The 144,179-nt window shown below is 39.7% G+C and overlaps 5 protein-coding genes and 1 pseudogene across 7 annotated transcripts in view; 3 read left to right on the top strand and 3 right to left on the bottom strand.

The window, feature by feature from the left end:
- The window catches only part of foxk2b (forkhead box K2b), a 23,484-nt gene extending 21,957 nt beyond the window's left edge, over positions 1-1,527 (top strand). For both annotated transcript variants that reach the window (XM_084743770.1, XM_084743769.1), the window contains exon 9: positions 1-1,527. This exon is cut by the window's left edge. In XM_084743770.1, the coding sequence (XP_084599896.1) occupies positions 1-152 (152 nt within the window). In that variant the 3' untranslated portion in view covers positions 153-1,527.
- Positions 1,528-61,475: 59,948 nt separating this feature from the next.
- hlfa (HLF transcription factor, PAR bZIP family member a) lies at positions 61,476-76,808 on the top strand. The gene is made up of 4 exons (XM_084743633.1): positions 61,476-62,148; positions 63,386-63,742; positions 74,416-74,630; positions 76,431-76,808. The coding sequence occupies exons 1-4, from the start codon at positions 61,764-61,766 to the stop codon at positions 76,644-76,646; spliced, it is 1,173 nt and encodes a 390-aa protein (XP_084599759.1). The 5' UTR covers positions 61,476-61,763; the 3' UTR covers positions 76,647-76,808.
- A 6,833-nt stretch (positions 76,809-83,641) lies between these two features.
- mmd (monocyte to macrophage differentiation-associated) lies at positions 83,642-106,772 on the bottom strand. 2 transcript variants are annotated; one of them, XM_084744267.1, is made up of 7 exons: positions 106,599-106,772; positions 92,074-92,155; positions 91,803-91,963; positions 89,855-89,929; positions 89,656-89,757; positions 87,368-87,437; positions 83,642-86,161 (listed from the first exon to the last, which is right to left on the bottom strand). In XM_084744267.1, the coding sequence occupies exons 1-7, from the start codon at positions 106,634-106,636 to the stop codon at positions 85,958-85,960; spliced, it is 732 nt and encodes a 243-aa protein (XP_084600393.1). In that variant the 5' UTR covers positions 106,637-106,772; the 3' UTR covers positions 83,642-85,957. The 2 variants fall into 2 exon arrangements, with proteins under 2 accessions (XP_084600393.1, XP_084600394.1); XM_084744268.1 differs by lacking the exon at positions 106,599-106,772 and adding an exon at positions 93,944-94,355.
- LOC146309116 (small integral membrane protein 36 pseudogene) lies at positions 106,733-107,414 on the bottom strand (annotated as a pseudogene).
- Positions 107,415-126,156: 18,742 nt separating this feature from the next.
- Positions 126,157-129,471, bottom strand: tmem100a (transmembrane protein 100a). The gene is made up of 2 exons (XM_084744069.1): positions 129,183-129,471; positions 126,157-127,459 (listed from the first exon to the last, which is right to left on the bottom strand). The coding sequence occupies exon 2, from the start codon at positions 127,368-127,370 to the stop codon at positions 126,966-126,968; it is 405 nt and encodes a 134-aa protein (XP_084600195.1). The 5' UTR covers positions 127,371-127,459; positions 129,183-129,471; the 3' UTR covers positions 126,157-126,965.
- A 2,897-nt stretch (positions 129,472-132,368) lies between these two features.
- On the top strand, positions 132,369-138,847 carry pctp (phosphatidylcholine transfer protein). Its single transcript, XM_084745030.1, has 6 exons — positions 132,369-132,556; positions 133,821-133,938; positions 135,558-135,637; positions 135,790-135,961; positions 136,187-136,254; positions 137,879-138,847. Exons 1-6 carry the CDS (start codon positions 132,428-132,430, stop codon positions 137,951-137,953), a joined length of 642 nt encoding a protein of 213 aa, XP_084601156.1. The 5' UTR covers positions 132,369-132,427; the 3' UTR covers positions 137,954-138,847.
- The last annotated feature ends 5,332 nt before the right edge of the window (positions 138,848-144,179 follow it).

Below are 144,179 nucleotides of genomic sequence, written 5' to 3'. Positions count from 1 at the left end.
AGAACGGAGACCAGCTGGCCGGAGAACAGCCGGACGCCAAGCGCATCAAATCGGAAGACGAGGCGGCCCCGGCCTCCTCGACCCCGGCTGCCGCCGCCGGGGCGGACTCTGACTCGTCGGCAGCTAATGACCCGGGCAGCCACCTCAACTAGTCTGTACCACCACACACCACACGACCCCCCTCCCTTCCTCCACCACCACCACCACATTCTCCTCCCTCCACGGTTTCTCTCTCTCGTCCCTGTCGTTCGTTTTGTTTCTCCTCCTTCTACCACTGACTCCTGAGGTGCCAAACGGAGAGGATTCTTTTCTTTTTCAGTTTCTGTTCTCGAGCATCAAAAGGAAAAAAAAAAAAGTCCACCCCTTTAAAGACTGGAATGTGGGTTGAGAACAAAATAAATGGGACAAAGACGAACTCGAAGGTGTCCCCTGTGAGCCACTGAAACAGGAGAGTGTTGGACTAAACCAAGACCACAGGAAGCCTTAACAACAATTAATCCTTAAGAGCTGACCTTTGACCTCAAGAGGTCCGGCGGGGAGACTCCGCTCGGGCTGGACGCCACCTTTCTGTCACATCTACCTCAGAGCAGATGGGAGACTCCGGCAGCCAGCAGAACGCATCCTCCCCCGGACCCGTCAGGACGAAGGGACCAACCTGAGCGACGAGTGTGACGAGCATTCAACGGTTCAATAAATAAAAAAACAACAAAAATAAACGGTCATTCAGAAAGGGATCAACTCGGAGCCAATATTCCTGAAACTCTGGCAGCTAGCCTCTCACAATACTGACCTTCCTTTATCGCAGCTGTACGTAGATATGCAGTATTTTGTTGTTCAAAATGTGGAGCATAGGATTTTTTTTATGTATTTTCACTTATCTAGATAAGTAATTTAATTAAAGGAAGCGTACAAAATGATGAGGTCGATGACATTTCGGTGACTAAGTTAGAAATCTCACTTTTTTATGTGGACTTCCTTTTCTGTTCGGTGAAACAGTGTAATAGTTTTCGTAACCTTTTGTTTCTTTTCCCCCCTCGTTCTGACACATATCCATATGAAATTTGCTTAGTTATACCTACATATTTTAATACTTGCACAGATAACCGATATAAGCATATGAAATCTCCATGTGTAGTTCCAGATGTTGACCTTTGCATGTATCCGACAACAGAGACGTTGTTAACTGTAAATCGAACAGAGGAAAAAAGACCTGCTTTGTCCAAACCAGACCTGCACTTGATTAAATGTTTGTGTTTTCATTTCCCTTCTTCTTCTTCTTTTTTCGTTTTCCTCCCACCTTCCTCCTCCTCCTCCTCTTCTTCGTCCCTCCTGGCTGTGTTGACGTTGTGGTGTTGGCAGACCCCCCCCCTTCCTTTTCGGCTTGATTATTTTACTCTGTTCCGGCGACCTGGCGAGTCTGTTTTCTGATTGTACACGTTCCAAACAATAGTAAAAGAAAAAAAATTGATGTTTGTTCTGCTTCAGTGGAGAAATGCTTTTTTTAAAATAAATTAATTTAAAGCCCTTTTTTCGTGTCTGTGTCTTTTGCTTCAGCTTCTGAATCCTGGTGGAGTTTTTGATGCTGGAAAACAAACAAACAACTGGTGGTAGTTCCACTCTCCTCCACTGGGAGGCAGTGTAGGATTGCTTTTAAGGCTGTTAGAAAAACAGCAGATTTATCCTTTAGCACAAGATGGCTGCATCCTAATAACACACAAGTGAAGCAGGAACATTTTTTGTAGTTTTTATTAGGTGACTTGTCAATCTAGATGCAATTGAAAAATATTTTTTCAGATCATTACATGATTTAATGGGTCCAGCGTACTCTTCATATCCGGGGTCTCAAACTGCCGTCCTGGACTGTTTGTTTTTCTGTTTTGAATTTTTTTATTTCATACCAATTTAAACTGTTTGTAGTATTGGAACGTTGAAGTGGCCTCCCAGTGACATGACAATACCTGCAGTGAGTTGAAACCCCTCATTTATCAAAGTTTATGTATAAACTCATATTTTCTATAATGCAGGAACACAATTTAGATCAGGGGTGGGCAATTATTTTTCATGGGGAGCCACACAGGAAATTGATCAGGCTGCTGTGGGCCAGACACAAATGATATAAGGTCCTAATAATGGCCAAATCTGTAATAATGCAAACATCAGAAGTGTTTTATATAAGACACTTCTACTGTTGGTCGCCCTTACTTAATTGCCATGTGATGAATTGTGGGCAATGTCCAAAACTTGATGTTTTGCAGTGTATTACGCGTACTAGATACAGGTTCCAAAGATAGTTGCAGCAAAAGTAGAAGAACAATATAAACAACATGGATGCGCAGCATTTAGTTAATAAAGTTACAGTTTAATGTAAAAGACAAAGATTCATCATCATTACTAAAGAACACAGCACTGACCCCTTTCAAAATAAAGGTCTGGTTCAATGGTTTAATGGTAAACAAAATGCTGTTGTCTGTCTTTGCTAGATTTCAGCAGGCTGCTTCCGGCCCCCAGGCTGCTTTGCACAGGTCTGATTTAGACAATAATGTACTTGAAATATTCTCAGGCATCGAGGGGCTTTTTTTTATTTTTAAATTTAAGTGGGGTAGCTGGTGAATTGTTGCCATGTGGCAACATGTTGCACAATGGTGTAAACTATCATTATTAAAACAATTTCTTTCTCTAAAAACACCCTTTTATTGAAAACATGACAAAACAAATCCAACTCATTTAGTGAAATGTATAATCCTGTAATTACAGTTAAATAATATAATTTTAATAATAATCTTATTATTACATGTAATAAGAGACAGGGACATCAATTCTTGATCCAAAACCAATTTACTTTCCATTTATTATCACTCTTTAAATATCATCAAAATGTTTTTCAAATGCAGTTCTTATCACTTCTAAACTGTATAATGATGAAAATTAAAAGTTAAATTACCTCAGATTCCATTTCCATTTCTGCTTGAAGGAGTTTTGCCTGAATATTGAGCAATTTGTCAATTTTGAGAGCCCTCAGATCAGATCATCTTCTCAGTGTCACATATCCATGGCAAAAGGCAGCACAAACAGGATTTCCTGGTCATGTGATGTCATCAGTTATTTGCCTCAAAGTAAAAGACCCCCTTTTCACAATTAGACAGTGAAACATGGATTTTATATTACAGCCTTCAGGTGAAGTTAAGATAAAGTTGCCGTATGGAGCACCATGCAGCAGAGGGTTAAGCAGAAAGCCATGTTTGGTTATTTACAAAACATTTTGACATGGAAATTATTTTAATTCTGAGTAAACTCTAGACTTGATGTAACTGATTTTCGTGCTGGTTGTGTCAGGGAACTGCAGTTTGGGACGCATATGCACAATGTGCGTGAGTTTGAGTAATTAACTGCAACAAACTCCGAAGCTACATGTTTGTCTTTGTTGGTCACCGCTCGGTTGAGTACACAGAGAAATACATGCTGTCTGGCTTCAATCTCCTCGACTGTCGCCATGATCTCATCTTCCAAAAAGTTTGCTTTTCTCTTTTGGTCTGTGGTTATTCTCAACCGAACCCTCATCTGTGCCACATTATGTAAAAGGCAACCTCTGATTGTGAGGTAAATGCCGTCAATTTTAAGTTAATTTGAGATTTATGGTTCACAGGTGATTAAAGGTAGAATCAGTAGGATTTGCCCGAGCTGCCTGTAAACGCACCAGGAAGAAAGTTTGAGTCAAATGGCGACATTTTGGGTCGGTAAAGGCCGAGGCAGAGTCTTGATACGACCACCAACACACTTGTAGTGGGTCAAAATGACAATTGACAGGGTCTATGTGTGTTTGAATCTATACAAAGTTTTCATTATGCATTTAAGTTACAAATTTTATTGTCTGAAACTGCGCAAACAAGTTGTTTAACGCTCAGTCTTAAGATCCTTTCTGAAGAACATTTTTATAAATGAGTCCCCAGGGGCCAGAATTCCAAAACCTTTAATCTAGATCAGAATTATCCAGATTATTGATTAATTGTTTAATTTAGAATGGAAACTGTTTTACTGTTTAATCTGTTACTTCAATATGAAAGAAATGAATAAAAGAATGGTTAAAAATATCCCATGAACCCCACGTCTCTAAATCCACCGTGAATCCAAGTTAAGTCCACCTCCCCAGTGGGATCAGGATTATCCTGATTTTTAGCATCAACACTAGTTTTGAAAACCCCCAAAACAACTTTGATCTGGCTTCTGGGTAGGATTGGATTACTAAATCCATATCCCACTTTTGTAGGATCAGGATCACATCTCCTGGTTTTGAAATACCCAAATTTGAGATTTAATCCTTTCTGGATAATTCTAATCTAGATTAAAAATTTGGCCCAGGTCATGATCAAGTATTCATGCAGTGATCACGCCCTTGATTCACAAATCATACTGAGCGTAAAACGGTTTGCTTAAACATGTTTCTGAGAAGAAAAATTGTAACTTAAGCCGCTGTAATCAATAAATCTCAAAGTAACTTAAAATCAGTAGCGTCTGCCTTGCAATCGGTGATTTCCTGGGGCACAAATGACCGTTTAGCCTGGAATAACCATGGAACCAAAAGAGAAAATCAAACTTTTTGGAAGGTGAGATCAGCGTGATGATAGAGGAGATTGAAGCCAGGTAACACATATTATTTGGTGGACTAAGTAAGTGGGGTGACAAACAAAGCCAAACACATGTCTTGGGAGTGTTTTGATCATTGCTAATCACATTCTTCATAAAACTCTTGCACAGTTCACCACAGCCTCGAGCCTCGGGCCCAAACTTCAATGCCGACACACGACCATCACTTAGGCCAAGTGTAGACTCAGACTCAGAGATAAGGTCATTTCTACATCAAAGTAAAGTTTCAAAAATAACTACTTATTTTCTGCTTAAGTCACTCCAGGCCCCTGGATGTCTATGAGGTCATGATTATGCTATTTGGTCCCACTGACATTCAACAATTGATCAAAGATAAGTTAAAAATAGCGATTTACATAATTTGACGCCACACCAAATACAAAAAGTCTGTCTTAAGGCAATTATTAGTTAACAATTCTGGATCTTTTTAATCAAATCACACATATTTAGACTGTTCTGTGTGGTGTAATAACCAGGTCCAAAGTAATATATTTGCACTTTGATCCACAGAACCTCCCCTTAAACTATTCAGAGCGTCCCTGGGGTTCTGAAAACCTCTGGTCTAAATATTTCCCTTTGCAAATTTAAAGTTGTGATTAATCCAACGCAACACAACAAGCTGCACTACACATGTTCAAAAGCACAAAATCTCAAGTTATAAAATCAAGCATTGTAAAGATGTGCGGATGTCAGTGGTTCCAAAGGTTTTTCTGGCTTGCCGACCTTCAGAAGCCATAAAAACGTCACATCCCTGATAATAATTGTGTGGTTCTGATTAATATTTGAGGAAGCAGATGATCAAAAAGGATTCAAGTTTTAGTGAAGGAATGGTCAGCATGATAGCATCAGCTAACCCTTGTTTTTTTATTTCCCTACATAAATCATATTTATTCCTTTCAGTTTTTATTCATCTAAAAATGTGGATTAAAATCAAACTTTGAAAGAGCAGGACGCTGCACAAACAAAGAAATATTATCACTCCTGTAAGACACCAAACTGTGCACATATTTTCACAAATAGATGAGGACTAAACGAGCAAATTGTGCGTCTAAAAATGAGCGCAGTCCAAATAGTCAGCTGGAGCCATAGACGCAAGTTGTTTCCTCCTAGTCCCTCTGCCCCAGGCTCGAGGCTGCAGGAACTCTGCAGGAACTCTGCAGGAGCACAAGACGAGTGCAACGTCATAATGTAACCATAACAAGCGACAACGAACCCTGTAAGCTGATCAGCTGTTTCTAACTCTGTCAGTTGTCTGTCAATGTGAAGTTACAAAACAAAAGCCTACTGCTCTGAAAATACACATTCTGGAGTTTGAGTTCAGTGACTGCCCGCCTTCAACCAAACTCCATTAACATTTTGCTCAGTTTAACCGTGATAAACATCTGCTCCTTCTAAAAGATTATTGATGATTTCTTACACATCTTAAACAGACACTTAGTCATTGGGCGAATATTCGGCATTAATTTCAACTCTAATTAACGGGAAGTGTGCAAACTAAAACAGTTATTCCAGTGTGCAGTAGAAATTTCAAAGGACCCCACAGCTGCAGCCATGTTGTCAGAGAAGCTGATGATAAATTATGGTTATTTTATGATTTTTTTTATGGTAAATATACTACCGATTTGTCATTTAAAGTCTGTGTGTGTGTGTGTGTGTGCGTGTATGTTGAACAATTGCAGTACAGACAGCCATGTTTGTGGCTTTTTAGAAACAGTGTCTCATAGAAGGCAATGTTTATTTTCAGATTGTTAAAACTCATCCATGTGTGGCTTAATAAATCGGCCACGCTCTAATGAGAACACTCACTGAACAAAACAAGTGTTTTACAAGAACACAAAGATCCATCTCACACAAACATTTCTGAGGTTAAACACCCAACAACAGATTAATCAATCGAACAGTAACTCCTCTTCAGCAGAAAACCTTGCAGGGATCTTGACCTTTCCTTCGATCGGCTCTCCAGCTGCCATGTGACGGCGGCGTGGAGGAGCTCCGCTCACAGATGGTTTCACAGTTTGTCAGAGTCGATGTTGTTCTCATGTGTTTTGGGATAAACAGACGCCCATCGGCAGTGAAACAATTATCCAGTTTGCGGCCCGCTGAGTTCCAACATTCCTCCTTTGTGTCGGAGGAGCTAAATAAAGCCGCTGTGTCGAAGGTGTTTCCTCACTTCAGCTGCAACAGAGACGCCTCGAAGGTTCAGTTAAAGCTGTGAGCAGATGTACAAAACACAGCAACGGACCTTTAAAGCAGGGGTTTTTAAAATCTGAGACCGCGGGCCTCCCCTCAGACAAAGAATGGAAAAAGGTGCTAATATTGCTGTCTTCCAACTACATCAAATAAATAGAAAATGTCTATCCAAGGGTATTTATTGGTTTCTGACTCTAGAGACATATTGATATTGAGCAATATGAAACTTCACTATTGTGATAGGTTTTTCACCTATATCGCCCAGGACCGTTCAATACCTACTGTATATACAGTACATATGTATATATCAATACCATGGCAAAAAGAAAGAGAGACCTATATGCACATAAAACAAGATATTTTTTCTTTTTAAATGAACAACCAGCACCATACAGAAAAAGTCAGGAATTCTGTCTGGTTTTCCTGAAAGAAAATAAAGATTTAAAGGAGCAATAAGCAGCAACTGCCTATGCAAAAATGAGTATAGCAGTCCAAATAGTGAGTTGGAGCCAGAGACTGTACATTAAAATGATCTGTGGTTGAAGCAAGTTGTTTCCCCCCGGCCTGTCCTCCCAAGACTCACGCAAAAGCTGCAGGCTGCAGGAACACCGCAGGAGTGCAAGACCAGCATAACATCGTAAATTAACAATGACAAGTGAGGAAGAGTCCTCCGCTGTAAGTTATTTAAAAATGTCAGTTGTCTGTCAATGTCAAGATAAACCTGTTATCCTGAAAATTCACTGTCTGGATGATGAGTTCAGTGACTGCCTGTGTCACTTCCTGCCAGACTCCAGTAACATTTTGCTCAACTTAACCATTATAAACACCTACTCCTCCCAGAATATTATTATTGATTTCTCACAACTCTCAGACACTTAGTCGTTTGGTGAACATCCGGCATTAATTTGAACTCTAATTAAAATGAAACAGGCAGAGGAAGCGGTGTCCTCAAAGGAGGACAAGCGAGTATTACAACTTAACATGTTTGCAAAATCTCTGATGACATATCATGATCATTTTATGATTTTTACAGTCAATATATTAGATTTCTCCTTTAACTGAATGAGCTCTTGAGTGAGCACAGATCTTTTTTTTATATCTTACACATGGTATTAAAGAATTAAAGTATAGATACTTCTGACATCCTTATAAAGAATGTTACCCAACACATCAGATTTATTTACTCTCTAAAATCAGTATCAGCATCATTCCCAAAACTCCAGAATCAGCTGGTTCCTCATTGTATGTGTTCTTCTTTTCATAACTGATGCAGTAACTCGGCTTAATGTGATATTTTTTCACCTCCATTCACTGAGCCTCCCATGAATCTTCTCGGAGCCCCCCGGGGAGGCCCGCCTCCCACTTACTGTAGAAAATCTGATTTACAGTACCAATGAAACTCTGCAGTAGGTTTTTAACGGACGTTTAATTCTTTAATTTTCTCATATAATTAATTTCTGTGTGTGAAACCAGAGTTTTATACCCAAAATAACACATGAATCCCATGGTACAAAGTTATCTTTTAAAGAGCCCGACTGATACTACACTTTTGGAGCGGATAACAATCTTAGGGAGTAAAAAAAAAAATGAGATATTGATTTTTCAGCCAGTATTCTTCATACAGAATATAATGTAGAAAATACAGAATACATACATGATTTCTATAAAGCAACAATAATATAATTTTGGCTCTATTTTTATATAACTTTACACGTTGCACAATCAAAATGAAAACTGACAAATTCCACAGCAGCTCTGATGGAGAAACTGCCCTTGTCTCTGGAGAATTTAAATTACCAGCAGATTTGTTAGTTGGTTTAATGATGCCACTGATGAGAGCACATATACATTAATAACAAGAGTCTCCTGGGAATAATGCAACATGTAAATAAACATAAAGTGCTTTGCTGACGTATTAACAGGGTGGAAGCTCATTAACAAGTGTGCGCCACGAGCTGTTTGTGTTCTCAGGTACACAGATGGAAGAACGGTGGGCTGATGTGTGTCGCTGTGCATCATGTATTTGCATCATAAGATCAGAAAGAAGAGAATGATGAATCTTTCTCTCATACCTCCTCAGAGCAGACACTGGAACTATTTTAATAAATAAAAGAACTGGCATACACGGTATTTTGTGTGACGCAGTTTCTTCTTTGACATGATCACTCGTGGGCAGCTTTAAATATCTTTATTTTAAGAGTTTTTTTTAGATGTTTGTAAGATATAATTAAGCTATTTGAAGGTTAATTGGTGACTCTAAAATAGGTGTGAATGGGAGGGTGAGTGGTGATTTGTGTGTGTCACCCCTGTGATGACCTGGTGCCTCGTCCAGAGTGTACCCCGCCTCTCGCCCGATGTCAGCTGGGATGGGCTCCAGCCTCCCCGCGACCCTGCAAGGACAAGCGGTCACGGATAATGAGTGAATGAATGAATCTGAAGACATCACCACAGCTAAGTAATCAATATTTCTTTGGTACACACCAAATATTAAGCTGCCATGACCTTTTTCCAAGCTTTAGTCTGCAGGGAGGCCCACTGTATCAGGCTGGGTCAGATCAATTAATATTAGTATCAGTAGACTGATTGGTAATGAATACAACTGTTAGTTTCAGCTCAGAGTGCATCTTTATTTTTCTCCTTTGCTTCAAAATCTAAAACTAACAATATCTACTGATAACATAGGAATAAAAATGTGCTATTATAATCAACCTTTTAATGAAATTTTGACCTCAGATCTCTGGTAGCACCATCAGATTTTTACATTAACATGATTTAATCAGGCATAAAAAGGGTTAACTATGCCATAAGGACCCCTGTCTCATTTACTGGTTACAAAAAGGCAGGAATAACGCTCAAGCACTAGTAATTTTTTTGGCAAAATCATTAAATAATATTGCTACCAGATGTGTCTCAACCATAACAAGTCAACTCTGCAGCTCAGTTAAATCAAAGCTTAATAAGTTAATATGAGTTATCTGGTTAGCATTAAGAGAAGAGAACTTTACTGTCAGAGAGGAGGTAAATTAAAAAATAAAAATGAATTCAATTAATTAATTCTGTCACAATCTTGTCAGATAAAAACTAGGTCCAAACATGTGGAGCACACAGACATATGAACACATTTTCAAGTCTTGAAATGATTTTTTTTAAATTATGGATTAATCTATTGACTATTTTCTCCATTAATTAATTAAATTAGTTATTTGGTCCTTAAGATGCCAGAAAATGGTGAAAAATGTTGATCAGTGTCATTTAAGAAACTGGAATGGGAGAATTTTTACTTTTTTTTTTATTAACACATTACTCAAAATGCAAGATTAATCACTGCAGCTCTTAGTGTTTTATGTTCATTGCTTGGTTTATTAGTTTGTCCAGATGAATCTGTGAGTCTTTGAATCACAGATCATATATTAAATCAACCTATGTGACAAACTGTCTACGACTCAAACTCGCTATTCAGTCCGCAGAACTCAATTTTGGACAAACAACTGTTGCCCCTTCAAGGTTTTTCCTGCAGCAGAAGGTCCCTCATTCAAAACAAAGACGAGTTACGTAACAACTGTAACAGTAATGAGTTTGCTGGTCTGCTGACGAGGCTCTGACCTCCAGACAGAGGAGCTCGTCTGTATGTAAACACTCACTGTGCAACATGGAATCTGTCTGTAAATATTCTGCACACTGTGCCAACAGACAGCAGGGGAAGGTGACTGACAGCGGGAAGAAGGAGCAGCAGCAGCATTTAAAACACTGGGAAGAGACGGGAGGTGGGGGTAGATTGGCATTATGAAGACATTTGTGTTGCCTCCACTGCTGGCTGTGTAGGTGGAGTCTCCATAGAAACCAGGAGCTTATTGCGACTGCCTGACTTGAGTGTTGATACTCTGGAAGCTGGTGTGCCTTAAAAAACACTCCTAAAAAAATCTGCTGTGCATGATTTGTTCTCATTCAGATTATTCTCAGAATTCTCTTTTCTTTTAAGAGAAGTGTTTTCTTTTTCTCTCAAACCACTAACAGACATCCAAAACCAGAGCCTGATGTCTTTTATTAGCTCATCTCTCAGGTCATGAGGTTGCTCCCTGTTTGTATTCCCAGAGGGGAACTATTCCAGGACTCTAATCCTCTGATAATATCTGCATGTTGAACTGCAGCTCCTTAAAGCTGCTCTCTGCACAAGGACCTTCTGAGAAATCACAGCGGACGGGGATCAGCGGATGACGTGCAAGGAAATAAAATGTGGACACGGTCCTTTTTGACATGACGACGAGAATGAAAAGCCACATTTGAAGATCTGCAGTGTGTCGAGCGCCGAAGCACAATCCTGGTTACACAAAACCTCCCTTTCCACGTGGACTTCCTCTTGTGATCCTGCTATTTTAAGACACTAAATCCAGTTATTTGGTAATTATTGCAATCCCTGTTTTGACATAACGGCGAAAACAACAAGCCTCTCAGTCTCTCTGCGTCACAGAAATGAGTTTATATCCGCTGAAACTGGAACATCAACTGTCTGCAAGCTCAAACTTTACTGTTTTTAGTGTTTCAGGTTGGCCTATTTACTTACTGATTCAAGATTAGCTTTATTGCCCCACTGGGTAAGAAATTTGTCTTGGGGCTTATCACCCACACTGCAGCCATGAAACACAATTGGAAAATATATTTTAAAAGATAAAACTCTTATTAAACCTTGTAACAGGCCAGCCTCCAAGCGATTCAACAAAATGTTGTATTTATTCATTTCACAACACAGTCGAAGTCAGCAGACACTTATTAACCGTCATATTTAGCTTTTTAGAAGGGCAACAGAGCTGGCATGTTATGGTCGAGACACATCTGATTTTTCTTGATCTGATTATTTAATGAATTTATCATAAATTAGAAACGTAACCCGCACTTGAGCAGAATTTCCACCTTTTTTAAACCAAGAAGTGAGACAGGGGAGCTAACAGTACGGCTAACCCTTTGTTTTAATGATTAAATGAGAGTCAATGGAAATCTGAGACACAACTTTAAAGGAACAGTTAATAGCATTTATCTAAGTTGCTCCTAAAAGCATCGGGACATCACATTGGGTTGATGACATGGTACAAACAATGAGAAAAACATAAGGAAAAACAGGCTTTGAGCTGCAGAGTCTCTGCAAACACAGACACCACCACACTTCTAATGGGTCATCAGTGATAATTGACAGGTATTATGTAAAATGAGCCGCAGATACAAGCAGCTGAAATGGGTTTTCCATCCATGAGGGACTTGGAGTAAAGCCGCTGCTCCTCTGCGCAGAAAGGAACCACCTGAGGTGGTTTGGGCACCTGTTCGCCTCCCCGCGGAGTCCAGCTGGGAGGAGGCCACAGGGCAGCTCGAGGACTAGATGGAGGGATCATATCTCCATCCTGGCCTGGGAACGCCTCAGGATCCCCCAGTCAGAATCTGGTTAATGTTGCCTTATTAATAAATTTTTTAGTTTCTTTTGGTAGGACATGATTTGCCTCCGTTCTCAAGAACGGGTGATAAACACAAAAGTTCTAATAACACCTGACAGACGTAAAAGAGCAAACATACCTGTAGAGGACTGTGCTTCCTATGAATCCTTAATTGCAACACGCCTGCTGCCACCTCCAAATTGCAGGAGGCACAATACCCATTAGGAATTCATGTCAAAATACCGTTTCAAAATCAAAAATCAAGCCCCCAGGAGGTGCGCCGAGCTTTGAAGCCAATTTGACATAGAAGCCAGTCTGTGTAATGACAACATCATGTGATGTTCTGTGGCCAAAAAATGATTTTTCCCATAGATTTATATTGTGACAGAAGTGGTTATGAAACGGCAGATATGGTTTTTACAATCCCTGCAAAATTACTTCTTTCAATATCCAAAGTTGATTCATCTGGTCTAATAAAATTTGGTAAGTCTAGAAGAGATGAACTATTGATTTATCTTATTTTTTGTTAGAATTAGCTGAGGCTAAACCTGAAGTCTCGACTGCCCTTGCTCAATGGGCTGCACAGTGTGGAAAGTATATGTGGGAGCTCCAACATGGAAGTGCATGTGCCACTTATCCAGTTCTTCTTGGTAAATCCATGTTTTACATGAGCCATTGTTTTTCACAAACCACCTTGTTGCACAAACTGACTTTTGCATTTGGTAGTTTTGTGGTCACGTAGATTGTGAACCACCTTTTTGCTTGAATTGCCATTTTATGAATTACTCTTTTTGCCTGAACCATGTTATTGCACAAACTGCTTTTTTTTGCATTAGTTTTGTAAAGCAGTGTTCCCTAACCCTGGTCCTCAGGAACCCTGCTCTGCATGTTTTATATGTTTCCCTGCTCCAACACACCTGATTCAAATAATCAGGTTGTTGTCAGGTGTTTGCAGAGGCTTGATGACGAGCTGATCATTTGAATCAGGTGTGTTGGAGCAGGGAAACATATAAAACATGCAGGGCAGCGAGCTCTGAGGCCCAGGGTTGGGAAACACTCTTGTAAAGGAATCACAGTCGTCCTCAAAGATTTTTAAGACTTTAAGACTACCTAAAATGGCAGAAACCATGTAGAGAAAAAGTGTGAGAGAGTTTTTTCAGTTTGGTCCGTTTCCCATCTGCTAACATGGAACAGGTGGGGTTTGTGTTCTTGAAGCTTTGGGCTTTCAGAAAACTGCCCGCTGAACCTCGGTGCAGCACATTTGATCCCTTGTTGACCGAACACGTGCTTGGCATCTTTGTTTTTCATCAGTCTTTCTCAGTATTTCTACACAAAGCCGGTGGCAGACATTGTGTCGTGTTAGTCTCATTTAGATGGTAGAGCTACAGAAGTTACTGTACAAACTGCATTAACAGTCAGAAGTGTTTGAATTCATGAATGCTGCTTCACCCACCCACACCCATCTTATCAGAAGTATAATGTCAGAGACACCCTCAACGGTGCCCTTCATAACTTCCACAGGACCTGAGATGGTTTTATTAAATTCATAAAGCAATTAGATGGGCTACAATTAGACTGATAAACATCCAGCAGATTAATTTCACCCTCACATACTGTGGCTGATGACAAATGATGTAATGTGCAGCTGGACACCCCCCCATCCCTTCCTTTCCTTCCCGCCTTTCATGTTGACCCTTTTTTTTTGTCTGTCTGCGTGTGTCTCATTGTCCCTTGTCATGTTTTTGTTTTTCTTTTAGTTTCTTTCTTCCTTACTTGTTTATTGCTTCTCTGTTGTTTCACTTCTTGATTCTATTTTTCACTAAAATTCAATGAAAAAAATCTTAAAAAAAAAAAAAGATGTGTGTTTGAATTCATGGCTGTTGGTGCCACAGTATTGTGTGTGTCTTCCTGTGCTCTCTGTGTTCAGGTACTGCACCTCCGCTCCGTGCAGCTGCTGCAGTGGGTGATTGGCAGCAGTTGTGCTCAATCAGTAATCAGGCCTGGGACTTAAAAGCTGTAAGAGAGCAGCAGGACACCAGTCTGCATGTGTGCAGGCAGGCTAGCCTGTAATGCTAGGATGTAGCTAATGTAGTGTTTGCATATGAAAAAAGAGGAAAAAACTGGTGTGATGACTTTAGTACCTTTTTGGCAGGAGGGTGTTCTGTGCATTTGTTCACTTAGTGTCTTTTTGGTATTTTAAGTCCTCTTCATTTGTCATTGTTAAGCATTTACTTTGAACTTAATTTATTACTAAAAGAACATTTGTTGGTACATTTGCCTCCATTTCCCTTTCTTCCTTTTTATTCTCTTGCCAAAATCTTGGGGTTGTATCAGTGGTGCTTTGTGCTTGTTAATCGATTAATTAAAGTGCTGTGTGCTCAGCCAGTAACACACAAGAGCAACAAAACGCAACTCATGCTCATGAAATATTAAAAATAATATAGCATATGCTATAACTTGTGGTCCTTTCAAACACCGATGAAATATATTAGTCGATTTTACAACTGCATTTTTTTCCTGCTTTGCCTTTGGATTGGGAGGCGTTGCAACCCCATCTTTACAGTTGGAGGGGTATAAAGCTCAGTGCCCTCCCTCATAGATGGTGCCTATGATTACAATCAGCTGATTATAATCTTTGACACTGAAAGACCCCAAAAAAAATCCTGCATGCTGTCACTTGTACTCACTTTATGGTGTTTTTTCTACGTAAAAAATGAAAAACTGACCGTTAAGCCATATGAAAAATGCTTCAGATTATTTAAAGATAGAACCAGATTTGTCCGAGCTGTTTGTAAAATTGTTGAGTCTCATTCCTTGGACGTCACTGATGTTTTTAGTTGTTAAGGCGTCCTGAGAACAGCAAGAAAATGATGAATACAGGCCGAGGACAGGGTCTTCGCAGATACAGACATGACCACACTGTTTCTGAGTCTCCATTGTTTTTTTTTGTTTTTTTTAGGAAAATGTATCTTATTATACCTTTAACCATCTGCTGAAGGACTGCATTACTCCTACTGACCACATGATGGCAGTGCAGAGCAAAGCATGCAAACCTGCACGTTCACACACTTGGCCGGCGCACACACACAAACACACTCTCACACACATTACACCAAAGTCACAAGTGTTGCACCGGATACCAGAGTGTTCACAACACTGCACAGCATAAGTGCTGCCTATGTTGAATCTAATGGGGTTTTGTTTTTTTGACTCTCTCAGCCTCTCAGCTGCCCTGATGTCCGATGGCAGCCGAGCAGCAGCCATTTCCACAAGCAGCAGAGAGGGGAATGAGGACAGAGGGATGAGAGCGTGATGGAGACAGAGTGGGAGAGGAGAAAAAAAAAAAAGCAGTGAAAGAGAGACGGGCAGAGAGATATGTGGGTGGTTGTTGAGCAGAGGAAAGATGCTCTACTCTGGGAGACTGTGGAGGTTTGTTGCCAGATATGAGCTGTGCTGCCTCTGACCCTCTGTGGAGACCAGGAGTAACAGATTACGTCTAACAGGATTATATAATTAGGATATTAAAAAAAAAAGGTAACTGTATTCGATTGCAGTTACAGAAGAAAGACATAATCAGATTACAGTTACATTTAGCAAAATGGGGATTATTAGCAGGATTACAATTTTAAAATGCATCCATACTGCTTGTCTGGCATATCATTTGCACCGTCACACCACACACACCCAGTGCTGACGGTGTGCACGTGCACGTGAACGTGGCTCCAAGCTAACAATCTACAGTGATGTTTCAGGCAAAAAAAAACATGGTGTCAGTAACTTTTTTTTTTCTAATTGACTCGGCATGTCGGGCATTTAGGAGACTTTGATTACACCAGATGAGCAGTATGGAGGAATATTATGTTTTTTTGGCCACCATTTACTTCCATTATTTGGGAGATTCTGCAACACTGGTTTCCAGTGAAACTCTAGCAGTGTTTTGAGAACTAAAAAACTATACCTGACCTGCGTGATGGTGACTAAATAGTGGCTAAATTTTCATTTTTGGGTGAACTATACCTGGATTAAATTACTGACTACATTTTAACAGGTAACTAGTTACTATATTGGAATACATTTTTAAAGAAACCCTCCCAACCATGGTGAAGACTGTAACCCCAGGTAACAGCTGCTCCACAACTGGCCCAGACCAGATCCCAGTGGTCCCAAATTCGCAGGATGCCCACAAATCTTCTAAAAACCTCTCTCACTGCAGCCGTAGCAGCAGCAATCGGAGGCTAAAGAGCACTCATGCATTTCACTGAGAGGCCTCAACATGCACACCGACTGTGCTGCTGGTGGTAACATGCTGATGGGATTCTAAAATCACGTGACGTGCCAAGCGTGAGGTTTCTCTGCTTCGAGTCAGCATTCTGTTTCTTGACCTCCTCTCTATCTCATGTTTTATCTCTCTGTCTCTGCTGGGTGGGTTTGGACATGTGGTTTGCTGCAGCTCGCTCACAGTGTTGGAGGGCCAGGATCAAGCGGTGCCTCTGGGTCATCAAGTGGTCTGAAAACATCACGAGATCCTCTTGGACCGACATCAGAGGGACTGCAGCCAGTTTGTCCGTCCTGTAATGCATTTCTAGAGCTTCACAAACACGTGTGGCAGAGTGTGAGGACGCAATTCACTCCACAGCTACACTCTGAGAAGCAAGGGTTCCACCTGAAAGGTTACCCAGAACCTTGTGCTTCTGAGGCTGAAATAACCTAGTTTGGAAGTTCTTCGAGTATTGTTGAAATCCTTGAAGAAGTCTTTTATCAGATGTTCTTTGTGCCATAATCCAAAAGAGTTCTCAGTAGAACTTAGTGGGTGGTTTCTTGATAAAACCTTTGGAAAATAAAAATGTTCTCTGTTGAAACCCCTGAGAATGTTCTACACAGAACCCTTGGAATTTAAAAAGGTTCACGTTAGAACCCCTCTGGGTGGGTTCTGGTTAAAACGCTTGGAGTATAAAAAGGTTCTCAGTAGAATCCCCTGAGTTTGCTCGAGATTAAACAGATGGAATATAAAAAGGTTCTTGGTAGAACCAACTTGGGTGGGTTCTAGATACAACACTTGGATTACAAAAAGGGTTCTCAGTAAAATCCCCTTGGTGTGTTCTAGATGAAACCCTTGGAGTATAAAAAGGCTCTCATTAGAACCCCCTAAATGTAAAACGCTTGGAGAATATAAAAATGTTCCCTGTAGAATTCCCTGGGAGAGTTCTAGATGAAACCGTTGGAATATAAAAAGGTTCTCAGAAGTTCTTCTTGGCACCATTAGAAGGAGGAAAGGTTCTGGATAGAACCCCCGTAGAGGGCTCTGAGTAGAACCATTAGGCCATAGAAGGGTTCTCTGTAGAACCTCTCTTAGGGGGTTGAGGATATAGTTATACCCCTTTATGTTGGGTTTTAGGGAGAACTCTCTGAGAGTTTATAAAATCAAAATGGTTCTCCTCTGGGGCCAAGCCAAAGAACCCTTTATGGTTCTTCCTTTCTAAGAGTGTAGCAGAACGCTGCTGTGACAAACAGTTTGTGACGGTTGGGAGGGAGAGAATATGAGGACAGCTCTCTGTCATGTTGCCTCATGATATCCTGAACCGCAATCTGAAACTGGACATTCGGTTTTGATGACACGTCTTCTTCTTTAAGCGTTCCCTCGAAATCTGAAACTTCGAACAATTCAGCAGTTGTTCTGCTGTTTTTAATGAGAAGAAACCCTTGTACCAGACTGTCAATGGAGACTAAAACTCTTCAAGCTCTACCCAGACGGACTAAAAAACATTTAGAGAGTGACAACAAGTCTGCTAAGATTGGTATTTTAAAGGGACAGTTCAACCCAAAATTGAAAATACTTCTTTTCCCTCTTGCCTGTACTGATATGTATCCATCTAGAGTTTTGGAGATATCAGTATAATAAGTATAATGGAATTAAATGGCCCTTGGTTTGTGGTGCTCAATGCACCAACAAATAAAAGCTTGAAAATCTTTGTCTTTTTTTCTTCCTGGTTAATCCACCATCATGCAGCTACCGTTCCTGGTGCACCTGCTTCCTAAAGGTGATTGCATGTTTGGCCTGAACTCATCTATGAATTAATCAAGGCACTTGGGCATAGCTGATAGGTGTATCCTGCTGTGCACTGCTGGCACAAGGGGTGGGACAGGGCAGGATACCCCTGTGCCCTTGGTACAAGACAGTAAAGGTGGATTTGGACACATCTTGAATAAATTAAATCCACCACGCCTTGCACTTTCATCTTGGGTGACGTCAGACAGGGCCCTCAGTCTGGTGCTTGCTTTCACTCACTTGCATGACACATCACACATGGACCTATTCCTTAAAGAATCTACACTTATGACAGTATGCTTCAACAAAGTCCAGTAAAATGCAATTATTGATATAGTCATTGTAAACCACCACATGCTGTTTTGTCACCACAGTAAGGAAAAAAAATCTGTACCGTCACATCCCTCGGTCTCCTTACGTGTTCCATCACTTAACACCGAAACACAGCTGTGAAACCTTTTGCGGGTGAAGTTAATTTAGAAAAATGACAGAAGCTGACCCACAACATCTTCTGGAAAACATGAGCACAATAAAATAGCTTCCATTTGAAGAATCTGTGTCAGGGACTTTTTAACTGTAACAGCAAGTGTTGTTGCATCATAGACGGCCTCCACCACAATACAGGAGTGTTATGTCGTGTTTGGTGTTTCTTCTTCTTCCTTTTCATGTAGTTTGATCTGATATCTCCTTTTCTCTGCATGTGCTGCCTCCTTGGTTGGTTGGTTGATTCTAGTGATTGCAGAGGCTTTGAATGATCATTCGAGAAAAAACTGACTGATCAGTTTTATGGTGGTACAAAGTTAAACGAGTTATGATTATTTTAATTTAAGACAGACCTCTGCATACCTGCATTAGCGTTTTGATCATGCCTGAAAAGTTGTGCCCGTCAAAATTTGTCCAAAACTAATCCAAACTTAACATATTTATCTTTACAAGCTTCCCTCTGTGCACCAACAGTAGGAGTTTTCAGTGACAGGGAAAACGCATGCAGAGAATTGGATGACTAAAATGAGGACAAAAATGAAAATAAATGTATAAATAAATAAATATAGTACAGCCCGAGCCCCACGTGAGCCTCTGAATTATGTGAGAAATAAGGCCTGATCCGACCCAAACCTGACGAGTTTGGTCAGGTCAAACTCTAACCCGCATTAGGAGTCGCGTGGTGGCCCTACTGATGCACCAAATTCACCCATGAGGTAATGGAGTGAACAAAATGCAGTCTGTGAATGTGTTTTATTCTACTGAGTGGTATCAGTAGGCTAAAGAGAAAGTCAGACACATCCTTTGTTTTAAGTTAATCTTTGCAAAGTCCAGTGTCCCCTGTAGTTTCTGCCCTTGGATGATCCTTCATGTCTTCTCTGAAGGTTGCGGAGGCTCTTTGTTTGTGGTTTCAGGCCTGTGGGTGTTTCTTTAATGGATTACAAAACACAAAGATGGCTTTAAATGACTTCGAATGTGTGAATTTCACAGTTTTCCTTTTTAATTTTGCTTCTAACCCGTAAAATCATTAAAGCAATTACCATTGAGGTAAATATATCCAAAAAGGAACAACTTCTGGTGAAGACAGATTGGGTGATTAAAGGAGTCAGGAATTTATTTCATAACAGAACAGAACACAAGATCTCATGTCTGCTTGGCCCGTTTACAAGAATCCATGAAGCCAGAACAGTGTATCTCTGTAACATCCAGTATTAACATTTGTGAGTGATGTTTCCACTGAGAATGAACAATCTGATCCCAAATGAAAACATTTTCACTCTCTCCACCTCTGAACATAACAAAGGAAACAGTTTGCAGAATAATGTCTGACCCGAACGCATGAATTCAGCTGGTTTATCAGGAATACAAACATCCAATCAGTAACTCAAACTGCAGTCGCACAAGACAGCAAGGCTTAAATTTTTAGTCATATGCATATGCCAAATCATTTAATCCATAACAGCAATAAAAAATGTATATATCAACTATTGTTTTAGTTAGAATTCCACTGTAGAAATCTGTAACTTCTACTTCTATTCAAACTCAATTACAGGTATCTACAGCAGGGCTTTGGGTGTTATTCACTTTCTGTCTGTATTGAAGAGAGTGCATTTTGCATCATTTATATGGGGTCAGAAACATTTAAAATACCCTGGTACCCCCATGTTACAAAAAACACAGCAAAAGTGTCCTCTTGGAAGTCTCTATGGAAGATAAAACATGATAAATGCTCTCTAGAGTGACCCAATGTCCAAGTCAACAAGCTGAAGTGCCCTTTCAGTAGAAAATGTGTCAGTGTATCACAACTTTTCCTCCTTCCTATGCAGCTGATGTTCTTTAATATTTTCCACCGCTGTAAAACACCAATATGTGGTGTTTACATGCAGCTTGGATAAATGAGACAACTGACCTTTGACCTTTTGATATCTTAAAATATCTAAAGTATTATTATGCACCAAAATTAGACTGTATTATCTTACAATGTGTGTCTCGTTTACCCAAACACACCAAAACAGCTTTTATTAGAGTAAAAGACTTTGAGTGCCTGATCATTAATGCAGTAAGAAAAAAGTTCCCAAAAGCAATTAAGATGTCAAACATTTTCAGAGAAATTGAAGGATGAAAAACTTGGAAGCTCTTCAAATACAGTGAAGCCAAAAGCTTGAATAATTCCCAGAGCCTTTTGCCTTCTTGTTTTTTTAATTACATTCTTTACTGAGGTGACTGAAAAGGCTCTTGAAGATAATTTACCAATGCCGTGTGAGAGGTGCAGCACTGCCGGCCCTCTCACCTCTTAATTGGTCAGTGTCACTCTCTCCCAGCACTCTGATCAGAGATGGCAAAGCCTCCTCTCAGTTCCCAAGGAAACGACGAGGCCGCTTTCACACTGCAGCAGGTTTTTTTTTTTTTTTTGTTGTGTTTCCCAGCTCCTGCCAGCGTAGCATCCGTGGGCCTCCACACACACAGACAGTGATTTTTCTCCCAGCAATTTAGTCTTTTTCACTGAACTGAATGCACTGCAGCTTCGTGAAAACCATCATCGCCCTATAAAAGGACTTCCTGTTGTTGCAAAGATCACATCTCCCAACACATTTTCATTTTGTAACACTGACTTCACGACATGATATAAAGGCTCTGCTGAATTTGTTGCATCATGTCTCCAAGACTACAATTCTCTGATGGCAGAGCCCTTCATGACACTTCAGACTGCTCGTATTTCAAGAGAAAACACACCTGTGCACCTGTGGACAGCTGTAAACTCAGTGCTGCAGCCAGTTTCTCTTGCTTAAACAATAAGTCTGGTGATTTCTAAAGACCAAAACTACCAATCTGCTACTAAAAAGTATTGTGTGTGTATCAATGCCTGATATATCATCTTCCCCTGTGTCATAGAGCTCCACTGTTTTTCCAAACCTACAATCCCAATTCCAAAAAAGTTGGGGCGTTGTATAAAACCTGACTAAATACAGAATGAAATGATACACAAAGTTTTTATTAATTATGATTGGCTGTGGAATGTTTCAAAGTGGTGTTTTTTGAGAATTCAACTAATTTCTTTTTGCCCCGTCCAATTTTTGGAAACATGTTGCATGCATATTTATAAAAAATGATAAAGTTGATCAGTTTGAACTTAAAATATCTTGTGTTTGTGCTGCGTTCAGTTGAATACAAGTCAAAAATGGTTTGCAAATCATTGCATTCAGTTTTTATTTACCTTTATGTTTACTTACGCACCTACTGAACTAGTTTTACCCAAACTATGATCTTTTACTAAACCTAACCAGGTAATTTTGGTGTCTTAACCTAACCAAACTGACTGTTTCAAGGTCCAGTATGCCTGCAGAAATTTTGGGATTGGTCAAATGACCTGTTGTTTAGGTTTGAGGGCATGTCATGAAATTTGGCACAAAAATGTTTTTAACAATTGTTTGTCTGAATAAAGGAGTTAGGGTTGAAAAATACCCATCCTACATATCTTCTTCACTGCATACAGTACGACTTCATAAGAAATCGCAGGCGTCACTAATAAAATTAACAATGCTGTATTCAAGTGTCCCAATAAAGCATGTCAGTGTGACAGTGAGTCAACATGCACAGCAGCAGGGCCCTGAAATTGAAGCAGCTAAATGGGATTCAGCCATTTTATTATTCACACTTTTTCCTACTGTGACATGTCAACATGTCTCCTGTGAAAAAAACAACAAAGAAACTAAAAAAGCTGCTTGACCTGCTTTGTGTACACATGAAGAGCGCTGAAGGCGACTTACACAACTGCCAGCGTGTAACTTCATTGAGCCCGAGGCCACTGAGGAGGAGCACTCGTACCGACAAGAGGACTCCTGATCAAGACACTTCAGTCTGTAGTGATTGAACAATGCTGATTAGAAGCAGTGATGACGTGTACATGCACAAAATAAACAGCTTTTGCCCCTTTTCTAAAAAAGACTAAGTTGTTTACATGGCTGATGAAAATTAATATTACATGGGTCACGAAAATAATATTCCTGTTTACATGCAGATGTGTATATTCCATTTAATGAACACCCCCCTCTTTCATTCGTTCAACCACCTTCTTAAAGAGGACGATGTTGCGATATTTGTGCATATAAATAACCTGTTTTTCATAATGTTTAAAGCCATACATGTAAAGCCTCATTGATGCTCTTGGTTAGATATGCATACAGAAACAGATCCCAGAGCCTTCTGTCTGTACTCTGCATCCGTACCTCTGCACATTTTCTGAAAGCTCATGGATACAGCTGCAACTTGAAAACAGCCTGGGACGCTGATGTTACGAACATAAACAAGCTAATAGCTGTTGCATTTTCCTTTTGCAGTGATGTAGTCATTTTAAAACTAGAGTTCACCTCCTAACATGCAAATGTTCCACCAAAACAAGTTCACTATCCTGAACTTACCTCCACCCAAGACGTTTGCGATTGGTTTAAAGAAACGCAAACAAGTTGCAGCGTTTTTTCCCCTCAAGCAGAATTTGTGTGCAAGAACCAGGAAGAATTTCTCCCCAAAATATGATCCAGTTTCACCGAAATCAGAGAAAATAATCATTCAATTGTGTTTGTTTGTGTTTCCGTGTAGTTAGCATTAGTTGCTGAAGCAGTCCACTGTAAAATGCAGAGGGCGTAATCCGCTGTCACAAATACCACTTACCCCAAAGTGATAAATTCTTGCCAGCGGGTCTCTAACCACAATATTTTGGGTAAACAGAACAAAGCTTGAGGTGACGATCACCTTGGAAGACACACAACGTACCAGCTAACTAACTATGCACTGCTAAAAGACTGACAGTTGGATGTCATGTTTTGTTTTACAGGAAGAAAACATATTTGGATTTTAATATAAAACTACACTTTAATTTTTGTCATTTCTTGTCATAATTTGCTACATTAGTGCACAAGGTGACAAGGGATGTGATCTAAAAGGGTTTAAAGTAGCATTTTTCATTTCATTTGGACTAGCAGGCTCTAACTGATCATGTTTATTGACCGCACTGCTCACGCTGTGCTCATGCACTCATCAGTAAGAATGTGTTGTGAACAGTGTATGAGTGTCTGTGGACAGCTGCATGAGGCTAACCAGCTTCTTTATTTGTAGTTTGAGGTCAGAGGTCAAGCCTTCGCAATAATCCCTCACTTGGTTCAAGATAGCAGGGTAGTATTTCAGCTAATCCGTGAGGGGGAGAACGCCGACCATTTGATAAATTACATCTGTTCAGTCTTTTTGTTTGTGTCAAGGTTGAAAACCCCTCAGAAACAAGGTGAATACCACCATGACACATTAAATACTTTATTCTTTATGGTTGGAACAAGCAGCATGAGCAGGTGGGCTCAAAATATGAGGAAAAACATAATTTTTACTTGTGTGGAATGACATTTTTCCTTATCAAAGGGAAACATTTACAACATCTATCTTCATGCTGTATGTTAGGTCACATATTTCACATAAATATTTTACTCAGTCATCTGCCAGCTTGAACTTTCACTCTGAATATTCAGTATTATCTAAGGCCATAAATAATGAAATTTCATGTTTGAAAAGATTTCAGCACATTAAACTTCTCGCTGGTGAGTCAGAGGCTGTTTCTTTTCACGGCCACTAGAGACAATAGACTCACACCATACTGCAGAGTTCATCACTCTCTTATCTTATCCCAGTTTTGGTTAGAACCAAAGAAATGAAAGATTTGAGAATTTTTAAAAGGAGAAACATGCTCAAACCAAACATGCTCAACTGGAGCACAGAACAAAAATTTTTGGGACTTAGGAAGGGTCAGTCAATTAAATTGGGTCTGATCGTAAAGCTGAGACTCTTGTGGAGTCAGTGAGCACAATTTAATACTTGATCATGACGGTTTGTTACCGGGGGGCGATCTAATCAGGTCTATGCCAAAACATGAACCTTAACAGCCACAGATTTCACTGGGACAAGCAGCTCTGGTACCAGCATACTATTCTATGCATCCTAAAGAAAACTGAGTCTTACTTTAAAAAAACACTTTATTAAAAACTTTGCATACATCTAGAAGACTTACAAAACTTTATTCAAAACTTTTCAGATCGATACTGGTTACATTTGGCAGTTATTGGGGCATTGCAGTAGGTGCTTCACCATTTGTTGCCTGGTGAAGATCTGCATTCTACGGTCTGTATTTAACATGTAAATATTAAATTCTGATTGACCCCTCTGATTGATTTCAAAGCCACTGAAGTTGATGTGTCTCATCCATTGTCACCATCACAAACATCTTATTTAATTAGCAAAGAAGACACTGAAGGTGTTGCTGGCTGCTGACAGCAGGTGGTGACAAACTAGCGTCACTGGGCGCCCAGTCATCCTCCCAGCACCATGAACCTCAGTCCACTCCATGCTCCCTTGGGTACGCTGATCTATTTTTACAATCCAGTGAGACCTTATGCACATATACATGCCGCTGCTGGATGCGGAGTGCTGACGATGTGGCCCACATTTTCCTCTCGGATATACTGTACACGTCCGTCCTCCGAGAGCTGCTCTGCGGTCTCGCTGTGAGGAAACGCTGGCTGTCACATCGCTCTGTCAGGCTGTCAGTGATGTAGAAAGACAGTATGTCGTGAAGCTTTGTGTGAAACAATCCACACACATTTAAAAACCAGAACATAAACAATGAGCTGTCGCTGTAGCCAAAAAGATGTAATATCACTAATGGCCACTAGAGGCAGGAAAAAATGCCTTCAAAAAGTATTAATATTACTTTTTAGTCAGTCAGCATTCTTTCCATATGATCATCTCACATTCACTTTTCTAATGTCTTGCATCATTATGTAACATTTGAAACATTGAAAATAGCAAGACTTATGCTATATATTTTGTTGAGTTGTGTACTTATATCATCCCATATATTTCCAATAAAGTACAAAGGCTGACGTTTTTTCAGGAATCCCACAGGACACGGGATTTATGTGGGATTCCTGCTGGATGGGAGACAATCTTACTATTTATCATGACTTGGATGGAACGGGAAAAAAGTCAACAGGAACAGGCAGGAGTGAGAATCATTGTGAAAATAGGTTAGTTTTTGCAGGCACTTGACCAACGTATAATGTGATTGAGGGGAACGGGATGGGATGGGTGTCATTTGGATAGGACAGGAGCAAAAATCCACTCCCATGTCACCCTCTAATCTGCAATGTTATTCAAGGTAATGGTGCATTTCATTTGGTCGAAAATGGCATCAAAAACAATATTTTTGATAAGCATGGGTATTGAGCTCTGTGCCCCGCCCCCTCACTTGGGTGAGGGAGGTAGAGATGTGACAGAATTTGGTCTTGCCTCTGTCTTGATGTGCACCGGTCTTGGTCATGACTTGGTCTCGGTTTAGATGGTCTTGACTCCAACACTGGATGGATCCTATACAACCAGTACCTACTGGACTGAATCAAAACTTAGATTATGGCACCTTATTTCGGTGATATGGCTGAGCTGTCAATTGACATATCATCAAACCGCTAGTTAACATCATAGCAAGACTCTCTCTATGTGGCTCTGCAGCAAGTGGCCTACCATTAGCTAGTAGCTACTGTAAACACTGTTAAAATGCAGTGCAAAACTGTCAAAAGTGTGGCTGTATTTCAGTCAAAATGATTCCAACAATGGCCAAGATGTGCAACAAATATTTTAAAGCAAGTGCATAAACAGGTAAAGCACGTGGCGACCGTTCGTGTGGGTGCTGTGGAAATGGGTCTGGCTATGCAAGACAACTGCTTGTGTGACCCCAATGCTAAGCACATCAGCTGGCAGTGCACCCCTGGCTCTGGAAAAGGGGAGCATAAATTAGTGAAACCTGTTTTCCAAGGACGGTCTCCATTTATGACGTCCCCGCTTTTAAATGCGCGTTACAACAGGCTGCAAAGTGAAATCATATTTTATGTACCAAGGAAGACCGAGCAGCAGGGCTTACCGGCATTGTGCTTGTTTTTGGCCAACAGAGGGGGCTGCTTGCTATAGCAGCTTTGAATCACTCTTCTGCTTCAACTATCTACAGGACTTGTTGCTATAGAAAATGCACATGGGAGAGGTTAAGCTTCAGGGCAAAATCTATTTTAACCCAAACCATAATGTCTTCCCAAACCTAACCACATAGTTTCTTGCAAAAAGCCTTGAAGGCTAACTTCTCCCAACAACATGGACCATTTTCTGTACTCAGTGTTTATCATAGCTTCTCCCATCATGGTGCTATAAACTATGATTAGCTTTTTACATGTTTTACAAAGTTACTTAATACCCAATTTTATGTTTACCACAGCAATTACACAGTCAAAATATATGAACCATGGTATTGTCCCCCTCTGTAAACACTAACACTGGGTATTTATATACTGACAACCAAACTGGAACGTCCCTGGTTTTCATTTCAATACCATGAGACCTGTCTGATCACAGGACTGATGATGATGACTGCAGCCTTTTTTGTAGAATACCGAGTTTGTAGAATACCGACATAAAGTTTATTTTTCTGTTATTAATAATGTAACTGGTGTTATATTAGTGTGGTTTAGGTTTTATTTATTATGTGAATTTGCTTGGCAAGTTTGTGTTGTGTGTGTTTTGTATTTATATCTACATTTATATCTGTTCACAAATAATATTCTGGCTGTTCTTTAATCATCATTGTCACTTTTTTTTGTGCTTTTTTGAAGTATCAGATGGGGCACCTTTTAGGCACTGGTACTGTTTAAAAGTATACTTTTAGCACCATTATCTGAACAAAAAATAAAGATACCCAACCCTACATATTGTTTTTTATGCTGCAGATTGTGGCATGTGCTTCATGTACAGTATGTGTCGTCTCACCTGCGTGCAACAACAGTTTCCCTCAAAAACAAAGATGCAAGCTGAGTTGAAACATGAGTCAGCGTAACATCCATGTTTGTCTACAGTCTGTCTGCTGGGCAACTTTTCTTGCATTTTGTTTTGGCTCAAAGTGTAACAACGCTGAACTTTAGCACTCAGGGAGAAAATGAGATGACCACAGAGGAGTTCATGTTTACCAGCCCAGACGGTCTGTGATGATCAACAGATACCAAAGAGATGAGTATTCATTTTCGTTTTAGGAGAAACATTTAAACTGAATTTGACTCCAATCTCAAACATGTTGCAATTCATTTAACGCATACAGGGCGAATCTGCAGCATTTATTATTTCTTTTACGGCCTCAAGGGGGCTGTTGTTACATTAAATTTCTGCCTGGTGCATCATTAAACAGGATGTCTAAACCCTACTACAGACCGGAGCAAAATAATACAGTTCACCAGTGACTCCTGCTTGAGGCAAAATTTATGTTTCCATCCTAATAGTCGGCCCCAGATGATTAAAAGTCATTAGATGTTGGAGAACTCATTAATTACTCCCATTATAAAACATAACCAGCCGTGATCAACCTGTAATTAACCCCATAATGAATGTGTGAGACATTTTATATGTGTCTGTAGCAATAAATTAAGGCAATATGATAATTGTGAGTTCTAGACAGTGGAGGGGAAAATCTTTTTTTTTTTAAATGTCTGAATTTATGTGTGCATTTTGGTGTTTTCCGTCCACACGATGACGGAGCAGCAGAAAATTCCCCAGCAACAAGTGTATCATTACATCGAAGCTGCAGCTCTCGGGCCAGATAAACACGATATAAACAAAAAGCGGAAAATAGCACGAATGGAGAGGAGTGCAGGGTACAGGGTCAGAAAGTTTACATTGCCCAGATTGATGGTACGACACATGTGTGAGGCCCTGTTTCTGTGAGCTGCATTCCTTGTGCAGGGAGGCCTCCAGGATAGGGGCTTGCTGCAGTATTCTTGTGCCTGCCTGTTTAATCACATTTGCAGGAGACTACAAGCCGCGGCCGGGGACTCCCAGGCCGGCTGGAACGGACTCAGCAGCTCACATGGCATACCATGCTTGCAGCTCTGCTCTCAACCGCACAGGCACGCCTCCTCCCTCCTAAATCGTAACACAAACCAATGCCTACGCTCGTCCATCAGCGCTGCCCCCGCCTCCTGGTCGGCCTCAGCTCCTCCCTCAGTCCGCTTTCGTGCTAGATTCCACTCCAGATCTTCTCTGTAGCATGTTCCCTACTTCGAAAGTAGGTCACTGTTTGCTTTGTATTATTCAGCAACTGGAATGATTGTGCGGTGAGGGTTCTTGACTGTGATCTGGGTGACATGCAGCCAGCCAGTGGTGTGCAGAGCAAAGGAGATGGAGAGAGGAACCCGCCTGGCAACAACACACCCTGACCGGTCGATTAAAGATAATATTTGGCTCGGGAAAACAAAGTGAAACACTCTCATCAGTTTTGGACTCTCGTGCTTAAAGAGCGGCCTCAGTGGCTGACCCCTCTGCTCATATCGGCCTGTAAATTTAACACCACAGAAGAAACAAACAGATCATGAACAAGCCATCATGAGGAGGCCAGTGAATATTCTGTCCAGGTCACAGTGACATGGGATCATGAAGCGTTTTAACATAAATAAAATTAGGCTCCGCACCTCGACGAGATGAACTCATATCGAGTTCATCTCGGGCTTGCAGTCCGCTGATAAAATCTGGCAGGAGTTTGGTCTGTGTGCGTGCAGGTACATACAGCAGATTTGCACCCACTTGGTTTGAAATATTTCCAGTGTTTTGTGCAAAATGAATCTGTATTCAGTCCACAGGGGTATTAGCCCGTGCAGGCTGGGATCCTACCTGGAATGCAGAGCTGTTACATAACCTGGAGGACTTTGGATGATCTGCGATTGATGCACTTTGTGGCGTGTTTTTTTGGCCCCGCTCCATCAGAAAATGCAGCAGCAACTCACACGCAAACAAACAAAAGCACAGTCCATAAAATTGCTGGTGAAGCCATGTGTAAAACTAATTGAATTCATAAATTTTCATCTGTTGAATCACACATACTGTGCAGTATGTTCTGAGGACGCGCCAACTGTCATTCTGTCTTTATGTCTGCCTTCTCTTGAGGTGGACAGAGTTGCTCCCTGTCCTCACTTAACTTCACTCACTGAGGTGGTTATAACTGTTCAGTTAGTAGATTTTGCTTTAAAAATAGAATGGCTGGAATGTTTGGGATGCGCTTTTCTATTTTTGCCAAAATTACTATTACATCCAGAGGTGAATGGGATAAAATATAAAACAATAAAATAAAAAATATGTGCAGTTATTTACACGCACCTGGGAAATAATTCCAAAGGTCATTTTTTTGAATTTGTGTTATGTTGAATGGAAACAGCAGCAACACGATTGTGAAGAAATTTAATATTCAAAGTTTGTCATCTGGAAGTCACTGTCCATCAACTTATGTTTGAGCACGAAGCATCACTGATGTAAAAACAGAGTCCTCCTCCCCTCGTCCTATTAGAGTCTTGTATGTTGCGTCCTGACAACTCGCAGGTCAGTGTCCAGCTGATCTGACTGCGTGTTCAACTGTTGATCATCTCAAGGCCCATTGCTCTTTAATCCAAACCCCACACTTCCTTTTCCCTCCTTTTCCAATAAAGCCAAAAAATAACAGATTAAAAGAGGAAAGTAGTAAAGGCATCCAAGGTGTCCATGTGAAGAAAATTCAGACTATAAACACAAACACAAATTCATCTATAAACACACTATACAGTTGCTGAAAACATGTGAAAAGACTGTGACCTATATCACACTGAATTGTGTCACACTGTTGAACTTGTCTCCACAGGTTCTGTCTAATATTTTTTTGGGAGTGCCTGAAATTGTGGCTCGATGGTGCAATGGAATCATATACCTTAGTAGACACAAACAAAATAACCATTGCAAACAAACTGCTACTTATCTGCTAGAGAGAGAATCCATTTGTTTCAAAACATATTGGTATTTGACACTTTGGGACGATTGGACATGGTTTTTGCACCTTCAGCAGACACGCCCCAGCATTTCAGAGCAGAAAATAATGCTTGTTTTCTCGCTTTTGAGATCTAATTTTATATACTTGGCGCTTTTTTTAATCATTCAAATTTGGCTGGGTGGTTAATAATGCATTTTTCTGCGTCACGGCAAACTCAGAGCACATTTATTGTTGCTTTACGGGGACTTGTAAGCAAACTTTTGAAATTAGTTTGGGTTGAATAAACTAGCCTCTGCAGCTATCTATTGCGCTATCCCATTCAAATTAGCTGAGGCTGAAGGGAGTCTTTACTGCACTTGCTCTCTGGGCCACACAAATTGTCGAAGCATATGTGGGAGCTCCAATAAGGACACTGTGTCCATTTGTCCCAGCACGTTGACTCATCTGTCTTGATGAAATTGAAATGATGTGCCTTGTTAACGTCACATAAAAGCCAACTGGACGGATCAGTGCAGCACACAGTCACACACCATTATTTATGACTGAATATCATTCATTTCCCATCTCTAGTGTTTTAATTTTCCACACAGTTCTGTTGAATAATAAATCTGCTTGAGCATTAATGACAGATCCATGACCAGAGGCTGTATTTCTGTATTAATCAGCCTTGATTTGGACTTTATGCCTGCTCCTGATTAGGGGTAAGATTTACGTCCAGTCTTAGCTAAAATATGATGGTTGGACTTATGGGGCCTTCACATGACAAGAAATTTGTCCCGAACTCGCCGCAAGGACGAGCGCAGAGAGGCAAAGCAATTGATATGTCCTGCCTGCCTCGTGTACAAACGGCTGAGCTACCTTTAGCTCTGGATGTAGCTAAGTTCATAAACTATACGGTTCACAAATCTTATAACCCAGCCTGACCGTTCACATTTCGCCAGGCATTACGTTTACTGGCGAGATCGTAGTCTGTGTTTTATGTTGTGTTACAGAGTTTGGGGAACCCTGAAACGCTTTTTTTCGGTCGTGTCTAGTGCTTGTGTCACTTCAACACTTCTGTGGTTTCTTCTGCCGGCGTCATGGCATTCAGCTGGTATCTCATTGGTTGCGCTTTGAAAGGTCAGTGGCCAATGGCAGATCCGATCGGTGCGCCATGCTGAGGGTAGCGGGGACACTTAGTCGGGAGCCACCGCTTATTCCATGAACTGCTGTATTGAATATTTCCCTTAGAAGCTGATGGAAACCAAAACCAGAGCTAAAAGAGAGTGAATATAGGCCTTCCATTCATCAGGTGACTTTGTACATGAACACAAATGAATGACGTTGCTTTGTAACTGCTGGACATGTAAACTATTTGCCCACAAGTTCACCTTTTCAACGTTAAATATTAGTATCAGGGTTGTCTTTAGCAATTTGCTTCTGCTGTTATTGCAGGTTTAAAGTCTAATAATTAAATAAGCATACCTATTCAGCACCGTCATATTATTTCAACACATTAACGGGGAGGGTGGTGCAGTTTTCTTTTCAAATTTTTAACATTGCTTTTCTAAAAGATGAACCATAAGGCTCAGCTGCCCTCCCCATCCCCAATCATTTTCGTGCGGTCCCTCCGTTTCTCTCATTCTTTTCCTCCTGATACAATTTATTCTCATTTACCACAGGCTGAATAAATAACCAGCATAATAACCACGGATGATGTAAGCTGTCATCGTGTTAATGCCATTGGCGAAAAGGCTGAACGCCTCCGAACACAAAGGATGCAGGTTTCAAATTGATACCCTGGCCAGGATAAAGACAGCGTATGAGCAGGAATAAATCATCTCTTCGTTTCCTGCTGCGCTTCTGATAACCTTTTCCTTTCCTCATTAACAGATGGAGATTACAGATGTTCCCCTTTTTTGAAATCTGTCATGGTTTCATCTGAGCGTGATAAAAACACATCAAACAGGCTGTCTGATTGGCCCGCCTCGCTGTTTGTAGCCCCCACATTCATCTTTGCAACTCATCTTTAGTCATTAAAGTTGATAAATACAAAAAGGAAAAAAGGTAGTCTGGAAAAACAGTCCCTTTCCTCATATCATATCAAAGTTACAGGAATGTCACCGTCGTTTTAAAGGTAAAATGCCTCACCCAACAGGTATGAAGGCGTGGATGAGAATGGCTTGTAATGCGGCGGGCGTTCCATTAAAACCAAAGGTGACATAACAATGTGCTTCCTTATGCAAACTTTTGTAATGTGTCAGGGAACACGGCAGGTGATGGAGTCTGTCATTAAATGTGTGAAGTTGCGATATGAGTTATGTGCAGGAAACGCGAGAAGAACAAAATCCCGTAATAAAAGAAACAAAGGATGACAATAACTCCTTCAGCTGTAATCCTGTGACTGACTTTCACTTCCTAATTCGTGTCAGTAACGTGAGACTGTGCGGCACAAAAATAGCAACACTGGTCGTTTATTTAAATTCTTAAAGACCTGACTTGGACATAAACATCAGTGACTCATTATTTCACATGGATTTCCCCCAAAGCACAAAGATTAAAAATTGTCATACAAAAAGACCATTTACGGGATAAACTAACCTTGAAACTATTAATTACCAGCAAGTCATCAATTTATTCTCCAGATCCACTTCGGTCCAATATTATTTCTTCCTTCCCAGATACAGATTCTGAAACCTGAACTGCTGAACTGAATTGCGTTTTTGGCCAATACCGAGTACCGATCTCTGTCTACCTCTGGTTACATTTTGTGAAGAGCAAATTCTGACTTGTTTAGGACTTGAAACTCAAAGTTAAGGACTTGGGACTCGTCAGTCAGCCTCCAAATAATGAAGCCAAAAACCTGCAAAAAACAGTTCTGGTCTCTAAAGCTAATTTCCCCGTTCATGACAGCTGTGCAGGGGGAGAATTTTTATGCAACTCACCTGTTTAAATAATATTAAGGCTTAAAGTTATGCATAGGTAAGAGTGCGCCCGCTTTGATTGACAGGTGGGTAAGGTCACTGATGGGTAGCCGCCACACTCTGCTCTCGGCCGCCACACTGAGAGCTTCACAATGGTTCTTCAGAAAATTGGGTTTCTCTTTAAAGGAACAAATCCAATTTCTCCCTCCAGGCAAGGAAATATTTGATAGCTGCAACTTTTTTTTTTTTTTTTTACTTCTGCTGGATTACAGTGACCTGCTTTTTATGAACGCACCTGACCAGCGCCTAAAGAAGTTAGACGCTGTGTACCATTGTGCTCTGTGTTTTATTACTGGCTGTGGAAATCGCATAGCCCACCGTACTCTGTATATCACTGCTAAATGGCCATCTTTGTATGTACGCAGGCTCTCCCACTGATTGTTTTTTTATATACATGTATGATCTTACACCTGCTCAACCTCTTTTTTATATTGAGTACTGATCTGATGAGTGACAGGATGATTAAAGGTGAAATATAGCATAACCCATGAATTCTTCTTGGCACGTTGCATCTGCACCGCAGTTTTAATCCGTCCTCCTCACGGCTGCATGCCCCACCAGCAGTGTTTCAGAAGTGGAGCGTTTTTCCCTCCTGATTATTGTGGCTCGCTTAGATTATGTTGATCCAATCATTGTTCATTGATCTTAGTTTTTGTACAATGAGTAAGCAGGCTACTTGATTAAATAGCTTATTTTCTGCAGGGGGTGTTTTATTTTGAAAAAGCCACCAAATTCTCCATGTTTCTCTCCGTTCCTGTATCTTACTTCCTACTTGCTTGATCTGCTCTGTCCAGTTTCACACAGCGGCCATCAAAATAGACTCAGCACGTATTTAAAGCCGACCGCCGCTTCTGTTATATGTGCATTTTATCGCTTATGATATTCAATTTTTCATGTTCGGGACTCACGCACACTGTCTATCTTGAAATGTAACACTTATTTGTGACATTTTGGCACTGGTAGTACAGTACTATCAGGTTTGCCTGATTAAGATTTAAAAACAAAATGTCACAAATTAACATTACATTGCAATGTAGACTGTGTGGTCCCTTTGGCAGCTTTTTGGTCTACTTGCACCTCTCTTACGCACCTGTCTTGTCTGAAAGGTGTGCACGAAGTGTCCTTTTGCTCTAAGTTTGAATTTTTAAAAAGAAAAATGTGTGAGCAACCTTTTGCAGTTGTGCAAAAATAATGGCTGTCTTCTCTCATTAACAAAGGAAGAAGCCAAACTCAACCCCAGTTTCTTTTTTTAAACTAAGTAAATTAAACAAAGTTGCATAACTACCAAACCAAATCATTTCAATTGTCTAAACTTAACCAGCGATCAAGGATAAGAAAATTCCCGCTAGTCTTTTTTCTGGACAGCCCGTCCTCACCATTAAGAACAGTATAGTATAGGTTGTCTGTGCAAGCAGTTTATTAGGACCAATATTTATGTTTATTGTTAGGTGGTGACCTTTGGTGGCCATAGTAATTATGACGGGAGCAAAGGAGGAAGTTAGGTCGTGTAATATAAAGAACAACAAAGTCCACAGAGGGAGGAGGTTGAGGGGGATGTATGGTCCAAACAATCAGACTTTCACCCAGACATCTTTTCTAAAATCTAACCAAACGGCGTCTGTTTCACATTAACCACACGCTGACGAAGGTCTGGTACACCTGTTGCTGGTACTCTGTTGTGTTGGGAGTTATTGGCAAACGGCCTATTCTGTTATGTAGGTGAAGGACGTGTTGTTACTGCGACAGACATATCGGTCATTGTGGAGGACACAGGCCTTCCCTCGTCCTTATTGTTACCCCCTGTAACAGCAACAGTCTGTTGAAACTAAACATCCGCCCTGAGATAAATCTAATTTTCTAATTTTGAACTGTAGTGGCAACAGAACTTCAGTTTTTGTTTTGTCAAGCAGCTGATATGTTTTCTCAGAAGTACAATTTTCTCCTCAGGTTTTCCTGGTAAGAGGTTTCTGTTTTTCTCCCTCGCAAACAGTTTCTGTTATACTGCTTCTGAATCCACTTTCCATTTGTAAAAGGATGAATGTGTTTTTAAAAGTTACATTCTCTCCTATTTGCAATTTTTCTGACTATAAAGTACAACTCTGGCATTGATGTTCTCTTTGCTCGTAATCAGTAATAGTAACAAAAAGGCTAAACCTTCCACTGACTTTGCCACAGTCAGAGGCTCCTACTGTCTGCTATTACTCACCTCCTGAACATCAAACTGTGCCAAAAACATCAGCGGGTTTTTGATCTTTAAAGAGTTTTAATGCCAGTTGGAAAAGGTTACATTATGCATGATTTGACTTTCTAAATTCAACCGTTTTCTAACAATCCTATTAGCAGCAGAGGAACACAGTGTTGTTATATTTTGTCTCTGCAGCCTGCATCTTCTTTTATGCTCATTTTGCAAAAATGTATGAAATTCCTTCCTGCATTTCAAACATTAAATCCTTTCCAGGAAGCAACAAGGAAAGTGTACCATCGTAGCACGGGTTCAGTGGGAACATGCAGCCCACACAGCTGCCTGCATGTTTCTTTGTTGCTTGGCTCAGTGGTGGGCTTATAGCTGGTACTGTTCTCTGCCTCGTTCTCCACAGGGAGCAACAGAAAATCATCCAACGTGTCCTGCAGAGCAGGAGATGGAGGGCACCGTCTGATTCAAGCTCTGCTCTGAGGTGAAAAAAGACCAAAATATTTTCCTTTTGCAGAAGGGCTCCTTCGAAGAAACATTACCTTTTTACTCCGCGTTCCGTGGGCTACAACTACAACTAAAGTTCGGTGGCAATGTGTGATTGAGTGTCAGAGCGCTTGGCTCTGTTCAGGCACTGGAGGACCAAATGTGACGTGGTTCTGGCCCGTATATTGCTGTATGATTGGGCTACTGTTTGGTTATGTGGGCCAATTTGAACTAACTCGATGTGCCAGATGGTTTGTTACATTAAATCATCTGGGAAGTCATCGTTGGAAACTGTCAGGCACTTCCAAAAAAAACTTGGCGAGGGATTGGATGAACTGTCTGTCCTATCACAGGCTAACTTCAACAAATCAAATCAACTGACCGTATGACGTAGCCAGCGGAGACGGTTGGGCCATCATACGCTTGCAGGAGCCAATTGGGAGAAGAGCAAAAACATCTTCTGTGTGTGGTTCTTCTTTTAATGAACAAAAAAAAAATCCCCAGTTCTGATACAAATGGTGCGATGGCTGTGTTAATCTCTTGAAGAGCTGCCATTGTTCTCACTGTGTCACACCTAAAGTCAAAGCACGACCATAGTTGCCAATGCTTCCTCATATGTTCGAACACAAGTGCGTAATTTGAAGCCTGGCAAGATGGATTCTCCCATCAGTTTGTGATCTTGCAAAGCCAGCTTCCTCGCATGTTTAAAAGCTAAGCTAAAACTCAGCTCCAGTCAGCAGCAGCTGGGTTAGCATTGGCCCAGTGTGTAAATGTTGGTTAACTTGGTCTAATTTTTGTTAGAGGAAAAAAATAAATAAAACAAAAATCCCAGTGAGTTAAAAACAAGAAAGAATTTGAAATGTAGCAAGAAACAGCTAATGCTAAAGTACCTACTGACAGCAATATGTAAATAGAGTCCACATCCATTGAAGTGTTTTCTAGCATGGCTACCATAGTAACAAGACAATGTGGAAAAATAAGGGACACCTTGCCAGCGATCCCCTGCGTGGGGACTCCAATCAAGCAGGGGGCCTCACCATCCTCCCACATGACATTTTGAGTGTCAAACATTTTATTTCCTGCTTCCTGGTGATTTTTTTAAGCACCAATGTTTGCTTCTTAATGCATCAATTTCAAAATCCTCTGCTAAACTGATCATGAAGGAAATAAAGAATCAAAGTAAAGCACAGTTGTATCAGTTATATTCAGGACTCGTGAACATCAGATCATAGATGTTGGGCAAAATGGTTTTGGTTTTGTCAAAATAACATTAGAACAAACAAAGCAAAAAAAAAGTGTATCTGAGTCTCCATAGCCAGGGCAACAAGGACAACTTGCCTGTCATTCTGATTTAATACATAACCACTATATCTCATAAAACTGTTTGGTTTTACTATTTCTCATGTCATGTGAAAACATACTGTTTATGTGTTTATTTTTCAATAGAGGACAATCCTGTATTATACAGGACAAGTAGCAACCCAACTTCTTGTCTAAATGCTAACAGCTGCTGCTGTGGTTATAACCCATGTGAGAGTGTAATATCTGCAGATGCAGATGATTTATATGAGCACCGCCAGCATTTCTTTTCGTCATGGAGCCGACTTTCTCCATTTCAAGTGTGTAATTTCCTTGGTCGGTGTTGGTATGTATGCTGCGAGGCATTCCTCTCACTCATCTGATCAACATTCAAATGAGCCATAAACTCGTGATGTTCGAGAAATGTTTGTTAACTTGTTTTTTGTCTTCCTGCTCACACAGGTTTTCTGTAGAGGGACTTGATTTCCTTACCTGCCTGACCGCTGGAGAAGAAGTGCGCTTCCTCATTAAAATACCTTGCTTCTATGGAAGGTGCAGGTCCTCTTCATGTTGCACTGCCATGTTGGCATGCACGGGTTTCACAGCCATGGTTACTGCATGTTTGAAATGGAAAAATGACACAAGTTGTTTGCAAGCTCACCACAAGATGCAAGATGCACACACTGGTCCTTTAAAGATAAGAGTAATCTGTACACGTGGCAGTTTAATAATTCTAGCTAACACACTAAAGTGTGTTATAAGTAGTTTAGCAGTGTGTATGTATCAATATGTGTTTTCTTTGAAATAATAATCACTATCCATTGTCTTTTCATTTGCTGATAAATAAATTTTTTCTTCTGGTTTAAATTTTACCAAGAAACACACGTCATTTGTTAATTTAAAAGATAATTTTAACAAAAACTGTTGAAGTAAAAGACCATGAAGATACGGAATTAGTCGGACTACACACCCAGAAGTTTCGTGAGTGACATCATGACCTTCTGCCTCCAAAAGCTAACGTTAGCCGCTGAAGTTACAATGCCTGTGTGTTTTTGTACCAGGATGCAGTCACACAAGCAGAGGCTCTTACTCGTTCTTTCTCTTCACGGCTGATGAAATTATCAGGAGTCGTTGATAAAAAGCTTCAGGTAAGATAACACTACAAGGGGCAGTGAGATTGGTGGTGATGACGTGTATTGTGCAAGTCAAAAGATGTAGTTCACTGAGCAGTTTCACACAAAACTGAACTACAACAAACTTGCAACAACTGCAATTTCCTTGTCTTGTAAAATTGTTATTTGACAAACATCATGTGTGTAATTCATGGCACAATTCAAATGGAAACAAAGAATTATTTGTCTCTCGCCATTGACTACCATTCAAACTTTTCCCATTGACCAGAAGGGGCGTGACTTTGCCTTTCTATTGGTGACTAAGCATTTTAAATAATAAAAAGAAAAAAGTAATATCTGTGATAGTAAATCTGCAGAAAATTACCAAATGCAGCATAGAGATGGAGTGTTAAACAGCGATCAGGTCAGTCATATGATCAATAATAGACGTTCTCTGTTGTGGCCTTATGTTTGCTGCAGACTGACACAGCAGAGACACACGAGTCAGTCACAGCGTGGCCAGTGCTGAACATACAGTCGCCATCTGCTGCGTGCCCTGAGCGCAGAGACTCAAAACAGGAGAGAGTCTTTACCCCGAACAACCCCTGAGTGCTGCTTTTATGCATGCTTACTGACATGCTTGCTAACCCGGCTTCTGCCTCGGGAGTCAGACGGATAAAGATGAAGAGATCAGTTTGTACCCACTGACTGCACAGCATCATCACAAATTCACAGAATTACATCAGAGTCCCTTTTCATTATTTTTTATTCAGAGTAGTAAAGACATGTAGATGGTGTCTCTCATTTTTTTAATCATGCACAAAACCGTTAAGACATTTAATGTGAGTTTGACCAGTTTCAATCATTAACTGAAGGATGAAATCAGAGGGACAGAAGCGAAGCTTTGCTTTAGCCCAGTGCTTCTAAAATGTTTTCTGACTTTTTCATTAGCCGAATAAAAATAATGTCTTAATTAATCATTAATAATGGTAGGGAAGCAACTAATACAACAAGATCCAAGTTTAATTTAGTGAAATAAAGGTCATGGCAGCAACAAAAAACTCTTCTTCATTTATTCTCCCTACCTCCGTACCTGTATCATACTCATTCAGTGATGTTTTCCAGCCCAATAAAATCTGAAAATCTGCCCAAACAGAAGAAAAACTGCCCAAATATCATCTATGATTAAGAATGCAAAATGAATCATTAGCAATAGTATTGAGGTTAAAGTGTTCAAAACACAGAATGCAGTTACATTGCACGATGCAACTATAAAACTATTTTCCTTTTCTGCCCTCTGCCTTAAAGATGAAAGAAAAAATAAGGCTGAGTAAAAGTACAGATGTGAAAATGTACTTAAAATTACAAGTACCCAAAACAAACTACTTAATTACTGTAATTTTAGTATTTGTAATTAGTTACTTCCATCCCTGTCCAAAAGAATTGGAGAGTAATCAAGTTAAATTACTTATAGTTGCTGAATACATTTTTAAACAGGTAATTCACTGTGTCGGAATACATTTTTAAAGTGAGTAGTAAAGAGTATTGTGATGTGTGCACACTGCACAAATGTAGTTTTAAAATGTAGTCCTAGTTTTTACCAAATGTTACTGTGATCTAATCTTTTTTCCTGTAACTATAATGGCATATGGTTACCTTTTTTGGACCCTGATTATGTAATCTTGTTACATGTAATCTGTTATTCCCCCAATCCTGCCTATTTGGCAGAAAACCTGATTCTGATTCAACCAGTGCAGCAAAAGAAACCTCTTGTTTTCAGACCTCTTTCAGCACTAAAAATCTCAATTGAACACCATATTTATGTAATAAAATCTAAAAACTGGCGAGTCTCTGTTACATTCCAGACTGATACTCCTCCAGTAGCTGCTGAAGAACATCCTCCCACACTGTGCTGTGTGATTGCACAGGTCAGGGATCTGTCGATGACAGAAATAGCGGTATTATTGAAGCAGAAGTGGAGGTGGACGAGCGCTGAGGGTTAAACTGACTGTTCAGACCTGCAGCTAATTTCTGCTAAAGAGCAGAGGATACAAAAGTGGTCAAAATAAACACGTAAGTAAGCCGCTGTCTAAAGAGGCGATTGGCTCAGAGGCGACTAGTACGTGAGTGCATATGTGAAACTAGGTCGCTTTAACCAGAATACGTAAGAGAGCGAGAGCGTGAACTCTCCTCTGATCATTTGAACTCACCACGGTCAGCGGAGACGATGTTGCCTAGAAACAGAGAAACTGCTTATTTCTCATTTCTAAGGTTTCATATTTTTGTTGTTGTTGCGGCACGTCATCACAACTCTGCAGTCTGTGGCTGAGGGCTGATTCTTCACAGCGTGGGAAACAAAAAAAAAGACACAATATGATGTTGATGTAAGTTTATAGAGGGGAACTACAGCATCCCATTCAACTCAATTACTTGTTCTGTCTGAGTCACATGTTTCTGCCATGGTTTCTTCTCAATGAGGTGACATAAGTGTGGGTTATGAGAACAACGACTAATCCTTCATTCTTGATGCAGATTTAGTCGAGTAGTGGCTGCAGGAAGGCCTGAATGTGAAGCCTGAATGAAAGACAAGTATTTGACGTTGCATACTGTAACATACATTATGTTTTGGCCTTTTTTAACCTCTGGTTGTGCGTGATCTAAAGTGCACTCCGACACATTTAGGTGGCTTGTTAAGATTTCCAGAACACCAGGGGATTTACTAAGTAATCCTCCCATCAGCTGGTCAAAGCTAGTGGTCTACTATTTTTGCTCTACACTGTACTATTCCTGTGTGTGTGTGTTTTTCTAATCATGGCTGCTCACTTCTGCATGAATACAGACTGCACTGTATGGATTATCACAGAGACACATTAACTACGTGCTCAACTGGTGGCTTGAGGGCCATAAAGGGACATCAAAGCTCAATATATGAACAAAAACAGGATGCTAATTATTATAAATGCATACTGGTCTTGCGACAATCATCGTATTTATCTAATTAACTGAACACTAGAAAATTAATTTAAAAAAAGCTCACATTTAAAGCAACTTTAAGCAAGATTTTGGCATATTTTCTGGTGATTCACAATTCACTTATACACCACCGTCCTTTATGGATGGACGCCATGATTACATCACAGGAAAAATGAAGGAAAACTGGAGGTAAACAGAGTAACAGAGCTAAAAAAGACATCCTGTTGTGTTGTTGGTGCCAGACTGAAAGAAAAATTAAGTTTTATCACATATTAGCTGCCACTGTCAGTACAAAAAACAAAAATGAAGACAACAACTCTGGATAAATGCAAAAAGACAAAAGCTGGAAGATGTGTGCAAGCTGCAAAGAAATAAGCAAAATCTCACAATGTCAAGAAAGGAATATTCTCACAAGCAGAAAAATACCACTGAACACCTTCTGAATTCAAGTTTCTCTCTGTTACCAAATTAAAACAAGCTTTAATTGCCTTGTTAAGTCTATAAAACACCCTTCACTGGAACTCAACAGACAAGAAACAAAATAAATCCAACCAAACCAGCTGTTTGATCCTCCCTCACACGTCCTCCTGAACCGGAGTAGCAGACATCACTCTATAACCATTATATTTTTATAAAATCAAATGACAAAAAAAATCAGCGATGTACTCAGCCAATCGCTGATATATATATCCTATCACCATTCTATTGCAGTTGTAGAAATATGGTCCATCGATTGATTGACCATCCACAGGTCAGCCAGTCTGCTCCCATTGGTTAATGTCAGCTTTTTTAAGCCACGCTCTGGTCTTGGAGAGATTTTTGCCCAGTGGCAGCAAAAATAAATGGTCTACCACAGCTTTAAATGATTGTTTATATTATTGGTTGCATTATTCTGTTGTGTTTGTGTGTGTATGACTTGGTCTGTTCTTGTTATTTTATTTCTATGTTAGCAGGGAACTCAAGTTTGAGTAGAATTACAGACAAAATCATCCAAAAAGAATAATATTATAAAAGCACAAGTATCCAAAAAACTGGCTTCATTATGGTAATTTGAGTAGTTGTAATTAGTTTCTTCCACCCCTAAAAAATCTGTACAACGGTTAAATGACAAACCACAGTTGTGAATTTAAAGTGACCAAATATCAACACAAACAATCTGCTTTTAGAAACTTGGGTCTCGAACTACTAAGCTTTGGTATCTGGTTCATAAAACCTCGTTGAGCCTTGTTATTTCCTGCTCTGTGGAAACTAAATGCTTGTTAGTCGTTAGCACTATGACATTAGTGCCTGTGTGAATCACTTGGCCTGGAGGCTGGCTGGCGAGCCTCCAAGGGGCTTCCGTGACAACACCAGACAGCCAGAGGACACCCCCCCACCCCCCCACAATCACACACACACACACACACACACCTCCCCTCGCCCCCCCCCCCAAACACACACACACTCATACAATCACACACACAACTCATTCTCCTGGCTCTCCCTCCTCTACTCCAAAGCCTCGGCTGGCTCTGCAGACGCTGACCCGGCGGTGCTCCGGCCGCCTGAAGGCAGGGGGACGGCACCACCAGGGCAGCAGCTGCTGTTGCCGTACCAACACCGGGACGCTGGAAATAACAGATGAGCCTGACGGGCCTGAAGGACACTGTGTGCTTTGTCCATCAGCTGGACAAACGGTGCATCAATTGATACGTTCACCTGAGAGAATTCAGATCTTAACCCATTTAACAAAATAAACAATATCCGATTATGAGAAACTCAGTCAAGACACTTGGCTGACTCCCATACGAAACTGATTCCTCCGGCATGGAAACTTATTTCACCTTTAGTTCAGTCCCTGTATGACTTAAACTGGAGTCCTGCCAATAGATTACTGACTGCATGCAAACACAGCCAGCATTCATTGTTTACATTTTTGCACTGTATCATTTAAGCACAGGCTTGAAGAGTAATGCATTACTTAATTAGGATACAAAAAAGGTAACTGCATTCCATTACAGTTACAAAAAAAATAAGACATAATCAGATTGCAGTAACATTTAGTAGAAATTGGGATTATTAGCAGCATTACAATTTTAAAACACATTTTAAAATACTACTATACACCTCACAAGTCTCAAAATCACTTTGGTCTCAGTGAAACCAGCTAATCTGACGAATAATTAACTTTGAAAAAATGCTTACACTAGGTGGAATTTTCACTATTTTCTTGTCTCAACATGTAATTTAAAGAAACATTTACAGGTAAGACCAACCACTGTTAGCTACACAGACCAACTGCCAACTTTAGCTACACAGACCAGCAGCTAAAGTAACCCTCCCAACCTTGTTTAAGTATTAAGCGAGTGGTCAATAGACACATTGGAGAGCCAACATGCTCTATTCTTCTGAGACATTTTGGATTTGGCATCCAAAGCTAGGCTAGGGAAACTTATAACTTGTCACTTCCAAAATTTTGTGGAAAAGCCGCTGATCTGTAGATGTAGCCTGCAAAATATATTTTAGTTGACAAAAAAAAAAAGTTTTTTCATTTGATTAATGGGAATGTAACGATCCCTTTAGGCCTACAGCGATATAGCTGAAAATTAAAATGTTTTTTTTTTTAATTCTTTATTAATTCCTATTTATTTTAGCCACTGGAGAGGGGCAAAACAGCTGCATGTGGCTCCGCAGCCACAAGTTGCAGACCCCTGTACTCGCTCAGATAATGATTGTGTTGTGCGTGATAATATGAGTCAGCCAATCCAATCAGAACCACAACAGGCAAATGAAGCCGCACAGGTGCTGATGAATTATCACCTTATGCAAAAATGATACGTTGGCAGGATTCTGTGCTGATGCAGGAAGTAGCATGCATATAAAACTGAGGGTGTGGTGGTTCATGTGGACTGGTGCACTGGCATCCTGGTTAAACAGTTTTATTATTTGAACATGGACTCAGTTGACTCCTAATCTCCTCCACAAGATTTCAGTTGCCTAAACTTCAAGAAACACTAATTCTGCTGCAAGGAACCGCATTAAACCATTCGGTGTCTTCAAGATCCTATTAAATGGCGACTTGAACTTCCTGGAAATCCGCGACTTCCTGGAAAAATCTTCAAAAAAATCTTCCACTGAGCACATTGCTGGAGAAACGTCTGGCTCTACATATCTTCATTCGGTTACCGGGGAAAAAATGCTCTGGCTTGTTTGTATTTCTCTAAACCAATCACAATCGTCTTGGGCGGTGCTAAGACCAGGGTGCAGCAACAGCCCACCAGCAAAAAAGTGTGGGAACGAACTTGTTTTGGTGGAACATTTGAACATTGCGAGGCAAGTCTAGGCATTAAAATGTCTAAATTACTGCAAAAGAAATGGTAGAAAAAATTAAACTGGCAAATTAGTGTCTGGGCTGCTAACAGTGTGAATACTAACAAACCAGCATTTTCAGCATGTAGGTTGCTATCTTGGAGGTTCGTGTTTCCCTCAGACTTTTTAAAACGCAGATAATCAAGAACAACAAGTCTCGAGTCAAGAACAACATGTAAATACCTGCAATTACCAAGTCAAGACCTACAAGTCCCAAGATGACTCTTAGAAACTTGTTTAAAACTTCAGACTAAATCGAAGTCAGTGTGATGATCCTTTACCTACAAGTCCCAAATTGTCAAGATGTCAAGAACAAGTCTTAAATCAAGACCAACAAGTCCTATGACAAGAACTAACAATTCCCAAGTCAAGACCAACAAGTGCCATGTCCAAACTCAAGTCAGTACCTGCATTTTCCAAGTCAAGACCAAAACGTTAAGCTCAAGAAGTCCTAAGTTAAAACCATCAAGTCAAGGCCTATAAGTCTCAAGGCAAGACCAACAGGTCAAGACTAACAAGTCCTAAGTCAGGTCCTAAGTCAAGACTTTGCATTGAGGGTCCTAAATGACTCATTAAGCACCCTTCCCAACCTTTTGTGCCATTATAATCTAATGATTAAATTTAAAGAAGAAATAATCACAGTCGAGTTGAAAGTCTGCCTAAAATCAACAGGTTCATAACTTGAGTCTTACTCAAGTCCAAGTCATGCTAGGCAGGTCCGTGGCCCTGTCGATAAATACTACTATTACAGTGATCTTATCCTTTCTCCTACAGATGATGATTATTGGAACATGGACATCAGTATACCTGCAACATTGAGGAAGCCAAAAAAAGGCAACTGAAGTTAATTGCGGTGGATAATCACTTCTCTGACTGCAGCAGTCATCCCCTCTCTGAGGGATGCCTTGGCTCAACACCAATAACTTCAATCAACTGAACATTGGAATGGGAGCAGACAGCAGTCGTTTAATGAGGCGCTCTGCTGGGTCCAGATTGTTTACGCTCTGTGTCATGGAAAAATGAGAGCTAAATTAAAATGGTCTGCTGTAGCGTGTGGACACTCACTACCTGTTTTCTGCTTTCTGCTTCACGCTGCCCTGCTGCAAGATGGAAATACACAGGCACGCAGGCCCACAGAATCAAAACAAGAAAAGGTTGTTTTGTTTATGAGACGGGAACAGAGGATCAGGAGAGACGTGTAGAGACAGAGGACAGAAAAATAGTCTGGGAAGGAAGATGAGTGAGGAGGCAGAGTGAAATAAGAGAGATAAAAACAGAGGAGATAGAGAGAGACAGAGGGCATGTGCTTGGAAACGTGTTTGTCCATGCTGACAGCATGTGACTCGATTCCATACAAGTCTGTGAGCAGAGCACAGCAGGGGAGTGTGTGAGTGTGTGTGTGATTTTTATGGATGTGTGTGTGTCTCTCAGTCTTTCTCTCCCCGCATGTGTGAGCAGGCTTGCCTCACCAGCTTGAATACTATCTTAGTTTTGCAGAATCACGCAGGCTGCAAAGGAAAGCTTGTCCTCCAGTCACATTGGACTCGGTGCAGTTTATACTCAGAATGTAATCAAACCTGCAGCCTCACGTCCATCATATCAGCAGGGAGGATCAGCCTGGTCTTTCTGTTTAATCCTCACAGGCACTGTTGTTTTGGCAGGCTGTTTCCCTACAGGGAGGATTGGCTTCCCTGTGCGATGTTGCCTCCTAGTAACACCTCCCCACATCACCACCACCACCATCACCACCCGTACAGGAGGAAATATTATGTGCCACGTGAAGGCTGGCAAGGTGACCAAGTGGTAAAGACAGGATGCATCAACAAAAAGAGATGATGCATATCAAATGATGAGTCAGCACCAACAAAAGGGGGAGAAACAGATGTTTGACGATATACTCTTCCCCTCAGAGACCTTATCTGTGATAAATTAGGATTACAGCAAAACAGAAGTAACTAGATTTTAAAATCGAAAAAATATATTAATTATTTCATTTATTGATGTTTCCTTTTGTGGAGGAAAAACTCTTATTTAATTATTGTTTTCTTAATTTATTGTGAACATTTATTCATTCATTTTCTGTCCCTGTTCTGCGCCTAAAACCAACCATAGTGCAAATAAAATGAAATTTCTGCTGAAATTCAAATTTAATTTGCCATGTCACAGAAATTTTTGACAGATAGAAGCTTAGCACCGGGATAACATTTCAATAAAGAATTATAAATGATCATAAATGTAGTTGTATATGAGCTTTCACATTCTGGCTCTTGTTTGTAAGCTGTTTCTTTGTACATGGAGCAATGCAACAGCATGCCAGGCTGCAAACTGGACAAACCGAGTCTTAAAATCACCACAAACAAAACAAACAAAATTAACTGTGATGGATGCAGGGGAGAGTGATAGAGACGGAGCCCAGGTGACGCAGAGTCAGCCACTTCATCCCAGCGCACCACAGAGCGTAAAGGGCAGGTGACGCTTGTTTGTTTTTGCTACTGGCACGTTCAACTTGTTCTTGTAAGTGTCTGACAACATTATGGAAAGGATCGCTACAGTGAGAGACATTTATTAAAGAGTAAAATATGTTTTGTTTAACTTATTTAACTTGTTTGATTTATTGCTCAAACTCAATTCAGATTCCCTTTGCAAAACTACAGTTTCAACATCTTCGTCAGGTTCATTCAACAGAACACAAAATAAAAGTTTCCACTGTTCCAGCAATCAGCAACTCTGGTTTGGTTGAAATTAACATCTAATTCGGAGCGTGCTGGGCAGGCGACAGCACTGTCAGCAGCCCAGGGAGAGAAGCTCTGCAGTTACAAGTAAACTACAGGAGGACCCACACTTTTATTTTCTCTGACTGCGTGAAAGTCTGATGTTTCCACATCACAGATGACAAAGAGAGGCATTAAAACACAAGTCTTACTGGTAAAACAAATTCATGTAGGCTGATATTGGAATTTATAGCACACTGAAATTAAAAAAGAAGAGTGAATCATCGAACCGGAGTGAACTGCCACGCCTCGCCCCCCCTTCCTCACAAAATCTCCTTTTTATGTTCATTTGGGTTGAGATCAAGAGACTGTGAGTGCGATAGCATATGATTCACATCTTATTCATCAAACTATTCAAGGTATCAAGGTGGTTTATTATCATCATGCAACACAGGGTTGTATAACGAAATAAAAGTTATTGCATGTGTGTGTGCTACACACACATGCAATAACTTTGCTGCATGTCAACCATGTCTTCTGTCTCAAGGTCCACTGATCTTGAATCCAAAACTCACGCGTCCTTTTCATGTTTATGTGTATTTCTGTCACAGGTGATTTGTGTCTCAGCGATGAAGTAGGAAAAAAAACAAATTAAAGGAGAAAAGTAGTGAAACTTCAAATTTGAAAGAGCTACCGGCCGCAGCACCTACAAGCACGACTGTTGCCATAGCAACCATAGAGCCATTCATTGCCCTGTATGAAAGCATTTGAATTCATTATGTCCCCGACACATTTATTCGGGTTTTTACTTAATTTGTCAAACATTTGTGAAAAAAAAAAATCAATATAATGGTCTTTCAGAGAAGATGTCCACTTTTCTCACACACCACTCAGTATCTCTCTCAGTGAACAACTGATGCGCCTGTATGCACCTCAAAATGATGGGTTATTGTGTTTTGCAGAGGTTCTAAATGTCTTCTTAGCCAAGGACTCCCATACAAGATAGACTCCAACACATATATCTCTTGGAAGAATTTGACATTTTTGAAAATCTTGTTTCATCTCGAGTTAACGTACGTTGGGCTGATGTTAACGTCGGTGGAGCTTTGCAAATCTCTGCTGGTTGCATCTGGCAGTTGTGGTGGCATTGCAGCAGGTGCTTCGCCGTCTGTTCCCTGGCGAGGATCTGCGCTTTACTTCCTTTACAGCACACCCAGTTCTGAGTTAGTGCTCCAACATAACCTCACTGTAAGATTAGGAGCCAGTACAGCAGAGGCTAATGGAGATCCAAACAAACAGTCCTAGCTGCCTTTCACGTTGTTTTCCCTCTGGCTAATTTGGCCTTTTCGGTCATTAATGCTGAGAGCAAAGTCCCATTTCCACAGTCGGCTGCTTTATGAAATTGAATTTCAAAAACACTGTGAGCAACTTGCTCTCGCCAGAGCTGCCAAATCATTCATTCGAGTGTCACTCTGTTCTATCAAAAATTACAGCTTTTTTGCGAGGAGAATAATCACTTTAATGGATGAAAATTCCGCTAAGATTACTTTGTTCACTGCTGCACTTTGGTTCAGACGATCTGAGCTTGTTTTTCAGCAGGAGTGTGCTCTGAAAATGAGCTGATTTTTGAGAGAAACACACTGAACATTCCTTCAATAACCAATCATTTAGACTAATTAATCCTTCTGCATGTTTAACAGTCAAGTTCTAACAATGAAGAAACCCAGCAGAGCATCTTCCCCCCCCCCGGCCTCTATAAATGGACTTGCAGCACATTAGAGGCTCCAGAAATATTCAGTGTCAGTCAGCCACTTGTTTCACCTGCAGCCCTCTCGCTGTGTGTGTGGGCACCTGAGTGTACTGTATGGAGGGATGTGAGAGTTTAATGCAGTGTGTGGGATGTGGAGCTGAACAACCCTACACCTCAACATCTCTCACCTGCTGGCAAGAGGAGATGATGGAAAATCAGCTGCAGGAAGCCTGAAGCAGAGCCGGAAACACACAAGATTGTCTCCATTTCTCATTCAAAGACGAGAGAAAGTGATTTGATGTAATTATCCTTCCATACTGTAAACATGTATTAGGCCTACTTTGTGGTTAGGTGCAAAAAAAAAGGGAATATAAATCAAAATAAGGAACGTCATGAGGTTGTAATAGAGCCATGATTCATTAATTGACACATCAGATAGATCGTGTTTCTTTTGGAATTTCTTTTCCTTGTCTGGTGAGGTTACCAGGAAAAACGTAAACCTGACACTCAGCCTTTGTCACGATTGCCCTTTTTTTTTTTTTACCGAAAACTTTCCAAGTGAATTATTTCTCACAGCCCACGCTGCCGATTCTGGGAAATGTTTTTAATAAGGAAGCAAATTAATAACAACTGGATAAGTGTGCAAATTAGATGTTTTTCAGGGAAAACAAAACTCATATCGGGTGGGGGTGTTAATATGGGCTTAACTCCGACCATGAAAGCGATTGCCAGGTGGACAAAATAACAGATAAAGGTCACAGTAGAACAAGCCTGCAGTTAGTTTGTTAAACCTCAGAAAGTTGTGTTTTGAATTAGACTGTTGATTCATGTCATTTTTTAAGAAAGCCCATTTCAGCCAGTGTGGAAAAAAGATCCTGTATGTCATTACAATAAGAAACACAATAATGATTACATAGTAGTCATTATTTTGAGCAAGCTACTCCCAGTTTTCAGATACTAACACACTGATTTCACGGGGCACTGCATGTCTGTGCCACGGGTTTGATCTGTCTTCCACATGGCTACACGTCCCACCAACAGCGTTTCAGCTGCAGAGCCCTTTTGCACTCCTGATTACGTTGACTGACTCAGATTGCTTGCTTGCCTTTTGTGCTTCTACCACGGATGAGTAGGCTATGAAGTTAAATATTTTATTTTCTTGTCCGTTTTAATGATCGTGAGTCTGCAGGGGGTCTTTTATTTTGAAAATTGATTACTATATACATGGCCAAAAGTATGCGGACCCCCACCCTTTACATTATATGTGATCATTGAGCGTGTCATTTCAAAACCATGCCTATTAATCTGTTGCTATAACCGCCTCCTCTCTTCAGGCTTTCCACCTGCAGATTGTGGAACCTGGCTGCTGCAGAGATTTACTCCCCTTCATTCACAAAGAGCATTTGTGAGCTCGGCCACTGATGTTGGCCAATAAGGCAGTCTGGCTCGCTGTTTCATCCCAGAGTTTGTTTATGGTGTCATTTAAGATGTACCCAGCAATTTTGTTGCTCTCAGTCTTTTCTTTGTCTTATGAGAAATAAATGAGATTCTTACTGAAGTTTCATCTGTTTCTCCTGAAAGAGGAGAAAAAAGGAGCAAAACGAAGGAAAGGCAGGAAATCTTTTGCTGAGCTCACAGGTGTCTCTGAGGTTTCTCTTTGACGACCATATTGAGCAACAGGACTTTAATTTGACCACAGAGACAAATTTAAGATCTCATTTAAGACAGCTGAGTTCCTTTTTAGGTCTCACTGTTATCTGAAGAGCCGATTATTGAAGACAAATTTAAAGATCGGTGCAGCAGGACAAAAAAAGAACATTTTAAGATCTTCAATCAGGCTCAAATTAGCCTCGGTCTGAGACGAGACAAAGGCCGCTTCTCAGGAACTGAATTCAAGTATGAGAAAATGGTCAAGGTCTCATACTGGTCTTAAATTGAGCTCATTTATGTCTAGTAGACAGAGGCTGGACAAAGACAAGATCTTATTTTTGAACTTTTCCTTTCCTCTGGGTATAAGAAAACATATTCCAGTCATTCTGGTCCATTTTTAAGCATTAAATCCAACATATAAATCTTCAGTTACTCATTATCTGTTGTGTGATAATGTCATTTTTTTTATGTCATTTCTAATCTCTTAAAAGAATGCACCTTTGTGAGTGTGGTAAAAAAAAAAAAAAAAAGAAGGTATACATCAAACAGCCTGTGATGAGAGTGTCAGAAAAGGCCTGAGTGAAGGTCTGACAGTGTCAGCGGGGATGGCGGTGGTGTACTTTCAGGCTCAGGACGCCGCTGTTATGAGTGAGGGATAACAGCCTGAGTCCATGTAATTGCTTCGCTAAGTGTTACGTAACAGGAGTGGTTTTGTTGCAGATTCAGGATCATTTCAGCAGAAAGCAGCGGGCTTAAAGCCTCTGTGCTGCTGGATTATTCTGCTATATTTCATCAAGCTTATTTATATTCCCTCCTCCTTCTGTTATCCCACTTCTCAGAAAGAGAAAACTTGCCGTGCGAGATCGCGTGAATCATTTATGGCATTGGGTCAGGGTTCTGCCTTGAGTATTGTATTTCTCACACACAGTGATTACTGTTCTCAATTTTCATATTGTCGGGACTGTCAAAATGCAATGAGCATGTTGACAAAGTGGTGTCACTTAGGAAGACAAATGTGCCATGATAATAGGTAAGACACACCCGTTTGCGTTCTTTTTGTCTGTGGGGCTGTTTTTCTTGGTTTGGGCCCCAGTAGAGCTCAACTCAAGAGTGACCGCCCATTTCTTCAATGGCTCGAGTTCCAGAAGTGAATTTCCTGTTAGCTCACTCCATGGAGTTTTCAGAAAATCCTTATGTCAAGAGTTTGAAGCCTGGAACAAAACCAACCACCTACAAGATAAGTCATGACAGTAAAACATTTGATTCAGAGGGAAAAAAATGAAAAAGGCAAAGGTACAAGACTGTGTACATAATTATTTTAAGAGTAAAGGAACTACTCATCCCATAAACCATTGCAAATGATACAGTCTCTTATATTTAACTTTTATCATTATTATTGTGTTTAAACTGTTGTGTAATAGGTTGTAGTTTGTTCACTGTACCATAATACATTCTTTGTACGGCTCATGTTGTGTGGTAAATATGTAAGGTCATCATTCATTAATGTCCAACATGGCAGTGAAAGGACAACTGCACTTGCGTTTGTTGATGCACCAAAATTGTTAGCTCTTTGTTTGGGTGAGCTAACTGATTTTAAGAACAAGTAAGTCATCTATCCACCAGGAAGTTCAGTAAATGACCTCAGTACTGTATTTCTCGCCCGCTAACTGCAACAAACAGCTAACAATTACAGTCACCTACTTCAGCTAAAGCTATCTGTCCATCAGGAAACTCATTAAATAAGTTGAAGCTGAGCAGCTGGAGGACATCAGCAGGGAGCCAGAAAATATTTTCTCTATAAAATAAAATCCAGTTTCACCCAAATCAGGGAATAAAATTAGAAAGTTGTGCTTTTGTACAGTGAGGCCTGCATGCTCCACTGCCTCATAATTTCATTCTACATAAAAGTTTTTGATTATTTTCCAGAAAAGACAAACTCTGAAATACCATTAAAAATACCAGAGAATACCTACAGAGCAAGTTTTTTTGTTATTTCTTGCCCAGATACTGGCGCACAGGTGACGTATAGTGCAATCTATAAGTAAAAAAATACACTTAAAAATCAGCTTTTAACTGTTGTGCCAAATGACCCTGTGTGTCAGTGTAATAGCCTCATTGAAATGACTCAGTGTACTTTTTTTTTTATACAGTGCTGTTGTCTGTCTGAATACAGCCTTAGGATTCAGCTTCCTGCAACCCTGAACTGTTTACTGTTTTATGAGTGGTTGGATAAAAGAGCATTACAATTTACCCAAGGGTAGAGCATCAGAAATCTACAAATAGCGCAGCGTGCTATGTGGTCTGTTATCTGGATGTTCAGGCTGAGACAGCACGCAGAGTCACATGTATGCAGGTTATCCATGCCAATCAAACATCTCCAACAGATAACTCACCTGCTCCTGGACAGTAAACCTGTCAAACACAGTCACAGTCATTTTATAGCATGGCTGGTTTTAGGTGTGTTAACCTTGTGCTTTGCACTTTTATAGGTTGTTCCTGTGCTGGATGGTAAGTCAGAGTCCTGCTTGTGAAGTTACAAAATAATCGATTGTGGCCCATAAGGGTATTTGTACACTTGGGCTACTAATAATACAACTTACTGGCTGATATGTTTCAATAATACAGAGCAAACTGGTCTGTAATTCTGGATAGGCGTTAGCTACCTTAATAACGTACGACAGGAGTACGACTTTTTTGTGAACACTGGGGCAGATACGGACACAGAGTTGTCGTACATATGCAATGAAAACACTTAAACATCAAACTGCAGGGGTTTTCAGGCTGTGGATCGCTTAGCTGATATATATATATATAACATATGAGAGAGAGAGACAGGGACCCATCACTTCATATATTACATTCAGTATGTTTTTGGTTTTCTCTTGTTTGCACTTACCTGTAGCTGTTAGCATAGGTCATTTTAGCTGTATTAACCACATGCTTTGCACTTTTGCAGGTGGTGCCTGAGGTGGAGGATCTGTCAGTCTCGCTTGTGAACTTACAGAACGATTGATTGTGGCGCACAAGAGTGTTTGAACCCTTGGGCTAATAACAATACAGCTAACTGGCTAATATGTTTCAGAGATACAGCTGCTATGGATCAGTGCTAGCTCCTTTAGCAACAAGTCAGCTCAAGAGGTCAGAAGTGGAGCAACTGGAGGACAATTATTAGTTAAATATTTTGTCATACTTCATAAAACATGATCTAGTTCCATGTTTATCAGTGAATAAATTTCTGAAGTTGTGCCTTTATACAATGAGGCCTGTTTCCCAGAAACACTTCAGACCACTTCAGTGCATGGATGTACTCTCCTTCCATGCTCCGCTGTGTTATAAGTGAGAGAGTTTGGCTTCACTGAGTTTCATTCGATGCCCTTGAGTGCAAGATGAGTCATCAACCATTTTTTAATCATTTTCCAGTAAAAGTCAAACTATGGAATACCATTAAAAAATACCCGAGGATATCTACAAAATTAACTTTTTTGTCATTATTGGGCCGGATATAGGCATATATAGGTGACATATGCAATAAAAACACTTACACATCAATTTTGACTTTATGGGGAATTTAGCTGTTTTGCAAAATGACTTCTTCAGCATTTTTCAGGCCGAGCCACTTAGCTGATAGAGAGATGGAGCAGAGACACACTACTTAATGCATTACTTTGAATATTTTTGGGTCACTCATTTGCGCTTACCTGTAGCTGTAAAATTAGAAGCAGTTGTAGCGTGGCTATTTTTAGGTGCATTAGCTCGACACTTTGACACATCCTCCACCTCTGAAACCACCTGCAAAAGCACGAAGTCTCTTGCTTGTTAAGTTACAAAGTGATTGATTGTGGCTCAAGAGTTTTTGTGCACTTGGGCTAATAATAATACTGTTAACTGACTAACATGATTCGATAATACATAGCAAACTTGTTTACTGTTACAGAGGTGGTACATGATGATTTACATGATTGCGCAAAGATTCGTGTGTAGCAATCAATCAATCAGTCAATGTGGACAATATTTTTTTTTGTCACAGACCATCTGCCCCACTAAACACTGAATAGTATGCGCATCCTGTTTGTCTTTTTTGCACAGACCCTCATACTGCTCTATACCAGTTTTACATTGCACATATTGTTTTTATACTGTCTTTAGTACAACTGTTTACCAACTTGCCCACCTCAGTCATCTTTTGCACATACTTTTTATAGTGTTTATGCAGTACATACTGTTCAGTCTGTTATTATACTCACATGTTGTTTTTTATTCTGGTTTATTCTGAACATGGTGTTCTTACACTGTCTACCTCAGTCATCTTCTTGTCTTTCTTTCTTGTTCTCTTTTTTATTTATCAAACTTAAGTTTGCATATTTGTAAAAAATAATAATTGACAAGTAGATGCATATGACAATAAAGCCATTGAATTTTTTGAATGTTGTTTAAACTCAATGCTTTTGGGTCTTTTTTTTTTACTGCAGATTTGTCTTTGCTGATAATATGGTGGATTCAAAAAATTATCAAACAAGAATTTTGCAGCCTCTCTGCAGTAACTGTGAGGACCCCCTCTTGAAGACCCATGCTTTAAAGGGTGGGTGCACAAAATAGCAAAAATTTATACAGTCAGTGTTATAGTTGCTAGCCATACAGGTAGTTTTAGTTTTTATGTGGCTGAGGTTTGAGAGATCCACCTCTGAAAGTTGTAAACACCGTTATATCTGAGGTTAACACATTGTTTGCATTACATAACACTGTGAATAATTTGTTATGAGTCAAGACATGCTCTCCAAAGTGTGTGCATGCTTTCGTTCACTCCCTGTGTGTAAAACTAGTGAGTAAGACAATGATGGATGAGCAACCACACACAATCAGGCTAAAACTGGCTTAAGAGTTGTGTCTGTTTTTCTTAAAATAGCATGAGCATGAACAAATGACCAGGGCTGTTATGTATCAGAGGGCATATTCTTCATAACCGCTTCTGGTGTCATTTCGAAATGATTCAGCCAAATAAAAGTATTGTTTTACCTGTTCAGCAAACATCATAATGCAAGAAATATCTTACAGGAAATCTTACTGTCTAACCCTGACAGTGAGCAGCAAGCCTTTGTTAAACTGTGTAATCCACTCTGCTTCCACACACAAGTCTTTGTGGGCCACTGTCACAGTTTGAAATCACATTTTTGCTGGGTTGAAGCTCTTTGAATACGTCTCTTTATGTGTCCTTAACTAACTCTGCCGCAGTTATTTGGGGGCATGCCGCTCCGTTCAGCTGACCGCCTTCACAGAACACACGTTTTGTTCGGCTTATACGTCACAAATATCCGTCCGCTGAGTTTTCTCACAGTTAAAAACACTGATTATTCTTACACGTCCTGCATGAAACATAACTGCACAGAGAGACAAGGAAAGAATGCTCCAAAATTGAGCTGATTGGGCCCGTGCGACTCACCTTTAACCTTTGGCCTCACTGCAGCACACAATCACTCATCTGTCTTTAAGAAAAGCACTTAAGCTTCAGTTCAGGGTTTAAACCATAATTACACTCACCATCTACCTAAGACATCATGAGATTAATTATATCGCTTTCACTTTTTTGCCATGTGTCTAAGGACCAAATGTGAAGACAGAAAACTGTATCTGCAGTGTTAAGTGGCAGCTGATGTGATATTGATTTTGATCACACAAATGTGATACACATCAGCATGACTCACACTTTCTGGGGGGTAGCTCTGATGTTATTAATAAACAACTATAAATCATCTTATACAAAAGAGGACTCCTTATAACCCCAGAACCTGCCTGGGAATCTTGAAGTTTTTAAGTTTTCTCCTGCGCTAAAGTAATCCAGCGACAGTTGTCTGTTCATCTACGAATACACTGAAAATCGGAACTCATAAATAGCTAATTCTGCATAATTTGCCAAAATGTGAACAAATTAATAACTTGCTGAATCCATGGCAACATGATACTTCCTGTTTATATCCCATCAAAACAATGTGAAAACTGTAAAAGTTTGAGTACAGATAATTATATTGTTCAGTATGTAATTTATGTAAGAATCAAAGATCTTAATGAGCCCATGAGATGAGATCGGGTACTTTATTGCTCAGTAGTGAAACTGGTGGCTTATTACAGTCTGGAAGAAGAAAAGCACCTTTGTTCAATGGTGCCACCGAAGTGATATGGAAATGAGTTTCCTATCATCTTTTTTTCTTACTGGTAATTATGCAATATTTGTTGCATAAGATAATAATAATGTTTTCAAAACATGCTTTCACATAGAGAACATTTAATTCAGTCTCTCACTCGACGAAGGTCTGGGTCATGAGGAAAGAAGCCCTTTGGTAGGATAAAAAATTCAGTATTTGCACCTGGGTGAGAATAGGCATGTAACAGCTCTTCTGCTATTCACATCCGACCTGCTTATTTTAATTATGAGGAGTGACAAATTCACAATTTACAAAAGGCTGTGGTGAATGAATGGGTTAAGTGCAAGGCTTTCCTGTGAGAGAGCAGGGTTCTAGTTTTGTCGTGGGAGAATACGCTTGATAGTTGTGTAAATACATGTGTCGGTGATAACTGTTGTTATTTTCAGTTTTGAGTCACAGTTCTCTTAGGTTATGAAACAAAACTACCTGGTAAGGTTTAAGCAGCAGAACTACTTGGTTAGGTTATGGAAAGATCATGGTCAATCTCTGGCATGTGGGTGTAAATAGCCACATTGGCTAGTCCAACCCAGGTGTAAATAGCATTGTTGACTATGGACACCTGAGCGCTTGTCTCTGCTATGCCAGGCTATATACACTCAGGTGAAAATAGCCACTTTGGCTGTTCCATCCTGGGTGTAAATAGCCACACTGGCTATTAAAACTCAAGTGTAAATAGCATTATTAGTTAAGGACTCCTGGGTGCTGGTCTCTGCTATGATAAGCTAAGTTATTCCAACCCAAGTGTAAATAGACACATTGGCTATTTTTTGCCAGGTGTAAATAGCATTGTTCAACACAGACACCTGAGTACTTGTCTTTGCCATGCTATATACATCCGGGTGTAAATAGACACACTGACTATTCCACCCTGGGTGTAAATGACATTGTTGACTACAGACACCCGAGTGCTTGTCTCTGCCATGCTAGGCCATACACACACATTGGCCATTCTATCCCAGGTGCAAATAGGCAACAATGCTATTTACAATCATGTTGGAATGGCTAAAGCGACTAAGGGCACCGGGGTGCTTGTCTCTGCTGTGCTAATCTTTATGCAGTCAGCTGTAAATACTCCCACTGGCTATTCCAGGCTGAGTGTAAATAGCCATGTTGGCTATTCCACGCTCGATGTAAATAGCTCTGTTGGCTGCAGACACCTTGGTGCAGAGACAAGTACCCAGGTGTTGAAGACACATTCAACAGTGTCTGACATGGTGGAATTCAAAGGCCCTAGAGCACAGTTTCCTACAGCAGGACATGTAAATAAGAGTCTTGCTTTGATTGCATGAAAAATAAGATCTCTGGTTTGATACGGTGTGACATTTTCATGAGGCATGAAGACAGTTTCAGATGAAAGGATTTGTCCCACACGCACAATCAGCTCCTTTCATACAACTCATATATATATATCTCCTCATACTTTTCTTCAGCTTGTCATTTTTGTCAGCTCTGTTTGGAGTGGAAATTTTTTTTAATGGAAAACAAGTGGCGCTGCTGATACGGACTGATTATTCATTAAAAATAAACAAATGGGCAGAGAGGAGCGAAGATTTTAAACTGTGACTCAACCACTACTATACTCGAAAGCATGAGTTTCCATGTGCCACGACCTGCCCGGATAGAATTGCAGTCTGGCAACACCCATTGGCTGAAAGTAGGTCAAGTTTAGATTCACGTCATTCTGTGCTGTGGCGCTATACAGTTGATTGTGTCCTTATTGCTGGGACTTACAGCTGAATCCAGCTGCTTATTTTTATCATGATTGTAACAAAAACCCAAACATTATTTAGAGTACACAACCACACACAGTGAAAATGTGTGATATCTCAGTGGTTTCTGAAAGTTTAAATTTATTTATGAACATATCTCATCTGAGAAAAGAAGCTGTACTAGTCAGCAATCTAATCTGTGTCACTGGCACAACATGGAGCTGCTTTATTCATAAGGAACAGAACATGGTGTGACTTTGAGAGCATTTGAGAGAACTTTATTGTTAATGTGCAGGTGCAACAAAATTCCTCAAACAGTGCTTGTATTCACACATATTTACATATTTAAGATCTACAAAGAATAAAAAGTTGGAGAAAGTATAAAAATAAATCAGTGAGAATGCAAATACAATTGAAGAAGAAATCTGTAATATATTTTCTGTAAAAAATCAGAAAATGACTGTGATGTCTCATCAGGGATTAAGGAAACATGTTAAACTGAAATACTCACTTCTCTGACATCAACACTGCAGCCGTGGTGTTCTTATTTGAAATTTCTATTCTGGACCGGAATAACTGTCACTGTTTGTCCGTTTCATGTTAATAAGAGTTCAAATTAATGCTGAATGTTTGCCGAATGAGTAAGTGTCTGTTCATGAGTCATAAAAAATCATTAATAATCTTTAAGAAGGAGTACATTTTTGTAACGGTTAAATTGAGCAACATGTTAATAGTCTGTCAGGCAGTCACTGAACTCAGAGCAGTGGGCTTTTGTTTTCAGGACAATGGGCTTAACTTTACATTGAAAGACAACTGACAGTTATAAATTATAAACAGCTGATCAACCTACAATGGAGGACTTGTCCTCATGTGTTATTGTCAAATTAAGATATTCCTGCACTCCTGCAGAGCTCCTGCAGCCTGCAGCGCCTCCCCAAATCTGGGGAACAGAGGGAAACAACTCACTTCAACCACAGATTGTACATTAAATAGATTTCAGCCTATTTAATATAGGCAATAGTCCATGGCTCCAAATTGCTATTTGGACTGCAATACTCATTTTTGCAAGCGCAATTGCAATTGCTCTTTTAACAGTAAAAATATAATAAAAGACTAGCAAGTGCAGATAGCATGAAAATAATCAATATAAGAACAAAAATAGCACTACAGGTAGGAGGAAAATATGTACTTTTCATTTTGGTACAAACCATCCCTTTAAAGTGACATGTAATTAAATATTGCAGAATACAACAGTCTTGTCAGACCGACAAGAAGGTTGAGTTCAACATTTCCACAAGTTTTGCATCGAAATGAGTTTCAGTTAAAGAACAATGATGAACAAACTGGTTCTTTCTATTGTTTGATCTGTTATATTTGGTTTCTGTTTTGTTCCTGTCATTTCCAGCTAATGTTTAGACCAGTTTTGAACTGATGAAAGACCAGCATATACTGTACATTTAGAGATATTTTTAACGTTGTACCCAAACACAAGCTGGAAAATGTTTTCATGGGCAGTCTGACAAATGATTTAAGAGTGTTTTGAGTTGCAAGAAAATTACATGGGAGTAATTCAAACATGAAAGAAAATGACAGGAGTTTATGACAAGGCAATATGATTGATGTGTGTTAAGGGGATGAAAGTGTAAACTACTCAGTCATTTTGACGTTTGAAACACGCCACAGAGCCACAAAATCTACAATCTGCAAAACAGTATAATTCTATGAAAAAAGACAACATATTACCAATTCAGGAACATTTTGACCGCGATTTATCATATTTGTCCATGAATATAAGTAGTCAAATAATGTTATACGAGACATTTCTAAGTAAAACCTGTTGAATGAATGCATACATGCTCAGTAAGAGAGCATTCAGCACAAGTGTACACCTTGGCTGTTCTACAGTAAGACAGCAAAAATACAACTGTGGGCTTGTTAATTTTTTTCCTTGAAAAGCAATACATTTTTAAAAAATCTGAGGATCATGGACAACTTTTAAAAATGTGGTAGAGTTTATTTTTTAGTTTTGCTTCTTTATTTTTAATGAAAGCACTTAATTTACTGACATAAGTGATTTGAATGAAATAATGCAAATGTATCAAAATTCTTAGAACGACTATGGAAATAAGTTTTCTTTTTTTTATGTTTTTATTCTTCCTTGCCTTGGTTTTTTACATTATTATTATTATTAATGTTTAATTCTATTTAGAACCTACATGTGAGTATTTATAAATCATGATAACATAGAATATACATAAAGTTAAATAAAAATAAAAATATACAAAAGACAAGAACTGCAAACAGAGGTTCAATGCATACATTTAAGCAGGGTAATGACTACAATGGTATTAATTGTAGGCCATTTGTGTACAGCTGATAGGTGTATTCTGCTGCAGGTGCAAGAGGCCAGGATACCTCTGTCCTCCCAAGACAGCAAAAGCGGATTTGGACACACCTTGAATAAATTAAATCCACTGCACCTCGTGCTTTCAATTTATGCTTTAGATAAGAAGAAGATAGGGCTCACTGTCTGTAATTTATTTGGTCACATCAGATTGAATTGGTTGCCTTGGAACACTAAAGCAAATATTTCCGACAGTCCTTGAAAGCAACATCTCATCCAAGAGGCCGCCCACAGCTACGAATCTGTTTCGTCCCACGGCATTTGAACGCTCCGCGAGAGTCGTCTCCGCCCTCCCGGTGCTTTGACGTCACCGGCGTCCGTCTCCGCACATGGATGGAGAAGTGTAGCAGCTCCGTCAGATCCCCCCGCCCTTCTCCTCCAGCTATTTGCCAGCCAGCCTCGACGACAGACAGACAGCCAGCCGCTCACCGTCCTGCCGCTGCGCGGAGTCCCGTCTTCTCCCACCGAGCCTCGGCGCCGTTTCCTTCCACCGCCTGCGAGGACCTGCACGGGCCGGCCAGCGAGTTCGGTCGCGTCTCTCTTCGGGAGGGAAAGTCAGTCCTGTCTTTGCGAGCTTTGTTCTCCAGTTGCCCTTCAAGACATATGGAGAAAATGGCCAGACCTCTACCTATAAATCCAACTTTCCTGCCGCCGACTCACGGCGTGCTGAAATCCCTGCTGGAGAATCCGCTGAAGCTGCCTTTCCATCACGATGAAGGTACGTTTGGAAATACCGTCCAAACTTGACTTGCACGCACACCGAGCGGGGCTCTCTGCCTCCCCTCCGCTGGCTGATTAACGCTCTGTGAACGGCCACCGTTTTGACAGATGAAACGCAGTGAATGACTAAATCCGCTGAGAGTATTTGTCGAAAAACAAACAATTCAATTTGAGTTCATTGGCTTTATTTGCATGGCTGCATGAGATACAATGTTGCCAAAACATATCAATTCAAACAATGTAACAATTTCCACTAAAATGAAAGAATGTAATCTTATCAGTTGGGGGTTGCAGAGGGATGATCGTCTCGGCTGAATTGTACTTGTCTGACAGGTTGACGTGAACTTCAGCTCGGGCCAGTGAGCTATTTTAGCTTATACTTACGGTCGAAAGTAGCGTAATACAGAAGGGTTTGCATGTGTTATTATTGTGGCTGCGTTGTTTTTAGCTCGGTGGTGCGTTTATAACCTTTAAACCCGCTCGTCCTCAATGGGATTTATATTAGTGATACCACAAGCTGCCGATAGAGGGCGTGTTTTCTGTTATGTTCCGCTTCCACCGCCTCTTGTTTGTGTTATTGACTGTCATCCCATTATTTGAACATGAATGGAAGCCTGGATTTTAACCTTAAAGGGCCATTTCACCCAAATAAAAAGGACGTATTTTCTCAGTGAGATGGGTTAGTAGAGGTCACACATAGGGCAACTAATGTAAATAATGATTATTTTCATTATCAATTAATCTGTTGATTATTTTTTTTCTATTAACTGATAAGTTGTTTGATTCATAAATTTCAGAAAATGGGCAGATATTCAATGTGATGTCCTCGTCTGTCTTTGTTTGCCCACAACCTAAAGATATTCAGTTTACTGTCATAGAGGATGAAAGAAGGCAGAAAAAAAATCAGATTTGAGAAGCTGAAATCAAGGAATTTGGATATTTTTAATTAAAAAAATACTCAAAATGATTATCAATATAGTTGGTGATTAATACATGCTTAAAAATTCATTAATTGTTGAAAAATGACGCAGCAATATATATTGATAAGCAACGATCTCAACACATTTCAATATGGAAGACAATACCGTCCAGAAAAATTAAACATTTGTGGTAAATTGATTGAACTGACCCTTTAAGATGAAGCTTCAGGCATACTTTCTATTTATACCAGTGCAGTGACCCGTGATCCTCCCCCGCTGTAAGACAATGAAATGACTGTGTGCAAACATTTGCAGGATTTGGGAAAGACAAGGAGAAAGGGAAGAAGCTGGACGATGAGAGCAGCGCGGCCAGCCACCCACAGTCAGCCTTCCTGGGCCCGACCCTCTGGGACAAGACCCTGCCCTACGATGCGGACAACTTTCAGCTGGAGTACATGGACCTGGAGGAGTTCCTGTCGGAGAACGGCATCCCCGCCAACACAGCCCAGAGCGACCAGGCCCAGCAGGCGGCACAGCAGCCACAGCAGGCCCAGCCGCCCACCCCGCCCACCCCGCCGACGCCCTCCGTGGTGGACCTCAGCAGCCGCGCCACCACCTCGGTTCACACAGGCATGACACCGCAGACCTGCCTCCGCAGCCCCAGCGCAGCAGGTAGGAAGCACATGCAGAGGCACCTGATGTGCACCTGAGTGAATATACACCTTCACATCAGGCACACGTGGGTTCACACGCTTGTTCTCTGTGTCAGGGGAGACCTTAGATGGCTGTGCTGCTGCTCGCTCACACACACACACACACACACACACACACACACACACACACACACACACACACACAGACACACACACAGACACATACACACACACACTCCCCCAGTAGAGAGGGTAATCAGAGAAAACAAGTTATTGTGGTTCTCTGAAGGCAGTGCTGATTTTTTCGATCTGTTTCTCATTTAGCTCCTGCTGTTTTAACTTCTCCTAGTTAGAGCTTTTGACCGCAGCTTAGATACACATTGACACACTTCAGCTCTGATTTACAGCCCTGAACTGGACTTTGGAGTCCAGTGTAAAGCCTGGACAGGCCAAGCAGGCAGCACAATCTAATTTACAAAGCTCTGATTGGCAGAAAAGGCTCTCAGCACTGACTCCGTATGCATTGACTCATGTCTACTCTAGGTTTTTTTTTTTTTTTGGTGATTGTAAAGATGTGTCATAGGTTTTATTTTCGTTATTCATTCCCAAGAATTCCCTGCAGGGTTTGGAGATCACTGATTAAACTCTGCATGCATTAATCAGAAATGTTATTTTATAAATTAGTTTACAGTCTTCATTCAGCTTTTCCCCTGCAGCACTGACTCAATGAGATTAAAGGGACAGATCACCTCAAAATCAAAAATACATTATTAGAGTTAGAGATGTCTGCCTTGTCGTCTTTATAATTGGACTAAATCACCTTGTAGTGCTTAAAAGCAGTTTCATGTAGGAACTACTTTCTTTTTGCATACTACTTTAGACTCCGCTGACACTATTTTCTTTCTACTAGAAAGAAAGAACCCAGATATCAACACCAATAAATGGTTAAGAACCTAGATAAGTCCTAAAAATGGCTAAGAACACAGATATCAACACTAAAAATGGTTAAGAACACAGATATCAGCAGTAATAAATCATTAAAAACGATATAACAGCTAAAAATGCCAGAACCCAGACATCAATCTTTGGAAACATAAACAGCCATTTAGTCCACTTACATTGAGGAGAAAGCAGACATCTCTACGGCCGATATCTTCAAAAGTCTGCAACTCACACCGATTAAATCTCAATGGATAAACAGCACTACAGGCCAGGGGTAAAATATGTATTTTTGATTTTGGGGTGAACTGTCCCCTTCTGATTTTTTTTAAGGCATATTTAAATACTATTAAATGACATTTTCATTCAGCTCTTCACATCTGAAACAGGATCTCCAGTGAGTCATCCCAATATTTCAGAATTTAAAGAGAGGCAGTGTTGTGAACAGACACATTTATTTCATTACAGACATGTATTACAGTACTGAGGTCCAGCGTGGTGATCAAAGGGAGCTCCTTGTAATGGAAAAATCATATTATTGTAATGAGCTGACATTAAGAAGGCAGTTGCGAATTTGGACTGAAGCGTTAAACTGTGTAACTGAGTTTGTTAAGCTGCTGCCAGACACTGTTTGGGTTTGCAATTCATCCAGCCAACGGATCCGTTTGAATCACTTAGAAGGGCCGACCCTCACCAGCATAAACATAAAGACGGCGAAGTCTCAGCGGGTGGAACCCGCCGCCGGAGACGCTCGGTGTTTCGATTCCAAACTTAAAACAAAAAGGCTCCCGGTGGAAGATCTGATGATGTGTGACAGATAATCAGAGGGAGCGTTTGGAGGCTGAAGTTGAGTGTGTGTTTACGTGTGTGTATACCTGTAAACGATGCAGAGGTGGGGTTCTGGTGAAATGCATAATGTATTGTTCCTCTCAGTGAGTCACCGGGGTGTGACTAATGAGTCAGATATTTAAATTACAACTCCCTGAATCAGTTAAATCCAAATCTTGCAGCTTTGTATTGATCCAGCTGATGATTAAAGACTCATCAGTTTGAATGATAATGGAGGACGAATGGTGGTCAATCATCATCCTGTCAACATTTGAAGGACAGCTTCTGACCTGAACAACAGGTACTCCACCAGTCATTCATCAGCTTAATTATGTGAAATATGTCCATTCCCGTTTACTCGTTTTTGGGTGAAAACATCCACGACGTCCCCCGAAGGAGCCTCAAAACACAGACAGTTTAGGGCTGCAAGTATCAATAAATCTAGAGCTGCAATGATCAATCAGTTAATCTGTTGTTAATTGCCAACTGTCTGGGTAATCAATTAACCAATTTGATTTTCTTTCAGCCTCTTAAATATGAATATTTTTCTTGTTTCTTTACTCTTCTCTGACAGTAGACTGAATATCTTTGGGTTGCAGACAAAACAAGACATTTCAGGACGTCATCATGGACATGATCAACATTTTCTGACATTTTGTAGACCAATCAACTAATCGATTAATTGAGAAAATGATCGACAGATAAATGGACAGTGAAAATAATGACTAGTTGCAGCATGAGTGATTAAAATTTAAAAAAAGATCCTGTAACTCATTCAAATAAGGAACTTGATCAAAATAATGTCTTTGTATCTCAAGATTAATGATGTAGGAAGAAGATGTATCACGTGCTGCATCATGATACACACAGTTCTTGTCAGAGGGATGCCTTCAGTGTGACAATGACAATAATTATTAGTTGCAGCAACTGTTTCCCAAAGCCCAAGCTGACGTCCTCAAATATTTTGTCCACAACTCAAAATAATCTGCTGCCGTAGAGGGCTAACAAAACCAGAGAATATTCATTAATTGATTATCAGAATAGTTTGAGATTAGTTTAAAAGTAGATAAATAGTTGATTAATCATTACAGCTGTAGACTGTTGGTGTCAAATGTTGGTGTGATGTTTGTAGATCTCCACAGCTGTTGTATCACAAACACTTCCTCTCAGTTTGTGTCTTTTAGTCTGAAAATCAGGCAGGAAGAAACCTTGATGAGGGATTGTAAACATGGCCGCTTTAATGTGTTAAATTCATCATATGACTTCAAGTCTTTGTTTGTAATGGGGCTGGACAATAACATTTGTTGCATAATTATTATTAGTGACATCACAAATGTCTTGTCAAACTCAATTTATGTTTAGTAAAATTTTCAATAAAAAAATTCTAGAAGATAAACACATCGATTAGGCAACAGTCCAGGTCGTAAAGATTTAAGTTAAGGCTGCATAAAATGGTAAAAAAAAAAAAAAAACTTTTCAACTTTACAAGTGAGCCAACTTAATAGATACTAAGTAATATTAGTAGTGATATTCCTAATAATTAGAAATGTAGAAATAGAGTACTTTATGAAAGCATATTAATTTCTGTCTGTTTTTAATCCTTAAATCCTCATCAAGTTAATTGCAGATGTCATGATGTTTCAGTTATACCCGTCCAATAATGACTCTACTCCTGGAAGTATGAATGTTTGCAGACTAGGGATAAGAATCAAGAACCGTAACCACTGACAACCGGTTCCAAATTTTCCGATCCACCAGAATCATACGCCTCAGAGCTTAACATTACTTTCTGACAGCAAATCGCAAAACAATGATGTCAGCTCGTGCGTCTGCACTGCTGGAAACTTGCAGCAAGACGGAGTCATAGCAGAGGGTGAAAAGGTCCAAAACGTGGCTTCATTTCATTAAGAAAGATGACAACAGGGCTGTTGTAATGTCTGGAAAAAAGATCGTTTTACGAAGGGTGGAAACGCTGCTGAAACATCTTTCCACACTACATGGGAATGCCTTGTATTTGATTGTCCACACGAGTGCCACCGCTTCCCAACTGTGCAGCGTATCCATTACCAAGGGTAAATAAATATGTGAGGAATAATGTACAGTGAGTGGGTCATTATGGCAGAATAAACCCTGACACAATGAGGCAGGAGCCTGACCTGAAGATAAAGGGTGTTGAATCATCCTCAGAGGTTTATTTTACCATTATGACCTGCTCACTGTACATCATCCTGCTTAAACTTGGCTGCTTACTAAAAAAGAAGCAATAATTTGACACCAAATATCAATTTGAAAATGAGTTTATTGATTTAAAAATGATTGTATTGCTCCCCCAGAGTCCATGATCAGAACTGCATCCACATCAACAGCTTGTTCCTCATAGCAACAGTCTGTTATTCATAGCAACGGTCTGCTGTTCAGAAATAACAAACCCTTACAATGTTGTAATCAACCAATCAGAATCAATTATTTAACAAGCCGTGTAATAACCTGTTATAATAACATTAGTGCCACACAGGAAGGCTGCGCAGATTTGATCTAAGGAAGCCTACATGAAACAAATGCTGAGTGTTGCTACAGCTAGTTCTCAGGCTAAAGTGAGCGCAAATAAAACTGATGAGGAATTTATAGGGAATCAGGAATCAGGAAGGAATCAGATCAATAACCAGAATCAATAATGGCAGTGGTATCAATTCTTTAACTTGGGAATTTTAACCTCCTTTTCCCATCCTGCAATTAAAAAAACAAACAGTGCAGCTTTACACTGATGTTCCTGTTGTTATTTTTGATTTCATTATAAATCGCCTCAGTCTATAAAATGTCCAAAATTAATGAAAACAACTTCGTAGAGCCCAGTGTGGTATCTTAAAATAGCTTGTAGCCCCAAACTCCAAAATAATGAGTTTTACAATAATAGAAAACAGATGCTGTAAATATATTTGATATAATAACTTATATATATATTTAGCAAAATACAGCATGTTGAGAAATAGATTAGCAGGCTAAAAGTTTGAACACTAGACAGTTTGTCAGGATATAGATTTTAAAACTAGATAAGAAGGAAATGCAGCAAAACCAGGGTTGGGCAATATATCAATATCCTGATAATGCAATACGAGGCTAGATATCGTCTTTTTGGATAACATTTTATCGTGATTTACCAAAGTGTTGCCATTTCCTGGTTTTAAAGGCTGCATTACAGTGAGGTGATGTCATTTTCTGTCCCAGCTCGTCTATTGGCCATTATATCCACATTTCTGGTGTTTATTTATCAAAAGTCTTGTTGTGTCACATTCCTACAATATTGACAAATTAATGGTATGTTATTTTAGAAAAAAAATATGTACATCTAGACATATACTGTACACTGTGGAGTAGCCTAAAAATTGAGGTATTTTAAGCCATATTGCACAGCCCTAAACAAAGCTTTGTTATATTTGCTGAAAATGTAATATTTCATGCCGTCTCCTGTAAAAATCCCTCATGTAACATGATGTTTTCCCACATTCACCTCATATGTCCACTTAATAATTCCATTCCTGGAGTGAGAAAGGTGTGCAGACTAAGCTAAGGTGGTTTGAACTCTGAGAACAGCGCGGTTAGAGATAAACAGATGCTCCAGATGAGGTGCATCTGTACAGTACACTTTATTCCAGCCTCTGTGCACATGTGCGTCCGTTCAGAGGCAGAACTCCAGACCGTGTGTGTGTCTGCGCGAGTGTGCCTGTGTTCTGTTTGGGTCTGTCTCTGTGTGCGTCTTCACATTTACCTCTCACGTGATCGCGGCTGGGGTTTCCTGCAGCGTGCTGGGCCATGTGACGGACACATGCAGGCGCCGTGTGCTGCAAACAGGAGCTTGTCACGGCATGAACCTGCCTCCCTCCCCTCCCCTCCCCTCCACTTGCTCCCTCCCTCCCTCTCACTTTCACCCTCCCCTCCCTTTTCTCCCCCTTAAATACTCTCCACTTCCCGTCCAGTCTTCCTCTCCCTCCCTTGGCCGGGCTCGGCTCCGACACAGCCTGGACTCGGAGCCAAGGCACAGCCTGTACCCTGCAGAGATCACATGGACTCTGGTGTGCTTTTGTCACGTGCGCGCTCCAGCTCGCAGAGTCTCGTCTAACCAGCCGCTCCACCACCACCAGCATCACCACTGCCACCCACAACAACAACCACAATCCCTCTGTGCCTGTGCTCCGCTTGCAAGCAATACAGCAGGCGGCTGATAACTTTATCACAATCCAAAGAACAAATGAGCGGGCGTTTCAGTGTTTTTCTGCAGGGTCTGCAGACGTTGTGGGTCGGTGTCATTGGGGGGGGGGGGTCAGGAGATGGGCCCCTGTGTGTTGTTGGCAGGGTCCAAAGGGGAAGTCAGATGTAGGAGCGGGGTCAAAGGGCGTGCTGTGCCGCATTCCAGTGTGTTAGTCAAGGAAAGAAGGATCAGTGGGAGACATAAATCAGCACATTTGAGGAGCTAGATGTTGAGTTCCTGTATTTATCAGCATCAGAGAAGGTTGTTGAGGCGGCAATCAATCAATATTTATCAGTCCACATATCTGACCTGCGCTCTGAAATGTATATCCTTTTTTAGATTTATTTTTCCCATTATTGTTGTAGCCAGTTTCCTCTGGCCCGGCTTCTTGCAAACCGAGTAGCTTCCCTCTCAAATGTCTCGTCATGCGGCCTGTGGGCAGGATCAGCGTGTCCTGCAAGAGTGACCAAGTCCTCTTGACTTGTGTGTCATGCAAACAAAAACAAATTCTGCCGGGTCTGATGTGTTGCAGATGATAAAAGTGAGAGGCAATATTGTCATATTCAATATATTGTGACATCCCAATGAAAAAAGGACTTTGTATTGCGAAAAATGTCTTAGTATCGGACAGTTTCCCAAAGTAATTGTCAAAATAATGACTTGGTATGTAAAAAAAATAATGTGAGACCTTCCCATATTAAGTCATTATTTTGAGGGAGTTTCTTATTATTACAACTTTTTCTTTTTTCCATCACATTGGTGGAGCTTTGCGTCCATAAAAAACAGTTTTACCAGTCTTGTTAAAGCTAAAACCATTTTAAAGCCAATTAGGAGAAAAATAACTTTTGCCCTTTGGCCCCAGAGTGCAGCATTTGAGAACAAGAAGTTGCTGGTCGTCGTGCTCCACCCAGGTCAGAGTTCAGCACACAGATATGACTGACAGCTCAGCTTATCACTACCTGCTGCATTATCACCCCCACAGGCACAAGATAACACTCACAGCTCCTCTGATATGATCACATAGCGTGACACCAACCTGTAGCCCGCGGCGTGCGCCTAACGACGTAAATACTGCCACCACGTCACGGGGAAACAAGTTCCGCAGGTATTTCATCAAGAGGCCTGTTTAAAATTCCAGCCGTCACGCAGCTCTTTGTAGGTCAGCCCTGCGCTACCTTTCCTGGCTTGTTAATTTTAGATTTCCTGTTCAGGAGGGGGTTGAGATGGAGGTGGAGGGGGGGACTATTTTGTGAATTTGACTGCTTCCTCTCCCCTGGAATGTGTCGTACATTAGCTGAGGACATTACGGGTCAATGAACGGGCGTGTCCGTCCACTTTTAGCCCACTGCCACTGTGTTTTAACGCCGCTAATTAGGAGATCAGAATGACTGGTAAAGGTGATTAGGGCGAGGCGGGTTATTTGCAGGTTTGAGAACAGGCCTGACAGATTGTCCAAGACGTCTAGTTTTAGTTAGTAAGTAGCTTTCTGTCTGGCTGTGCTCACTTTATGAATGGTAAGAGGTGATGTCAGGTGATGCAAGCCTTAGCTTAGGGATGGATTAACTCTCTCACTGCAATTACTAATTGATTAGTTATGGACTTTTAACGTAATCGCCAACTATTTTGATAATCAATTCATCATTTTGAGTAAAAAATGTAAAAATTCCCTGATTCCAGCCCCTTAAATGTGGATATTTCCTGGTTTCTTTGCTCCTCTCTCACAATGAACTGAATGTCTTTCGATTTAGATATTTTTTTCAACATTTTATAAAGCAAACAACTAATCGACTATCAAATTGTAAGATTGGATCAGATTTCCCCAAATCAAAGCTTTGCCAATTTTAAGAGATAATCTTGTTGTTAAATGAAAAAAAGTGGCTTTGTCTGGAACACATGTTGACATTTCTTTGACGTAAAATGTCATTTTGGTATCAAATCGAAATATTTAGTGTAGCGAACTCTGAGATCTGTTGGAGGCAGATATGTGAAACATATGTCAGGGAAAGTTGTTGCAGTTGTTCTCTGTTCTCCGGGGTATTTCTTTCCCACATTTGTGCTCTGGTTTATGAGGTGATAATTGGCTGTTTTTTAATAGTCCCGCATAGTTTTTCAGGCAAGTGCTTTTGTTTTCCTCGCTGCGAGCAGCAGTGTGACTCTCAGCTGAGGCTTTCGTGTCTCTGCGACGGAGAAGACCATCACTTCCTCTGGGTGCCTCCCGATGTACAGACAGCACAGACTTCCTGTTTGTTTCTGATTAGGGCGCGGAGGGGAGCAGCCGGGGCTCAGTCTGACGCCCCCCTCCTCAAAGCTCCGCCGCGGCCAAAAGCAGTTTGTGTACACTCTGTTCGTCTGAAGGTCAGTGGCATTGACTGGCTGTCATGGCAGGCTCACAAGTACAGAAATGTAGGTCATGATGTACGAGCTGCCGGCAGCTAATGAAAACGCCTGCTGCACTTTGCTGCTTTCAGTCTCAGTTGTCGAGCCTTTCTGTACAGGGCAGGGAATGCAGGTGTGGTTTGTGCGTCAAAACAAATAAAGTATTTGTTCCTTTCAGGACGTCTAATGAGCTGAATCAGCCTTGACATGTCACCTTCAGATCAATAGAAGTCAGACGTGGAGGCATGCAGGGGCAGATCACCTCGAGACAGCGTAGAGACACAGTGTGGTGGTTTGACATCAGCTGACAGCAGCTGCTGATAGCTTCAAGATAAAACAGTTTGTGAAATGACCTCTCAGCCAGTTTACCTGTGTTTTTAAGCTGGTGTGATATCACCACCTGCTGGTCACATCAGGCAAACACTTCTCTTAACTGGAGGGGGGTCATACATTTCAATTCTGAATAAAAATTTAATCGAAATCAAAAGCAGGATCGCCAATTCTCTGTGTTTTTTTCTCTTCAGCTCTGCCTAAATGTCCATATACAAGACCTGCAGCAGTCAATCAGTTCATTGATTATTGGAGTAATCATCTATTTTGATAATTGATTAATCAGTTTAAATAAAAGTCCAAATTCCAGCTTATCTAATGTGAAAAGCTTCTCGTTTCTTTTCTCGTTTTTAAAAGTAAACTGAACAAGACATTTTAGGATGTAATAATTCTGACATTTTATAGACCATGCTATTAATTGATTAATTGACAGTTAAAATAATCATTAGTTGCAGCCTAACAAAATACTACCAAGTAGCAAGTAAGCAAAGTTTATTTTGCAGATAAAGAAATTGAACCAAATGAGTAAAACATCAGCTGCAGTATACAGGGGGAGGAAATAGAAGGACTGAAACATAAAATACCAAATATCTGTCTGAACAGTAAAGTTTTCAGCTGGAAGAAAGATGTCAAGCTTATTGTGAGACTGTTCCAAAGTTTAGGGGCTACCAGATGGAAGGAACGATTTCCACAGTCTTGACATGTGTCCGAGGAACACTTAGAAAACCCTGGGTGGAGAACGTAGGAGCCTGGTGTGTAGCTGGGAGGGCGATACACTGAGGAGCCTGGCCATGCAGAGCTCTGTAAGTGAGCACCAAGATTTTAAAACGAAATCTAAAATTAACAGGAAGCCAGTGCAAAGAGGTTAAAATCTGCGCGTTATGCGACCATCTGTTGGACTGTGTAAAGAGCCTCGCAGCAGAATTTTGGACATTTTGTAGATGGTGTGATGAAGACTTTTTAAGGCGGGTGGAAAGAGAGCTGCAGAAGTCTTAAAGAGACGAGATGAATGCATGTAGCATCACCTCCGTTTCATTTCATTCTGTGTCAGCGTCCTAATGAAAGTGTCGAAGCTCATGGAGTCCGGATTATCGTTTGAAAATGTGAAATGTCATTTGATCTGTTAACATGACAAGTTTAAACAGAAAAACAAATGGTGTATTTGGAGAATCGTGACACCGCTGTTCTCTACAGACAGAGCTCAACTATAAGGAATGAAGAAAAAAGAATGAAACTGTTTTGATGATCAGTTTTCCCACGTGTCTCTGTTTACTGGGGTTGACATTTCTCATTGTTTTCTGATATTTTATAGCTTCCAGGTTGCAGGCCGAGATTAAACATGACAAATAACTTTAGTCTTTGCTCTTATTTAGCTAATAAATATGACAGTTTGTACATCTGCACCAGTAAACACAAACGCAAAAACACGTAGGGCTGCGATTGTTTTCATCATCGATTCGTCTGTTGATCATTTTCTCAATCAGTCAGTGAGCTGTTTGGTCCGTGAAATGTTGATCAGTTTCCTAAAGCCCGACCCAACATCCTCAAATGTTTTTTTCCACAACACAAAGATATTCGGTTAACCGTCAGAGAGGAGTAAAGAAATTAGAAAATATTAACATTTGAGAGGCTGAAAATTTATTTAATAGTCAACAGCTACTTGATTAATCGACTAATGGTTGCAGCTCAGAGGGAAGAGAAGGAGCATCAGCTCCTGCACCCTGCTGCTCCTCATGTGTCTGTCTGTCTCCGTCCAGCTGTCAGAGATCCACAGAAAAGATCTGCTCACAACCAATTACCCCAAATGGAAGTGACACCTTGAACTTTAATGGTGCCATTTGAGTCAAAACCAGACGTGGTTCCCTGCTGACTTCTCCCCTCTCCATCTTCACAGCCTCTTTTTTTTTTTTTTGTTCTGTGCACTCGCCCAGTAGCTCATGCGTGTTGTTTTTTTTCCATTGTCTTCCCTGCAGCACTGCCGTCAGCCCGGGACACCCCCAGCCCCATCGACCCAGAGTCCATCCAGGTGCCCCTGACCTACGAGCCCGACCCGGCGGACCTGGCCCTGTCCAGCGTGCCCGGCCAGGAAATGTTCGACCCCAGGAAACGCAAATTCACCGCCGAGGAGCTGAAGCCGCAGCCCATGATCAAGAAAGCCCGCAAGGTCTTCATCCCCGAAGACCTGAAGGTGACCTGCTGCTCCGTCTCCGTCTGTCAGATTAGATGTTGAGGCCTGTGGTTGCGTAAGCAGGTGATGGTCTGAGGCGAGTTAGACCCCGCAGAGAGGAAGACTGAAGGTCAAACCAGCTGCTTTCTCAAACATGAAGCGGTTAAAAAAAGTCTGAAGCTATATTTTAAGACACGAACCTGAACAATAATGTTATTAAATATATGTTCATATTGATTTGTGAAAAGAGTTTACATCAACAAAAATTCACGGTAAACATAATGTTTGTTCCTTTAGTTATAAATGATATTATATGTTTTTTTACAACTACTAAAAGTTTTTTGATGCCTAACTTTAAAAAATGTTTAAAAACTCAGCCAATTTAGATTTAAACTAAAACCCAACCTTTTCTTGGTTTAATAAAAAAAAAAGCCAAATTCTCAAAGAAATGTCAAAACAAAAACAGCTGGACAAAATCTGTGCCTAAAAGATTACAGCCTGAAGTGGGCGAGATTTTGAATTCATTCGTGAAATATCTGATCAAAAAAAAAAAGTTCAGCTTTTTTCAAAAACCCCATGAGCACATTTTTACTAGTTGCAGGCGTCCTGTGAACCTGTTACCAATAAATACAATTACAGAGTGGAAAAGCACAACAGAAAACAGAATAAACAGGCCAGAAACTTCAGGCACGTTTCAATAAACACGTCAGACTGAAAGGAATGACTGGATTTTTTTTTTTTTAAATGGCAGCTGTTTCTGTTTTGATCTTTGGTCATATTAGTGGTTTAATTTTATTTTGGTCTGAATATTGAGTTTTAGATGTTCCTTTGAAAGTTTTTACACCTTTTAAAACGGTAAAATTCAGCAGAGAGGACGTTTCACACCTAAACTTTCAGTCCAAGTAAAGCCAGTAAACCTCCAGCAGACAGAAAATCTTTCGTTTCTGCAGCTCCAGTCCAAATATGGCTGTTAAATCCACGTTGCACTTCAGTATATTTAGCAGGAATTGTCTGTGTTGGTTGGTTCAGATGAATCATACAGTGTCAGACAACAGATAAACCTACACTCTGAGTCTGACGTACTACAGCAGTGAAACAAGGTCACCTTTGTCTTTTATTTTTAGACTTTTCTAAAATAAAATAATAATAATCGCAGAGGTTTTCAGCCGAGATTTCAAATTTCATAGGAAATGACAAGATAACTTGGCAAAAAAAAAATTGGCAGCGTTCTTAGTTATTCTGTTTTATTATTTCACACGTTTGTTTGGGTCTGAACTGACGTTACTTTCCGCGGATCGAGGCAGCGGTAGACCAGCAGCCCCTGTGCCATGTCGGGGGAAATGTTTTTTTTTTTCCAGTGGAGTTTTGTGGCCATGAAAGGAGCACAGACGGCGGCTTCAGTTTGCCGTCGATAAAGGCCGTCTAAGAGGAAAGTGAAGTGGGGAGAATGTTGTAAATATAGTGTACGCTTAAAGTCGATATCGATTTGGCCGGGTTGATGTTGAGGAAGTGATGTAACGTTGCTCAATTGTCTCCGACTCAGAGAGCAGCTGCAGCAGCGGGAGAGAAATTTTGTTGCACCCACATAGCAACTGACATGAATTTTTTATGGCCGGTTTTCTGGAATTAAGTGCATAAGTGTACAAAAAAACTTAGTTGATATTATTTCAAATTTGGATTTAATCTGATACTTTTTATACGCTTACTAAGACCCTAAATTTAGTTGGAAAACTACAGTGAATTTAGGTTTACAGAGGCTTTAAGTTTGAGTAAAATTACAGACTTTGTATCCGGCGCTGACCCGTCTGCTCTGCTCTCCAGGACGATCGGTACTGGGCCCGGCGCAGAAAGAACAACGTGGCGGCCAAGAGGTCACGGGACGCCCGGCGGCTGAAGGAGAACCAGATCGCCATCCGCGCCGGCTTCCTGGAGAAGGAGAACGCCGCTCTCCGCATCGAGGTAGCGGACATGAGGAAGGAGCTGGGCCGCTGCAAGAACATTCTGGCTAAATACGAGGCCCGGCACGGGCCCCTGTGAGCCCCGAACCCACCAACAACCACCAACCCACACCCACCTCACTGCCCCCACCCCCCCCCGACCCACCGGTCCCTCGAGTTTGAAGGACAATGTGTCTCTTTTGGTGGCACTGCCCCGTCCTCCTCCAACCCCTCCACTTCCTCTTCCTCCTCCTCCTCCTCCTCCCCCTCCCTCTCCTCCCACAAACCTCCCCCAACACCCCCCCGTATGATTCTGGTATTATAACTGTCATTTTGACTTCTATCATAAGCTTCGATTTGTCTGTTCCTACTTTTATTTTCTGTACACATTGTTCAACTAAATATATATATAAATATATATATATACATAGATAAATATATGTATTTACACATGCATACTTCCCACTTTAATGTACTGTGAGGAGTTATGAGCCAACCCACCAGCTGAATCCCCCGCCGCTACCTTCCACTTTTGAGAAACGATGCCATGCTCTTTGTTGTTCACTTTCATACCGATTTTATACGTGAGATCAGGACTGAAAACTGTTTCCTGTTTCCTTTCTTCTTCTTCTCCTCCTGTGTTAATAGCGTGTGACGTGTCCGAGAGCCTGCTTACACCCCCCGAATCATGTTTTTTTTTTTAAAGCCCTGTAAAAGCTTTTCTCCCTTCAGCTTCTTGTTTTTTTCTCTTCGTCGTACTTCAGTTTCCGCCCTCTCGCTTCTCTTAACAGCGTTCTCAGTATTTTAACAGATTTTTGCACATTTTTCCTGTGCGATCGTGAGCATAGACTTAAAATGAACTTTGCTTTTTTTTTTTTTCCCTTCCTCCAACCGGACACTGAGCAATAATTCCTGTCCAGAACTAAACTGACATGACTACCTATAACATGCTCCTCACCCCTCCCTGGTTTCCTCTCTCTCTCTCTCTCTTTCTCATTTTTAGCTCACCTTTCGTTAACTAAGATAACCTTAGTTAACCTCTGCACTAATGCGTGTCTCACAATCTGATCCGGTGCAATGTTTCCACTTGCTCAAAAATTTCCTCCGCCTCATATTTATCTACCTTTTATTTCTCAGATGGAAGATTGTTGTTTTTTTTTTTTTTTATAAATATATATATGTATTCTGTTGATATAATTGTTAGTATTAATACTACTCTTGACATTGTTGTCGTTTAGCCTCCTCCTTGTTTTCAGATTTCAGCATGATTTTTCTTTCACAGATCGAAAAAGCTGTTTGGAAATCTTTTCTCTCTCTCTCTCTCTTTTTTTTTTTTTTTTTGGTTTTTATTTTGCAAAGTTGTTGATAATTCTTTTTGCTTCTGTTTAACTTAGCATGATTAATATGCGTGTTTTTATTTTAGAAATCAATACAGATGTCTGTAGTCTCTCATTGTAGCTCTCTATGTTTGCCCTCTTTTTAAAGATGGCTGTATGAATGTAAAAGATGTTGACACAAAAAGAGTTGGATGGTGTTGTCCAATACTGTGGTTAACCCAATCAGTTTGTTTACTGCAGACCAAACGATTCACAACAGAGATGATATATTGGTTACAAGAGATATGTTTATATGAACCTATTCTATAAGTTGTTCTTTTTGTACAGTATTTTTCCTATACATTACTGAACTATGTATTTTAAAGGCACAACAGATCCAGAATATTATTAAAGAATACAAATATATAACTCAAAGACAAATGCATATAGTGGTATTTTGATATTCTATATTAGCTAGGATGTAGTAGTTTTACAGAGATTTGTGGATATTCAGCAGCACCCAAACCTCCTGGGCATTATTATTCTCATTATCATTATGAATATTATTATTATGATGACCCTCCTGCTTATGTTGGCGCCTTGTTTTAGGCTCCCGTGTCATGTAAAAATCATTTAACTCTTCAAGAAGCAGGTGGTGAAAATGCAGTCCAGAACAAAGAATGTACCATGAGGCCCTTTTTTTTTTTTTTAATATCCATCAACTCAAATCCGCCAAGAAAGTCCACTTTGTCGATCACGTCATAACTTCCCTCCCACCCCGACACGTCCCGCGTCGCACAGGCTTCTCTGTCTTTCTAACTTTTCGAGGCTTTTTGTAACCGCGCAGCTCGTGAGTCTTGTGTTTCTTTCTGATCTGATTTGATGGGACGAAGTTACTATGAAGGAAGGGAAATCGATGGCTGGTTACTGTCGCTGCTCTGCGCGCGTTTGATTCCTTTTTTCGGCCGGTGCAGCCATAGCTCGTCCCTGAACCTGAGTGATGGACACTGGGGGAAGCTTTATTTCTTACAGTGGAGCCCAAACCTTAGTTGTGTTGTAGTTTAGAGCTGCATGCTGCTTTTTGCCAACCGGTCCGAGACGGGGATGCGACCGAATCGTGTTTTTGAAGGCTGATATTGGCGTTTCTGATCATTTGTGTGGAAGTCCAGGGCTGCCAGTAATAAAAAGGACTAGTTTGACTTTTATTTTTTACTGACAGACTCTCATGTCTGTGCATTAAATAAAAAGCAACAGTTAGCAGCTGATTAGCTTAGCACAAAGACTTAAAATGGAGGGAAACAGCTAGCTTGGCTCTGCCACCTACCAGCATCTCTAAACTGTGCACACAATCCAGTGTGTAATAACAACAGTTTGGTTTCGTGTCAGACGGTTTCCTGGATGGGTGCAGTGACTTCCTGCAGTCCTCGCCAGTTGCCTGGCAACCTTATTTTATGCAAATAAACTCTTGACAGGGTGATGCAGGACTCGTCTTGACATGTCATGAATCATCCTGAAGGTGTTTATTTCACATTAATGACCTGTATTAACCTACTTATCACACGGCTCTTTACCTGAATAAATCAAGAATTTCACAGAAAATATTGATTTAAAAATGATTTTGTTGATTTATTGTCTATAATCAGAACTGTGTCGGTCTGTTATGCATAGCAACAGTCTTCTAAACAGAAAAAAACAGATCTTAGAATGCTGCAATTGACCAATCAGAATCAAGTATTTAACAAAGCCGTGTAATAAGGTCACATGATACATGACATTTTTGGTTTTATACTTGGGTTTTTTGCACAGATCAAATAAGCAAGATGTAAAATAAATAATGAGTTTAAGAGGTGTTGGTCAGAGCAGAGCGATGCTAGCCGTTTCCATTTGTTTCCAGTCTTTGTGCTAAGCTAAGCTAACAAGCTGCTGGTGTACAAATATGAGTGTTATTGATTTTCTCATGTAACTAAACTTAAATGTTTAAAAAGTCAAACTAACTTTTTTATAAACAATAGATGTTATGTTCTTTTGTATTTTTGTGCATGAAAATAGAAATGTTAAGTTGAAGATGCACAAAATTTGCAACGCTAACAAACCTTAGCCCATGTTCTTTCATTTTAAGTTCCTTTACTCTTTATTTCCAGCCATTGGTTTCACAATAATAGATCACTTCATCACAAATTAGCTAAAATCAGGACAGTTCAAATGTAAAAGCCCAGTTTGATATTTAACCTTCAATTGTAGGTCGTTTGCAAAGTTAAAAATGACTTCTTTTTACATTCAGGTGTGATTTTAAGTCAATTTAATGTATTATTTGTCATTTTAATTTGACATTTTAAAGTTTTTCAAACACAAAAACAAAACTGGAACTTTAAACTTATATTTTTTGGCAAACGTGCGCATCAAACAGTAAACATAAACATTTTATTTTAATAGTGGCGGCTGTGGATATTTTTGTTCCAAGGTCTTTTTGAGGCGTCAGTGTTTGGTTTGGTAGGAAAGACTGTACAAGCAGGGTGTAAAAACATAAGGACCTTAAAAAACAAAAATCAGAAAAGCCAATACTGACCCAATAAAACAGCAAACAGATAAGTCGGTCAAATCCCAGTCCAGGCCTGGTTGAATTTAAGTGATCCGATCCAAAGGTGCGTGCATGTCTGTATGTTAGTGAGTGTGTGTGTGTGTGTGTGTGTGTGAGGCAAGATGATTCTTTTCTAACCACAAACTATGGTCTTAGTATTTTTGCGCTTTAGATGGTTGTTTCCCTTCTGTATCTTTTTTTTTTTTTCTGCACAGACGCACTCGAGTGTGAACAGGGTTCGTAGAGAATGAAGAGTGAAGACTGGAAACGATGCTTTCCGAATCTGCGGAGCATCTTTTTATGAAATCATATATAGGAAAAAGCCAATAATTAATGCATGTCTATCCCAAAATTACCTCACTGTCGAGTGATTTCACTACCTCACCCGGAAACGTTAACCATAATTCTGAGTCTATTCCAGTGCCTTGAATACACTGACTGTTCCCCAGTCTCTCAGCAATGTAAAGTTCTCATCACAGCACCAATCGGATAGGTTCAGATCTGCACTGAAGGGCTTCTTAGTGCATCAAAATATCTATATATTATATACACTGACAACTCTTTTCATTTCTTATTTTGGACATTGCAAAAGACCTGTAACCATTGTATTCATGGCAACACCAACAGACTGTTTCAGAGTGTACAAAATACAACAGGAAGGTGTATTCGGTCTTGTTTGTCATGGAATGGATGCATAACATTTATTTGTGCTGTTCAGCCCTCAGCCTCTCCGTCTCTCTGTAATTTGTAGTGTCTAATAAAATCCCAATTCTTTTCCGCCGTGTCTCGTTTCTGTGCTCTGTGCAAAATCGGATGCGGGTCTGATGGTTCTCGAGAGATGAGCGAGGAAGAAACGTCGGTTATAACGACGGCATCGAGTCAATTAAAAGAACAAAGATGGGGAGAAAAACATGGAAACTGAGATATTAACAGGGAAAAGGGAATAATACAGCAATTAATACTTTCATATTACAGAATATAGTCTTATAGATAACAATATGTAAACGTGCACTTAATGTAATTTGATCTTAAACCTCCAAACCTCTTCTAATAATCATTTTAAATAACTGTATTTTGTTTTTATTATCTAACAAACTGTTTTAACTTAAAATTTTAAGGCAGCTTCAACACTGAGCATTTTAACTTGAATGAATTTTAATGATTTAATACTAAACTTTATCATTTTTTTGCAGAACAACAACCACAAACAACCACAACCTCTTAAAATTTATTGACACTTTTTTTAAACTATGAAAAGAAGGCTCTCAGTTTTAACACTCACACAGTGCATGCTGGGAAGCCTGTTAAAGGTATAGTTCACCCAAAGATGAAAAGGTAGTCATTATCTGCTCACCCTCGTGCAGACTGAGGGTCTGGTTTATTTTGTAGAAAAAAAATAATGCTGGAGTTTCGCAGGAAAACAGTGTTGCAGAATCTCACAAACAATGGAAGTGAATTGTGACCAGCTTTCAAATGTAAAAAAACAACTAGAAAGAGACCATAAAATGCCTCCATGCTGCTCGTCTGGTGTAATCCAAGTCTCCTAAAGCCCTGACATGCTGTTTGCACATGAATATGGCTCCAAGCTAAAGATCTATTCAGGCTAAAAACATGGTGTAAATAACTTTTCTTTTAGTCAGCGTGACATGTTGGGGACTAAAAACTAAACCTGACCTACAATCAGCATGAGGGTGAGTAGATAATAATAATAATAATAACATCATCTCCCAGCTTTTGTCTTACCGCACTGAACCATATTTGTCTTGGTTTTTTACTTTTTGCTTTTTACTGGCAGCAGCAGCTGGTATGTGACAAAAGTTTAGTTTTGAGCCATTTCTACTTACTACAACACAGTAAGATGATATTTTAGTCATAGTTTTGAAGTGTCAGGAGCTGAAAATTGCCAGTCGAGGTTTTTGATCTTGTTTTGATAAATTCTATGATCAGATATTTCTTGATATACGTAACAATTTTGCTCACTTTAAGCAAAGGTCTTGTGTAGCTGCCACAACATTATTAATTAGCAAAAAGGAGCTTGTAGATAAACATTTTTTTAATGTTCCTCAATTTGAAGTATCAGTGAAGCTACAGGGAGCTTTCATTTTGTGTTGATTCTGGCTGCACCTGCAGACATAAGCCTTATGACCACCACCGCCTGGTGTCATAAAACCCTCCGCCAGGATGCCGCGTGCATTTGTTTTGGAAACAAGGCAAATCAGGGCACTTTTTTTTTGCAATGGATGAGAGCAGCCATACGTCACATCCCACCACCACGCCCCCCTTTGAGTGAAAACAAGCGCTTTGAACGGCCAATCAGTATGTGTCTGTGTCAAACACTTCGTCACAGGTTTGTTAATGATGCAGTGAGTAAATGACACGTGAGCCGAATGTGTCTGCAGATCAGAGTGAATCAGTGAAGAGTCTTTTTGATGGTGGAGCTAAACGTTTTACTGTGAAAAAATGTGGTCCTACCATAAAACACCTACTTTTTGAATGGAGTTTGGTTCAAGGGTCTGCAACAACAACAAAAGTAAAGTGTCACAGTGATATAAAAAGTGACAGATGTACGTGGAGATTCATGAAGCCAGCTTGGTCCACTTTGATAGAGGCAGACCAAGTAACCATGCTGATCATTGATGTGTAAAAACTGGCCAGAAGGTTTGGTTCTTTGGACCCACTGCCCTGCATGTTTTAGATCAAACACACCTGATTCATTCTCTTTTCTATGATTGTAAAGCACTTGGTGCTACAATTCCTTTTGTATGAAAAATGCTATACAAATAAAGGTATTATTATTATTATTAATGGCAATTGTATTCGTTATTAAAATTTTCAGATTTATTTCCATACATTTCAATGGAATAAGTTTTGTTATGGGATCAGCCTTTGTTTAGTTTGTTTTGTTTCACTCAATATTTTATTTCAGTAGTGTAAAATTTTCATAACCAGCTAAGAACCCATGTAGCTGCTTTAATAATAAGCAGTCACTGCAGCAACCACATCATATCTGGAGAAAAAGCCTCTTTGAAGGTTTTGCATATAATCTTTCAGAAGAGGCTTTCAAAAGCAGGTTTTTATGTTTTTTCTGTCCCTGCAGGATATGAATGAGTCTGAGCTCTGAAAACAGCGGTCAGTCAGTGCAAACAGAATTTAACCCCACGAGCGCTCGTCATGAATGAGGATCTCGTCTGGAGGCACAGATGTGGGGCATTATTTTTTATTGTCACATTAGAAAGGTGATAGTGGAGGAGCATTCATGTATATGCAGCACCATTAACAGCCAATGGAACAGAGAAGAAGCAGTTGTTTTGTCCCTGCAAAGGCCAGGATCATGTCATCCACAGAACAAAAAGGACAGAATATACAAACATTACAAAACAGAGTGGTTAAGGAAACCGTTTAAATAAGAGCCAAGATTAAGAAAATACGCAATCGTTCAGCTCACTAAGAGGAAAGCAACAGAAAGGTAATTTTATGAGCCACTGAGCACATTTACAAAACACGAACGTGAGGTTTCTCCACCCGTCGAACCCGCTTAAGAATACAGACAGAAAGAAACACTGCTCGTTCTAGTGGTGCAAATCAACAACTGAGAGAGAATCAGTGGAAATGTAATACTGGACTACAGTACGAAGGTCGTGCAGACACACACACTCTACTGCACACTGTTCACATTAAGAATAAAGTGGAAAAATTCGGTCTCGTCACGCTGCCTCAGCCGATTTTCTCTCATCGTTTGGCTCATTTTAATAAAACCCCCCCCACCTCACCTCAGTCACCTCCACACACACACAGACACACACACACACACACACACTCACACACCCTGAAATGCTGTCAGCCCACCAGCAGGGGGCGCTAAATACTCAGAAGAAACTCTGAAAACTGAGGACTGCATTTAGATATTGGTCAGAAACAAAGGATGCATCGGAAGGAAAAAAAAAACAAGAGTAACTCTGGATCAGACTGGTTGTGATCATTATAAAAAACAGAAGAAAGAAAATGAGGAAACAAATGATCACGCTTCATTTTACAGTATCCCAATAAGACGTGACAAAACTTTACAAAAACTAGAAATATTTGCTTTATTAGACAGTGGACTTGGGTGGTATCAAGGTGATACCGGGGTATTTAGAAATTCTGAAGGTATAATTTCAGTACCATCACTGTGAATAAAGTTATCGACAACAAACTGCAGAAGTTGCATCTGTTTTTAGGGGTCTTAGCCACCTGAAAAATTGTTTGGGGGTAGAAAATATATAATTGGCTGTTCAATTCTGCTCTATAGGCCTCCTTAGCTAATCAATTAATAATTTATTGTAGGCTGGACAATGTCATATATGCTACAATTAATTCTATCAGCAGCCCAGTTTTTACATTGTTGTTGGTTCGTTATTTTTTTCCTCCACACAAATACTGTCATAATCCATCTCCCCAGGTGAAATGTCAGTCAGGTATGAAGGTGGATACCACTCACACCTATAAGACACTATCAGACATCATATATCTGCTATTTCTCCATTTAATTTATGGGTAACTCAGCAGTCTGATATGGGTCTAACAGCGGGAAATAATACACTTTAGTTTACAGTACAGTTCTGTTGTAATGTGTCCCTAATTATCCTTTAATAAAGTCTGATAATGGATTTAATACTGTCTAATTAAGTACATATAATTTCAGTTTTGTCTGATTTGATACAAAGTACATCATGTTACGTCTTACTGGTGTATGGTGAAATAAAGTGCGATCCAAACTTCTATCGAGAGCTTTTTCTTGTCATTTCCTTTCTGTCTTCAAACACTTCAAATCTCTATTAACTACTGACAAGGGCTGGGAATCAAACCTCAATACCTTTTGGTACAAAACTTGTCATCAAGTAACTCTACTTGTTCTTTGATCAGATAATTCCTGATTTAAATTTTGCCAATTTTAAACTATTTGACACCTGCTTGTGGGATCTTTGGTTACTTTTTTTAAATGAAAAAATGCAGAGAAATGTTTATATTTCTCAAAATAGAGTATAAAAACTTTTGGTATTGGTACTGAAACTCCAGTGTTTTGATGATAACCCAGCCCGGCTACTGATAACAGCTGATTTTTTTTAGCACCTCATTCGATATCCCCAGTGTTCAAACACCCGTTGAAATGGATGAATCTCCAGGTTTTGACACACGAATGACCCCAATGTGGAATGTAACGTACTTCAAGTGATACAAAAGACTGCTATCAAATTTCTCAAACACTCATGAATGTGCCAGGGTTAATTGTAAAAAGTCAAAATTCCCTCCCTCACTGAAGTTGTACAAAACGGCTTTGAAAGTAGCTTTTGTTCATCAGAAAAAAATCTGTTCTCCGTGTTAGAAAACAGTAAACAATTCACGGTCATCGTTTTCGTAAACTTTTGGGCTGTCGCTGCAGCTTCAGTGGGCAGTTGAGGGAATCGGTGTGCAGGCGCCTCTGCTCAGGGGCACCGGGGGGGAGGAAGGTGGAGAACCGGCGTCCAGCCCCGGCTGTGGTCACGACTCGAGGAGGCTGTCGGCGCTGGGGGCCTTGTAGAGGTATTTCCAGATGGCGTAGTAGTGCACGGCCGCAGCCAGCGCCACGAACACGTGCCAGATGGCATGGGCGAAGGGGATGACGCCGTCGCTCTTAAAGAAGAACACACCGAGGCAGTAGATGAGTCCGCCGCAGGCCAGCTCATGAAGGCCCTCAGTGTTGCTCTGCAGAACGCACAAACAAAAGAAAATACATGAGAAATGTTGTGGAACAAAAACAAATTCAGCTGCTGAGTTATATTGTTATATTGTATATATTGTTCCATCAGTGATAGTGTCCCATCTTTACTTTTATATTTCCTTTGTTTGAATAGTTCACGACATGCTTTTTTTATTTCTTCTTGCTTATACTTTTATATTCTATTTTCTTCATTTTTATTGACGCTTTTCTATATTTTTACTATCCACTTTGCTGCTGTAAAACCATAAATTTCCCCATTGAGGGATCTTAATGATTTGTCTCTGTACTGATCCCCTGGTATTACTGTATATTGATTTCTGTTTATAATTGAAGTCTATAAAAAAATACAGTATGGTTCTCCAGCCTTTAGAAACCACCAGTTGCAAAATTGCATATGTTGGGTATTTAGCATATCGATGAATAATTACCCATATATGCTGGAGCTTTTGGAAGTTACTGATGATGCAGAATCTGTTTTTGATACTTTCAAATTTTATATTTCAACTCCTGATGGGACAATTTTGATAAAGCTTTCATGAAATGCAGCTAAATGCAATGACTGAGGCAACTATTTGACTTGTTGCTTCCTCAAAAAAGTACTTATAAAATAAGTGTTGAATATGTTCACATTTTTCATGTTGTCTCTTTTTTTGGACCAATTATGGCAACAGCATCAATCAACAAATATCAACAAACAGGATCTCAAGGCTGCTATATTCATTACAACCACAAGAGGGCAGCAGAAAATCAACACAGACAAAGTGTTGAGGTTTGGTTCCCAGTAACATCATGCATGTTAGACCACTTTCTGAAATGGATCAAAATATACATTTTAAAAAGGATTGACTGACCAGATAACCAGTAGAAATACAGAATAGGCGGGGCTTAGCAAAACAACAGGCCAGGATCAAAAATAAATAGATATTCAAGCAATATAGAACTAAGATAGAAAGGCATGAAAAGATATAAAATCTTCTCTAAAATTAATAAAACTTATGAAACTGATCTTCATTCAGCTGTAAAACACTCTTTTCAAGAGGAGGAAGTTTCACACACACACACACACACAGTCATCATCTCCACCTCCACCCTGCAGCAGCAGCCTGTCGGGCCGCGCGGTGGAAGAAGTGACGCGATGATTCGGCGCATGCATATTAACCGAATGTGACGTTAAGACATGATAATATTACCATTGACGTCACGACTGATGCGGGGAAAAAACCCATCGTCAAATAGAAGGCCAGCTCAACAAGTTTATACCTGTAAAGACAAAGAAACGCAACGTGTTGACTGATGAGAACAATGTGACACAATGATCAAGCACATTTCAGGCACAAGCAAAAGGGGTGTTGTTGGGAAAAACATATCCCAAACAGAGTTTATACAGCTTTGACATTAAAGCACTTTCAAGGCACCTACACCAAAAATGTCTAGACTCTTGAAGCCTTTATCGTCACTCTAAATTTTTACTACAAATGCAATTGCAAATTCTTAACTTTGTATCAACACCAGTCTCACCTTCAAGGAAAATACTGACCACATCTTTTAAGAAATGTGAATGAGCCAAAATATTGTGGAAAGCATCCTATCTTTTAACATGACAATGTGGATCAATAATCTGAACTCTGAGAGGAGGAACAATCATAGATGACAGCGAACATGGCCTCCAAAACTTTACAGAAAGCACAAAGGCAGTGAGTTTGAACTTTTACCTTCAGGGAGACATTACAGACTACCAATGGCAAATAAAAATATCTACAGGAAGTCCTTTGCTGTCGAGGTAATTAATGAAATTAGGATCCGGTAGACCAGGATACAGGGTGGTGCTCTGGACTGCTGCAGTAGATTAATGTGATATGGTGTGTAGTATTTGTATTTGTATGTTCTGATCATGATTATTTAATGCTGCATAGTTTCAACACTGATGACCGGATCGTTTCATTTCAAATATTAAAAAGTTTTTAGTTTATGTGAGGGATTGTGCAGATGAGACACCAGCATTTTCTGGAGCGTTTATCCAAATTCAAGCATATTCCAAACCTTGAAAACATAAGCATTTTGCAAACTTTCAAAGACATTCTATGATCCCTGTTTTAAAGAAAAACATATCTCATTGTATCTTATTTTTGCCATAAGACTGTCAAGTAAAGCAAAAGTAAAATCAGATAAGAAACAAGCAGGTGCCAAAACTTTTAAAGACAACTTAAATTCATCCTATCAAGAATAGAACGTGCAAAATTAGTTGTGCTGACAACTAATTACATTAATCCATCTTAAAGGAGAAATAAATAATATATTTAGTGTATTAAATCATTCAGTATGCAGTATGCTCTCCTTTGACATTTCCATTCCAGTGAAGAAAGTATTTTGTTTGCCTGTTTCACATTTACTAGAGTTGAAATTAACGCAGAATGAGTAGGTGTCTGTTTACGAGTTGTAAGAAATCATGAATCACTGGCAGCTTGTTGTGACAACCCCTATACATGCATGAGGCAACGCTCGGGGCATTAAGTGTGCTAAAACGCTGTAAGAGCTCATTATTGTGACTGAGCACGAACAATGAAATGAAGCGCAGATGAAACCTGCCAAACCAGCCTTCGAACAGATCTGGTTAACAGTAATCTGAGAGATGGAGTGAAATCAGCTTTTTAACAGACCTTCAAACAGCTGATTCACAACCTTGATGAAGTTTAGAGATTCTGTGACCAGAGGAAAGTCTTCATGTACAGATCATGAGACTGGTTACAACAGAGAACTCACTTCACGGGTCTTCAGACTGAAACTCATGCAATCAAGGAGGTTTTCTAGACATTTTGACTGGATAGACCACAACTGTTGCCTGGTTATTTTATGGTATTATTAATGATTTTTCATTATGGATTAATTTGTCACCTATTCTCTAACTAATCTCTCTAACTAATCAAAAAAAAAAAAACCAAAAAAAACCCCAGTAAAAATCAAAAACATTCAAGGAGCAACAAGCAGGAAACTTTTGGCAATTTCTTTCAACAAAATAATGTTTAAAAAAATGTCCAAAAAATGACAATAAAGACTGCCCGTGCAAGTAAAATGCCATGTTGGGCTGCTGAATCTAGCAACTCACTTTAGAATTAAACTATAAAAGTATATTGATCATTAATTTATTATTAAAGAAATTTTTCATGCAAAAATGGTAGAAAACGCTGTTTTCAGTCTCTCAAATATGGAGAATTCCCACTTTCCCCCCTTTCTCTGTTTTCTCTTAAACATTTACAGACATCACCTTGGACTTTGAAAAACTGGGCTGGAAATGTTTCAGACATTTTTAGACGTTGTAGCCCTCAGTTAAACATGGCACTTAACTTGAGTCTTTGTTATAATTTGATAAACGCTAAAGAAGAATGAAAAGAAGGTAAATATTGACTTGGGGATGTCAAAAAAATCCTAAAACATTAATAAAACATTAATACTGAACCCTGCTGTTGTAAAATGAACTCACTTTTCATGATAGTTGAAGACATATATGGTTCCAGCAGCAGCCATGAGCCACACAAACCAGCGCATGTGTGCTGCTAGAGGGCCCAATTCACGCAGGTTCAACCTGAGTGGAAACAAGAAAACAAAATTCAGTGTCATTTCAGTCTCCATTTATGACACAAGCGCCTCCGAGTACATAACGTCCTCAGTCTGACACTCACCAGGGTGTGTAGGAGGCAGCGATGAAGAAGTAAATGACAACTCTGTCACACATGTGGAAACACTGTTCCACAGACCTGAAACAAACAAACAAACAGGTGAACAGGTTAGGTCTTGTTTACTGAAAGACATACAAAGCAGAAACATAATTTGCATGCATTTACCAAGAAAAGTCTCTACTTCACAGGAAGTGATATCATGTTTTGACAAAAGAAGGAGTTCATTGTAGTGAGCTGTAATTCATAACGACACAAATGCAAATATACTGAAGTGATTGTCAGACAGCGTGGGAACTCTCAACCGGACAGGTGACACAAGGTGCTGTGTTAAATCGGAGATAAAAGTTTACTTTTTTAAGCAATCAGTGAAGATGTTGTTATCTAGTGGTCAGGATTTAAACACAATACAAAATGAACCACTGCCACAAATTTCTGCATGTACAATGAGCGTGTTTTTGAGAAACCACAATATCACAAAACTCAAGGGTATTGATATTTTCTTGCACCCCTATTTGCAGCTGCATGTCGCTCTGTCAGATACTTGCAGTTCGGTTAGGTTTAGCTACAAAACCTGCAGGACAACAGGGCGGATGCATGGGTCAAACACAGGACCTTTACATGTGAGTCTGGGGTTTATTTCCCATGCATAGTTATTCTTAAACAAATCATTATTTCTTTTTCTCTGACATCTTTAAATATCCTGTGACTTACTCAAGAGACAGAAGTACGAATCTACTAGAGCTGTCCCTGACAAAAGACCTTTCTAGTCAGCTAGTAATCGGACATTTACAATATTAATTTAATTATTTACATACATATATTTTGGGGAAACGAAGCAAGCCGTCTGTTAAATGTGTTGCAACAACCAGCAGGGGAGACTGAACAGTTTGGTAATTTATTTAACCACAATATAGCCTAACTTTATTTATTTCCAACTTTGCAAACCTAAATACTTCACAAAGAGAGAAACATGAAACTAGAAACCAAAGTAACAGCACTCTACAAACAGAGACACGGCCACAGAAGGAAGCTGAAGAATGCCACAGATGAAAATATCCTTGTCAGCACTGAGGTATCAGTTTAGTGTTGTTATTCCCCCACAGGGACACAGACATTCTACTTCCAAAACTCAAAATCACAGACCAGCTTACTGCAAAACAACAATATTCTTAATATTACAAAAAGTAATAACTTTTGATTGCGTCCCTCACTCTTTTGGGAACTTTTTTAAATTAAGAAATAGTTATGGTAATATCATGTGTCTGTCTTAATGACACAACTTTAATATTTCATCCACAGTGAAAACACACAACAACAACAACTGTAGGCAACAGCAGAAACAGGCAAGACAGACAACTTAGTGTTATTTTCCCCTTGAACAAACACAAACTCCCAGAGTTTCTGCCCCACAAAAGACTGAACAGGCGTTAACACTTCATCCGTCGAACAGTGTGCAATGACAGAAACATGAAACTGGAAACCAAAGTGGCACGCCAAAAACACAACACAGCCACAGAGGGAAGCTAAAGAATGCATAAAGATTAAAATACCCTTGTCAACAGTGAGGTATCGGTGTAGTGCTGTTATTCCCCCACAGAGACACTGATATTCTACTTCCAAAACTTAAAATCACAGACCAGTTTACTGCAAAACTATGATTTTATTCTAAATTACAATTACAAAAGGAGTGGCTGTTTGATTGTGTCCCTTGCTCTTCTGTCAGTGTCCTCAAGCATTCAATAGGTTATTGTACCTCCGGTGTTCTTCAAGCTTTTTAAGACATTTTAATTCTACTTAGAATGAAATTTTAATGCCAAACTTCACAGTGATACCTGCAAAAGTATTGAAGACAGCATGGAAAATCAGTATGAATTTTAAGACCTAAAATTATTATTTACAAGGTACTAGAATTTAGGGAAACATTTGATTATAATAATCTCCTCCTCCTCACCTCATGTGGCTCTTCTTCCAGGTGATGATATGAAACACAGTGGAGACCAGGAAGAGGGCGCACAGGCCCATGCCGTACACCCAGGCAGTGATCCTCTCCCAGCCGGTGTCCGACAGACGGTGCAGCAGCGCCATGCCCACGAAGGCCGGCACAATGAGGAGCTGCAGGGACGGAAAGAAATAATTAAAGAAACATTAAAACTACGCGTTTCACACGATGTCGTCTACTTAAAAAAAACAAAAAACAAAAAAAGAAAAGTCAAGCCACTCACTGCATGAGTGTAGCAGTTTGCAGCGTGCTCATAGCAGGTGGGCTGGTAGCGGCAGTTAGCAGAGGCCCGTCTGTTCATGAACCTGAAACACAGAAATAAACAAAACAAAAAATAAACAACTATGGAAGGATGATTATCAACAAAAACACCAAAAGGCAACTGATCACTTTGTGAAATTCTATACCGATACAATGTTTAAAAAAAAAAAAAAGTCCAATACCTCATACTGCAGACATTTTTGTGTTTTTGTTTGTTTGTTATTATGTCATTATTTATTCCCTGTTTTGTGCCAAGGAAACAAAGAAATCTTCATTAAAAAAGATTCTTCTTCTGTTAGCAACTGTTGTCTGAGTCTGATTCCAAATGTTCAACACAACATTTAGTGAGCGCAAAATTTATGTGATGCAACGAATAAACAATGTCGCCAATATGACTGTTGTCTTCTTTGCCAATAGGCTGATTGCAGTCAACAAGGCAAATATACCAATACCAATGTTCAGCCAATAAATCAGTGCATCACTTCAGTGGATTGGTCTGGCATTTCAGTGCATAACGGTCACAATAAATATAGTAACAAAAATGCTACAGGTCAAAAATGCTAAATATAAAATTTACAATAAAGAATATGTAAAATATATATTTTTAAAAATAAATGTACAGTGTTTAAAGTGAAGAAGGTGCAAAATGAAAAAAGAAAAGTTCACAGTGTACAAAGCATGTGAAATGACAGACAAACTGAAGGTCAGGGTTTTAGGAGACTTGGATCACTCCAGCAGTATGTAGACACGTTTTTTGCGATGCTGTTTTCCTGTGAAACTCCAGCGGTGTTTTGTGGACTAAAAAACTAAACCTGACCTTCAATCGGCATGAGGGTGAGTAGATAATGCCTGAATTTTCATTTTTGGGTGAACTATTTCTTTAAGTTAACTAGGCACGCAAAGTTTTTGTTAATATTTAAATAATTCTATTTTGCATAAAACTGCAACTAATTTTTATTTCTGTTATGGAAACCAAAGGCAGATCTGGAGAAATATTTGTGGGGTGGCATAAAGATTTTAAGGAGTAGCATTAATATATTGATTTACTGAAATTCCAAATAATCATATATATCAATATTTGCTTGGAAAATTGAGATATTTTAACTAGGCTTGCAAAGTTTGTGCATTTTCCTTATATCAGTAGTTACATGTTAAGGATCATTAGTAATTAATAAGGTGTAAAATGCCTGCCTTTTCCTCAGTTGTAAGTTTTATTAACGATTCTAATGACTCATAAGTTATGTGAAATATAAAGAGCAAAAACTTTGAACAAAAACAAACGTCAGACTGGGTGTAATTACTGCCATTTCTAGACTGAAATGGCTATGGGAGCACTATCAGATCGACTGATGATGAATTATTGTGGCACGTGAGTAAATAATTGAAGAGTGATATCTAAAGGTGGCATTAGAAATCAATAAGTTGTTTTATTTCCAAATCCAACGAACATAAACCCATCACTTAGACTAAAATGCGCATAAAACATAGTTACATACAAGTTATAGATTTTTAACGCATTATTTTTCAAATCAATGTAAATGAATGTTAAATTTGACAGCTCTGAACAGTATAGACAGACAGACAGATAGATTTAAGGCATCATTAATTTTAAATGATTTTGTTAACATGATATATCTACACAGTAACTGTTACATGACTCAACCTGAAAGAAAAACGGGTTTGTGTTAACGGACATGAGGAATGAGAAATGTAACCACACCTGACTAACATTAGCGTGCTGTAATCACCTGAGAGAGACACGACGAGTGAACAATCTTTGTCAAACAAACCAAAACACGATTCTGACAGTGAGATTTTAGGATTTCACCCACCTCTGAAAGCTGTTTACCCTCTTCATTTCACAGCCTTATTCAGCACCGGGAGCAAAGAAAAAGATCAGCAAACCCCAGCAAACAAAAGAGCCACCAAACCCCGCTTTACAAAGGCAAGAATAAAACAATAAAGTGTCCTGACAAGCCAAAGGAAACGGAAGGCCTAGCATTAGCTAACGAAGCTAACTTTCACTACAGCTACTACAAGGCACCGGCAGCATTAATACTCCCACCACAAAGGCACCATTTTAGTCTTTTTCTTAATACCATTCTGTGACAAATACTGGCTCACTGCCTCGACCTTAAGCTACAAAATATCCATAAGCACCAGCGGCAGCCAGGACAAACCGAAAAAGACCCCCGCAAGCCCGAAGCTCCGCCGGTCAGTGACAAGCTGCTGCTCCCCGCTGAGCCGCTCAACAAAATATATGATTTCTGTTTGTGGCCCTCCGCCCAATCAGTGGTGAGATGTTGACTGACAGCGGTCTGAGCCAATCAGGAGACAGAATACCGGCCGAGTGTATTTGTTAAATTTTTTATTCTGTATTTATTGTTTTTACTAATTTACTTGAATCCTTTTATTATTATTATTATTATTATTATTATTATTATTATTATTAGTAGTAGTAGTAGTAGTAGTAGTAGTAGTAGTAGTATTATGTCAGTGTTGTATGGCCTGGTAAATATGGTAAGAAATGGAAAAAAAAATAATTTAACTATTTAGCTATTTTACAGTTTCATTAAGCGTTTAAGTGATTTTTCATACAGAATTACACAAAATGCTGTTTTCAGCCTCACATATGTAGATTTCCCTATTTGCTTCACTTAACGTCATATTAAAGGGATAGTTCACCCAACAATTCAAATTCAGTCATTACCTACTCACCTCATGCCGACTGATGGTCAGGTTTATTTTCTTACTCCACAAAACACTGCTGGAGTTTTAAAGGAAAACAGTGTTGCAGAATCTCCCAAAATGCTGACCAGTTTTCACACATAATAATAAAAACTTTTAAAAAGCCTTCATTCTGCTCGTCTGGCATAATCCAAGTCTGCTAAAGACCCGTCATGCCGTTTGCACGTCATCAAAACACACACACCCAGTTCAGACACTGTGCATGTGAATGTGGCTCCAAGCTGAGGATCTACAGTGAAGAATCTCTAGACTGACAAAACAAGACATTTAAAGACATTAATGTCTCTCTTGATCAAGAGACAGTCATTTGTTTATTCCATATAAAGGCTTTTCTTGTCAGCCTATTTTCTTCTTCTTCCAGATAAAATAACCAGTTCCATAACTGGGCAACACATTCCAGCGAGCTCCACATGGTTCCCAACTCATGTCCCCCACTGTTGCCACATTTGATACATATTTGTGCACACCCAGAAAATATTTTACGGCTCTGTTTTGGACTGATTCACACATAAGATATAAATATTGCAAAGGCTCTGGACCCCAGCAGAATAATCCAGCACAGGACACACAAGCCTGACACAATTTTGACCATATTTGAAAATCCATGTCTTTCAGGTTTTTACAAAATAATTAGAATTATTTAACTCAGTCTTTCCTACTTTAACTCTTCCTCTTTTCTGTGTTGTAGGGAGTTGTTCCTGTTTGCTGTGATAGTCAGTGACCAGTTTGTGATTACTGAGTATTTCCATGTTGTCACATCCATTTTAAATGCCATGTTGTGTGTACAAAACATTCTCTCCTTTGCAAAAGGGTCTTTTTTTTTTGGCCCCACTTTTAACGACCCCTTTAATTTTATTAATCATTTTAATAAGAAGATTAAAAATCCTCCTCCATCATGACACCTGTAAAAACACTTAATGAATTATTTATTATTTATGACTGCAGAATTGATTATTTATTAAAAATTTAGACCCATCTTCAGACATTGTTTTAAATACATGTCATTTTCTTCTTTTATTTAGCACAAAATGTAGCCATAATAGATCATTAAATACACTAAATATGTGCTAGTTAGATAAAGTGTTCTTTGTGACATCCCTGACACACAGTATCAGTGTTCTGTTAAACAAAACATGTTCTTGTAAAGCGTGTTATGTAAGATGTTCCTCTGCAGTGGAGGACAACAGTTCTACACTCACCATGAACCGAAACTAACCGATGCCGTAACTTCTACTTTATAATTTCCTGCATTTCTAACAACTGTTTGACAGACTTTGCTGCAGACACAAAGGCATCACAGGCGTCTTCTTGTTGCTGGTATCGAGGGAATTTATAAATCTGGCGGTAAATCAAGAGTCACGGCAAAGTGTGATGTGTGATGTTGCAGCAGACAAAGTGCCACAGCCTGACCGTGAACAGCACACACGGTGTCACACTGTAACAGCTCAGTTACATAATAGCACTGTAACTTGATCAGTGACTCTTAGATATAACAGAGCCTTTATGTAAGACCAAAGTGCAATCCCCCCTCACGCTTAATGAAGTTCATGCTCTTGCCGCACATAACAAGGAAGAAACCAGTTCAACCCAGAGCAGGGCTGCGAGGATTAATTTGAAAATGTAAAAAATACATGTAGTCAGTGACCTAATCCAGGTATCACAATATTAAATTAATTTATTTATATAGCACCGTTCAGACACAAGGCAATTCAAAGGAGCATAGAAATACATTAAAACAAGTAAACTCACTGCTTCTTTTCTTACCTACTCACCATTCTGCATTCAGTCACCAAGAACGATGCCAAAATACTTTTCAGAAGTAGTACTAGTAGTAGTATTGATAGCCAGCTAGCTGGATTTCTGTGTAGCTAATGTTAGCTGTTGCTGTACCAGAGAACAGAGAATGGATTGATCCAGATGTACAGAGAGAGCTCATTGTTTATGTTCGGGTTTTAAAAAGGACATTAGCACAGACACGAACGGGAGATTGCCAGAGGCCGTATGTCAGGGGACAGCGTCTCCTTGTTTCTGGCTTCAGTCTGCTTTTTCCCCATGCTGCTTCATTAACACCTCTAATGTGATACAGAGCAGAGAGCTGCAGGTTGGCAACGCGTCACAGCAGGTCAGGATGCCTGTCGTTGTGTCCTGGCTGTAAACCATCCATGTCTGTGTCTGTGACTTGCACTGATCACCCTCTTGTTTAGCGGCGGATGGAGTTTCTTTGGTGTTTAACCTGCACTCTCACGTCACACAAGCAGCTGGATCAGTTTACACCCTCTCCTCTCTCTTTAGGTAACTAGGACTTTTTTAACAATAAAACATAGAGTATTCTTGTGATGGTTAATTTGTTTGATTGCGTACATATGGGTATTTAGGTTAGAGTGGATTACTTTAAAGCCCTGACGGATGTTTTCAATTATTTTACCTGATTAAACCTCTTCTCAGAACTATTAGGACTTCTTCAGACTGAGATTAAAAGAGTACTGCACTGGTTCAGCATTGCAACAACGTTATCAAACTCAACACCGACAGTTTTGATAAAACAAATTCACAATTGGTGCAACAGAACCAGAGATATCGTCTTTTTAATTCCACATATTCTTCTGGTCCCTACAATGTTGTCATGATACTAGAATTTTAAACTTTCACACAATACTAGTAAAAACAAAAAGTACTCAAGAGCTCTTTCAATACCACTGCAAAAAGAAAAAAAAGTCCTAGGAACACAACACTTACAGAAAAAGTCACTGAACACTAGTTTTTCAAGACAAATTTCCAGCCCGTCTTCACCAAAAAACGGGTGTATAATCATCTGTTATGTAACATGTTGAGCAGCAACCAGTGAAACCGAAACAAAAGGGCAGTTGCCTGGTCACAATCAGGTCGTATTTCTTGTATTACAGCTAAACACTATGCTAAAATATGTTTCTGAAAACATCATGAGGCCCATGTGTTGCACTGGGGACTCATGAGAGTCACCAAGGTAGCCACACCCTAAACAATACAGCTTCCTCATCTATCATACTTGAAATAGGACAATAATCAATAAAATAAACATCATGCTGCATTGAAGAAGAATTGAAACTAGCGCTTGGTACCATAAACTCTTTAGGAAACTATTTACTGAGGTCATAAATCAAGTGACAAATAGGGTCATTTTTGTATTAGACTCAATACAATCTGATGTCTTCCGGCAGCCAGCAGAGTCGCCCCCTGCTGGCTATCAGAAAGAATGCAGGCTTATAATACTAACACATTGGCTTTACCTTTTACACACTGAAGCTCCATCCACTAATTGAATATACAGTCTATGATAATTTTCTGCCAAATTCCACCCAACATCAACCTGAAGCATGAGGCCGTTTGTGTTTATCAAGGAGCTCTCCAGATCCACCTGTGCCACCTGTCCCACCTGTCCACCAAGTGTCCTGCTCCCTGGCCCCGTTCTGCGACGGTGCAAAAGTGTGCATTGCACCTCCAGTAAAATATTGCGCACCCTCAGTTGAAATCTGAACAATTAATACCATGCACACCGTTTTTGCTTCATGTATGTGCAACAGTGCAACATGCAAGAGGGCCAGGTGATGGTAATTATTCAGTAGTCTCAGCCAGTCACATCACTGGTCTCATAGCTCTGAAACAGCTGTGCCAATCGCCGTTAAACGTTACCATGACAGCTCAGCAAATGGAAAGCTTTACCTCTGGAAATGCCTGGATGGTTCAGAACATCACGACATGAACTCATCACCACAAATCTGCACCCAAAGACAGACAGAAGTCAGATTTTCCATCAGAAAGTTAGAATGACAGTACAGACATTGATCTGGTGATGATTTCATTGGACCAACGCTAAGCAATGATTATAATATATCTCACCTCATATATGGTCACATACTTTAGCAATTATTGTTACACAATAGCTTGTTTCAAGGATAAATGAGCTACTTTTGCTAAAAAGAAAGTTAGAGAGACTATGGTGAGCCCTGGTAAGATGTCTTCCTCATAAAAGCAGAATATGGAGCTATAACTACCCATTTTATTTTGTACTGATTGCCCAGTTATTTTTGAGATAAGTTTATAGGGTGACCCGGTGTCCCATTTTATGAGGTACTACTCAGCATTTCTATCCCTTGTCCCACCGTTCCACATATTGTCCCACATTTTGATTGGCTCTAGTTTCCAAAATCTGATTACTGCAGGCAGACAGACAGACAGACGGTTTTTCTAACATCTGGCTTTTATCCAGTGTCTGTGAACAAAGCAGAAAAGCCATCACCAACTGCGCACGCACAAGTCAGGTTCAGCTTAACCTGTCACCATTTTTACTACCCTATTGTGCTGTCTGATTGTCTCGACTGACTGTCCAGTGTAATGATTGTTGATTTTGCCTGTTAATGTTAATCATAAGTCAATTTCAATTAAGTGTAAAAACAGCAGAAGAACTGCAGAAGCACAAGTGAAAGCACAGCTAGGGTTAAGTCTGGGGCCAGAGAGGCTGACAACATGTCATTGACAGTTGAGATGGTACAAACCGTGAAGCAGAATGGAGGCCATATTATCATTATTTTAATATTAAAGTACCAAGAAAACATTGGTGTCCAAAGGTCAGTAGTCTGGAAGACTGTTGTCCAAATATCAATTGCCTAAAGAAGTTTTGGGAAACAAAAGGTGAAAGGTAGGAAGATTTAGGAACTAATGGTGTAAAATACCTGATTCCACACCAGGTGGAGCATCCCAGAGCATAAAAGCAGGCATCACACAGACTACAAGTGCTTTTCCATTGAATACCCCTTGGTTTCCTTTTATCTGCACTGATACATAGTAAACGTAGTATAGTGAGTCAACACAAAGTCACAAACCAAGCAGATATAAGCAGAATATGATGGAAACGGACTATCTATAGTCTATTGTCTGCTACTGAATCATCCAGAGGGCAAAGCACAAAGATGTCACGACCTAAGGGGCAGAATAGAAGTGTCGACTATTTAAATCAAAATTGTATCTCCTACACATTTGGTTTGTTGGGATCTGGTCACTCTAATATGGAGGTTTATATGGTGTATCATGGAATAGACCAAAAATATTCTATTGTCCAGTCCTTGGTGATAAAAAAAGACAATTACCAATCACAATTAAAATGGGATTTAAAAAAAGAAGATTTATCTCACGCCATAAACTACCATACATGTGTTTTCTTCAAAATAAGGTCCCATGGGGGACAGTGGAAGGGAAAGGCCTGTCTCTGTCACATGAGGATCAGACACCTGCTGACCTCGTTTCAGTGTCCTAAACTTTACCCCCGAGATCGCAGATATCTGATCATTTCATACTGAGAACACCAACTAAAAAAAGATCAGAAACCTCCTCAGGTGACGACCGCAGACTCTGGAGTCTTGTTCAGTGGATGACTGAGGCAAATGTGCAGGTTTTATAACAACAACTAGACGCTCATATATACTGTAGGTGGGAGAGCCCTTAGAATAAAAGAGGCTTTATGTACACACGTGACCCGGGGTTAAACAGCTTTGTAATTGGTTTACTGTTTCATGCTAGAATGCACTGACCTCCAGCGAGGAGGGCAGTTAAAAGGGAGGGAATCTGACACCAAAATCTGGATGGGAAATACATCACAACTTTTAAAAAGCAGCTTCAGCAGAACATGACGCACAAATCCAGAAAATTTTAATCACACAGCAAAGAGCTTAAAAAAATCAGTCCACATAATACATCTGCTCAAAAAAATACAACTGCAAAAAAATAAAACATTTCCACAAATTTAATTGTGCCAGTTAAATTTAGATCCCTATTTAGTGCACTATTTAACAGCTATTTATTAACAACTACCTTGAATATAAAAAACAACAACAGAGCATTGAGGTCAGAGGCTTTGCTGCTGCAGTGTTTTTGCCGTATCTCAGTTAATTAATCTTGCAGCTAACAAGCTGAGCTTAGCGTGCGTTATAGTGGAAAGCACACTGGCACTCGTGGCCGAGGGTTACAGAGTGCAGCGAAGCTCGGCTGCCCGCCTCGACTCACTTTACACCTCAGCGTCACACACACACAAGTCTGCCTTTAAGCTGAAACATTCACAATCTGAATCATGTTTTATTCAACATAAGGCTCTGCCAGGCAAAATAATGTCAAATTAGGCACAATTACAGCCATTTCTAGACTATTAATTATCGATTAATACATTTTTAACTGTTTAAATTCTTAATATCCCAAATTATAAGACAAATAAAATCTATTCACCCCTGCAGGATTGTTATCATAATGGTACAGCATCCATTCAGGTTAAGATCTTCCCAAAAATAATGTTTTATATTTATAATAATCAATCAAATTCTTATTCATCATATCGACTACATTCATCAGGCCAAATCATGGTGGCGCATAGTTGCACAAACCACCTTAAGTTTCAGACTTGAGCCAAATATTTCCCTAATTTAAGGGGTTTTACTTTGGAGTTTTGCAGAAAGCCTCTTCCCTCCTTGCCAAAGAGCTACTGTCATAATACAACACATGTGCACTTTGGTTACCATGGTTACATTTTACTCACATCATTCTTTAACTTTGAACTATAAAGAGAAATCAAAAACAGAAAAAAAATAACTGGGCAGAAAAGGAGAACGTTGTCCTCCTCGAAGAATATAGAAAGCACCAGCACATAATCCAAAATAAATTTGCGCAAACAGCCAGAACAAAATGCACAAACAGAAGAGGTGGGAAGAAGTAACTGACAAAATCAATATGAGAAAGTTGCTGTGCAGCTGAAGTCATGAAGAAATATGAAAATATTACTGTGAAAACAAGAAAGGAGACAAACATTAACAGGAGTTTCAGTGAAATGAGAATAGCTAACAGAGTTATTAAGAAGCTGCACGTCGCTCTTTGTGTCCTGAAACAATGTGTCTTGGTATCTCAGCAATCGTCTTATGTTTCACAAATTATTTCGCTTTTAAGTGACCCTCAAGAATCTCTTAAATGTACATTTGTTTGGTTACTGAGAACCCTCCAGCAACTAACTCATATTAAAGTAGCAGAGGGCAAACACTTTTCGATTAAAGGGTTTTCTGAACAACATCCTAAATCCTTGTGGTAATTTTATGCAACTAATTTTTATGCAACCAGACATAGAACATAAAACAAACAAACAAAAAAATTAGGGATGGGATGGAAGTCAGACGACAGTTTACAGCCTTCACACTGGAATAGTAAAATATATTAAATTAAAATGAGAAAAAGAACCAAAATCAAGTGGTAGCAGCAGTTCTGTGGTGTGTAGATATATATATGACACATATGCATATAATCCAAATCTTAAAATGTAAAATGTGATTAATCTTGAGATGTGATCCATTTCCTGCACATTTCTCAGAAGGAGCAGGATTACATTGAGCTCCAGCAGGTTTCTGTCCATGTTCACAGGAAGAGTTCTCAGAGCTATGAGATCTATTTCTGTTGAGTGTTGGCAGCTCAAACAGAGCTGTAATCACAATCTGTTGAATAATCAGTGGCCAGAACGCACAGTTTCTTTATCAACCAACAAAGAACTGATTCAGCTGCCTTTATAGCCTATCCTTACCCTCATGGAGATAGATAGTCATTTATACATGTGTTTTCTGGAAGGCAGATGTGTTCTAGATCAGGAGTGTCAAACTCAGTTTCATCCTGGGCCACATTAATATGTATTAATGCTGCCCTCAAAGGGCTCAGGGTTGTAAATGTAAGACTATATAAATGTATTTTTACTTGTTATCATTTTACACAATTGCCTCTGCATTCAATTATTATTGGGTTTAGTAATACCTTCATTATTAATAACCATCTCTGAATGCAAAAGTCTTGGAAAATAATGGCAAGCAGACATACAAGTGTACAACTATTCAAATATACAAAGTAGGATAAATAATATTATAAAATGACAAGGGGTTGTTTCAGTTTGGGGAGCTTATGAGCAAGGCTTCAAACCTAAATGTATATTTTCTCAAAAATAAAATGACAGCATTTTGCTATTATTTATTTTACTAGCTTCATCCACTCAGCTGTAAATGGCTATTTATGATATTCAGATGCCATCTAGCATATACCAATATCGAGCTGCTTCAGTGCAGGCTAACAAAATAGGGATGCATTATGGGACATGTAGTTTATGGACACCATATATCTGTAACGCAGCACAAAATGGTATTGCACAAAGTATATTCTTTGCAAGCCACCAAAAATGCAGTGGTGGACTGGATTTAGCCTGCAGACCTTGAGTTTGATGAGGCTAAAAACAAAAATGGATCCTCAAACGTGAGTCAAAGAACACAGCAAAATTTAACATGCAAACCTGAATGCAAAGTACGATTGAAGTGCGATCAAAAAGTAGTAATATAGATTTAAAACATCAACCACCGCCATATTTGATTCATTCGCATTGTGTTTGTAACTTGCAGTCTGCTTTGCTTGTGTGAGTAGGTGTGTAAAACTCTTTTGGTAGCTCTCACAGACAGAGAGCAAAGAAAAGAGATGGAGAATGTATTGTAACCATTGGTTGCAAGGTTTTTATAGAGTCCTGAACTCAAACACCGCTGCAGAACAGGCTGAGCTCAGAAATGTCCAAATATGAGGAAATGCAGATATGCACGTAAAGTAGAAGAAAATAAGAAAGGGTATAGAAAGGGATAAGAGGGTCTCATCAAAACTAAACTAAAACATCAAAGAACGCGTCAAATACATTTTTACCAAAGACAGTTTCTGACATTGTGAGTAGTACTTATCATGCTGATGTTTGTTTAAGGGTTCACTTCTCATATCAGTTTGGTTTAAATGAGTTATTTAATGACTCTTGCTCCAAATGACTCTGTGCTCCAATGACATTTGAACAAAAGCGCTCATATCCAGGATATCCTGTCTTCAGTTTTACACAGTGGAATTGTACAGGATTTATTTACAGTCAGTGATTTGCACCCAAAGCGTAAAGAAAACAAAAAACATGACAATCTTGAGTTACATAAAGGTTGATTCCCACTGGATTCTGCTGAAAACACAACACAAGTTTTGGCTGTTGTTTTTTAGTCCATGTTTCAGATTTTACAGGCTGTTCACTCAGCAGAGTTATTCAGATCACTCAGTGAATCTACACATCGGGAAAAAGCCCCCGCTTTGATTTCAGACCCTCTGGCTCCTCTGACAGGACAACTAATCAGTCTGACTCACACCAGAGGCCAGTGGAAGAATAAATAGTGCATTAGAGGAAAAATCGATCATAAAAAGTTCTCGTTAATGGTCAGTTTATTCATCTTGAGCTGAGGAAACGGAAGCAGCCGCTTTATGTCAACTGTTCTCAGTTTACTTATCAAACACAGCTATCATGTTCACTCGAGTTTACACAAAACTCTGTTTGCGTGTTTCTACTGATTTGATAAACCATATCTGCACTTGAGCGATAGCAGCGATATGACAGACGAAGGGAGAGCTTTTCTTTAGGATGGTTATTTATTCATCAGCCCTAAGTGTTCCAAAAAGGTTCTTCCTAAAGGGCTGTGGTTCTACCCAGAATCACTTCTTTGTAAGACTGAAAGCTCCATTAAAGGAATAGTTCACAAAATGAAAATTCAGTCATTATCTACTCACCCTTGTGCTGACTGAAGGTCAGCTTTAGTTTTTCAGTCCACAAAACACTGCTGGCATTGCAGAATCAATGGAAGTGAATGGTGACCAGCTTGCAAACATAAAAAAGAACAGAATAAAAACATAAAATGCCTCCATACTGCTCGTCTCTAACATGCCAAGTCGACAAAAAGAACTGAACTCACACCATGTTTTTAACCTGAATCTTCACCGTAGATCCTTAGTGTTGAGCCACATTCACAGACATGTTCACACATCTGAACTGGGTGTGTGTGGTGTGATATTGTGCAAATGGCATGTCGGGACTTTAGGAGATTTGGACTGTGCCAGATGAGCAGTATGGAGGCATTTTATGGTTTCTTTCCAGCCGTTTTAAACTGGTCACCATTCACTTCCATTGTTTGGGAGATTCTGCAACGCTGTTTTCCTGTGAAACTCCAGCAGTGGTTCGCCGCCTAACAAAGTAAATTTGATCCTACATCAGCATGACTGAAACCCTTTTTGAGAGAAAGAGTTATTCGAAGATTGTCAAAATCCTTGTTGCCAGTTTCAAGCCTTGACTCAAAACCAAATGTACGCAACTTTCACGTTTCTCTTTTTGATTTTTTGGTTCTGTTCGCTAATTTGTAAGGCTCTCTGAGTTGCCAAGGTGCTAGCCTATATAAATAAACTTGCCTTGCCGTGCCGTGCCCTTGCATAGTTGCAGGTAAGTGGAGCGTTGAATGGGTTAACAGCTCCCTGTTGTGTGTGGGCGGGGTGATTAAAGATACACGTCTCAAAATAAGAATCTAGACGTGGCAGGTCAGGACCTTGATCGAAGAGTTTTCACCCAGCTGTCTGCCCTTTGACAACCACATCCCTGCACATCGCACTTCCTCGAGTTATGTAAGAGGTTACTGTTCGTCCAGACTTAACCAAATGTTGAACACTAATCCCTGAATGCCAGCCAATCAAGAGCAATGCAGCTTTGATTTCAATTGAGTAGTTAAAGTAGAGATAATAGTTTTATCTGCATGCTGGAGAAGAGGAACAAAGTCCAAAGACGTCAAGGGTCGACGAGTATTTCTCTCACTTAAAGGCACTTAAAGTGCTTCATTTAAGATCTAAAAAGAGCCACAGATGTTAAGACACGACCCCAAAATGTACTCCAAGTATAAAAGTATAAAAGTCATCCTGGAAATTTCTACCAGCAAAACCAACTAAACCTCACCTTATCCCCACGGTGGTCTCGCTTGTCTTTTTGTGGTTTTTGTCTCATTACATCATTTTCTGTTGCTTTTAATTACATCTTATTACATCATTTTTTTAACTTTGTTTTTTTTTTTTTTGTTACATTTAATTTGTCTTGTTACATATCTTACAACACTTTTGTCTTTTTACTTTTTTGTCTTGTCATGCCTGTTATGTTGTTGTCTTGTTAGATCTTAAACATTAGTTTTTCTGTCTTGTTTTGTCTTCTCTTTCCGTAGTTTTTGTGTTTTTACATCTTCTTAAATCATTTTTGTTAAGTGACATCTTTTTTGTCTTGTTACGTCCTTTATGTTGTTGTTGTCTTGTTACACCTTTAACTTCGTTTTGTGTTGTGTTACATCTTTTTTGCCTTGTTACGTCTTTGTTTTTGGTCTTGTTACGTTTTTTTGGTTGTTTGTCTTGTTATTGAAATCAGTCTTGATGTTGGGAAGGTGACACACAAAGACACAAAATAAAAATAATAAATCAATATAATAGACCTCAAATGCATCAAAACTAATGTAACAAGCCTCTTTTGAAAATGTAAGGAGTAGAAAGTTCAAATATTTGTGTAATATGTGTGGAGTAGAAGTACAAGTAAAGCACAGATACACGAAAACTCTACTTAAGTACAGCAACAAAGTATTTGTACTTAGTTACCCTACACCTCTACTACACTCCTCTGTGTTTTCCTAACCCTAATCCTAAACCTCTCACCCACTCTGTCCGTCAGCACAACACAACACAACAGAAATGCCCTCTTTATTCCTTGTGCTTTATCAGTTGTGACATTTCCTCTCCACAGCAGACCGCAGGCTTTGCCTCGAGATCCTTGAGATAAAGGGGGATTTCACGTGGATACACACAACACATGTCAGTGCTCTCCCTTACCGTGCAAGTCTGGTCCGGTGTAGGTCAAATCCTAGCATTGTCCCAAGGAAAAAAAATAAAAACACAAGGAGATGTAAAAAGATACAAAAATAAAGAGTCAGGTATGTACAAAGGTGAGTCCGCTGAGTCTCCGCTCAGACCATTGTGCTCTTCTTCTCCCTGAAGTCTGAGTGCGTCGGCTCGTGGTAGGTCGTGATCATGTTGGCTGTGTCCCACCGTCCCACCGGAGCAGGAGAGCTCTGCATCACCACCAGCCTGATGGGAGACTGGGTCGGCTGCGGGTCTGGGGCGTACTCCTTGGTAGGATCTTTGCCCCGACAGTCGTACATGATACACGATATCAGGAAGACCAGGAGCAAGATAACGTAGCTGGCGATGAGGATGCAAAGGTTCAAAGTGACGGGGTCAATCTCCTGGTAGTTTTCCAGAAAGCCCATGGTGCCTGCTTCATGCTGGGCGGCCCTGAGGCCTCGAAGAGCAAGCACCTCCGGGGCCTCGAGGTATCTGAAGGTGTCGACCGCCGCTACAGCCTTAGAAACACTAAACAAGCCAGGCGACAGCAGGGCTTTCTCCCTCTCTATCCTCTTCAATCTGTCTCCCTCCCTCCCTCCATCCTCTCTCCCCGGCTTCTGTCTCTCACCTCTCTGTTTCAGATGAGCGCGGTGGATACGTGGCTTTGTGGTAAAAATACTTTAATCCGTGCCACTCCTCCTCCACCAACCTTGGATTTCTGCGATCGATGGCTCCCTTTAATAACTTAAGCTTCGGTTGTAACTCAGCAACTGTGTGTCAGATTGTGTGTTATATCATCTGCGAGCAAGTGAACATTAATTACTGTGTATGACGTATTTGAGTGCATGTTCGTGTGTGTGTTTGTGGCGTAATCTTAATCTTGATTGTGAGTGGGGATTGACGGAGGAAGCCATCTGGCTAAATAGGGGCCAGAGACTAAAAAAGCCACTCAGAAAATGCTAACAGAAGATTTAATCAAACCCAGGATGATGTGAAGGACATTTATTTCAAAAATTTTATATTTTTAAATCTGAAATCTAGACTGAATGCAGCAGCCTTCTTCCTCTGTGTGTCACACTCCTTGTTGTAGGCGAGCAGGGAATCAGAGACAGGATTATCGGTGGACAGCAAACCCCACAGGGTTATAATCTCCGTTGATGCATGACAATACACGCCATGTTTGCAGGTGCACCGACGTGTGGGATTTGCGGGCAGGGAAGCGTGAGTTTGTGTGGGAAAACTGACATCTTAAGTTTCAGCTGCATGTGTTTCAACAGGTCCTTTTGTGCCTGCTGCCGTCGTGGTTGTTGTTGTGGTTGTAGTCGTTTCAAGACAGCAGAGGGCAGCAATTAGCAGCGTTAGCGGCGGGAGAAGAATCAAAAGGAGCTGAGCTGGAGGCTGAACTTTGACCCAGACAAACACTACAGGAGACAGAGGAGGGAGGGGTCGGGAGGGGAGCACACAGGGCACAAATAAAGCCATAACTCACACTGACATGAAAATAAAAACAGTGTTTTCTGTGCATGCGCTCTCCTTTTATACTGTCTTTATTTTAACCCTGTATGGTACAGTGCTGCCTCAAGGTAACATATGCATTCTTTGCCTTTAATACTCACATAATATATATTCAATTACAGTGCAATACTTTAAATAAAGAGGCAGGGCCACAAGAAAAGTAATAGCAGGGTTTTGGTTTTTGTCATGACTCTTTGCAGCCTTCCTCACATGGTTCAGCTCCGTCACCTCTCTCCATAAAAATGGCCACAACATTTTAATTGTTTGATTGTTGTTTTGTGGGAAATCAAATGAGCATATCAAATTATCGGATTCATTCACTTAGGCCATGGAAATATTTTTTATTTTGACATTTTGCCCTGTTTTACACTTTACAACGTGAGTAGGATTAATTATGTGTGTGAAAACTGTCAGTTTTACTGTCAGTGTTTACAACCTAATTCTAAAAATTTATAAATTATTTATAGGGGTCTTATTGTAACGTGGTACCAGAAATTCAAAACAGCTGTACTGTATCTGAGCCGCGAGCCGTCAGTTTAAAAGCCTGACCTAGATGCTCGTTTTTCTGGTGAGGACAGGCTGTTTTTTTTCCCCAACAAAAAAGTATTCACAACATAAACAGTGAGAGCATGAAATCAGCACTAATCTGCTCCATCTCTCCTGCAGAACAAACTGTGTGGGTCATGATGTTTCCTGCCTCCTGGTATATATCAGCGAGGGTGGGCAGGGCAGCAGATGCACACTTAACATCTGCAGAGCTCACAGTGACCTCGCTCCTCTCTTGATGTTCACACTGTAATCCCTCTGTATGTTCAGGAAACCGATGTTAGAAGCAAAAGGCTTGACCCCGATCCTCACACACGGCGACCTGCGACCTCACTGATGAATCATCCGCCAGAGAAAAATGATGACCTCTGAGCGTCACCGATCCAGGACTCAGCAGCATCTGGAGGAGTCAGAGTGCACCCTGCAGAGTGGAGTCAGCAAAGACCGCATCATTTCCAATTATGCAATATTTATGATTGATTACTTTTCATGTAACAAAAGGGATATTCAGAAAGGTTTTATGACACATAAATCTGGATTAACTGACTCCAAGGGATATATTTCTGTCATAAATGTTGTATGATTTACAGCTTAAACGTCCATTGTGTAATGAGTGTGATTATGGGATCCACCATTTATGTTTAAAGAAGTCAAGAACAGACAGAGGTGGGAAGTAACTGAGTACAAATACTATTTAATACAAATATATGTACTTTCGACACCTTACATTTACATGACAGGACAAGACATAAGAAGACGAAAACAGCATAAAAGACATAACAAGATGAAACAGACAGACAGGGAGACTCGAGTGTCCAGTGTCACTCTGAGAACAAACAAACCAAACACTGGCTCTAGATACAGCATTTTTCACGAGTCTCAAGGCCACATAGATTCTCCTACACGCTTGGAAGGGGAAGGTGAGGCAACGCATATTCACAGAGCTCATAGGAGTTCCTTCAGGGATCGACCTCTGGAGCAGCTGCCCAATGTTAACTTTAAAATGACCTTAAATAACAACAAAACAAAAAAAAGTATTATTATCTTACAGTTTCTCTACATTTCATATTAACAAAAACTAACTACAAACACAAGTCTGAAAACATGAGTGCAAAGTCTTTGTTTTCACTCAATTTTTTAAGTCACAACTGTGAGCACAAATCACATCATTTTGCATAATTTTGCACACTTTGTTTGACTGGAAAACACTGACCTTCAAAATACCACCATCTAACTACCAACTGGTCTTACTCAGAACAGAGAGGGAGGAGGAGGAAGAAGAAGAAGAAGAAGCTGAGTGAATGATTCGACCATGTACTGAATCATGGTCTGACAATGACGGAAGACAGAAAGACAGTCTAAACATTTTCTTACTGTGGTGTTTCTCATTTTACCTACCAGTGCGACTTTACTGTGGGTTTTGCCAAAATAGGGAACATTTGTGTCGCAGAACTTCGACAATGTTGCTGCATCAACAAAGTTTACAGTCTGACTCTGGGAAACTGAGCTGTTAGTTACTGTAAGTCCAGTTGTAGCACATTGGACAGTTTTGATGGAAAGAATCAGTTTTGAGGAGAGAGAACTTGGTTTTGAGTGCAGTGTTTCTTTTTGCAAGTGATGTGAGGAGTGTTTAAAGTTTTAAAAGTCTGAACTGTAATTTCAGGAAACACATTTAAACAAGTGGGGAAAAACTGGAAGGGAACTCTCAGCAACTTTAAAAATTAAAATGGATGTGAAATGAAATGAAAAAATGTAACATTTTGTCAACTTTGTTTGTAATCAATCAATCACTAAAAAAAAAAAAAGAAGAAGAATAAGTGCCTTCCATGAGCCAGCCAGTCAAAAATTTCTGGACACACCCCTGTATGTGACATCAACTCTGTCAAAGACAAGTCATAGACAGGTTCAGACAAGGTTTAATGTTATATTTATTTAAAATATCTTCATAGGAACTTTTCTGCGCAACATTATAATGGTATTTATTTATAATGTTTTGATTATACAGCTAATTAAATAATCTTGTATTTAATTCAACGAAAAACATTAAACACTTCTTACATGTTTTGTATTTTCTAATATTTTAAATTTAAGTTCTCAGTTGCAAAAATTGCTATTTAATAAAAACAATCAATTATTGCAAGAGATTCATCTTTTAAAATATATTTTCCCAGCATAATATATATATTCGAATACATATATTTATAATTCTGTGTGTATCGGAGGACATGTAGATAACAGTTCATACTGTCTGCCTTTATTTATATGATCAAGTGCAGATGTACTAAAGGAAGAAGTTTAAGATATAGATATGTATTTGTTGTATATGTGGTGACTTCAAACAAAGAGCTGCACCCTTAACAACAAAAAGCTGTAGTTTGTGTGTCACTTTAACTGAGATTTAGAGTTCTAAAAACAGCAGCGAGTCAGAGGAAGAGTGGCGTTTCTGTCCTGGGGATGTTTGTGTTGTCGTGGTCTCGGGGAATGATTAGCTCAGAGGATGTAATCGGTTTGTCTGTGTGTACACCAGGCCTCCTGGGTGGAGTTTCTCCTGCTCATATCTTGGAGATAGATCTTCCCCAGCGCCAGACGTTGGTGCCAGGGAGTCCGGCAGCCTCGCTGGGACCTGGAGACAGCCAGCGGGGAGAGATGGGAGAGGATGTGTTTGACAAATCCTGCAGGAGCCTTCGGACGTTCTCTCTGCTTTATATTCCTGCAGCGTCTCTGAGGCGCGGAGCTCCAACAGGTTGTTTGTTCGTGTTCACAGTGTGAATCTGAGTCTCCTGCAGGGATCAGACGCACTGTGACCTCACCTCTGTTCTCCCACCACCAACCATCCCAAAAACAAACGAGGAGCGAGAACCAAGACAACATGTTCCACCTACTGGGGCCAAATGTGACCTTACACAAGGAGAGATCATACACTCTCAGTAATAAAGGTTCCTATAGGGTTCTTCCAGCAGGACTGAAGTTCTACCCACAACCATTTGGCTCTTAAGATCTCTTGTTTGAAGAACGGGTTTGTCAAGGGCTCTTTGTTCCATTAAGGATTCCATTAAGAGCCGTTTTTGAAAGAAACAGTTTCTCAAGTATTGTTGAAACCATTGAAGAACTCTTCAGTGTTTTCTCAAGGGTTTTGTACCATAACATAAAAGGGTTCTTCAAAGAACCCATTGGATGGTTTGTGGATAAAATGCTTGGGAGATAAAAAGGCTCTTGGTAGAACCCAGCTGTATTCTTGATAAAACCTTTGGAATATAAAAAAGGAACAAGAAGAAACAAGAAGTCTGAGTTCTGAATTTTTGGTTGCCCATTTTTTAACTAAGCTTTGATAGAATAAAAAGTTTTAGTTCGTCCAGGAAGTTGTGATGTTGCGATGGCAACAATTCACACAAATTCAACCAATCCCTGTGAATTCTTCACAAGGGTTCACGAGTGTGGATTTTTTCTCCCTGGAACAAATTGCAAAAAAAACAAAAAAAAAAAAACAAGAAAGAAAGAAAGAAAGAAAGAAAGAAAGAAAGAAAAAACAAAATGGAAAAACAAAAACTTTTTTGTCCAGATTTGAAACAACCAGGGATCCTGTGACATTAACACTTATGTAAGTTGGTTAATTTCTGTTGCCTATAAATGTGTGAACTTTCCTCTGTCATAAAAAGGGAAGTAAATTTTAAGTCACACAGAAGGAAAAGCTGAGATCACAGACTTGAGAGAATATAGCTGACAAAGAAAAGTTCAAAATCACTTCTCTGTGACAGTTACACAACAAAAGAGTTCTGATTTCATCCAGCGTTAATGTTGTTTTAAGCAGGAATTGAACCCGTCAGCTTTACTGGGCCGAAGGGGAATATTTAGTTCAGTCTGAACCGGCCTGTAGGTCAGAGGGCACGCAGAGGAGGGAGGTGATGTGGTGAACGTGATCCTTCGTCTCCGTTGTGTCTTCAGAGACGTTCCATGAGGTCAGCAAGGAGGTGCTGTTACACAACCAGGAGACAGCTGAGGGAAGCTCCTGCTGCGCTGCTCTGCTGACGGAGGATCAGTCAGAAACTCTGAGCTGCAGGCAGACGAGGAAACAAACTGACATTTATATCACATTCTACACATAACATATAAAATAGGGGTGAAACATTACCAATATTTACTCAATAAATACTCTGATACAAGTAAAGGTGCTGCATTTAAGTTAAAACATGTGATCACGATTGAATGTATTTAAAGTATTCAAAGTAAAAGTAATCAATGCCCCTTTTGATTGTTATACTTTTACATATGATATCATCAGATCATTATGTGTTCATGTGAAAAGAGGATTTTATTGTAGTTGGTTGGAGCTTATTTTGAACTATTTTCTACAGTACTGCAACTAATGATTATTTTTTTATTATTATGGATTAACCTGCTGATCATTTTCTCCATTAATCGATTGATTGTTTAGTTTGTAATAATTCTGAAAATAGTGAGAAATGGCATCACAAGTACCCAGAGCCCAAAGTGACTTTGCCATTAAAACATTATTAAAAATACAATAATAATAAAATAAAATAATAATTTAAAGGAAATTTTAAAGCAGTAAATCCTAAACCATCTTAAAACTGGAAATTAAACTTAAACTTGACTTGCTAGCTGTAATATGTAACATTTTCACATTAAAATGTCTAAAACTGTAAAGTAATGGTGCGTTTCCTTATGACGTCCAGGAACTTCCAGAAAAACAGGGGCCGCGTCTGATGCATCAGAGTGACGAAGGACATCTGCAAACGTGACTAAATGTAACGTGAATTAGACTTTAATATTACCATGTTACCAGAAGGCTTCGTCCATATTTGTATTTAATGTTCAGCATAAATTAGCCTTTTCTGTTTACTGGACCAGCCATCCTCACCACAGCGCCTTCTATGGGTTATGGGTAATATGACAGTATGTGTCCACCAATTAGAAACTGGCATCATTTCAGTCTATGGAGTCCAGCTGCCTTGCAAGGTAACGCGATTTTCTCATGAGACGTAACGTGAGAGTTTGTTGGAGAAAACACAGAGAAGGAGATTTTAGTTTAAAAATATTAGGCATTTAAAAAATATTCTGACAACAACAAAAAAAATCATCTATTAAAAACTGTTTTTACAGGTGAAAAAAAGTGATTTGGAAAATTTATCCTGGCAAATCTTTTTCTTTAAATTTTAATTTAACTTTTGCAGATGACTAAAGTTTGAAAAAAGTGAAAAATAAAGATAATCCTGACAAAAGCCTTTTCCCCCACCTGTTCTTAAGTCATAAACACAGTAGGAAAAAAAAACAATTTAGATGTGAAATGGATCATCAGATTTTTCTTCTTCCACACATAAAAAAAGAAGATCTAAGATGACAGAAAACAAAACAATGCTGATGGCATCGAGCCCCTCATCATAATAAAACTGCGCTCTAACTTTCCTTCTCAGAGCCCCCCTGAGTCCGGCGATGACGTGCACAGAGCGACCTCATCTCGGCCACGAAGAAGGAGAAGGGAGAAGGGAGGGTGGGGTCGCACCTCTCGGACAGCGGCAGCAGCAGCGGGTGACGGACGGGCCGAGGATCTCGCAGATCTGATAAAGGCCCAAAGAGAGCCCTTTCCTTCCTGAGTGGTGGACTGTTTGTGTTAGAGCGTTGTGCGTCTCTTCTTCTGGGTGTGGGAACCTGCTCCTCCCAGAGTTCATGGTTTCCTCTCGTCAAGGACCCGCCACCGTGCACCAGCCTGCATGTGTGTCATCTCCAGCTGAGTGAGGAGGACTGGACAGGCCTTTAAAACCATGCACTTATATAACCATTTATGTATACACTGAAATATTGATGGGTGTAAAAGTTTTAAGTTGTAGTATTTGTTTGGATTTTTGATTTTGTATATCATGCACTCATAAAGCTGCTTCAAAATGACTGATTATGTGGAAAAAAAGTGAATATAAATAAGTTTTTTGGCTGTTTTTTAACTCACTGCATGCTTCCATCAAAACTGACACTGACGAGAATAAACGTGATTGACTGGCATCATCTTGACAGATGAAGTGAAGTTTAGGGCTGGAGACAAGAGGACAGGAGAGCAGAGTATATTTTTGATGATAACCGTGTGTGGATTTTACTCCGCTGGACTGTTCTCTCAACAAGGGCTGGAACTGTTCAGGGTCAGTTATCAATACCGGCTGGCCATGACGACTTCAAACTTGAAAGCTCCAAGTTTTGCCATGTTTTTATGATGCTTCAGTGTTTATTTTGGAGGTTATACTGTTGACCTTGACTTGTTGCTAAAGTGCCAACAGACTATTGTTGTAATAAAAAAAAAAAAAGAAGAAAAGAAGTTTATACTGTAACGTGAGCTGTGTTAGCGTTGAGCTTTGTTTGTATACAGAAACCAGCGTGATCCTGAGGGCTGTACAATAAAGGAAGCTCAACATAGTCAGGCTTTCTTAGCATGAGCTGGCTAAACAAAACCTAAAACCTAAATTTACTTAATAGTAAAACAAAATGGTCACTAAAGTCTTGACCCATATTTGATCAGCACTACCTATTTTTACAGTTTGATCTGAGTTTGGTGAACCCTGAGTGTTGTACCGTATGGATTCACTGAGATGACCTGTTCATTGCGCAAAGCATACTCTGCTTTATTGTCTCTGTTTCTCTAAATTGGACCATAATTTACAAAATGAACATCACGCTTTCTAGATGACGACTTGCAACTAGTGACTGAGACCATAAACTCACCAGGAAACTATTTACTGAGGTCATAAATCAAGTGAGATGTAAGGTTGTTTTCTCATAAGACTCCATTCAATCAAACGTCTTTTTGCAGCCAGTGAAATCGCCCCCTGCTGGCCATTGGAAAGAATACAGGTTTAATGCACTGGCTTCACTCCATCCACTTCTACTGTCTGCAGAGGCAAGGCGCTCAGAGTGTGAAAAAACATCCCGTCCTTTGGATTTTCCTGGAAGAGAAAAAAGTCCTTTACATAAAAATCAGTAAGTGGAAAACAAATTCTTGCACGATCTGAACAAGAAAACATGAAAAAGTTTAATGGGAGATTATTTTTCAGTGCAAATGACTCTCTTTGCTCCAATAATTTCCAGATATTTCCCTGATTGATGACAGAAGTTGGTCTGTGGTTTCTTGCAGCTTTGTCCCAGTTTAAATGTCACAGTGCTGCAGTGAACATTCACACCCAGCTTAAATCAGTGGGGGGGCTGTAAAACTGACTCCTCACCATTGTCTCGTGTACGTCATCACAACAGCTCGTTCGCTCATTCCCAGGCAGCGCTCTGAGGAATGGCCACGGCTGATAAAAACCAAAGATCCCATCAAAACAGACCCCCCACTGGGGTTAACAGTGACGCTGTTTACACTCACTAAGGGGGAATAAAAGGGGGGCTGTGGTCAGCTCTGGTTCCCTGGTTGAGGGGGATCCAGGGTGGCGACCTGCTGCTTTATGGGCCCCAACATTAAGAAATGACCTGAGAACACATTGAGCTACGTTCACACTGTGACTGAGAGAAGTTTTCTCATCTCTGTGACATGAAGCCTTGTTCTGCAGCTCTGATCTGCATTTCAGTTGCACAGATTTGGCAAGTTTATTTATGCTGCACTTCTCTCTTTTCAAACTGCTTAACGGAGGGAAAAGAAATGTCAGCAAGAGCGCAGCCAGAGTCTGCAGCCTGCAGAGACGCTCTGTGAGCTGCTAAAGCTGCAACATGCCGCTCAGGATCATAACTCTGATCAGTGAGTCTCATTAAAAGGTTGTCAATTTTACGTACCAACCTAAAGCGTCTACTAGAATGATGAGATGTCATAAAAATTCCAGATTACAAACAGTTGTCCCAAATCCTGTCCTTTTTGTCTCGAAAATGAATCGTTTTAGTCATAGATACTGAACAACATATTTGTGAAAATATTCAGATCAAATCAGTTATGTAGTTGTTAGAAATGTCCCAATTGTTTTTGTGAAATATGTAGGACTATTGTTGATGTGTTTTCACTTGTCATTTGCACAGATTAGGCTACCATGAATAATGGATTTTTGATGTCTTTCAGTCATTTTAAACCAGATGAAAAAAGAACGTTATGGTCACAAGGAGAATTTTAAAATGTTATATTTGGAGTAATATTTTCCCCACAGTACAGGGAGCTTTAGTTTGTTTTTGTCTGACATTGACTGCTGTTAGTTATTAGTTTGATGTGTGTATTGGTTACTGACAGTGGCTGATCAGGCTAATTACCAGCTAATTGAACTCAATTTCTAACAGCAGTATCAGGGTTCAAATCACATAGTGGCTTTTGATGGAGTCCTGTTTTCCCATGACCCACTAACACATGCGTGTCACATGCACACACATACATGGAAGGGAAATTAATAAGTCAAAGGCACAGTTATATGTTTAAGGTCACCAGGTAGTTTGTTCCATCAGTGTCCAGCAAAGCAACTTCTTAAAATCTACTGAGTAGAGTATTGAGTAGAAAAAAAACAGAAAACTGTCCTCAGAAACTCTGTTGTACAGAAGAAAAGAGGAGGAGAGGCCTCACTTCAATTAGGAGAGCAGCTTCATGCTGTAAGTGAAACTTGTTGGAAACAGATGTGGGAGTGTTTGCATGTTGCTCTTTTATCAGATATGAGAGTCTGAGCGAAAACCATCAGACTCCCAGTCTTCAAGTCACAGTTATACGACCCGAGTAAATACATAAACTGTGAGCATGGAAACAGTTTGTTGGAGGTTTATGGGAACATTTCAGCTCCACAAAGACGCTCAGCTGTTCAGATGAAAAGCAAACCAAGTGCTGTGAAGAAGCTACTTCCCATGACATCACTGCATTTGACCTCGGCAGTCGTGTCAGACACACCTTCTCATTTCCTCCCTGAGCCATTCAATTTATTTACTTAATTTACAGACAGGGAGAACAACGGCTTATTGTTGCCAAGATTGTCCCTGAAACCCTGAAAGAGAAAAGACCACGAGATGCACTTTTTAATCACAAAATGAGCTGTGGGCTAAAGAAACAAGATGATTTTCATCTTTAAGAGGTTTATAGAAAGTTGTCACATTTATTGTGTTCCCTAAAATGTCTCTCCTGTCTTTAACAAATATACAACAGCTTCTTTCTGCTTAAAGTAAAAAGACATTATCTTAAACTAAGACTGGGTTTCACTGTGGCAGGTATGTCGAAAAAGTCAACTTTTCATGGTGTCAGTTTATCAAAAAATCTCATTTTAAATCTCCAAATCTGGAGATGCATGGCTTTATCTGGACATGAAGGGTGTGGAAAGAAAAAAATCTGCAAACTACAGCTTTTTGTTATTTTATATCCACCACTGACACAAATGCAACAGCTTGTTTGCTGTTGACGTCCTGCAGCAAGACCTCCACTGTCTCTAAATTTTCATTTGGGGATTCTTGACTTCTCTCTCATCTTGTTCTTTTCGATGTCTGTGTGTAATATCTGTGTGTGTGTGTGTGTGTGTGTGTGTGTGTGTGTGTGTGTGTGTGTGTGTGTGTGTGTGTGTGTGCGCGCGCACGCACAGCCCTGCAGTGTCATGACCTTATATGGAGACTGGTGGGGCGTGTACCTGTGCTAATCAGGAACAACTGGCTCACAGGAGGACAGTAGATTCATCATCGTGGACACAGACTTTTCTTTGGAACTCTTCTGAGAACAGATTTCAGGAAAATATTGATGAATGAGGTTCATTGTTTTTAGATGTCTTTGCACATAAACAGATCACACTGTCGTTGTTCCGCTACAGAGGCTCGCTAATGGAAGAGTCATTATCTTTGCAGCTTAAAACGATCTGTTTCAAACTCTCCTAACATCATTTGCGTCCACTGACACAGTTTTCAGTTGTGCTCTCGTCAGGTATTTATGTAATAGATCTGCAACATCAGCAAAGTGGGAGCAAATCTTTGATTAACAAATGCAGATTAGGAGCAGCTTTCCCAGATTTTTATTTGCATCCAGAGTTCTTTATAATAAAAAACAGGCTTTTTTTCCACCAGATATTCACAGATGCCTCTCAGACATCTACAGTATCTAATCACTTGTGTACAGCGGGAGGATGAACAAGAGGCTGACACATCGGCCGTTTATGCAATTTCCCATCTTTTGCAAAGCATGTGCGTCAGAGGAGGCGATACTCATCATGGGGAAAAGCCAAACAAACTGCCTGTAAAGAAAAAAAAGAGGGTAAAGTCATGAATTTTCCCACACACATATGGACGTAATCATTCTTGATGCATGATGGGAGCAGCAACAGGGTGTTAACTTTCCTTTTGTTCTATCGTTTTTGCGTTCCACCTCTTTCTTCCTCCTCTTCTGCTGTCGAACACAAACTTTAAATTGTGGAAAGAGGATTCAGATGTGGAGAAGCAGTGAGTAAAACGGGTGATTAAACGACAGCGTGACTTCAAACAGCTGTTCATATATGTTAAAATGTACAAACAAAACAGTCTTTTGTGTTCTCATAAGCCCTGTTTAAAAGAAAAGAAAAAAAACACTTTTATACCACTTTATGTGACGTGTGTGGCAAATTATGGTCGTGCTTCGTGGTGGTCTTATGTAATTCTCTAAATTATCGCTCTTAAGTAGGAAAATGTGCGGTATTTTCGACCGTATTACACCCCTGGGTTTAATTAGGGAAGTGACAGGCCACTGAAACAATAGGAAAAGGACAAGAAAGTAACCAAGAATAAAATCATCTACACCAAAGCAATTTATTGGAAAGTTAAAATGCTTTCTCAGCAGTTTATGAGCACAAAGATCATGGGTGTGAACTCAAGAAAAAGATCCACAAACTTTTTTTTTCTGTTGAAGATGGACACAAAATTTGCTGTGAGAAATTGTCAAGACGTGGTTGCACATGAGAAAATCTAATTTTGACATCACATATTTGTCATGCCTTAACTGGTAGTTGGTTTCTATCAAAAAGACAAAAAACCCCAAAAAACATTCATTTCAACCCCCTCGTTGTTGACATACAGCCATAGAGCCATAGAAAACTTAAGAAAACTTTAGAACTTTAGAAAACGGGTCTCCACCACCTGAGGGACATATGTGGCCCTGGAGCTGTTTCATGTGGCACCATGTTCACCAACAAGCTGCAAACTTTGTCTATGTGCCGGGTAGGTATGGGTTTTTTAGAGCTTGTTAGTTGAAAATGGCTGCCTACTGCTGCCAGAACATAGTTGTTTAAAGCTGTAAAACCAAAACAATGAGCTAAAAGGACTGAAAGTAACTGAAAGAATCTAATTTATATAGATAATATTTTGTTATATAATTTCAGTGAACAGAGGAAATTATGGTTAGCAAGCCTCTGTTTGTGTTTCTGATTTTTGTAAGAGTCATAAGTTCACGTAAACCTTTGAGGGAGAGTATTTTATGTAGTCTTGTATTGGAGATGACACCATCGTCCTGTTGAAGTGGGATTTACTGTAAAAATGGGAGGAACTGCTCAGGAAGAGCTTTGTCTTTATTATGTGGTGGAATGAGGGCGAACCGGACCGGCAGTACCTCTGGGACCGCGGGCAGCCAACACTTCAGACACTCCAAGAACTGCTGGCAGCACATGAAAGAGTCAAAGACAGAGCATATCGTGACCGCCACTGTCACACTGTAAAACACTGCTGGCTCTTATTATGTTAAATGGGGAGATTTAACCCTGTTACATAAATGCCCCGTGGAGAAGGTGTATCAAAAAGCCAATGATCCACACTAAGCTGAAAGTTTCGAAGAGATCTGAAGAAGATTATGTCTGCTGACGCTGACAATGTTTTCTTTGTCTATTTCGTGGCTAAAGGCATCAATTCAATATGCTTCAAACAAACTAGGTCACTAGCAGGATGGACACCTAAGAGAGTGTTAAAGTGGACGTCGTGTCCTCTGGGCTAAAAGAAAAAGGACCATCCAGATTGTTACCAGCGCTAACTTCAAAAGCCAGCAACTGTGATGGTATGGGGCTGTTTTAGTTCCCATGGCATCATGGGTAGCTGTAACATCTGTGAATGTGACATTAATGCTAGAAGGTTTTGGGGCAACATATGTCAATACACATTGTGCACATGTTCCAACTGTGTGGCTTCATAGTAAAAGAGTTCAGGTAGTAGACTGGCCCGCCTGCAGTCCAGACCTGTCTCCCATTGAACATGTGTGGTGCGTTACGAAGCAGAAAACACGACCATAAAGACCCCAGACTGTTGAGCACCAGAAGTCGTATATCAAGCAAGAATGAGGAAGACTTTCACTTTTAAAATGTCAACTAGTAACTTTACTTCTCAAACATTTACTGAATTAAAGGAAAAGGTTAACAGGGGTTAACAAGCCATTGTCCCATCTTTTTTGGAACATGTTGCAGGCATCTGCAACATCCCACTAATCAACCTCCTGCAGAACAGAGACATCAGGGGTCAAATTTGGATGCAAGTAAGGGTTCGGACTGAAGACAACCCTTTGTTAAAACAGTGACAGGAGGCACATTTGTGAGGACATGTTGTTTAAGGCACCAGTGAGACAATATGATACAAGAAGTCCAGTTTTAGTCACAGATTTATGTGTTCAAAGGCTTATCAGAGGCAAAAACGCTGCACAACAGTTTGTAACACTCAAATTTGACAGATTATGATTCTGCTGTGTAACTGTCATGATTGAAAAAAAAAATATATATATATATATATTTTTTTTTTCTGGAAGATAAAATATTTTATCTTTCACCATGACCATTGCAAAAAGTAATTTACCAGGAATGTAGCCTGAGAACCAAACAAATTTGCCAAGCTCATGTTTCATATTCACCAATTATTCTGGCAATACCAGGCGACCAGCAATGTGCATTCAGACTAATTTATCTCAAATAATTTCGTGACCAGAAGAACGTGAATTGTTTCTTTGGCTTTTATTTCTTGCCATGACTTTCTTAAACAATAAATATGTCAGCTGTCATTAAATGGCTTGTCAAAGTTAATGTGTTCATGCTTGCAGGATAAGTTTTTATTGTTTTCCTCTATTGCATCCTTCATAATCCCCACAGTATCTGATGCTACAGTTCCCTCTAAACAAAGCAAGCGATCACGAAGCGGACACACCTCAGCGGGCAGGAAGGAGCTGAGCTGGTGCGTGAGACTGAGAAGTGTTTCATAGATACAGTTTGGCTCACCTTTATGCCCTGATCTGACTCTGGAGTTCAGCTTCCTTCCAGTGAGCGGTGACACCCACAACAGCCCAGCTGTTGTTCATGAGTACAGACCTCAGAGGACGTTCACAGCCCAACATGTTCTCACTAGTTTTTGCTCAGCTGTTGAGGCAAATTGCAGAATTACAGCGTCATGGGTGGCAATGTTGGTCAGCATGAAATATCTCAACAACTATTTGATGGTTTGCAGCAAAGTTTTGTGCAGATATTCATGTTCCTCAGAGGATGAGTCCTGGTGACTTTCCCGACTTTTCCTCTAGTGCTACCATGTGGTTCGAATTTGTGGTTTTAAATGAAATGTTTTGACAAGTACTGAATATATTGCCACGATCTTTCATCTGGGACCAATATCAGGTCAGTTCATCAAATACTTTGGTTTCAAAGGCGGATATTTAATTCACTGTGAGGGGGACAATAAACAGAAACATTTCTCAAGAGCAATTCCTGAAGGAGACACCAAAAGTGCAGCCCAGAGTTCTGTCATTGGTAAAAATCCACAACACTATGAAGCCCAGTCAGAAACTTAATACTTTAAACTCTAATGTTTAAAGAAGACAACCTAATCTGCCACCTTAATCTGCCGCTGCCAGCATCAGACTCTTCTGAACTCTGAATCAAAAGGAAGCTTTTTATGTGAATCAGTCATGATACGGCGAGGTGAAAAGGATTGCCTAAAATCTCCTGAGTTTAGTTCCGATCTGCCATCTTCATCTCCTGACACCCAAAAGGTTTATCTTTGCTCTCAGACGGAGCATGAACTCAGTTTTGGCCTCTTCTTGGAACAGATCTTATCAACACTGTTTGTTCCTCCTCCAGCAACGGAGCACGGCAGAATAATGTTAACAATCAGCCGACCTGAAGCAGGTCAAATAAAACAAAGTCCCTGAAAATATTTGGCTTCTCCGTGTTTCAGGTTGTTCTGGAAAATGACCGAATGTCACTTCAATCCAGTCAGCTGGTGTGATAGCTGTCAGGTCAGGTCTGCCTCAGCACGCTCACGCTCCGTCTGCACAGCTGTTTTATGAGACTGAACTGACTGGACCAGGATCCCTGTAACGCTGAGCTCATTATGTTTAATTGTGTTGGATTTGAACAATGTGCAATCGGCTGTCTTGAAGTCTGGAATTTCAGACCTCAGCTCGTTCTGTGTTTGGCTTTTCAGAGTTTGTTCAAAGAGGAGGAGGGTAAATGTATATTTACTCTAGTTCTGAGGATCTGGCACTTTCCACGTCCACTTTTACTCCATTACTGAGGAAATTATTGTACTTTTAAATCCTCTACATTTTAAAGGATTTTATGAAGCGGGGTTGTTTGAGGTATTTATCCATAGTCAGTGTTACTTACAGCAGATGCAGGTTGATACACCCCCAGTTTGGAGAAGCAGCAACCACCTAAAAAATCAATATCATTTAAAGTGTATGCAATATTTATAATATTTTTGCGGCTTTTCTTTACCAACAGACGGCCTTTTCCTCTGATATATATAAGTCAAATACCATTCCCTCCAAAACAACCAGCCTGCTTTGGCAAAAACGGGAATTTTATCTCACCGAAACACAGGAGTTGCTCATCTACTGTTGACTCGATCAGTTTGTTTGTGACAGAATAAACTTTAAAAAAAGATCACATGATGAAAAAAAAGATAGAAAATAAAAATAAAAAGCTCTGTACACTATTTACACCTTTCATTTTTACAGATATATGGATAATTGCATATATTTGCACAAATTTAGTTCAATTAGGTCCAATATTCACTAACCAAATGCTATAATAACATTTTAGTTGATAAACATCAGTGGAAAGATTTGCAAAAAATCATAATATTATCATTTTCATGAGTTGGAATTTAGGGGTTAGGGATCAGGACAGTCACCTCTCAATTCAAAGTACCCTGCAAATGATGAATTTATATACATTAAGGTTGCTGCATTCTCAAATATTTTGGATTAATGCTTTTTAAATTTGTATTTTGGCGGTGGAACAGCACCAGTTTTGCAGGATGACCCTTTTATGTGAAGCAGTTTGAAATGCCTCGTTGTTGAAATGTGCTATAATAAACTTGGCTCGCTTACTGGAGTGTTTTTCTGTTGTGATGTAACTTGAAGGACTTGAGCTCTTCCTGTTTATTGATAAACTAACCCGGCAGCGTGGCTCTGAGTGGAATGACAACCACGTGAGGCACAAAAAAGTGACGCACACGGCCCCTGCATGAGGTGCCAGCAGTGTGTAAAGAGGCTAAAGACGCCGGTGGAGAACACCTGTCAAACTTCATATCAAGTCACCCGTTTTTTCCAGCTGCGGTCTGCCTTCCCTCCTCCAACCTGACAGGCAGGCGGGAGACGCCTCACCGTGTCATGTGTCCCGTAAGTCGGACCTCAGAGTCCATACAGCACCAGCCTATAGCTGGGAGTGATAGTGTGGCGGTGGTGATCTCCCAAAAGTGACAAAGTGTGTTGTAGGTTCTCCTCTGACGCAAGAAAACCATTTAGTTGTAGTGTCTGGTGACACAGGGACGCATAGCAACGCAAATGCTGCCTATAAATATACTTCCACGTCCAGGCTATTTTAAACCCAACAGGGTCAAACAGGAGAGTTCAACTTCCTTTTACCACGGGGAATTTATATCCTGAGAAGTTTAATTAAATGAGCTGAAACGAGCCGATGATTATTTAGATGATAAACTTAATTTAACACAGTCACAACACATTATGATGAGGTACGACTAAAACAAACTCTAGATTGAAGAAGAAAGTCTGTAAATTGATGATTAAAGGGCCGGTTCACCAAGAACTACAAGAAAAAAAACATTTTTCTTCGCTTGTGTCTCATGATGTCCAGTCATGCATTTAAATTTAATTTTGAGGGTTGATTCTTGACATTTCACTTTGACTAAAAATCTTTTAACAGCTCCAGTTAGTTGGTCTCTCTGGAGCTCTCTGCAGCATCCCAGGGCCTTCATCAGTGCATGCTGTTATCACATGACTATAGAATCAGTATGATTTGTCCGAGCCTCGGCAAAATGTAAAGACAATATGTGAAACTTCCCCAGTTAATTTAAGGTGTAGGCATTTTAATTAGGGCTGCAACTAAGAATTATTTCCATTGCTGACTAATCTGTCGGTTATTTTCTTGATAAATCATTTAGATGTTTGGTCTGTAAAATGTCAATTAGTGTTTCCTGAAGCTCAAGATGACGTCCTCAAATGTCTTGTTTTGACCACAACCCAAAGATATTCAGTTAATATGCTGATCATGCGTCTTTAGAAACTGAATTTAATGAGTTGATTGAACTCTGTACAACACATTCATTCAACTCATCATTTCAATTCAAAAGACTTCAAGTTAGAGGAACTAAATAATTAGCTATAGAGTCACCAAATATGTTGTTTACCTTGAAATATGACCCAGAGAACTAAATTCTGAAGTGTTCTGAAAATAAATAGTAGACATTTTAAATTTAATTAAATTGAATATGCAACAATGTATATTTATGTTCAGTTAATGAGAAAAGATTAGTTGATTACACAAAATTTCTGTTGTTGCTGGCTTGTTTTGTTTGTTTGTTTACAGTGTAGACTGCTATGTGTCTTGGCCAGGAACTTCTGACTCTGATTGCAACAACTGAGGCTTTATGGAAACAGTGATTCTGGTGAGAGACGTTGCACAAACAAACTTCCACTGACTTGTTGTGTTGCAGAAACCTCTTCTAAAACTTAACAACAGACCTTTAAATTAGTCATGATCTGTTATGAAACCTATTAATTAAAGTGACGTTACAATTCAAAGCATTTTTTTTTACCATCTCCAGTTTGTTTATTAGAAGTAATCTACATATGACAGTCTGTGTATTTGTGTGTGACGACTCAGGCACACCCATGTACGTCAGGAGAGAAAGAAACGTTTCCTTCAATTCAGAACTGAGAGCAGAAAAGCTGAATGTTAATATAACAACTCATCACTTCTCCCACCCATTAACTTTCAAAGTTTGTACAAAATCTGACTCTTGATAAGTTGACGTCATTGACAGTTTATTTTAATGTGCATATTTTCTGGCTCCTTTGTGACAGTAAACTGAATGTCTTTGGGTGTGTGGGCAAAATAACAGGTTGGAGCACGTCATCTTGGGCGTTGTGAAATCATTTCACAATTTTCTGACATTTTATGGACCAAACAACCAGTCAATTAATCGAGAAAATAATGGAACGGATTAATCGGCAAAGAAAATAATCGTCAGTTGCAGCCCTAAAGTTCAGTTCTGTTCTAATAAACACTGAAACTTGCTCTTCCCAGATTGTTACATCTGTATTAATGAGTTTATTAAACCTCATGACGTCATGATAATACATGCAAATGATTACAATAAAATAAAACATATGCTACATTTAATATTCTGTTACAGTATGAAAGTACACTGGAGATTTAGTGAGCATCACAAATTTGTAAAAACCACTTATTTAATTTGTTAATAGATGATGTTTAATACTGAATATGTTGATTATGAAGGATCAAAGTGCTTAAAGAGAATATATATTCAGGTTAAATATTCTCTCTGTGTATAATATCATGTGCTGTGTAATCTGAACAGAATATGTTGGCAGATTTTAAACACAATCCTCATATTAAGTACCATACTTCCCTAACAGGCGACTCATAATCCTTCCCTGTGAGGTGAGACTTTATAAACACATATGTCCGAGCTGAAGCACAGTAAATGAGGCATGAATCATTGTCCTGGATTTTCCAGTTTCCCTCTCCTTTCCTGGGCTTTTCAAACCACAATCCCTCCCATTACAATCAAAGCCGCCACATCCAACAGCAGATTAATGAGAGACTTCCTCTACATCGCTTTGCACAGTGGTAATTCATCTTAATTGTGATACATTCCCTTTGGCTGCGTTCCCAGCTCGCCAGATGCTCGACGTCTGTTTGACAAATAAATCCCTTACAATGTCTTCAAAGCTTTAAGTTCTGGGCCTTGAGAGTCTGCGGTCAAAGCTTTTACAGGTCGGGAATCCAACTCAACATCTGTCCACAGCTGGTCCTCCAACTCAATCTCAGAAATCAGGCCTTTCCGGACTCAGAAAAAACAGAATATGTGTTGTTTAGTTCAGGTAAAAATACTTCGGTGGTTCGCGACCAGGGCGGTTTGACTCTCCCGCCGCCTCTCCTTCTTCCTCTCCAGTCTCACCTTCCAGCAGACGGCACTGGACGCCAAGAGCACCAGTCCAGCAGAGAGCAGCACCAGGCCGAAGTAAGAGATGGTGGAGCCATGCGAGTTGAAGCTGTAAGCCACGGCGGTGACCACGATGCCGGCAATGAGGACCACCACGCCGAATGGCACGGTGCAGCGGTAGCAGGACAGCTCCGCCCCACCGGTGGCCGCAGTCAGCTGGACTTCATTGACCAAGGGGATGTTCACCGTTGTCACGGGGGCTGCAGGGCGCTCGTTGTTGTTGGCCTTCTCTGGGGTCGCTGGCGTTCTCATGGCGTCCTTATTATCTTCTTCTGGCATTGCAGGTTTAAGGAGCCTTCTGTTAACCAACCACAGATGGTTCCTCGCTGGTGCCCTTTTACCTCTTTTCCTCACTAGGGTCTCCCAGTCTGTGAGGAAAAAGAAACCACTCATTAAATTAGAGTCATAGCGTTGCTCAAGAAAGAGAAACCCTGCAGATGCTTTTTGTTAGAGTTCAACACCACGTTTCACAATTCAGCACCACTTTCCGAGCGCCACCCGCTGCTGCTTCACAGTAACCTCTTTGCACAATCCCCGCCGCCTCCTGACCCAGTCAGAGGAGGCTGTCTGAATGACGCAGGACCACTCAGCCCAGCACGAGCTGAGACATTCCCTGGAGAGCGCAGGATATGACATTACAAACTGCTCCATGAAATGCGAGGAGCTTCGAAATCACCAGCAATTTCACAAGCAACCCCCCTACCCTCCTCTCTCGTCATGTCTGCTGCGTGGAGAGCTGTGATTCAGACTCTGAGTGACAATAAATGAGCAGGACAGTGTCAGTTATACTTTATGTGATTGTCAGGGTCAGTGTTCTTTATTAAAGGCACAGTTCAACTCAAAATCAAAAATTCATATTTTTACTCTGGCCTGTAGTGCCCATTTATCCATCCTGATAGTTTTAGTGTGAGTTGCAGAGTTTTGGAGATATCAGCTGTAGAGATGTCTGCCTTCTCAACAATATGATAAACTCAATGGCTCTCGGCTTGTGATGCTCAAAGCACCAAAAAAATACACTTGACGCTCAACAGCGATGTCTCTTTCCAGGCATCATGACCTGGTTATTGTTATAAGTGGTTTTGTGTACACTGTAGAAATGAACAAGTTGAGAAAACTCTCTTTGAAAAACTTTTACCAACTACTAATCCTTTGTTGAGATCTTCTTTGGTTAAATCTGTTGTAAAGGGTATAAAAAGTTTGGTAATAAGTGTTTGAAAGTAGTGGTTCTCAAAACTTTCTGCATCAATGACCCCTAAACTGACAGAAATTAGACCACAGACCCCCGGTTGATAAGATTTTGTCCCTGGGTCCCTCATTTGATCATTAAAAATATTTTTTAATTATTATATAATCAAGCAGCATTAAAGGCAGCATCTGGACTACACTTAGTTTGGTTACAGATAACATTCAGGCTAAATTACAGTGTTTAGACATACTGCAGTGGATGTCATTTCCTTGCTGTGGTGGTGCAGCACTGCTTAATGAATACAGACGAAACACTGGTGTATGAAACTCATGACCAAATCGTCACACATTTTCTCATCTTATAAATGGAATTACAATTAAAGTGCATTATTTCATTTTTTATTGGGGACCCCCTAAAGTACTGCCATTTAGGAACAACTGTTCTAGAGGACAGATTCACATTTGAAAAAGGTTTTTAATCCTCATGACTGCCTTTAGAGATCTTTGTTTTCTGTTTTTAAGTGGGGAAGAAGTTAATGAAGTCACTTTTCTTCATTACTGAACTTAAACTTCTCCTAATAACAGCGAAATACAAGACAAAACTTGTTCATTCACTTGGAATTTAAGTGGTATTTGTGTCTGTTAACATTTAAAGAATAAGAGGCGTTTTTATTATCTTTGACAGGTGTTTTTCTCGCACCTACAGTGTTTGTGTAGGCTGCTTTTATTTTGAAAAATCCTCTAACTTTTCAGCAAATCAATCAGCGCAACAACCTTGCTGTGCACGTAGCCTGTCACCATCTGATAGATGGATTAATTAATTAGCTTTCAACCTAAACTTTAGCTTGTCATTTGAGGTAAAACCTACTTGACATGCTCGACAAAGACAGAGGAGAGGTTAGTTACCTCACAGCCGTTTTCCATGTCCCACGGTCTCCAATAAAAAGCTCCTCTGCTCGCAGTCAAACTTGTCTCTGTGTGAACCCGCTCATAAAATATTCAGTCACATTCATCTGATTAAAGGTGAATGTTGTTTTCTTCTTCTGTGGTGTTGAACTCGAGAACAAACAGCGTCTCTCTCTCTCTCTCTCTCTCTCTCTCTCACTGTGTGTCTCTGTCCCTCGACCTGGAATCTGACTCCCATTCATGAGGAACGTCCCCCTGTGAAGCCCTCAGGTTCAGAGCTGCAGCTCTCACTCACATCCCCATTCACACCAACTATTTCAAGTATCGATGACGGACTGTGAAGCTACAGAAAAGAACCGGAAAGCACGATTTCCGGCGTATTTCAAAATAAGTGACAGCATTTGTCGCATTTACTTTCAGTTCCCTGGATACTCTTATTTTGAAATTAATGTATTTCCGTTTAGATGCTTTACATGACTCCTCTTTTATTATGTTAATAATGTAATATAATACAATACAATACAATATTATATTATATTATATTATATTATATTATATTATATTATATTATATTATATTATACTAGTACAGTAAACATCTTCAACAGTTTGACAACACCAGGCATCACATTTAACACAACCACATTAAAGGGATAGTTTGGAATATTTGAGGCAGGGTTGTACTTTTTTTTAAGTAAGTATTCATTGTATTTAGAATATTTTCACAGCTTTACTTTTCTGTCAGTTAACCTTTTTTTAATGGGAAACCACAGTTGTAAAAAAAACAAATATTGTTCTCTCCAAACCAATCAAACTCCTTGGTGAAATCAGTAATTTTACCTCACAGAGCGTGAGAGTTGTTGCTGCCTATGTCTGGTACTGAGTTTGTGTGACTGTGTGTTACTCTGTTTTAAAAGGAGAGTTCAGATTCACAGAGGCCATTTAAATCAGTGAAAATATTCTAATATACACTTAAACTCATTCTGATGTTTCTAGGTGGATCTTTTATTAAGATGCTAAAAATAAATTTTCTCGTTGACACAGTCCACAGCCGTATATTTCTTAGCTTCCTACACCGGTACCCTTACTGCTTCTCCAGACTGGGGCTGATTTTATGTACCAACTGTTCAACTTAAGAGCTTGCATCTGACTTAAAACTTAAAAATGTACACAGTTGCCTTGAAATTATTCAAGTTCTCAACTTTTTATGTACAGTAATTAAAGGACTGTTCACTCATGTAATAAAGAAGATCAGAAAAGCAGCCAAAATTCAAGCAAAATATCCTAAACTAAAATATCCAGATACAATTCTCGAAGTCAGCAGACCACATGTTAAGTGAAATGCCTGGATTCTACCTGCAGAGGTCAGTGCAGATAATCAGTGTGTGTGTGTATGTGTGTGTGTGTGTGTGTGTGTGTGTGTGTGTGTGTGTGTGTGTGTGTGTGTGTGTGTGTGTGTGTGAGTGTGTGTGTGTGTGTGTTTGTGTGTGTGTGTGTGTGTGTGTGTGTGCTCTTTAACCTGAATCCACACTGATCAGCAACATCAACCAAAGTGGAAAAAACTGAAGAAACATGAACAGATCTTTTTTTTTTTTAAGACACTTGAAACTGACTTGCTGTCAAACATGTTTCAAGCCTGATTTTACTTTTTGCTGCTATCTGAATTTACACGCTGACCTCACTGTCAGTATGTGAGGCCTGAGTGTGAGACTCTCTCAGGGATTACTGTCATCATTACGTAAACGTCCCACAGCAGCCATCGATTTACAGTCTGAGATGGACACACCTGTTGTAGCTGCACACTGTAAATGCATCCTCCTGTTGAGGGATTTTCTCTGCATTGTGTAACGCTGATTATCTCACACCAACAAATGAGAAGTGGGATTTTGGTTTTGTCGTCTCGTCCACAAATCATGATGAAACAGTTTTTTCGAGGTAATATTCAGGATGGTAACAGGCTCATCTGAATCCCTCTCATGACAAACAGTCACAGAACAGCATCAATCAGTCGCTCTGCAAATCTACAAATCCTTCATTTTATTTTATAAGTCAGTAGCATGGTAATGATGAAGCAAGGGCTTTTATATATTTATCTGATTGAATGTGTGAGCAGCATCAAGGTCAGTGTGTCCAGCGAGCAGCTCGCTGTCCTGCTGCTGATAACTGTCCCAAAGCTCAGCAGCAAACAAACATATCAAAACAAACCACACAGCAGAAGGTTTTACAATAAATGCATGTATAATAAAAGTTTGTTCCTGTTGTCTCACACTGTTGAGACTGAAAATCATCTTAAACATCAGCACATTGACTCAAGGTAGGTTTATATTCTCTGTTGTTGATAAAAAAAAGTTGAGAAACTCTTAATTTCAAGACATCTAGCTAACAAATATTTTGAGCTTTGAATCAAACTCAAACTCTTAAGTTTAAGAAAAGTTTTGCAAACTTGAATTTTTGAGTTTTAGAAACAAAACCAATGTGTTTGAAAAAAGTTTGAGTAAACTCAATAAAGTGAAAGTGTGTGATGGTTAATAACGAGCTTCACATTTGACAGTGAAAAGGTGAAACTGGAAGATCTATTTTCAGAAGAAAAGTCAATTTTCCCAACAAAAGATTATAGGTTTGCGCCACTTTTTTTTAATGTTCATTTTAAGACTCAAGAGTTTGTCTGATTTAAAACTCCAAAAATAGAGAAGATAGTTGCCTTGAAATTATAGCTGCAACAATTAATCAATTATTAATTGAAATTATGAGTTTTCTAACTTAGGTTTTACAGTGTATGTGTAAACAAACTCTATTTCTGGAATATTTAGAAAATAATGTATATTTATATTTCATATATATTTTATACTAGCTTACAGAAACAAAAAGCAAAAGTATATTTGTGAAGGTTAATGTATTTTTAACAACCATCACTTGAACATGCGGCAGCTGTCCCTCAGGTTGGGGTCAGTCCTCCATTAAAATAAATATTGTGAATGATATTTCATATTAAATCCTCTTAAATAATCAACAGATAGATAAAATATAAGTTTGATTTTGTCCAGATAGTCTCTGAGTGGCTGCCAAAAATGCTAAAAGGGTTGCAACCGTCCCTAGTCTCCCCTACTGCTAAGTTTTCCGTCTCAAACTGTTGGTACGGTGTAAAGAGATGTGAGCAGATCGGTGTCTTTTATTGTGAAAGTGGAGACAGGAAGCCCGGTGTTGACCTGCGTGTGCGGGCTGACAGGTGTTGTGAGAGGAGCCGTCATGTCGCTGCAGTTCACCGATGAGGAGTTTCAGGCGGCCTGGAGGGAGCTGGACGAGCCGCAGCTGGAGGGAGGATGGGAGCTCTTTGTAGAAACGATGGGAGTAAAAATCTACCGGCTCTATGACAAGGTACCAAAAATTAATAAAACTGCTGCTTTTACCACCGGAAAGACGGCTGCTAACTGACCGACCGACTGAATGAATAAATCAGTCTGTATCTGTATGAGATTCCGCTGCAGAGCCTCCAGAAATCATAATCGATCTCCTTTTTTCTCCAAAAAACATGTGAGATTATTATCTTTAATGTAATTTGTTTATTAGCAACATTAGTAAACACTGCAACAGTGATTTCCTAGCGGCCAACATCGGAAATATCCGGAAATTAAGAAATCTGAAACCGGCTGGACCGGTCGAACCAAACCCTATTCACAAATAATTCAATTTAATGTATCCTGTCCTTTTGGGCACAACTCTTTACCTCTTCGAGAAAGTTTGAATACATTTATTAAATAAGACTGAACCAGGATTCACTTCGGCATACACCTGATAGATTGGAGCAGTGGCTTTTAATTCATTTTAACCAAACTGTGAACAAAAATAAAGTCAAACTCACATAACAGTGACCTAATTTCTCCCTTAAGCGTTAAGTCTTTGCCACACTGTCTTTGAAAATTTCATATAAACAAAAAAGAAAATATGTGGGCACGTCCATATTTTCTGCAAAGTGGTATATTTATGGGAAAAAACACTAATGCTGAAAAAATAAATAATTATAAGATTAAAATATGATAATTTATCTGTGGTTCATTGGAATGTATTCCTATATTTTTGTAAAAAGTCCTATGTCATGTATAAATCATGTCACTTTATTAAGTTGACTGAATTTGGCACACTGAATTATGGTTAGGAGCATGGTTGCATGGTTATGCAAATAAGGTTTTTCATATTTGGCTTAAAATGTGACAATGGTGTGATAAGACACTGCTGGAGTCTTCAGAAACCCCTAATAATCCACTATCCCTATCATCAAGAGATTATATTTCATAGGTATCTAACAGTTAATTAGGTTTGATGCATTGATGTGTTGTCCACTGCCACTGAAGACAAGGCAACCTTAAAATGACATTTTTGTGAATGGAGTTTGGTTTGACTTGACTCTCTTAAAGAAGACACATTCCCGGGGACCAGACATGCACTTCCTCGGGTTTACTGGATTTCAGACATTTCTCCTGTGTGTCTAAATCAAATCCAACACGCTTCCTCACTTGGTGTGAGAAAGGGTGTAGTGCAGACCGGCTCTAATCAGAGTGGTGTGGTGTGGGATTAGTCACACGCTGTGGGTGTGGCATGTAGCCTACATTTGGAAGAGAGAATTTTCATGTGCTGTTTTCAGGAAACTGGACTTTATGAGTACAAAGTCTTTGGTGGGCTCACCACCTGCACTCCAGAGCTGTGTGCAGATGTCTACATGGACTTGAAGTATCGGAAACATTGGGATGGCTATGCAAAAGGTAAAAACAGTAAGGCGAGGTTCACACTGTCATTGTCCTTGCCATCCAAATCAACTTTCCTTCATCTCTCCTGATAAAGAATAAGTCTTCATATTCACATTAGTATCATTAATGAAGTAACTTTTAAATGTTATCCTTGTCTTCATGCACGTCTCCTCTACAGTAACCTGCAGGTAACATGATGTTAATGTAGTCTGTGGTCACATACTGTTTTGTTTTTTGTTAGTTGTAGCTGCCCAGTCTGTCAAAATCGTAAACATCCAGCTTTAATCACACACTAGTTGAAATTTTAGCCATAACTTTATGTTAGTAGTAGCTGAAGTAGCCTTTTCCTCCAAAGTATTGTGTTTTTGGGATAGTATTGTTGTCTGTGTGAGTCTTAGGTCCTGTTCAGACCTGGAATTCATCATCTACTCATCCTCATGCTCATTGAAAGTCGGATTTAGTTTTTTTTTAGTCCACAAAACGCTGCTGGAGCCTAACGGGATAAAGGTGACCAGTTTTCAAGCAGTGTTTTGTGGACTAAAAAAACTAAACCCGACCTTCACTCGGCATGAGGGTGAGTACACAATGACTGAGTGTTCATGTTTAGGTGAACTATCCCTTTAACATGTGTCCTTGGTGATCCAGTCTCAAGTGGACAGCTCTGAGTTTGTGCGTTCACACCTGACATTACAGTTCATCTCCAGGTGCGTCCCTGAGTGACCAGCTGTGATTGGATCTCACCTCCCACCTCCTAAATTTTGCATATTTTCCCTGCTGCAGGAGGTTTGCTCTGTGGTTTGCCCAGATTTTGCAAATGAACTTTGATCATGATGATGCACACTTTTACTCCTTCTGACTGTTTCTAAATCTGCTGCTTTCACAACCGAGATGACTGAAAAAAAAAGGCATTAATGACACAGTCAGAGAAAGTGAAAGCGTGCGTCCCGGCGCACCACAGAGCCTCTTCCTCAGATGAGTTTGCTGGGAAAAATGGACACAATGTTTTTTTTCCCCACTAATTAAGACACTAAATTAATATATAACACTTGCTAGATTCACATGAAGGCCAGAATAATTAAGAATTTTTTTGTAGAGAGCGTTTGATGAAGTTTATGAGGTTTTTCCTCACTCCAGCAGAAAATGTTCTCCAGGATATTTTACTGTGAAAATTTACTGAAGACTCTTAACTATACACAGAAAACCCACAAGTACTCAGTACTTCTAACACATTAATGCTAAAGAAAACTTCACCTTCCCATTTTTTTGTCATTTGATGCTGCTGGTCAGTAGGTGTCACTGATTGTTACCGTGGAAACATGGCTATTAGTCTTTCATTACTAACTTTTTCCACACGGATCACGAGAAACTGCAGCTTTCTGGAACAACTTTATCTCACTGGGGGGTTACAGTCATTGTAAGACTTGATTATGGGCAGTATTTCAAGTGTACACCTTGAACTTTATTGAATAAAATTTCCTTACCCTTTCCTTTCCTTTCCTTTCCTTTCCTTTCCTTTCCTTTCCTTTCCTTTCCCTAAAACCATTAAAATCACTTTAACTCTACTGTGTATCATGTATCCATCCGCCCACATCTGATGTTTTTTATTTAATATTCATGTTATTTGTTTTATTCAGAGCTCTATGAGAAGGACTTCAACGGACAGACTGCGATCTACTGGGAAGTAAAATACCCGATGATGATGTCGAACAGAGACGTATCCTTCTGATCCACGCAGACGATTCTTATGGACAGAACACACTTTAAAGTTTGTCCCTTTTCAGCCTCAGGCATGTTTTATACTATAAAGGTGAAGTCAGGCTGTAATGGAGAGCACATCAGTGTCTTCCCTGACAGTTCAAACCTCAGTATGTGTACGTAAGGGAGCGGAGAGACCTGGACATGGACGGCAGGAAGATCTACGTGATCCTGGCCAGGAGTTCCCCAGAGACGCCGTGTGAAGAAAAGCGCAGTGTGCTGCGGGTCAAAGACTACAAGCAGAGCGTCGCCTTGGAGAACGACGGAGCCGGTGGAACTAAAGGTACCGAGTGACGAGGGAATATAATGATTCTGCTGCCAGTCCGGGCAGAAAATTTGAATTATAAATGGAAATGAATAAAAAATGTGACAATCTGTCAGTTGTTTAAAGGGATTTTTTTTAAAGTGGGCATGTATGAGGTACTTATACATCAAGCTATTGATTGAAAAAGTAATTGATTGATTAATGAAAAATCATTATCTGCAGTGAACGTGTGCTTTGTTTCAGTTTTCATGAATTACTTTGACAACCCCGGAGGCTCGATTCCTACCTGGCTGGTGAACTGGGCAGCGAGGGTGAGTGAAGGTCAATTACTGCAGTGCAGTAAACAACACGAGCATCAAACATTTACAGATTTACATAAAGAAAGAAACGATTAACCTCTAAACCTGAGTGATGCAGTAAGTAGCTTTAGGGGCAGTGGCCTCTGAACACTTACAGACGGGTCACATGCAAAGAATTTCCTTATTTGAATCAATAAATTGTGATTAGTTTGAATTCAGCTTTTATTAACACATTTAAAATGAAGATTTGAGACTTTTATTTTCCTGTTTTGGAGGTAAATTAACTTTATAGAGAGCAGCAAGTCTCTCATGTAACTTTTGCACGATTTACAGTAGAAAGAGGGTTTACTTTCTGTAAACCAGCTTTCGTCTGGAGAGATTTCCCAACAGAGACGGGGATTTGTGTGATTTTAAATGGCTGCCTGTGGGGATTATGTTTCCTCAGCTGCACAAAGAAAATGAAAACAGCCCTGGGGTGTAAAACATGGAGGAGGTGGTTGTGAATTGATATGTGACATAATGTGACTCTGAGACCACACCAAGAGGAAAACGACTACAGTCACAGACAACCTGCTGCGTCTCAGCTACCTTCTTCTTCTTCTTCTTCTTCTTCTTCTTCTTCTTCTCAGTCATCACCTTTACTCTTTTAATGCAGCCAAACTCACCATGCAGTTGCTCCTAATACACATTTCTTATTTCCCAATAGACAGATGGCCAAAACAGAGAGAGAGAGAAACGTGCTTTTTAATTATCTGAGTTAGTTTGGATTAACACATTTTTAAAAATCTGAGTATCCAAAAGATAAACAGCCCTTAAAAGACAACCTTTTTAAAGGAGAAAAGCCTTTAAATGTGTTAAACAAATCTAAAAGTGACAGTGAAACATCTGTTAAATAAAAAATAATGATATAAACTTCTATTTATTCTGACCTTGGTGTTCAAAACATTTGGCATGTTGCTATCCACTGGCAATCCCATGATGCCTTTGGGTTGATCATTGATCAGTTAGAGGCTTAAACTACGCTTTGCATATAGAGATGATCTAATACCAATGTTTCCTTTCCAATAAAGTTCTGATACCTGAAATCTGCTTATCACAGAGTACTGATCTGATATGATGGCAGTGCATTCTTTCTTTCTTTTTTTTTGTCCAAAAGTTTTGACTAGTAATATAATATAATATAATATAATATAATATAATATAATAACCCTGTTTGCGTAGCCTAGTTCAAACCAGTTGATTCAAATAATTTGCATTTTCTTTTCTTTTCTCTCTCTTTTTTTTTTGTTTACATTTCAAAAGTTTGCTCCAAATTCCCTCGACAATTAGATGGAAACAGCCAACATGTGGAAGTCGTCTTCAGAATGTGCACATGTTCGCTGTTGACCCACTTGAGCAGATCTCTGATGAGGGCTTTAAAGATGGTGTTAAAAAGGGGGTCACTCACAGGCCTCGGCTCCATGCCTCCGTCTGCTTTACGCTCCTCCATCATTATTGTTAGCAGATGTGCTGCAGGGTGACGTCAGCCGCTCCTCTCCCCGGTGCCCCTCCTGGGTGGGTCTTCTTGGCTGCATGTGTTCAATGACGCTCGCTGATAGACACTCTTTGTGTGTTTTTTTTCTTTTTTCTGGTGCAGACCGGAGTTCCAGGTTTCTTAACGGACATGCAGAAGGCCTGCAGGGATTACAGCAGCTACTGCCAGAAGAAATGAACGCAACTGACGGGACAACAGCTCAAGCACAAGGGCTCGGCTTTATTGTTCTTGTTTTAGTGTTGGGAGTTATGATCAAATGTGACTTTTCTGTATGAGGCTGCTACTCGTAGCACGCTGTTTACTCAGGCATGATGTGCATGACCGGCCACCCTCACTAATCGGCTGGTGTGAAATTCATTTTGTTCCATCGTGCTGTATTAACTAATAATATTGTATTGTCTTTTTTGTGCAATCGTGGTAAGCTCCGTTCACTCCAGGATTTTGGAGCTTTCATAGAATATTTTTTAAAGCTTTGTTTAAAGTTTATATAAAATACTCAGATGTACTGTATTCTCACTTTGGGTCCGATGTGGAGAAACGACAATTACTTGAAATTGTAGCTTCTTGCATGGGATTTTAATCACTTTATAATATAACACCCATTCTTGAGAATCGGGACAAATAATGTCATACCAAAAAAACCTGCAAAAATAATTATGTATATGAGATACATGTAAGTTTTAAAAACAAAGTATTTAAAAATGTGCTAAAATCAACAATACCTACTGATAACATCTGTGTAAAAATGTGTTATTATATTAATCTTTGTTTTAAAATCATTTTTTTTATGACAATGTTGGACCTTTCAAAGATGAGTCCCACATGTCCACCAACACAAGAAAACATGATTTAATCAGGCATAAAAAAGGGTTAGCTTTAGCCTTAGGACCCCTGTCTCACTTCCTGGTTTAAAAAGAGGCAGGAATGCTGCTCAAGCACTGGTAAACTTTCTATTTTTTGACAAATTTATTAAATGATATTGCCAACAGATGTGTTTCAACCTTAACATGTGAACTCTGTAACCCTTCTAGATCAAAGCTAAATAAGAATTATGTTTTAAAAATGTGTATTTTGCTTTGCTTTTGTTCTCAAGAATGAGTGCATGTTATAAGTTGATTTATTGTATGTTTGGTCACACTGGAATCTCTCCGTCGTCTGTTTCAGTTCACTGGAATTCATTCAATCATTGTTATAATGAATTGAAAATGACAAATCTGTACTTTTAAACGAATGTCGCCTGATGGGCTCTTTGTGATTTCTCTCTGTGGGGTCATTACCTATGCAAAGGTCATGTGATGATACTCAGTGCTGATGTTTTATGGGTGTGTGTGGTCAAAGATACAGTATATGAGATAATACTGTACTGTGCTCCTGTTGGTGCAGGTGATTATGATTTAATGCGGTCATGAAAAGGCTATTACTGTGTAATACTGCTGTGTTATTGAATGAATAAACTTCTATTTGAAATGTAGTGCCGTCTCTTTGATTTTCTCACTGACACTGGTGCTTCATGAGTAAAATGATCATCACAAGGTTGTCTTAAAGAAGGGATGATACGGTGCCATGGTAACCTCAGCGACCACCAATCGCTGCTTAGCAATGCAGCGTGTCACACTGATAAACAGTTTAGAAGCAACAAGCTAAAACAATGCAGCCTGAGACAACAGTGTGGCAATAAATCCTTTATGAAGGTTATAGTGTTTAGTTTTTGTTGGGATGCACAATACCACTTTTTTTCAGACTGAGTACAAATACAAGTTCATTTGGGTACTTGCCGATACAGAGTACCGATACAAGTACTTAATAATGTCATTAAAGTTCTTACAATAACTTTTAAAACATGTTTTATTTTTATTAGATGCTCACTTTCTAAATGTAACAAATCATTGTTGCTGTTTCCTGCTACGAGTGTAACCATGGTTACTGTACACATGACATTTTTAGGTCATTTATAGTAAGTTACTTTACTGATTTTGTGTTCCTTATTAAACTGTGCAGTTTACTGTGTATGTGATATATTTCAGTATAATAATTTCACATTATTATGGACTTGCAGAATTAAGTTTACTATTATAAATGGTGTTAAATATGATAATTATTTCAGTATCATTTTTAACTTGTATTTTAATGACACATTTACATGTGTAGTATTGAAGTTTCTTCTTCATGTCCCTCTTGTCTAAGAGCTAATTAGTTCCTACCTGTCATTGTTTGGGGGGGGACAGGTATGAGTGTGGGGCCATGTGTGCAACAGTTTTGTTGACCCTGCTGTGAACCATGTGAGTGAAGTTGCGTGTCCTGTACTGTCATGCCGTTTTGGTGAAGAATAAATACACAAAGAGAAGTTGTAGCAGCTTTTTACGAAGAAAAGTTGGTTACAGACTGATGGCTGCGGTGTTTTTTTTTATTAATTTGCAGACGCATCAACTAGTTTACAGCCGCCGGAACTTATTGGACAGCGGCTGGCTGCGGGCTGCAGGTGGACTCTGTGCAGTTATTTTAGTTTAAATGGACTTACACGGAATTTTACGGACAGTTTCCAAAGTCATCGGTGGATGAAGTTGAGGACAGCGAGTCTCTTGCTGATGATGACAACGCGTCCAAAAAACAGAGGGTAAGCATCAGCAAACATCTTGAACTCTGCATCATGGCGGTTCATTAGTTTACTTGTATTGAGCGGCTACTTTTCGTGATGTAGTATTGAGTGTGGGGTATCGGAGTAGTTTTATGAGTAGAGTAAGAGTACATGAGGACAGTATCGGACCGATACCCGCTGTTGGTATCGGTGCATCCTTACTTCTAATCATGAGATCTCATATCTCATATATCTCATAATTTTGACTTTTTTAAAAAAATGTCATGATTATGATTGTTTATTGCTTAGTTTTTAGTTTTTATCTGACAATTATGATTTTTTTCCTGTAATTGTGATTTTTTTTTTTTTTTTTTTAATCACGTTATGACTTAACCATGGGGATATTTTTTTTCTTTCACTGGCGGAAATGTGCCTCCATATTTCCATCATACTTGTGCTAGAAAATATGAATTAATCATACACACAGGCTATATACACACCTTTTACTGATGGAGATATATGGAAATATGGACATATGTATGACTATTATGGGTAATTGTGCAGGAGAAGTGCACACATGTAAGTTCACACATGTTGTGTATGATTATACCAGGAGAAAGAAAGAAGTCCTGATAATAGTCCTGTTTAATCTTTCTGCCTCTGAGGAGTTTTCAGTGGAAACAATGAATTACTGGGTCATTTCCTTGAGGCCCCTATATTCCTCCTGATTACTCCTCTACCACAGAGTTAAAAGTGAAACTAGGAGAGGAACCTTCTTCATCCCCACCACCACCATTTCCTTGCTGTTTTTTTTTTCTCTGCTGATCAGTTGTGACACTGAAGTGTTGTCCCAGATGTTTCCTGAGGGAAGAAGATGTTCGTAGTTTCCTGTGAGGTCACTCCGCTGGAGGTGCACTGATGGCTCTGGTGAGGACTGTTACATTTTATTCCCCCGACTCTAAATCTTTGGGATGTTGCTCGTCCTTGGTCTCTGACGCATTTAAAAACTCACAAGGACGCTGCAAACTTCCCATCAGCTTTTCTGGGGGATGCACCTTGTTTTTTCCCTGACAATGCTACAATTTGAATTACAAATCCATGTTGAGATTATCAAACTTATAGTTTGAATACCAATTAATATGCAGTGCAGATGACCATATTGTCAAATTTGAGGTATTTTTGACGTTAACCTTAAATCAGCCAGTATGTAGATAACCACGTGTCGCTGTAGCTCCTGAAAGCAAACCAGTTATCTTGGCAATACAACAATCGCAGCGATCTGTTAATTATTTTCTTTATTAATCAATTAGTTGTTTGTTCCATAAAATTTTTTCTTAAAGTCCAAGATGACGTCCTCAAACGTCTTGATTTGCCCACAACTCAAAGAAGTTCAGTTTACTGTCACAGAGGAGTAAAGAAATGAGAAAATATTCACATTTAAGAAGCTGGAAAAATGTCTCAAAATGATTAATCAATTATCAAAATAGGCCAGGTTCTATTAGATCTTTGGTTCTTTTCCAATGCAGGAACAGGCTGTTTGACAGAGTAAAGGCTCTGTAAGTCATAACTTGTGTTAAGGTCTTTACTTACTTTACACAGAAATGAATGAGGTTAGAGATTAAACCCAGTGAGTTAAAAGATGTCAGAAACATAAAGATGGATTATAGAGACGAGGCAGAGATTAGGATCAACACTGATCTTGAGATTAGGTCAAGTATTGTATTGCATATGCAAAAATAACACATCACTTTGGGAAAAGATCCATGATATATAATTTTTTGGAATATAATAATATTTTATCGTATACCCGGCTGTAGTATTCTGCCGGTGTTAATTAAAACTGCTTATACATCACACACACAAACACAGATCAGGTACATTTTTACAGACGGTTCAATAGTTTTCTCAAATAAAATAAAAAAACTAAATAATGCATGTAGAATTTTGACAGCCATGAAAGACATCATTTGGTTTATGTGTGTAAATCAATCAGAGGGGCAGTATGAACATTTTGCTCTGCTGTGAGGTTTGTCTCACGTGATGATTTTGCGCGCTGTACAAATCCATTAAATACAAAACAATTCTTCTCTGAATGAGGATGCAAACGAACCAGCTGACAGCTCAGACACATCTTTGATGCTTTCACTCCCTCTGCTGGTTGACGTTGTGCATCGACAGCTTCAGTCTCACATATGGTTGACTGCACAGCCAGCTGCACTCTGAGGACAACACACATCCACAACAGTGTCCACATTTATTTTTCCGTTATGGACATTTATTTAATGCAGAAATGCAAATGGTGACACTCCCACTTCTAGGCTCAATGTGATGCTCTGTTAACATTATATTCAGGTTTAATCCTGCAGCATATTAATGCTGTCGGTGTAATTCATGAGTCAAATATGCAAGATAGGCAGATTCTTCTGTGCAGTTTAAGTGACATATATATGAGTCACAATCAAATCGCAGTGGGTCAAGAAGAAGCCTTTGAGGATAAATACCTCAACGTCACGTACACAAGCTAATAACAGTTCTTTTTTTCTTTTGTTTTGGAGCAAAAGAGATAGAGAAGGATCATCCTCTATCAGCATGCATCCAAAACAAACCTAGTACAAAGTTTAAGTTTGATATAAAAACATAAAAGGACATTTTTGTCAGCCTCTGTATTTGCCTGCTTTTTATAGCATCAGGCAAAGTTTTTATTTTATTTTATTTAACTTTATTTAGCCAGGGAAAAGCCATTAAGACCATGGTCTGATTTTTGATGGTGCCTTGGTTACACGCTATAAATTTAGAATCATAAAACAATAGAGAGACAATAAAAACAACAAAATTTTTAAAAAAGCAAAACAATAAAAATATCAACCACCATGCATGGTATTCAAAAGTCATAAAAACAAAGCTGGTTCTTCATGTAACAATGACTGTGTGTATGTGTGCATGCAAACTAGTTTTCTACTCTTATTTCAAATAAGACAACATCCTGACTTTGAGTGCAAAACCATTGAGGACAGACTGTCTGAAATCTTGCACCATTACCCTGATTTGAACCATCCCTCAGATGCATGTTATTACTGACATGTCCATGATACCTTTGCATGCAGGAAATAACAGCATTTCTTTCATTCATTCTGTGACAGAGAAAAAAAAAGACAGAAATTCAAGCCCTGAAACTGGTACCTGAAGTTTTCCCTCTCTATAAAACGGGCTCACATTAAATCTGCATGCATAATGGAGCAGAGGGCCTTTCACCAAACTGTAAGTGATTAGCACGGCGGACTCTACAATGTGAACACACATTCATAAGAGCCTGTTCAGGGTCAAGGATTCCCTGGAGTCCACCAATATCTCTAATAGTAATCTATTAAAAATCACACACACACGCACAAAAAAAAAACACGTTGAAAAATAGGTTTCCAAGCAGAGCCATTATTTTGTTACCTCTGGCAGACAGTGAGGCACCTGGGAAATCTGAGCTGACGTTAAGGGGGAGCAGCAGTCCAGCAGAAAAACTATATCACTTTCTTAAGCTAATTAGCCCTGTATATTACCAATCAAAAGAACCTCACTCCGAAACACAACGGCCGGCCAAGAAATATATTTGTCTTCCATTCGTGAAAGACTGGCAGTGGAAAGACTCCAGCGCTGAATATTATTCACCCAAGACATTCCAGGGGATAAAATGTTGCATTAAAGTGGGATCTAAGCGTCTGATTTTTGTCACTGCTACCGCCGTTATTCCCAAACAAACGGATGAGAGCTTTACTGAAACAAGATCTCAGCTTTTCACATTGAATCAGTGAACATATAACATCACCGCTGAGGTGA

This window comes from Lutjanus erythropterus, chromosome 19 (assembly GCF_056507025.1).
Source record: "Lutjanus erythropterus isolate fLutEry1 chromosome 19, fLutEry1.hap2, whole genome shotgun sequence".
Classification (NCBI taxonomy): Eukaryota; Metazoa; Chordata; class Actinopteri; order Lutjaniformes; family Lutjanidae; genus Lutjanus; species Lutjanus erythropterus.
Note: the sequence above shows the minus strand (reverse complement) of the source record. Positions and strands in the feature narration are given on the sequence as shown.

Bases quoted from the DNA above. Each gene is read 5' to 3' on its own strand.
- tmem100a (XM_084744069.1), bottom strand. From the start codon at position 127,370: ATGCCAGAAGAAGATAATAAGGACGCCATGAGAACGCCAGCGACCCCA.
- hlfa (XM_084743633.1), top strand. From the start codon at position 61,764: ATGGAGAAGTGTAGCAGCTCCGTCAGATCCCCCCGCCCTTCTCCTCCA. The intron at 63,743-74,415 runs GTAGGAAGCACA...TCTTCCCTGCAG, and splicing joins CCGCAGCCCCAGCGCAGCAG to CACTGCCGTCAGCCCGGGAC. The intron at 74,631-76,430 runs GTGACCTGCTGC...TCTGCTCTCCAG, and splicing joins TCATCCCCGAAGACCTGAAG to GACGATCGGTACTGGGCCCG.
- pctp (XM_084745030.1), top strand. From the start codon at position 132,428: ATGTCGCTGCAGTTCACCGATGAGGAGTTTCAGGCGGCCTGGAGGGAG. The intron at 132,557-133,820 runs GTACCAAAAATT...TGCTGTTTTCAG, and splicing joins TCTACCGGCTCTATGACAAG to GAAACTGGACTTTATGAGTA. The intron at 135,962-136,186 runs GTACCGAGTGAC...GCTTTGTTTCAG, and splicing joins CGGAGCCGGTGGAACTAAAG to TTTTCATGAATTACTTTGAC.
- mmd (XM_084744267.1), bottom strand. From the start codon at position 106,636: ATGCTAGGATTTGACCTACACCGGACCAGACTTGCACG. The intron at 92,156-106,598 runs GTAAGGGAGAGC...TCTGTGTTTCAG, and splicing joins CACCGGACCAGACTTGCACG to GTTCATGAACAGACGGGCCT. The intron at 89,930-91,802 runs GTGAGGAGGAGG...TGTTTGTTTCAG, and splicing joins TGGAAGAAGAGCCACATGAG to GTCTGTGGAACAGTGTTTCC.